We start from the raw sequence: 144,179 nt of genomic DNA on the forward strand, positions 1-144,179 counted from the left end.
TTACCTAAATCATCATAATGAAATGTAGTCCCGTGACTACTTTCCTTCTTTTTTAAAAAAATCCTTTTAATTATCATTAAGCAGTTGTACAAAGTGGTTTCAATTCAAAATGTCAATTTATGAGTACAATGCATCTCAATCAACATCACCTCTTTTATTACTCTCCCTCATTCCTCTAACCCCAACCCCTTTTCTAAATTTCCTAACTTCCATTTTCACATACACATACACACACTGAATATTATGATGTATTCACTCACACCTCATCTCTTTACCCCCATTCTCTTCCTCTCACTCCCCTTCCTTTGACTTCACCTCCCTCCAACCTCATGTTTCAACTTCATGATATTCATCTTGTTAAACTGTTAAGTGTGTTACACCACTGGACTCGTCCATACTTTAAATAATGTTTGTATGTATGTATATATGCAGATGACACTGTGCATGTTTACATATATATTTATAATTGAGATCTAACTCCCACATATGAGGGACAATATGTCTTTTTTCTCTCTGAGCCTCACTTAGTTAACATGATTATTTTTATTATTATACTTGGGGCCAGGTTATTATTTCAGTTTGCAATGCTCAGTGCTACACATTGAAGCACTGCAATTCCCACTTCAGCAGCTAGTGGGATTTCCATGGCCAAGAGTGACTATATGCCTGATCCTGGAGGTTTGATTACCACTTCAGGTTTACTCTCAGTAACTTTGATTATACTTTTCTTCATGCTCTGTAATCAAGCTCAGAGTGCTTCAGATGCACGGTGGAATGAGTACAAGGTGAGTGAAAAGAAAGACTCAACGTCTTCATCTTTTCAACTTTCCTAAATAGCTGAGATGGGAGGGAAGGGGAGGGAGTAGGGAGGGAACCATAGCTCTTTTCTGGTAGCCTAGGTCAGCAGGCTGCTCTTCTCCCAGAGCCAAACCCCTGCACTATACCCTATTGTTAAATACTCACAGTGAAACTTAAAAGATGTTCTCTTTCTCCACAACAGGTGGCCACTGCAACCTCTAGCTCTGATTGGTGGAAAGGCCACAGGCGCCTAGTGGCCCAGAGAAAGAGCCTCCACTTGTGTAGTTTCAAGAACTTACTCAATAGGGTGTTGTCCTGATAATATCTCAGGGCACTGCCAATTTGTGCAACCTGCTGAGCCATTAGGGAACTCTGCTGGGTTGTCAACATTAAATGGAGACTCAGAGGGGACCAAAGCTCTTTTTGGAGTGGAGTGTGTGTGTGTGTGTGTGTGTGTGTGTGTGATCAGAGTCAACTCAGGGACAATGTGAGTATTTGATTCCTTCTTGAATACATACAGCTCTCTCATGCAACCTCTGGGACACAGGTTTTTGCGAAAAGAACAAACATACACATTTTCACCTAAATGAAGTTTATTTTCCCTGCTTGGTTTTAGAAAGATGATACTGAATGAAGACAGAAGCACAGCTGTCACTTGAGCCTGGGTGTCCACTTTGGAAGGCAGAAGAAATGTATACAAACGCACAGAACTCTTGTCTGAAAAAGTTCAGGCCCTGGGCCAGCAAAGTGTGATCGAGTGGTGACACTGTGAGTACCAGTGACAATATTTCCTAATGTCCCCCCTCCTGTTAAATACATGTAGCTCAAAGATAACCGAACGGGATAGAGGGAGCAGGTCCCACAGCATCTTGAATATTTTCTCCTGTCCAGGATCAAGGCCAAACTTTCAAATTAACTCAAAGCAATAAACGTGATGGGGGGGGCGGGGAGAAGAAAGGGTGGTGGTGAGGGTGCAGTGTGGGAAAATAGGAACACATTCTCTCTGAAAGCCCTGGACGATCTGCCTAGATCCAGTTACCCAAATGCCTTTTGAATACAAACAAGAGCCTAGGAAAATTAAAAAATAAAAGGGGGTAGGGGAGGTGGATGCGACCTGAGTCGTAATCCAGGAAGCTTCAAGTTCTGCCTACCTGTGTAAGGTCAGGCCCAACACTGGAAGATGGGGCAGGCAGGACCTGGTTACCTAGAGACACTCGTTCAGGTCGGCTCAGAGGCTAGGTGTGCCCACACAAGGACCATTGGGGTGCAGGGCGGGAAGGGCCAGAGGGGACAGGCCAGGAAGGAATGCGGGCCCGTGGGCAGCGCACGGAGCGGACGGCGTGGGATGCTGGGGCCCGGGGCCTCGGGAGTCGGACTTCGGGAGGGTGGGGCGCCCGGGGGCACTGCGCTGGCGGGACGGCCGGGCAGAGGAGGAGCGCAGCGAAGCGTTGGGGACAAAGAGGACCGAAGAGGGAAGGGGGGCGAGGAGGGAAGGAGAGGGGGCCCGGCAGAAGGGCGGCCGCGGGCGCGGTGGCGGGGCAGGCGAGGACTGCTGGGCGTGCGGGACGGCCGAGGGTGCTGGAGGGCCCGCGTGGGGCAGGGGTCGGTGGGGCGGGGCGGGGCACGACGGGGCGGGGCCCGGAGCGGAGGGGCGGCCGGGCCGGGGAGCGCACCGGCGGGGCGGGCGGCGCGCCAGCTGCCCGCGGTGGGAGGGGCGGAGCGGCGGCGGCGGCGGCGCGGGGAGGGAACCCGCGGCCGAGGCAGGAGGGGGGGGAGCGGGAGGGGAGAGGAGGGGCCGGGCCCCTTGTCTCCGCGGCTCCTCTCCTCAGTCCGCCCGGGGAGGAGGAGGAGGAGCGGGGCCAGCCGCCACCGCCGTCCCAGCCTCGCCCCGGCGCACCTGAGCTGGGTCGCGCCGCCCCCGGGGTCCCCGCGTTGCGCCCCGCGCTCCGGGCGCCCGGCCCGTGCGCAGGCAGCCTCGGTGCCCCGGCGGGGCGCGCGTCCCCCGGGCTGCCTCCGGCCCTCCCGCGGCTCGCGTGGCCGCGCCTTTGTGTGCGGCGGCAGCGGCTCGCGGGCTCCTCGTTGAGCGCCGGGCGCGACGCCCTTCCAGTCCCGCGTCCCGCGCGCAGTCCCCGGGCGCCCACGGCCAGGCGCCCCCGACGGTGGATCTAGCGGCTGCGAGCACCGGCCCCGGAGACCCCCAGCCCCGGCCCCGGGCCCGGCTCCGGCATGGATGTGAGGTTCTACCCAGCGGCGGCCGGAGACCCCGCCGGCCTGGACTTCGCGCAGTGCCTGGGGTACTACGGCTACAGCAAGGTGACCGGGCCGGGCCGGGGCTGGGGTGGGGGGGGACTGGGGCCGGGGGCCCCTCTCCATTCCGGGGCGCGCCCCGCGCCCCAGCCCGCCGCCGCCTGCACTTTCTTTCCGTCTTCGCTCCCATCCACTCCTTTTTCCCGGTGCGCCCTCGGCTCCGTCCAACTCTCCGGGTGTTCGCCCTCAGCGTCCTCCCCCCCTCACCCCCGTTTACATCTTTGCCCTCCCTCACCTCCCATCTGCCCCCAACTCTCCTTCGCCGCCCGGACTCGGAGCGCAGCCCGAGCGCCGAGGGGACCCGCGCGTGGTTCTTTGTTGCTGTTGTTGTTAGTAAACACGTCGTAGCCCCCCCTCCCGCGTGTGTGAGGGGTGGGGTGGGGGGGAGCGAGGCCGGGGTCCCCCGGTCTCGTAGTCCGATGGTGTCGTCCCCCCTTCTGCGAGCGCCATCCCGGTCCCCACTCATTCGAGAGCGTCCCCGGGCCTCCGCGGAAGGCGAGGAACAAACTTTCTGAGCGTGCCCGCACCGGGGCGGGGCGGGGCGGGGGTGTGCCGGGGCGCCGGGGCCCCCGCAGGTGGCTGGGGCCGCCGTTTCGCTCGGGCTGTGGGGACGAAGGGAGGAAAGGTTGCCCGCCCGCTCCCGCCCGGGTTAGCGCGAGGGATTTCTCACCTTTCATTTTGTTCCCCCCGCACCCCCCTCCCGGGGAAAGTGGGGGGGGGATCTCGAGTTCCGGACGCCCCACCACGCCCCGAGGCCGTCTCGCATCGCCCCCCCCTCCCCGTACCAACTTCGAAGGCCCAGGTGGGCGAAGGTGGATCCCGCGAGGGGCGGGAGCCCGAGCCCCGGTGCCATGGGCGCGCACCTCGGTTCCCGGTCCTAGCTGCAATCCACCCCCCCCCCCCAACCTCCCGCCCCTTCCATCCCAAGGGCCGGGCTTTGGCGCCCACCCCATCCTGAGGACGATGTGCAGAGAAAGAGCCCGGGTCTGGAGGGCCTGTGCCTTTTCAATGTGGTCTTCCTGCCCCCCCCTCACCCCAAACCTCTTTTCTTTCCAATCCTAGTTTAGGATTGCTTGGATAACAGAGGAGGAAATAAGGAGCCTGTGGAAAGAAAGGTGCGGTGCAGAACGAATGATTGCAAATAGCCGGAAGAGGAGGAATCCGGTGTGGGGTCAGAACAGTTTCCCGAGGGCCCTTCCTCCTCCTCGGCCCCCTGTTCCCCCCTTCCACCCCCCCCCTGCACCCCGGGGCCGACGGGGACTCCAGCTCCATCCTATTTGTTGTCTGCGCGCCTCTCAACTCCCGTGCTGGAGTTTGTGAAAGACCCCTTAGGGTCTCTTGCTCGTCCTGGGCCAGCCCTGCACCTTCCCAACAAGTATGAAGCAGAAGGACTTGCATTCAGTATTTCCTTTTAACCCTTTCGTCGTGATAGTGGCAGAGAGAGAGAGAGAGAGAGAGAGAGAGAGAGAGAGAGAGAGAGAGAGAGAGAGAGAGAGAGAGAGAGAGAGAGAGAGAGAGAGAGAGAGAGAGGTGCTGTCCCAATTCCAGAGTAAATAAAGCCTTGAAAGCAAAGCAAGGAAAGGCCCAGGGCTGTAGCCTTGAGTTAAGGACTGACTCGTTTCTGATTTTTGGATTTACTCGGGTTATTAAATGCTTTTAAAAAGTCCCCCACGTGTGCTCGCTCAGTCAGGGACTTAGGCGGCCTTAAGTAACTAGAACCCAACTAATGGTTCCAGTGGGGTCTTATTTATCTCCTTACAACTCAGCCTGTGTGTGCAAGCCTTGTATAAAGTAGGCGTGCTCTTATTTTTGGAAGCCATTACCTTGTCTAATGTGACTACTTCTTTCCCCGATTTGAAACCAGCAACCCTCGAAAGACTCCAAAATAGAAATCTATTGTAGTAATGCAGTCGCTGCAATGCGTGGCAAATCTCTGTTCAGTAGGGTCCCAAGAGTACTTCAAGGGTCCGCAGGAAATTGTGGGTGTTTTGTGTGTGTCTCTTTTTCTTTTCTGAGAAAGGCTGTTTCGAGTCCATTTAAACTCCAAGCACTTACTTCAGAGGATATGTAAAGCGTGAAAACATACCTTATTCATTGAATGCCTGTTCAACTTCAGGAGTGTGGATGCAAGCTGGGTTAGTGTCATTTTCTGAATCCAGGGCTGTATCTGAAATAACATGTTTCCTCAGCAATTCAGCAATCTGGTCATCATAAGTGTTGTGGGTACCTAACTTAGGAAAGTTGGATACAGCACTTACCATTGAATAGAATCATTTGTCCTTATTCATAAGGGCTGTTTGCATTTACTTGCTTATAGGTGAAAAAAAAAAAAAACAAAAAAACCAAAAGTAAAAAACCCTTTAAACTGAGCCACAATTTTTTCTAAGCTCAGGAGTGAGAAGCCCAACTTTATTCACTACAATTATCTTTGTAGCAAGATTGAGGTAGAAGAGGAAGTATTAACTTCATGAGTATAAACCAGCAAGTAGTAATTAAAGGTTTATAGCATTTTGCTTCGCAGCTAACTTGGGTGTTTGAAGAGCTTTGCTGTTCAGTGTAGGTTTGTATTGAAGACATGAAATCTAGCATCTGGAGGCAGGCATGTATTTCATATGTTGAAAGTACCTGTAATTATTAATCTCTTAAGACTTCACTTTTGAAGACGTATTAACTGTCTTTTTTTTTTTGAATGGGGAAATGAAGGATTACAAAAAGAAAAGTATGTCTTTGCCCTCTCTTGTTTAACCACCATTTGGGAAACTAGTAAAACTCTCTACTCCAGGTTAAATAAGTGAAAAGTTAGCGCTTATCTTTAAGTTTATTTACAAACCGTGAATAATAGGGCTTCATTCATTTCTCTCTTTGACAAATCACCAGAGCCTTTTGTATAAATTATATGTGAGTGTATTATCTTTTCTATTCTGTGAATATGTGGGTCCTTTTTAAATGTCAGCGCTCATGAAAGTGTACTCTATCTATGGAGAATGGATGAAAGAGTTTTGAGGGTTCAAAAGTCATTGCAAGTAGGAGAATAACTTCAAATAAAATATAGCCAGGATCATTAAAATCAGTTAATAATTCATGAACCAGTCACTGATGTATAAACTTACAGGCATCTCTATTTTCTCGGGGCTAATTTCCATTTTAATTTCAAATCCACAGTTAGAGCATTTCTTTTTTTTCCTGATGTGGCTGGCAAACTAACCACAATCTATATATTAAAATAAATAAAGTCCTTATGTTATTCAAATAAATTGGTTGCCCATTGATTACCTGTCTGGTGTTTTTCTTTCCCTGGATTTTTGTTGTTATTAACAAGTAAGAAAATAATATGTTGGGTGTAAGTTAGCATACAGTTGTTAGAAGTTTACCTCCCCCAAATAAGATACTTTATTGAATATGTGTGTAAGAGATTAAATTATACTGTGGGTTAATAATGAACTTGGACTACCTCAGTTTTTTCTGCATCTCATCAAGGTTTTCTTTTCCTCTCAAAATATGGCTATTGATTTCTTAAACTTATGTAAATTAGTACTGTGTTGTTTCATTTTTACTTCCTTAGTCCCAAACCTTCCTTTCTAATTATCATGCGTGTCATTTATTGATCTCTCTGCTTAATGAAGATATTGTAGTGTTAGTGGCTTGATTCCACCTTATTGGTCTTTATCTTGGCTAGCTTGAAGGATAAAAGAAACCAGACTAATTTGTTTATCTTTTGAGGGGCTGCATCATGGTTCAAACTGAAAATATATTTGAGGCAAGAGTTGGATGGAAACATTAGTATTTTACACCATCATGAAGCTATCTTGTGAAGAAATAAGGTTTTCTTAATGGGCTTAAACCATATATATATATATATATATATATATAAATTATCTGAAAGAACAGCCAGTTTACCTACATGAGGAGAGTGTTTGTGCCAAGAAGAGAGTATGGCCTACTTAAAGGGGTACCCTTGTTTAGCCTTAGTAGATTATTGCCATGCCATAGAATTTTATGATAAATACCCACAGTTTCAAATGTTGCTAGCAAATTATATAATTAAAATTAGTCTGTGGGGCACCCCCCAAACTTGCTTTGTAACTTTTTTATTCATTCTTATTTTTATTTTTTTGCCACTCCTGGGCTTGAGCTCAGGGCCTGAGCACTGTCCTTGGACTTTCTCAAGGCTAGAGCTCTACCACTTGAGCCTCAGCACCACTTCCATCTTTTTCTATGTATGTGGTACTGAGGAATTGAACGTGGGTCTTTGTGCCTACCAGGCAGGCAGTCTACCACTAGGCCAAACTCCCCGGCCCTTGTTTTGTAACTTTTTATCTTGGACAAATCATCAACAGGTGAGGAATCAAAAAAAAAATAGTGGTAAGCAATGCATAGTTCATGTTCTGTTATATGGGCCATGCTTTTCCCATACCCAACTGTGTCTCTCGGGAGAATGAGTAGAAGGAACTTGGGTAACGACATTTGTGAAGTTGACTAGACTCCTGGCAGAATGCTTGGGTTTAGGTTAATATTCTGGGACTTGCTAAAGCTTTGGCAGGTCCTGAGCACTTATGATTTGGGCTGCCCTCTACATCCTGTCAAACATTAAGATGAACCCATATCCCAACATTAAGTATGATTTTATATACGTTAGCTGAATTGTGATTGACTGACCTTACGTTTACATTTAGTAGAAAGTTATACACTTACTAGTTTTAATTTGGAAGGATTTTTTTGAGTGGGGAGGATGTTGATCCACCTATATTCTCTTATACATTTTGAACATTTTTGTAGGCTTTTGAAGAGCTTGCTAGTCTAGGTATCTGGTCCATAGTGGATAACAGATAAAACAGTCCTGTTGTAGAAGCATCAGGTGAGGCCTGCAAACTTCTCATTTGGTCATTCCAAAGAATGGAATGTTGAACCCCTGTGATCAGTAGATACCGTCACATAATAATGATTATTATTATTATTATTATCATCATCATCATTGGTCATGGGGCCTGGGCGCTGTTTCTGAACATCTTTGTGCTCAAGGCTAGCACTTTACCACTTGAGTCACTGTGCCACTTCTGATACTTCTGATATGAGTGAATTATTAACTAAAGAAAAAATTATTCTGAGTCTTTTTCAAAGAAGCAAGTGGAAATATGTGCTGATATGTCAGGAACTCTCTCCTTTAGGCCTTGGACTGCATTGGAAGCTGAATGCACTTGAACATTCAATTTTGTTTAACCTGCACTATTTAAAAACAGAAAAATATAACCCATCTCAGTTCATCAGGAATCTAAAAATGTTTGCATATTATTCTGGAGTATAACCTATCTTTGTTTAGAAGCAGTCATATGTTTGACAACAGTAAACCTGCATTTAAGCATGATGGCATCTATAGGGAGCACTTCCAGAGGCACCTGTACCACGGTTCATTGCAGCATCACCCAGTCTTTACTTCCAGTTCTACTTGGCCCTCTGTATGCCTCTCAGGTCTTGGGAGACTTTGAGTTAGAAAACTTTTGATCAAGAAGGCATCAAATGAAACAGGCATCCAATGATGCCTGAATCTTGTGAAATGAGGTTCTCATCACTGGAGAAATCACAGACCCAACTGTGTTTTGGGGTATTTGGGGTAGCAGAGGAGGTGGTAAAAATTATGTGTGACCATTAGCTTGTTATGAATGTGGGCTTTTGCACTTACTCTGTCTGAATCATGGATTTGAGTTGAGATTACCAGTGGATGTTGAAGATGTTAAGGACTTCAGACTGTTTTTAGTAACATGGTGTGGAGAGCCATGCAAGGAAAAGTAACTTGGTTTTTGTAGATTTATCAGCTGGAATGGCTTGGACTGCAGATAACAGAGCCTAACACCTGGTGGTATAAACCATAAGTTAGTTGTCTATAAAGATGTCTTTAGTCACAGGCTTTTTGGGTGGTTCAATTATGTGTTCAGTTTTGTCTCTCTTTGATTTTCTTTCTATTCTACCAGGCTTGGAGTCTAGAAGTTTCCTTGTTGGTCACAAGTTGGCTACTATATCCAAAGATGATATCACCTGGTAATACATAGAACAGGTAGCCAGGGAGCAGTGGTGTGGGGCTGGTAGCCAAGAGTACTTCCCCTTCCTGCACATCTCTCCTTAGAAGGTAAAACTTTTCATCTAGGCTGTCTATTTTATCTTACTGATTAGAAGGGGTTCACATGCCCCCTGTAGGACACTCATTGGTAAAGAGGAAAGAGACTGCTGTGATGGGTTTGGATGGCTCTTTTGTCATCTCCTGGGGTTAACTATCACCAAGGGAGCATAGTTTTTTGCTGCTTTGTCAGCAAGGGGGAAGACCACAACAGTGACGGCTACTGAGTGTATTGGGAAGAATTTTGAGTGGACTAGAGGTTTGGGTGGACTTATACTTTGTCAAGATGGGTTTGACCTCTGGCTGGATTGGGAGGCTGAAAGCCAGTGAGAAGAAGGCTATGTGGGATGCCAGTTGAGATAAAGCTGTGGGAAGGGTTTCAGCCAGGGAGGTGTGAAAGAGGAAGCGGACACACAAAAAAATTCCTCTGTCACTTACGAAGAGAGAAGGAAGAAGCAGAGATGACCTAGGATATTTGAACTTGGTGCTTGGACCAGTGGGAAGGCTGAGCAAAAGCAATGGGGTCAAGGGAAAGGTTTGTTTTTAAAGAAAAGACAAAGTTGATTTTGATATATTTGGGTAGGGAATTCCCACAGAGGCATGCATTAGGATGATGGAGGGGGAGGAGAGAGATCAAAACCTAGAGAGATCAAGTCCAAGGAACTTATGTTAGAGTCTTCCAGTAGGAGTTAAGTGCTGGAAGTAGATGTGTGTAGTTCCAGAGTAAGAGACACCAGGATAGAAGATACAAGGGTGTATCTTCAAGTTTGGTAAGAATTGCTAACTCAGCTCCTTAGTTATTAGGGAGGCAATCATTTAGGAAGTAACACATGGGACTCAGATTATTTGGAAATTATATTACAATGTTAAAAAATGGTAAATCCACGTGGCTCACTCTTGTAATCCTGGCAACTCAGGAACTCTAGATCTGAAAATAGAGGCTTGAAGCCCACTTGGGCAAAAAAAGTCTGAGATTTTCATCTCCAGTTAATCCCCAAAAAGCCAGAAATGGAGGTGGATTCAGATGGTAAAGTGTGAGACAAGAGAAAAAAAAAATCAAGAGCTCAAGATCCTGAGTTCAAGTTTCAGTACTGACACAAAACAAAACCAATGGTGTAAAAGAGAAGGGTGTGCCTGTGTGTCCTGGCCCTCTCAACAGTTATTTTTGAAACATTCCTCAGTAGTTATTATTAAATGGAAATGATGCAAAATTCGCAACAACACAACTTAAAACCCTATCAGCCATTTATGAATGGAAACATTTCATCTCCTAAGGTAAGAGGTAATCATTGTAAATTGGATCTTGTGAGATGTTAATGATAGCTAAGTATCTTTGAGAATCAGCTTTAAAGGTGGTTCATAAGGAGGGTTAGGATCTTTGATGAGTGTGCTTATAAATTCAAGTAGGCTTTGAAGGTAAGGTTTGTTGTTAAAAGCAACAAAAATTTCTGTTTAAGAGAAAGAAACTTGCTCAAGGTGTGCCTGAGCTTCTGATGGGATTTTATCTTTTCCCGTTGTAGATCATTTTGTATTCTGTGTTTCTTAGGTTTGTGTCCTTAATCTCTTCCTCAGGGAGACCATTGCTCTTTTAAATATATTCCCTGCTTGTGTTAAACCTCTCAGCTATTGAAAGAATTGCTCCTTGTATGACTAACATTTTAACTTTAATCGTAATTTAATCTTGCTTTGTTTTTTCAAAAAGATTAATTTGAATGTCTGGATAATCCGTAAAACAAATTGGCTAATATCAAGACGCATGGTTTTCAACTGTGAATGCATATTTGAATAATATAAGCTCGCTTCTTTTGGAGGTACTAGATTTTAAACTGTGGTTTTCTGTCCCAACAGTGGCACGTTTATGTGTTCTTATCTACATTTGATAAAATTGGTTTATGTAGAAGAATTATATTAAAAGTAATGTTGAGAGTGAATTTAAGGAATCACTTCAAAGTGATGTAGTAAAAGTAACTATATACCATACTATGGGATTTTCTGGACAGTTCTACAGCTAATGGACAAGGGATTTATTGCAGAATAATAAAACTTCTGCAGTTTCTTTAAGAAATCTCTTAGGTAGGAAGTAAAAGTCCAAAATTCTAATCTGACTTTTATGAAACAAGTATGCTTAGTTGGAAGTTGGTTTTCTTGCAGAAAGGATGAGTTAAATTTGGAAATACTGAACAGTTAAATAACCAGCACAGTGTATTTCTTTGATGTCTACTTATTTTATGAGAAACTAGACAGTTATCATTTGGTTTTACAACCTAGTTTTAAAAAAACTCAGTTTAATAGAGAAGTGGTCAAAGCAATTGTATTAGTTAAAAATGCTTAGGGCTGGCAACGGAGAAAAACTCATCCAGTTGCATTAAGTACAGCAGGGTTTTAAGTTCGGTTTCAGGAATAACTGGATTTAGAATCTTAATATCGTAATGACTGCTACAGGACTTTAAATATTCTTGGTGGTGGCAGAGGCAGTGGCTGCTGCTTCTTCCTCCTCCTCCTCCTCCTCCTCCTCCTTCTCCTCCTCCTCCTCCTTCTCCTCCTTTTTCTTTGTACTGGTCGGGGTCTTATGCTCTTCCTTGCTTATGGCTGGTACTTCATGACCTGAGCTGTCTCTATGCTAACAATTTGCCAGTTAATTGGAAATGAAGTCTCACAGGCTTTTCTGCCTAGACTGGCTTGGAACCATGATCCTCTAATCTCAGCCTGCTGAGTGGTGAGGGGTGTCTAGCAACAGCTCCAAGTCACGTTTTCACATTTCTCCTGAAAGGGGGAAATTCTTGGGTGGTCAGCAGCTTCTCTGGGTCAAGTCATTGCATCCACTGAGTACATAGACTGGGGTCCCATGCTCAAGTCCACAATTTAGTGGCTGTCTCAAGGGGGAATTGGAGACTGCAATTCCCTAGAAACCACCCAGGCAGAGTGTAGGGTGGTCCCTTAGTTTCTCAGAGGAAAAGCAAAGTGTTGATGTCATAAATAATGAAAGGTGTTATAGGGGAGGAGAAACAGTCTTTGCAATCTGGTAACTCAAATGACACTTTGTGAGTTTGGAGATTTCTGAGGATTATGTAGCCCTTCTTGATATTATCTTTTCTGGAAACAGAATTAGCTCATGCTTATTAATACAGATATTATAATTATTCTTTACATTACTAATGAAATTTTCATTAAGGGCTGAGATTAGATGTGGTCTGTTTTTCAAGTTTGGTTGAGATGTGTGTGTGTGTGTGTGTGTGTGTGTGTGTGTGTGTGTGTGTTCATGGGGAGAGAGAGATATTGAGAAAGATACTGAGTGAGAGAGACTTGATCTAAGAGAGAGATTCTAGATTAGAGTTAATGATTGTTTTGGTGAACTTGCTCCATGAGCAGATTGGATGAAGAAGGCCATGGAGGGAGGGCATGGAATGGACAAGAAGAATGGAATACAACACTCTAGCAAAAATCCCATTAGAACCCTACATAATTACATGGAGTAATCCATGGAGGAGCTTTTGTCTCGCTGGGGTGGAAGATGTGTTTGGCTGAAACCAAACTCTGGGGACACTGGAGTATTTGGTGAAAGATCCACTAAACTATTGACTGATAATTGATGAGTACTCAAAATTCAGTAGATATATTTAGTAGATATACTGTGTGTATGTACATGTTATATGTGTGTGCATATACGTTTATACATGTGTGCACATGTGTTATAGAAGATGGTTTTTTTTGAAGGGGGAGCTAATGAAAGATTGAAGAATGTATCTAAGCATGTTTGAGGGAGAGATGGATGAAGGAGCAAGAGTGCTACTTAAGGATAGATAGGATGTAAAGTTGGTGTTAGAATGAAGTTGTAGATAAAGTGAGCCCTTGAATGAAGGCTTGGATAACCATTTCTTTGAGCTAATAGGGAAAATAGAGAATATAGCTAAAACTTTGTATTATGTACATGTAACACATCTGTCTATTTAAATAGAAATGACAGTAGAGTAAGTGGGGGGGGGTTGCCTATATATAGTAGGTTGTGAAAATATGGATGGAGATGTAACAAGCTCAGCATCCCTGTCTTATATTTCTTTTCTTTTCTTTTTTGCCAGTCCTAGGGTTTCAACTCAAGACCTGGGCACTGTCCTTAGACACTTTTTGCTCAAGGCTAGCCCTTTGTCCCTTGAGCCACAGCATCTCTGGCTGTTTCTAAGTATGTGGTACCGAGGAATCGAACTGAGGGCTTCATGCATGCTAAGCGAGCACTCTACCACTACGCTATGCTTCCAGCCCTTCCTGTCTTATTTCTTGCTTCCTTTTCTTTCTCTCTCTCTCTCTCTCTCTCTCTCTCTCTCTCTCTCTCTCTCTCTCTCTCTCTCTCTCTCTCTCTCTCTCTCTCTCTTTGCAGGGGTGGGAGAGGGGTCAGTTATGGGGCTCAAACTCGGGGCCTGAGCTGTTTTTGTTCAAGGACAGCATTCTACTACTTTGAGACCCAGCTCTACTTCTGACAGTTTGCTCATTAATTGTAGATAAGAATCTTACAGACTTCGTGGCCTAGGCCAGGATCTCAGTCTTCCTCCGCAAGAATTAGAGGTCTGAGCCACCAGCACCTGGCTCTGTTTTATTTCTTAACCTTATTCACCTCCACTGCTGTATTATATGTCCTAATCACACCAACTTTCATTCCATCATTTTGGGCTTGCTATTCTGTACAGCTAGAACCTTCCTTCTGTATCTCTTCTCTTTTCAGCATTCAGATCTCACCATGACCTTAGTATCTGAAATGCCCTTTCTTTTCAAAATACATCTTGAATTTTTATCCTAATTGCTAATCTCTTGCAGCAAAATGTTGAGCACGCGTTTATTTATAGTACATAGCCCCATTTTTTTTCCAGTTCTGGGGTTTGACTTCAGGGCCTAGGCACTGCCCTTAAACACATTTTACTCAAGGCTAGTGCTCTGCCACTTGAGCAACAGTGCCATTTCCAGCTTCTTCTTAGTTTGTACTACCTAGGAATCGAACCCAGGACTTTGTGCATGCTAGCTGAGCATTCTACCACTGGGCTATGCTCCCAACCCTGAATTTTTAAAAAATATATTATTTATAACTTCACTAAAATGTGAATTCCATAGGGTAAGGACTTTGTCTCCTTGGTGACCACTGTACAGTGCTTGGCACATGGGAGAAAATATGATAAAGAGTGCAAGAGATGTGAAAAATATTTTGCTGAATATCTGGTTGTAGCTCAGTTGCACAGTCAACTGAAAAAACATGTGTTGGACTGACTGTGCCAGAGACAGCTAGGCAATAGAAATGTACTGTGGGGAGTCACTTGTCTTTAAGGAGTGTGCCTGTAATTGTAAAAGTCCTGTAATGCACTTTTGCTTTTTTGGTACTGGTACTAGGGCTTGAACATAAGGCCTCGTGCCACCACTCAGCATTTTTTGCTTATAACTAGTGTTCTATTACTTTAGCCATACCTCTACTTTTGGCCTTTTTCTAGTTAACAGACTTTACTTCCTGGGCTGGCTTTGAACTTCTCTTCTCAGATCTCAGCCTCCTGAGATAAGATAATAGATGTCAGCTCCTTTCAAAGATTTTAAGTTAACTTTCATTTTTAATTTTCTATATCAATATTTGATATGGTGGCGACAGAAATAGCCAAGTGGCTTGAAGATACCTGGAGCAGGTCTTGCCTAGCCAGGAGTAAGAGAAGAACAGCAATGGAGGGAAGCAATTGGAGAGGATTTTGGAGTGACTGGTCTTCATCTAAGTATTCAAGCCACTGAAGAAGTAATAAGGAAAAGGTAGTAACTTCAGTACAGGAAAATTATAGTAATTAGTCAGTGTTAAACTTGTGTGTAACAGAGAAACAGTAACTTGAGTAGAAATGGCTGAATGGAGGTAGATGTTCACTTCCATTTTCCCTAACTGAATCTAGAAGGAAGTAAACCCAAGGGCTTCCTGGATATCTCAGAGTCAAGCTGCCTCTAGCTATCATGTGACCTTTCACCTCATAGTTCAAGTTGAGCTTCCAGCCAATCAGCAGAAAGGGAGGAGTGGTCCAAGGCAAAAGAAGGTTCAAGAAGGTGCCATCTTTCCACTTATATCTCATTGGGCAGACTAGTCATGTGGCCTCAGATATGGATGCTAATTCTGTGGGAAGGCAGTATATCCTGTGGCCATCCATTCATGTGTCTTCTGGTGGGAGCAGTAAGGAGTCAGAAAAAGGCAGCCTGTTGTTTAGCAGATGTGGGTGAGGGTGACCACAATGCTCTAAGAAATTTAACTTCTGCACATAGCAGACTAATTTTTTTTTCTAAGCTTCAATGTTCATTATTTCATTTGCTTCTTGACTTTCCTTCGGTGAGAGAGATACACTGTGCTAAGATGGATGACTTTTTAGTCCTTTTCTTGGTTTTGGGGTTTTATTTTGGGCAAGCTTAAAATACCCACTGATTTATGTTCTTCTTTGCAGGAGCCACAAATCATTATGTCCTAATTTTAATTGATTACCTATATTTTAAGCCCACATTTCCCTGCTTTTCAAGAGACATCTGGAATTTTTATTAATAATATTTCTTAAGTCCCAAATATTGGTGGTCAAGTTATGAGTACAAGTCAATTTTCAGTTAGCATTTTTAAAGCAAAATTTCTTAAAAAAATGATCAACCCCAGTTTGCTACTGACTCTGCATATGCATATATATTTCTATCAATAATTTTCTTAACTAGAAACATGTTTGCCTCCCTTAACCTGCCAGCACTTTTATATAATTTGTGATTTAAAAAAAATATTATCTGTAAGTAGTTGTACAAAGGAGTTTCAAAACTTCAATGTATCTATGAGTTCATGATCTTGCTTTTTTTCTTTCTTTCTTTCTTTTTGGAAAGATGCTGGGGTTTGAACTCAGGACTTCCTTAGACTTTTCACTCAAGGATAGCACTCTGCCACTTAAGCTAGAAGCTGTACTTCAGGCTTTTTTTTTGGTGATTAATTGGAGTTAAGAGCCTTATAGACTTTCCTGCTCAGCCTGGCTTTGAACCACAATCCTCATATTTCAGCATCCTGAGTAGTTACAGTACCTGGTAACTCATAATTCTTTTTGTAAATGTGATTACAAGGCTATTGGTTGTCCTGACCTCCAATTAACATCCAACCCCTTGACTTTTGCTCTGTAGTAAGAGTCTCATTTCTCCACTTTGGGATCACTGAAAACAGGGTCCATTTTTCTAACAAGAAACTGAGGTTGTGTGAGTATCCCCAGGCCCTTTCCATAATCTTTTTCTTCATATTCATTTTCTAGATTGTTCTCCCCAATGGAAGGACAAGTTTACTGCATTCTTTTGTGTCCCATGCAAACTATCCTCATTCTTGTGTGAGACTAGGATCTTCCACTTTACAATGAGTTTGATGCATCATGCACGTGTCATGTGTTGTCTCATTTGTCTAGTCTCTCTTCCACACTAAGGTAGAATAGCTTTACTGTGTGGCTAACTTCTTCCAGGAGTGTTGTGTCACTCTTCCTCATTGCTGCTTGTCCTGGGTTCTGCATGGCATCTCCCTTTTCCTATCTTGTTTTTGCTTTCATGAAAGCAGGGATGTCTTCTGCCTTCCACATGGTTCCCCATCTCCTTGTGTGCTACCTCCCATGTCCTGACTTTGCGATCTCTTCATCCCACACACTATGATGCCCCTCATAGTTTTACTTGTTCTTAATTTTTCCCTCTTAAGTAAATTCACATGAACTGATGACTCTCACCATTGGAAAAAAATCCCATTATTACCTCCAGATAATCAGGAGGGGCATACAGGATGTTTGCTCTCTGTTGGCTGAAAGAGGGTAGTTGCTAGTATTAGAAAGGTGTTGAAGACTGAACAGGTGTTGCACTGAACAGTTTTATTTTAGTTAAAATGATTTCAGATGATGTTGGCTTTCTGCAGAGGGCTTCTCAAATTGGTATGTGTTTACCAGTCATCTGGGTCTGGGTAACATACATCTAGTAAGTGCCAGGTGAGCCTGAGAGTAGGGGCTTGCCCACAGCTGTCCAGGTGAGGCAGATGTGAGGTCAGTGCAGCTGCTTCCTGGACTTCGCTGTTATTTTAAGTCCTAGGAAAAGAAAGGCTGAACCCCACAGGTTCATAATACTCAACTTTGCTGCCTGCCTCTTCAACATTTCTGAATACATACATAATCTGTGCCTGAGGTCCTTTGTCTTCTCTCTTGTTCCTTCCTCAGCACCTTGTAGCCTACTTCTATTCCTCTTTATGTATTGGAGAGTGTCTTCTTCTCTGGGCTCTCCCTGGTTCAGACAACAATATGGAATGTCTCTTTTAGACAAGACCAGACCTAAAGCTGGCCTGAGTTCTAGGCTTCTACTTTTCTGAAGACTTCTTGGAATCTGTTTATTCCATCCCTCTGTGTCTCCTGTCTCCATATTCTGGTTCCTGGATACCATGTATATCTGGATGCTTTCTTTCCTTTGCCCTTTTGCAAGGCATCTGAAGTCACAACCCAGAGGTGTTACACTGCTTCTCCTCCTCCTACTATTGTCCACAGTCACGGGCCAAACCAGAGTCTAGAGGGGAGATGAACTAGACTGTGTTTCATGGGAGAAGCAAAATTACCCTACAAATGGCATGCTGTAAGGAGGGGTAAGCCTTGGGGCCTTTTCTATAGTCTGCACCAAGGTCTCTCAGGTCTCCATTTCCTGCTTGATCGACATTTTTAGTCCCCATGTGCTAATTCTCCACAGGTTATCAGCATTTCATTCTGAGCCATCAGTTCAAATCCAACACAAGCCATCTGTTAAACTAGGTCTCCCTGAAAGTCTTCCTCAAATTCTTCCTAATTCTCTGAGTGCTACCTGACTTTCGGATGCAGAAGCTCAACATTAATTTGGGTGAATTGGCCTCTGCACTTTGTCAGAGCTGTCGGTCTTCGTGTCTTCCCTTTTCCTTTTAAAGTTTTCTTTTTCCTTTGTCTTTTGGCACTTCTGCTACATCTTGGTTATGGTCTGCCTCACTGTACTCTAGATTTTTCTCACCTCCAGTTCAGTCTGTGCTTCACTTTTGGTTTGACCTCACAAGGTAATCTAAGCTATCATTTTCCTTCCAAAAAAAAAACCACTGCCAGTTGTCTGACTTTGTTTACAGCAATGCTTTCTCCCATCTACAACCTTCAATTTTGCTATAACTACCCATCATGAGGATTAAGATTCTTTCACATTGTTTCACTGTAATTGACATTCTTTTTTTGTATGGCCACCCTACATAGCTTGCAATGAATTGAAATTGGAAAAAAAATACAATAAATGTGTAACTACTTATTTTCTTAAAAAGTTTATATGTGACTTCTGGCTATCTAGTGAGTGATAGCTACCAGGAACTCTAGCCAACATTTGCCAAGGCTTTGACTTGACATTGATGACCCTTCATATTACGTCAAAATTAAATTTTTTAGAAGTCAGCTAGCTGCTGAGTTTTCCTAAATATTAGCGTTGTAGCCAGCAGTGTGGTTGATGGCCCTTTCAGTGTTGTGTTGTGGGTATCATAAACTAGGATTGCCTGGTGTGTGTGTGTTTCTGGCATTTAAGCTCAAGCTCAGGCCCTTGTGATTGCTATATAAATGTTCTACTGCTGAGTCATGCCTCCAGCCCTATGTTGGTTTGGTTTGAACTCAGGGTATCGTATTCTCCCTTATTTTTTTACTCAAGGCTGGCACTTGAGTCACACTTTTACTTTTTGCCAGTTGGTCAGAGATACAAGTCTCGTGGACTTTCCTGACCAGACTAGCTTTGAACCTTGATTCTCAGATCTCAGCCTCCTGAGTATCCAGGATTACAAACCAGAATTACAGGATTACAAGAGAGCCAGCAGTGCCAGTTTATTGGTTATTTTTGAGATAAGAAGCTACTTCCTATTCAGGTACCTGGACTGGGATCTGCCAATTTTAAGCTGAGATGACAGACATGAGCTACTGTATCCAGCTATCCTTAGTTCATACGGGAGTCTCATCAGCCCTTCACTAGTTTGGCCTGGAATGGTGATCCTTTCAGTTTCAACTTCCTCCTTACCTTGTATATGCCAGTATGCCCAGCTATGGGTTGAGAAGGGCTCTTGTGGACTTTTCTCTCCTGGGTAGCCTTAATAATGATTGTCCTGTTCTCAGCCCCCCAAGTAGGTAGGATTACAGGCATAAGTCACTGGTATGTGGTAGTTACTTGCCTTTATATTTTTGTACTTTGCTTAGACACATTGTTTTTTGAAACTTATTTTGAGATATCTGTTTTCCTCCTGCCTCCAATCTCAGTTGTTCATAATACATAACTTTTCTTCTGCATTAATAATTTTTCAACTATCTTTCCCAGTCCTTTGGCTTAATGGGTTTCTAGTTGCCAAGTGAGTCAGAAGGGTGTGTTAAGTTGTTCCCCTTTTGTGGCTCCTTTCCATCATTGATCACTAGAAATTACTATAGTTATAATAATACAACTTTTATTGTCTGAGCCTCTGTTCATAGTTGAGATAGTTTGAAAATGGTGAAATGTCAAGCAGGACCAAGATGGGAAGTGCTAGCAGTTCCCTTTCTCTTTATTTCTAAAGTGTGTACTTTTATTAGGAGATGGATCTTGTGGAAGTTTGAGGCAGAAACCAAGTTAAATTAAAGGGATCTACTTGCATTAGCAAAGAAAGAAGACAGAAAGAGTGTAGTAGATGAGAGGGATCTAGAACATTCCTACAAGGGAATGTGTGTGTGTGTATATATATGTATACATATATTAAGGGGGCCAATTCAACCATAAGCAGTACCTTGGATGACAATTAGCACCCCATTGCTTAATCCTGATCACTGACTAAAACTCTATTGTTAATTTAGCCTATCATTAGAATTCAGCTTTCTGGGAGTTTCTGTTTTATTTTTTTCTTTCTTCTTTTTGTGGGTCATGGGGCTTGAACTCTGCGTGGGCTCTGTCCCTGAGCTCTTTAAGGCTACTGCCCTACCCTTGAGGCAAGCCCCACATCCCTTTTTCTAGAGATTAATTGGAGATAAGAGTCTCAGGTCCTTTTGTCCCTGGCTGGCTTTGAATCTTGATCCTCAGATCTCAGCCTCCTGAGTAGCTAGGATTACAGGCGTGAGTCACCACACCTGGCTAGTTTCTGTTTTCTACTGATGCGTTTTATCATATCTAATTGTTGACATAATTTTTGTCTGTTGTCAGAATTATGACCTTGAAGTTAGTGATGCCCTGCTCACATTAAAATAATGCTATTGTTAAAAAATAATATGCTTGAGCTGGGTGAGGGTGGCTCACGCCTATAATCCTAGCTACTAAGGAGGCTGAGATCTGAGGACTGAGGTTCAAAGCCAGCCTGGGCACTAAAGAACATGAGACTCACCTCCAATTAATCACTAGAAATGGAAAGTGAGGCTGTGGCTCAAGGGGTAGGGCCATAGCCTTGAGCTGAAGAGCTCAGGGACAATACCTAGACCCAGAGTTCAAGCCCCACAACTGACCAAAAATATGTTTCTGAGTGTTGGGGATGCTGACATCTGTACTCCTAGTTGCTCAGGTGGCTGGGATCTGAGCGTTGTGGTTCAGAGCCACTCCTGGCTGTGAGAGCATTAACTCAAGTGCCATAGCATCAGTCGAGCAGAAAAAGCTTAAAGACATGGTCTGAAGTAGTTGCACTGAATCCATTTATCCAGATAACCTGATTTAATGAGCAGCTTCTGCTGTACTGAGAGAACTAGATGTTCACAGTGTTTTGTGGCTGACCCTACCCCACACTAGCCTTCATTGGAACTCTTTCTGGTTCTGAATTGCACACTGATTGAGGCTGCTTTTGCATTGAGAGGAATCTAGGGTAATAAGTTTGTGAACAGCCTTCTTTGTTCTGTTGAGAATGTAGCCCACTGCATCTCAAAGTACTGTGCCCCTTTTTATGATGATTTTCTAGAGAATCCTCTTAAGAAGACTTGAACAGGAAGATCTGAAAAAGATCCACTTAGTTTTATCTTCTGGGTATTATTAATCTTGTCAATTTCATTTCTTCTTTTGCATTGGCTGCCAAGGAGTCGGAGTTAAACACAAAACTCATTTTGTAGCTGTCCAAGAGTGCAGAGATACTGCATTGCTATGTGAGGTTGTCAAGATTTTTTAAAAAATTTACTTATCTTTGTCTTGATTCTCTAAAGAATCACTTCTCTTTTATAAATCAAATATACTTCTAAAAACAGATCCTGAAGTTTTTTTTGCATTTACATTTTTTTCAAAATTTTTTATTGTCTGGATAATGTATAGAGGGGTTACAGTTACATTCATTAGGTAGTGGGTGGATTATTTCTCACACATTAATACCCCTTCTCATGTTTTTGTCCCCATTTCCCTCCCCCACCTCCCAATCATCTTGCTTTCCCCCCTCCCCATTTCAAATAAACAAATAAGCATATATACAATATACCAGCTAACAAAGTCAGATACATTAACAACATAAGATTAACCGTAAGGGGGAAAAGAAGAAAAGAAGTATCATAGTACATTAAGAACAACAATCACAAAGATAAACCTGTTGTTTCCGTATCCTAGAATTCATTTCACTTTGTCTCATCCTATATGACCTTATGTGAGCACAAGGATTCATATGCCCACCAAGAGCAGCCTCGGGGCCTTCGTTTCCTTCTACTCTACTCTAACTCCAAAAGATTCCACCATTTCAAGGCCACCATGTGCTAGCAACCAAATACGTGGAAACAGCCATGTATTAAATAGAGCAGTAGCATCTAGTTTGTGCAGAATTTTTAGAATAGATGGTGGGATTGAGAATTTGTTGAAATGAGATTAAGTTAAGCAAAGAACGTTTGTGTGTCTGGAGGGAATATGACCAATGCAATATGAATAAAATTCCTAAGACAATTTGAATACCAGATACTGGTGCTCAAGTCTGTAAAGCTAACTCCTCAGGAGGTTGAGATCTGAGGATCAGAGTTCAAAGCTACCTGGTGGAAGAAAAGTCTTTGGCACTCTCATCTTCAATCAACCTGCCTAGAACTAGCAGTAGAGATGTGGCTTATGTGGCAGAGCACCACCTTGGGCAAAAGAGCTAGGTGAGAGCTCAAGACCTTGAGTTCAACTTACGATACCAGCACCAAAAAAAGACATTCAACATTGAAGGCATATAATGCATAACAATGAAGAAAATATCCCCCAGTTAAATCTAGGTTTGGGGCTGGGAGTTTGGCCTAGTGGTAGAGTGCTTGCCTTAGTCTTGAACTAAGTCCTTGGGCACTGTCCCTGAATGTCTTGTGCTCAAGGCTAGCATACTACTACTTGAACCACAGCCCCATTTCTGTCTTTTTCTGAGTAGTTTATTGGAGATGAGCATTTCATGGACTTTCTTGCCCAGGCTGGCTTTGAACTGTGATCTTCATATCTCAGTTTGAGTAGTTAGGATTACAGTGTGAGCCTCCAGCCCCTGGCTGACCCTGATTCTTTTATAGGGAAGAAAAAAGCAGGTTAAGAATAAATACTTAAAACTGCTAGGAGTGCAATAGATATATTTATATTATGTTAAGGATACTCCTATCTTTCTAAAAGAGAAATTTCTGTAATAAAAAACAGAAGTCTACTATGTCAATATTGTAAAACTAAAAAGTAAACTCTTGTGCTTTGGTCTTTTGGCCTTTTGTATAAGATCGGGGCAGTTCTCAGTTGGTAGCACTTGCTAGAATTAAAAAAAATTCCCCGGAATTATACAATATATTGACATGACCAAAATAGGAAAATTGAATCTTCTTTTTATGTTTTTATTTTACCTTGTTGCCAGTACTAAGATTTGAAATCAGGCCCCTAGCTTTTTTTTTGTGCTTAATGTTAGTGTTCTACCACTTGAGCCACAGCTCCACTCCTCTCTTTCTCTCTCTCTCTCTCTCTCTCTCTCTCTCTCTCTCTCTCTCTCTCTCTCTCTTTCTCTCTCTCTTCCTTCTTTTCTTCCTTCCTTTCTTCCCCTATTCAGAGATTGGGTGATGTCCCTGAATTGTTTTTTTCTCAAGGGCAATGCTGTACCACTGGGTCACAACTCTCCTTCTACTTTTATTGGTGGTTGATTGGTGATAAAAGTCTAATGGACCTTGCTGCCCCAGCTGGTTTTGAACCATGATCTTCAGATCTGTTTTTTTGTTTTGTTTTATTTGTTTTTGGCTGGTGAATTGAAAAATAAGAGTCTAATAGGCTTTCACCGGCTGGCTTCCAACTTTGATCCTCACATCTCAGCCTCCTGAGTATCTAGGATTATCAGTGTAAGCCACCAGAGTCTTGCCCCAGACAGAGACTCTAATGCTTGAACGCCCTTGTCAGAAAATATTAATTCCTGAAAATAGACCTTGTAATATAATCAGCATCTATCTGAACATGTATTGGCAGTGGCAGTCTATTATTGTTAGATGTTAACCAATCTCTGCAGGCATCTCATGATCCAGGAATTGGCTGTCTTGAAGCCAGAAAGAGTTTTTAACTCACTCAGGGCATTGGTCCTTTGAGAAAGGCCTGCCTTCTTGCCCTTTATATACCTGTCTAGTGCCTGGTACCTGGTGCCACATGATTCTTACTCAAATGGAGAGAAACAGTTAACCTCGTGTATAGCCAAACCACCCTCTCCGATTGCTTCCAAGTGACTCACACTGCAAATGTACTTTACTATTGTCTTGAGGTTGCTGTTTTGTTTAATCAGTTTTCTGAACACTGGAAAACTTGACTTCAGTAACTTTGGAAAGCAGCCTGACTCCTTCCTCTTGAGGTTGTTGTTGGTTTTGCTTATCTAAGGTTAGACCTGAATGGTCTGATAGGTTTCAGTGATTCCCAATATGGAGCACTTGGCAGGGAAACAGGGAGGGAGGCAGACCCAGGAGCAAGGCAGTTCCTCCACACTGGAAGCGGGCGCCACCACTTCCTCACTCTGTGGTCAGTGACCTTCAGCACATTCCTGAGCCTGTCAACACTATCATTTCTTTTTTTTCTTTCCTTTTCTCTCCCTCCCTCCCTCGCTTTCTTCCTTCCTTTTTTTGCCAGTCCTTGGGGCTTAAACTCAAGGCCTGGGCACTGTCCTTGAACCTTTTCAAGGCTGGTACTCTACCCTTGAGCCACAGTACCACTTCCACCTTTTTCTGTGTATGTGGTACCAAGGAATTGAACCTAGGGCTTTGTGCCTGCTAGAAAAGCACTCTGCCACTAGGCTATACTCTCGGCCCAACACCGTCATTTTTAAGACAGAGATTTGTGCTGTGATGCTGGAGCAGCATAGAAAGCAGAGCAGATCAAGCTTTGTCCCATAGTTCTTGTTTCCTAGAGAGCTGTAGAAACATCTTCTCCAGAACTGGAAGTATGATTCAAGTGGTAGAGTGCCCATCTTGAGTGAAAGACTGAGAGTGGGGGTGACACACACACACACACACACACACACACACACACACACACACACACACATAAACACGCGCACACAGTGTAAAAAACCAAAGAAGATTTCTAAATATCTGCTTCCTGGAATTATTGTGCATAAGGAGTGAGCTACTTCTGAGAGTAATGATAGTATTTACAACGTGAGTTAGTAAGCAGTGACTTTGACCCTCCATACACTAAGCACTTGATTGATATTAGCTGTTACTGTTATTATTCTAAGATATTATCATCTTAAGCTCAGGTCAGTCTTTCAACGTATGGATAAACTGCTGAATTCAGGTCACTGGAGGACCATCTTGTCTCGAAATAGCTCAGTGCTATACCAGAACTACTGCGAGAATGCCTAGAGATGAACCCATGTGATCTCCACCTAACTTCAGCAAGATTTTTCAACCTTGCCACTATTGATATTTTGGATCCCATAATACTTTCTCATAGAAAATTGTCCTGTGCATTGCAGGGTGTTTACAGCCCTGGTCTCTCCCTACTAGATGCCAGTTTGAAGCCTACCATTCAGACAACCATAAATGTTTCCAGACATTGCTAAATGTCCCCTGGTTGAGAAGTGCTGAGCAAGAGAGATATTTTGAAAAACTTTCAGATTTTGTCATTTGGAAAGTGCTATCTGGGATGACTTATTCCTTTGTTGCAAAGGACATTTATCTAAATATAGGGCAGTTATTTCTCTAGGGCCTAAAGAGGTAAAAGGAAGCTCCATTTCTGTGTGTTCCTCAGAATAGCTAAGAAGGCCAGTGCTCATTCTGAAGAATACGTGGTTGTCTGATAAAAAAGGTTCTTGAACCAGATAAAAGAATCTACTCGTGTCTAATACCTACTTAATGTCTTTTTCGTCCTCCTGTTTAAAAATTTTTCTATTAAAAAGCATATCTTTTGGTTTTTCAAAGTTATGTCATTTGCTACTTCACAAGGAGAGAAAGTGTGTTCACTAGAGGAAATAACTGTCGATTGACTGAGTAGGCTCAATTAAGGCCCATCTCTGTCTTTGAGTGCTTGAACTAAGTCACAAAGCTATTTAGGATGTATGGCTAAAGCACTGCTAATGATGGGTTCTGTGTAATGATTGTGTTAGAATAATAGCTAGGTTCTAGATGTCCTGTAATTTTGATTTCTTGTCTCATTTTGTCTAACACAGTGGGTACACTCAAGTTGATGATTTCCTTAGTTTGAAGAGTTTACACGTGATTTTTTTTTTGTCTTTGTCTAGAGTCACATGAACTCTCCCTTCTTCCCCCAGCAATGCCCCCCCCCCACAGGTCAGAAGTTTTTGATTGATTAATTGACTGATTGATTCATACATTCATTCACTCATGCATTCTGCAAATATTCACAGAGAGGTATGCGTTTAGTTTGGGGTGTACTGAAATGTACAAAACCTTTTATCTTTTATTTGTAAGTTACTGACAGTATGTTGAAACTTCGCTTTGGCTTCTTTCAAACATGAGCTCAAAGGACCAGTGACCATATCTACTTTCTTTTCTCCTGTGTCCTGCCTGGCATGCAGGGGAATTTCAATACATAACCAATTGCAAGATTTTACACTGACATTTAAGGTTCTTTCTTACAGATTTCATAAGCTGATTATACATAATTTTTTTTTTTTTGAGCAATGGGCCTTCAGCAAACCTGCAGTTTGGCATTTCAAAGAGCAGATTCCAAGAACATGTGTTATGGTGGTTCAGTGTTTCCCAAGAAGTTAATGGACCAGCCTATCTGGTAGACAGTTCCCAAGCAGTTGTCATCCTGACCCTCCTCTCTCTACTATGCCTGGAATTCCCAGAGGAAGGGGGAGTGCTGAAGACAACAATGTCCCCTCTCTCTGGCTCTGATCAGGGTTTTATTGTCAGGAAATCCCTCTTTTCAGGGACTTCATTGTCTGCATCCTCTAACCAGCCCTAGGCCCCACACCCCCATCCCCTGCCAGCCAGTGATTTCCAGGCTTTATGGAAATGAAAAGTTGCTCTTCTTCACAAAAAGAAAAAAAAAGACTGGGAGAGATAAAGTGATTAACACTTATTTTGTTCTGGAATCCATCTGAGCTACCATCCTTGAACACCCGTTTGGCTTGTTGGAATGGTAATCTCTTTCAGAAACATTGGACAGAATTGACCAATTCATTATGTATGTAAGTCTGCTTAAGAATGTTTAATTCAGTGCTCCCTCATCTCCTGGCTTCCTAATCTCCTGCCCTGGCTATTTCGTTCTCTTTGAGTTTCTGCAGCTCATTTCTCCTCCTCTGATTATTGAAGCTTTCCCTGGACATTCCGGGGTTGGAGGGATCTTGATGAATAGATTTATGGGAGAGATAAATACCCTCCTCTTTTCGTTGCTTGTTGATGACCAGATTGTTCTGAGGTAATTAAACTTGGGGAACTTGGAGGAACTTCACAGTTAGGAGGAAAGTAAGAGAGGATCATTAAGCTAGTTGGAGAATGTCTTAGAAGTGGTGGGAAATTCTTTACAAAAACGAAAAGAGAGCGGGGGAAGGTGTGACATCATCCAAAAAGAAACATAGTCATTACCTGATTTATATAAGTGTAACTAACCCCTTTGTATACCACCTTTATAAGAACAATAAAAAATGAAACTAAAAAGAAAAAATAGCTCTTTTGGACAACATGGGCAATTTCTAAACAGCCACTTGCAAATGATTTAGATTAAAATATGCATGAATTTAGTTCATCATGGGCATAGCAATACACATGCCCACATCTACATCTAACAGTGAGGTTACCGCTATAACCCATAGCTGGGAAGAATGGAGTTGGCAAAATAGAAAAATACTGAAAACTGTGTGTGTGTGTGTGTGTGTGTGTGTGTGTGTGTGTGTGTGTGTGTGTGTGTACATACACACACATTCCATAGGGTGCCTATGGACTTGTAATTGTAAGAAGGTCTTGCTTGTCATGCTGCAAGTCCTTCCTTCCTTCCTTCCTTCCTTCCTTCCTTCCTTCCTTCCTTCCTTCCTTCCTTCCTTCCTTCCTTCCTTCCTTCCTTCTTGTCTTTCTGTCTTTCTTTTTTTTCCTTTTTTTTGGTGTGTGTTGCTATATACCCTAGACTGGTTTGGTTTGGAATTCTTCATCCTCCTTCCTCAGCCTCCTGAATGCTGGGATTACTGGTATGTCCTCTAACCAAGCTTTATCTTTTAAGAAGAGATAAATGTAACCTCTCTATACATTACCTCGGTTAAAGAAAATTAAAAAAGAATTAAGAATTTTCTCAATTGATTCAGAGTATACCTATTGTTCAAATACATATTCATTAAAATTTGCATTTGTAAATAATAACAAAAGGAGAGATAAAGTAGCCAGGTGCTGGTGGTTCACTACTGGAATCTTCACAGTTTAGGAGGTTGAGATCTGAAGATCTGGATTCAAAGCCAGCCTGGGCAGGAAGGTCTATGAGGCTCTACTTGCCAAGTAAATAACAAAAAGCTGTGGAGCTGTGGCACAAGCCTTGAATAGAAAATTCCAGGAATAGTCTAAGCTGGAGTGCAAGCCCAGGTTTAGTATGAGGGAGGAGGGAGGAAGGAAGAGAGAGGGGAGGAGAGGGGGGTCGAGAGAGGCAGGGAGAAAGGAAGGAGGGAAGGAGATATAAAGGATCCTACTGAGATTCTGTTTTGGAAGGAACTGGTGTGAGGGACGGTGTGAAGGAGTGAGGGATAGTATGAAGGGTGGGTTAGGGAGAACCAGTGGCCAAGTCTTGGTGTCCTCAGGGGAAAAGGCCTGGAAGTGTTCATTTTCTTTATGCCTTGTTCAGTGAATGCCAACATCTCCTCAATTCTCATTAGGAGACTTTGTCATCTCACACACGTACCCACAGTGATTGGAAATCATTTGCATTTACTGCTTCATACATGTAAATCATAGTAATTTTAGGAAGAAAGGATAGCAAACATCTAAAAAATTCATTTGAATGCATTTCTCAAATTCCATTTTAATATGTCCGTTTCTTTCAGGCAGTTTAATGTCTTCTCAGAATTATTTTTTAAAACTGAAAGAGACCACTTTTAGATCCTATTGGATTCAGCGAGTTATTAAATTCCTCATCTTCTGAGGTTTATTTTTCTGATGCCATAGTTCAAGATAATGTTTTTTTTAATACTCCATGCAGAATTCCAGAGATTCATAATAGCTTATGACATCTTAATGTCCACAATGACATTCCACCCGTCATATCCCACTGTGATAAACAGCTCTATATTCTATAAAAGGCGACAGCCACTAAGTAAATGTAGGAAAATGCAAACAGTCTTTCAGTCTTGTGAATAATGTTACAGATCCTGAATGTTAATTTTGAAGAAAACACATGCTTAAATTTAAAGTTTATGCCTTTAGTTCATAGTCCGTTTATTTCTTTCAGGAAAAAAAATTATCAGGCAGCTATACTTTAAATGAATTTAATGAACTGCAAAGACTGACATTTTCACTATAAAAGTCACACTTCATTTAATGAGTAGTTAAATATTGATGCTATATTAAAATACAGGCAGAATAAAAATGGCACAATGGATTTCAAAATAGGAATTCAGGGTTCTTTAATGTTGAAAATTTCATGAACTGAAAGAAAAAGTATCTTTCATCAGAATGTTTCATAAACACAAATATCCCAGTGAAATAAAACTTGAGCCTGGTGTGCTTAAATCCCTGTAGATAAACTGAGATAAGCCTTTCCTTCCAGTGTTTGATTTGGGGACATAGTGGTGTTAAATGTGGGTTCTGTCTTCACTGAAATAGAAAGAGAGGCTCTAGTTTTCTATAACTGATTGACTCAAATAAGAATTTAATGTCTATTCTAGATAAGTAAGTTGGCCTGGTGCTGTTACTCTTCTCTCAGAGCTCTCCAATGGCTCAGTGGTTTATCCCGAGTGAAAGTTGAATTCTCCAGTAGAGGCCATGCCATGTGAACTCAGCACTCACCATCATCTCCCAGGCCTAAGCAGGCTCCTTACTTCATACCCATCTTCTTAGCACATGGAAGCAGCATGCACACCTTTACTGTGATTATTTGTTGAATGTAAATAGACTATCTCTGGTTTATTTTTCTTTCTGTCCTAACCGCCCCTCCCCAATCTATTTATTTATTTGTGCTGATACTAGGACTTGAGCTCAGGGCCTTTCACTCTTGTTTAGCGTTTTGGGTTTTTTTTTTTAGTCGTCATTTTGCCACTTGAGACACACCTTCACTTCCTGCTTTTTGCTGGCTAATTGGAGATAGCATATCTCAGATTTGTCTGCCCAGGCTGGCTTCACATCAAGAGCCTTAGATTTCAGCCTCCTGGGGCCGGGAGTTTGGCCTAGTGGTAGAGTGATTGCCTAGCATGCATGAAGACTCGGGTTCGATTCCATGGTACCACATATATAGAAAAAAAAGCCAGTAGTGGTGCTGAGGCTCAAGTGGTAGAGCTCTAGCCTTGAGAAAGTCCAAGGATGGTGCTCAGGCCCTGAGCCCAAGCCCAGGACTGGCAAAAAAAAAAAAAAAGATCTCAGCCTCCTGAGTAGCTATGATTACAGATGTGAGCCAATAGCGCTGGCCCTGACTCTATTCTTTAAAATAATTTCATAACTTTCTCCTTTATCTTCTGTCCATTTCTCAGATGTCTCACTGCCTAAAGTTGAATCCTCTTCCTTCTCTCTTCAATCATTTTCCCTGCTTTACTCTTCTCCAATCACTCAGCTTAGTATCTGTAAACTTTTATGACAAATGCCCATTTATTTTTGTTGTTATTATCTGTCTCCCTTATGCTAGACCTCCCAAGCGATTTTTGCCTCTCTTGGTTCTTGCTTTATTCCCAGAGCTTAAGACAGGAGACCTTCCAGAATCTTTGTGGAGTATGAATGAAGGAAAGAATATGTGTTTAAAGGCAAAAATGGTATTTGCAAGGGAAATACTCCTTGTGATAGTTGGAAACAGGGAGCAGGCTAACCAGAGAGACACTTGGATAGTAGATTTGGAGTCAGGTGCAATCTTGGTAACCTGCTTGATTCTGGCTGGGACTTTTCCTGGCTGTACCATAAACCACTGGTGTTCTGGCAAATGGAAATGACTGGTCACTCTTATCCCAGGGAACATACTTGAAACCATTAAGAATATTCTGGAAGATGGAGAATCACAAACCCATGTGGGCACAAGTGTTAGGAAGGTGAAGTGTGATTGTGGCTAGGACATTTGCCTGCATGTGAGATAGCTCACATGCTTGTTTATTGAGCAAGGGAATGTTGTTGGCTCTCTATTCTGATCAATGATAGCCCTGTGGAATTGGAGACCAATGTTATTTGAATGCCTGAGTATTGAAGGGGAATAAGTAAATGGGAGTCTTTTTTTCTGGTAATTTTTAAAAAAGATATTAGCATGAATCAGAAACTGTAAGGATTGCTATAGCTCCTGGGCTATTGTGGGTGGCCATTTGGCTACTTCTCCTAATTGGGGTGGGGGCGGGTGGGGTGAAGCAAGGCCCATGGAATTGTTTTAAGTACTAAATGAAGAATGTAGTTATTAGATACCTTTATTGTTTGGAGAAAAAGTATCATCAGTCATCATAAGTAAAGCTTGGGGATATTTGTGGATTATTTCAATGCAACATTGTAAGTACTTTATATGTATTAATAAACTTAATCTTCAATAGCTATAGGGTAAATACCACACATGTGCAAGAAGATGAGGAAAAGTACTAGATTCTCATTTAATGGACCTGCTCTTGCAAGAATGAATCCATTTCTGTGAGAATGAATTGAGTCTCCAGAGAAGTAACTAGTTAATTTCTCATAAGAAAGACATTAATTCATTCATGAGACTGGACATCCCATAACCCAATCACTTCTTAAATCCTACCTCCCCACACTTTTTCACTGAAAGCTTCATTCAACATGAGTTTCGATGGAAATAAATCATCTCCAGACCATTTTCTATAAAATGAAGCTTTCTTTGGTTTTCACTCGCATATTGAAGACCAGACTTGTGGCAGGGAGAAGGGCCTGGCATTAGCTGATTTAGGACTGAAGGAAACTAGGTGGTGCTGGGCCTCTGCCATGGCTAGCTGTGGCTTGTTATTTAGCTATAAGGGTAGCGTTTTAAACCATATTGAATTACACAGAAAGCCTTTCCTTTTCATTACTCTTTCAGCCTCTTCCATCAGTGAGAAGATCTCAGTTTGGTGCCAATATGTCTTTAACACCTAGAATTTGCTAATCTCTCTTTTTAACTGAGAGAGTGGGAAGCCTAGGTTGGGGTGAGGGGAGAACATTTAGACTCAATTACAGATCCTTCTACCCACTAGAATTAGACGAGTTTGCTTTTATTGTATTTCTTTAGATAGCTATTTAGGGCAAGGGATACTGATTTTCCACCATAGGAGCGAAACTTTCCTTTTGTGAATAGAAATGTGCATTTGTTTTCATTCACAGGGCTGGATTAAAAGGAAATAATGGTATGTGATACTTTATAATTCTAACATTCTGAATGCTTTGAACAAAGAAGTTAAAAAAAGTTTATGATCACATATTTGCAGCCAAACTCACGTTGAAATCATTTTGTTTTTTTCTTTCTTTCTTTGTGTGACTATTCCCACATTTTGCTGCAGAAATATCTACTACAGATATTACGTTATGGACAGAATATGCTAAGTTTTCTAAACCTTAATAAAACTCACATCACACAAGACTTCAAGGTTTTGGATAAAAAAGAGTATGGGCTAAAGACATGCAGTAATATATAAATAACTGAAATTGGCTGCAGCTAATTGGATAGAGGAGCTATTATTTGAGAAGAGTATATTAATATGATCAGAACAAATATAACATCTAATAGGGCTTCTTAGCTTTTGTTTCCTGTGAACTGCTGGTAATGGCTGCATCTGTATTTTAGAGTTAGTGCACTGTAGTTTATGTATGTTAAAGTACTAATTTTGTTGCTAATTCTGGTTCCTAAAAATTCCTTAGAGACATGAATCTAAAATAAATGGTAATATTTCACTGGTGAACTGGAGACATTCAATTAAAAGTTAGTTTTTAGAAATGTGGTTAGAGATTAATACTATTTTAGGTGTTTTTTAAACTTATACTAATTGTTTTCATTGTTTGACTTATGTTTGGATTTTATTTACCAGTAGCTCATAAAATTGGGTGTATCTAATATCTAGCATATAGTGTCTTCATCTGTAATCTGGTTTCTTGGTCTTTGGTACATTTTATTTAATTATTTTTATTTTTATGATAGGGCTTGAACTTAGGATCTTCTGCTCTTGCTTGGCTTTTCACTCAAAGTTGATGTTTGCCACTTGAGACAGTTATATTTCCTTTTTTTTTTGCTGTTTAATTGGAGATAAGTGTCTTGGACTTTTCTTTTTCTTTCTGGGGCTGGATTTGAACCTTAATACTTAAATCTCAGCTTCCTGAATTGCTAGGCTTACAGGTGTGAGTCACTGATATACTTAATTTTAAGACAACAATTTAATGTGACTTCTTAGGAAGAAGTGATATCTGTCTTTTCCATGTGAAAAATAGTGGATGGCCCAACTACCATGTTCCTTTCCTCTTCTGCTTGACTAGAATTAACTTCTTTCTCCCAAGCCCATCCAGCAGAGGGAAGGAGGAGACAGAAATGGTAGGGAAGACTGCATACACACAGATTCAGGCACATTAGTGAAAGCTTTCACTACCAGATAACCACCTATCCAATCAGACCTCAGTTCTGGTGTGGCTTGCCTTATGCATCGTGGTGGGCCAGTTGGCAGTGTCTTCTATCAGTTTGTTTGATGAATGAACTAGCCCTTTTATTTCTAGTTTAGAAAAGATGAAAGTAGATGGGAATAAATAGGGATAGATTTCAGTATAACAGTCATGAGCTAATGCAGGCTTTAAACAGGCTTTAGACAATTTGTGGCTTCCAAAATATTTGTAGATAACAGAAGATAGTTCAGCCAATCCATCTGCTTGGGATGTTTAGTGGTAGAGAAGGTTGGTTTTTCACGTCGTGAATGATACTGGTCGCTTTGATCTTGTTGGTAATGTTATCCCATAATTCATCCTCACTATGGGTTAGATTTCCCCATTCCTGACACAGTGCCCTTCTCCCAGCTTTTACATCTGGGCTCATTAGTCACTGTCCTCTCTGTTATTCTCAAGTGTAAATTGTGGTAGGAAAAAATAGAAATGATTTGCCCAACAGAAAGCTCTCATGATCATTGAAGTCAGATTTAAATCAGAACTATATCTTACCACAGAAGAGAATGTTTGCAAAAGCAGCTCATTGATCACTGTACTTGTGATCTATGGGAAATCTATCAGGCAAAGTACTTGTTCTTTATATTATTTAAATCAGCATTCAGCCTCCCATTCAAAAATTTTGAGGTATTTTTCATTTCTTTTCCTTTCGTTTTATCAAAGTAAATGTAGATGTTGAAGAAATACGTTGCTGGCAGTTCTAGTAAACATTAGAATTATGTATGAGAATGCTGATATTGAAACTGTATTAGGACTGATACCATAAGCAGCAATATAGAGATGTTTTATTAAATACCAATTTCATATGTTATTTAACAAGTAGCTGGCTTTGAACACATTAATCTCTCTTTTTAATTCAAGGTTGATGGTCTGGGTTTTACATATTGTATCCCTGAATAGGCCATTCAATAACTATGCAAAATATCTATTTCTCCCATGGGTATTTGTGCTTTGATATATTCTGATCCTTATTAAATTTAAACAGGATCAAATTTATACAGCTCTGGCAGAGATTTATTAAAATACACTGAATGGACAGCTTGTGGGCCGCAGTGTACTGTAATAACATATGCCTTTTACCAGGGACTAGTAATTATTGAGAATCAAATAAATCTGTAGGAGGTTAAGTATATATGGAAAAGATATCAATTGCAGTTCTTCAAAAGTAGGCTGAACTGTTTGAAGAAGTGTTATTGTGCAGAATAATGAATCTCATCTTTTATTTTTTCACTCCAAATATTTAGCAGTGTTTGAAAATGTAAGGCGTAGGGATGGTTTAAATTCCAAAAAAGGTGATGGCCCAGCATATTCCTAAGTGTTACACATGGTTAGTTAGCATCTTCCGTCTGTAGAGGCACCTGTTTCTCGTCTTTGCTCTACTTTTTTTAATTAAACAAAATGGAAAGCACATTTATTTACTTATTATTTATTATTTCTGTTTGTGGAAAAACCGAAACAAAACAGGTGCAGAAGCTCATGTGTGGTGGGAGGTTTTGGAAAAGGCCCGTGGATTTGCTTAATGGAAATGTTTTTGATATTCTTAAGCTAGTTTAAAATATTAGGAATAGTGTTTTCTTCTTAATTTGGTGTCCTCAGTTTTCTTTTTTTTTTCTAGATATTGTGGTCATGGTGTGTTTAATTTGATCAGATCACAAGTATGTTTATTAGATTACTTGGTGGGGTGATTGCACAAAGATCAGTTACGAGTTTCAATACGAGCTTTGGGTAAGAGACCTAATCTGTTCTGGAGCTCTCTGTCTCTAATAGTTTATCCTTCATAAATTATGTAATTCTGTTACAGTAGTCATTATCTGTACTTTTCTTTTCTTCTATTTATAGACACCCTTGGGGTAGGCTGAAACTATCAAGGAGAAGACAGCTGTGGGGGCGACAAAGAGAATATTTGGCCACAACAAACCACCCTAGCCCAACATTTTTCTTCTAAAAATGATACCTTGCTTAATTCTTTCTAGGGTAGGGACAGAGGCACAGGAGAGGGGTGGGCCGTGCTTTTTTTTTTCTTGATTAAAATATATGAATATGAATGTCAAGTGCATCTAGGCTGAAGGGTCTGGGAAGCAATAGAAATTTGAGAGGTGGTATCTGAAGGAAGTGAGTTAAGAGACCCCCCCCCCCCGAAAGTTCCCCACACCATCCCTAAATTAGACACGATAAATGACAGTTATGGCAGGAAGTAGGAGATTGTTTCCTTGTCTGTATTATGGTGTCTAACTGAAGTTTTGTTCTTATTATTCCTTAGTGTGTGTGTGTGTGTGTGTGTGTGTGTGTGTGTGTGTGTGTGTGTGTAGTTTTGTATGAGAATAACTGTTGAAGCACACTTCATAATTTTGTATAGCGTCATGGACAATATTTGGGTGTCATGATGTTTCTAGTTGTATTCTGCAGAAGTCATTCTTAGGTGTCCTGCTACATCAGAGCTCTGTTTTTTTTATTTTCATTTTTATTTTTGAGAGGAGATACATTGAAATTCAGTTTTGCTAATTTTGCAGTTTGATAAGTTGTGATAAATATGTAGAGTTGGGAACAACCTCTTGGTAAATATTGAACATTTTTATCAGCAGTTTTTTTTGTTTGTTTCTCTTTGCTGCCAGCTCCACCCTGATCTGCTTTCTATCTACAATGTATATAATGTATACATAAATCAAGTTAAACTAATTACCGTATAGATGTGTAGATTTGTCTGTATTGGTAAATCTTTATGGCTAGCATTTATGTTTTGTTTTTGAATATTTGATTACTTTTGGGTAATCAAATGACTGTTATCAGTAGAGAAATTGTCAGAAATTTGAGAATGAATATGAAATTTTTATTTGTTGCAGTGAGAATGTTTCCATGTCTCAAATGCTTTGTTACTTAGAAAGGATATGTATTTGGCTCTCTCCTTCATTGTTACAGATTTTTCTAAATACATGTCAGTGATGAATCCATTTCTCTTCCCTTCAGTTAAAATTCCTCATTTATATGTCAATGTATGTGTAAAGAAAACAGCTTTTAATTTGTCTTTTATAGTGTAGGATGAATCTTTAGGAACATGGACATCTAGTTCCTCGAATTTGAAAATTGATAAATATTAAATGAGATGAATTTTCAGTTTAAATGCGTTTATGTTAATATTGATATTCATTATGGTGTTGGGTATCTGTGAAACTTAAAAATTTAATTTTATTTTTATAGTCATCTACAATACCAAGGTTCAGATGTCCTCAAGTGCCTCTTAAGTTCTGAAATATTATGGAGATTATTTGAAGTTCTTTTCTTTATTAACTAAATTGGCATGTACATTTACATGATATGTATGTGTAGGTGGGTATATGTGCTTTATCATATAGGTCTTTTTCACATGAATTTTTAAACAGAAAAGGGAGAAAACAAAGTTTCATCTTGAGTGATTCTGTCATTGATCTAGTCATTGGTTTCAAAGGACTGACTGTACCTATAGTTAAAATAATAATTTAAAAGGATTTGAAATGCTGTTAACTAGAAACAATAGAGACAATAGAAAGCTATTTCTGTATTTCACTGTAGGCATTCTCCCTAATCCCCCCCAAACAAATCAAAGTAAAACAAAAACAAAGGATGTCAAAAGGACATTAAAAAAATCTTATCAGTTTATGCTGTTCTATTTTGTATTTATTTTCTCTGTCTCTCTCCCCCTTCCATCATTTGAGCCACACCTCCACTACATGTTTAGAGAGTACAGACTCACTTGGCTTCACAAATGCAAACTTGCAGTGTCCACAGCTACAAGGCAGTTTCTGTGTTGTGAGAACTCTTTTTGCACCTGGCCATATACTTGATCACTGAATAATTGGGTGAGAATGACTGTTATTTTTACACTGAAATACATTAGACAGAGCTTAAGAATCTGCTTCCCCAAGTAAATAGGGTTAATATTTGTGTCCAGTGTGGTAGAATTAGCAAATTAACAGCTAATGAAAATAGAAATATTGCAATCAGCTGTCCAGACTCAGAAAACAAATCATGGAATGATTTATCCTGCATCTGAAAAAAAAAAACTCCAGACTTACCTGGTATATTGTATAGATGTTTATTTGTTTATTTGAAATAGGGAAGGGTAAGGGGAAAACGAGATGATTGGGAGGGATTGGGACAAAAACATGAGAAGAGGTATTAAGGTTCGAGAAGGAACGTACCCGTTACCTGACAAATGGAACTGTAATCCCTCTATACATTATCATAAAATATAATAAAAAAACAAAAAATTTATAAAGGTGACAATTTCAAACAAAGAAATCCTCGTAGAATTTGTACACCGTGAAGCAGAATGAGGTAACTGTTATCTTTAGCCAAACAGAATAATTCAGAACCAAGGACAAGGGCACAGGCATGCCTCTCCCTACTTAGAAATGTTTAACAAACATTCACAGTGATGCTTTTAAATTACTCGTTTGCTCATTCAGAAATTTCTTATTAAATATCAATTAAATAATATAATAAAGGGACAGACTGGAGCTCTCCCCATGAAATGTGTCTTCTCTTGGGTTTTTACTAGTGCGAGCTATTATTGTATTTAGTCTTTCTCTTCTTGTACCAACTCAGTTTCTCCCTTCTACATAAATACTGCTTTTTAGATGCTCAAAATGACCTTTCAATATGTGTACTCTTCTATACCCTCCATAGCCTTCTGTTTCTGCTCTTGTTGAACATGCTAGAACTCTTATCTCAGCTTTCATCAGTAAAATGAGAAAATAATACAGTTACCCATTCCTCCCATTTATCAATAACTTTTCCAATGTGCTGTGTAACTAAATGGGTTGGTGGTTAAGTGCCAATTGGGGTCTTGCTAATTGCCAGCTCTACAGAGTCCAGTGTATAGCATTGGCTTCTGCCCACATGTACCCAAAATACAGGGGACAAGAGCCATATTGAACTAGGATGGTGTCTGTGTGGCCCTAGTAATTTGTAATTGGTTAAACTTGTATATTTCCTTATTACCCTAGTCTTGATTCCACAATTGCCATTTTATTTTTATCTCTATGCCTTTGTTTACATTAGGTAATGCTTTCTCAGAATTGAGGAGATACTTGTATGACGCTCAAGTCCATTGGAAGGTATAATGTACGAAGAGCTCTTCAAAAAATAGACATAAATTCCCTGGCTTTTTCCATAGTGGTGGATAGTTTTTATTGAACAAAACTTTGAGAGGCTGGGCACTACTGCCTCATGTCTGTAATTCTAACTACTCAAGAGGCTGAAATTGGAAGATCATGATTCAGAGCCACCCCACGCAGGGAAGTCTGTGAGACTATCTCCAGTTAACCAGCAAAAACCTGAAAATGGAGCTGTAGCTAAAGTGATAGAATGGCAGCTTGAATGGAAAAGCCAAGAACAGTGCCCAATCTCTTGAGTTCAAATCCCCAAAAATGAAAGGAAGAATAAAATTTCTGTTTAAGGTTTTTGGAAGGAACAGATGCATATTTTCAGTGTATCCCCCAACCTCTTGGTCAGCAGAAATGTTGGAAGACTTGCAGGTGAATGGTGATTGCAGGATCTGGATCTTCCTCATGGAATAAGGAGAGCCATAGAGTGCACAAATAAATGTACAGTTTTGAGAATTTTCAGTATCACAGAGGTGTGGTGATGAATCAAGTAAGTTCATGGCTAACTGCATCCCCTTTAAATTTTAAAAAATTTTTAAATTTTATAAATTGGGTGGGTGTGGGAGAGGGATAGTACTGGAGTTTGAACTCAGGGCCTGAGTACTCTCCCTCAGTATTTATACTCAAGTTTGATGCTTGATCACTTGAGCCACCACTCTACTTCTCTTTTTTTTTCTTTTTGTGGTTAATTAAAGTGGCTCCTGGACTTTCTTACCTGGGCTGGCTTTGAAATGAGATCCTCAGACCTCAACTTTCTGCCTACCTAAGATATCAGGCTTCAGCCATTAGCACCTGGCTATATTCTCTTCTTCTAAAAGGTCTATGTTTTGCATTGGCCATTCCATCCTAATTCCAAGTCCCTTCTCTTTTTTATCTAGTCATGTTTTTAGATATAGAGTGCCATCACAACAGTCCAGAAAGCTTAAGGCCATTTGTAGTTTGGAGAGCAAATTAATATTTAGTCTGTGTAAGACTAAAGATTCTGTTAGGAACTTTTCATATTTTTCTCACTTGGACTAGAAGAAACTTCAGCTTTCGATGTAATTTTCCACTCTCTTCTCATCTAAGTCTCTGTAAATTTTAACTTTGTGCCACTTACACTCTTGCCATCATTTCAAAGTGTCTCGAGTATTTGGAAAGAGATACCTAGATCTTCTTTGCACATCCAAAGAAGAAATGGATTTATGCTTCTTCAATTGTCATAACCTGAAGTGTGTCTAGCACACCGGTTGCTTGGAAGATGGTGGTGTGGGCAAGCCATGGCTTGAGTGAAGACCGCCAATCCTTTGTCTTTCTGTAATGTGTCTTCTTAATATTGTTCTCTGAACAAGACTATGATTTACGCAGCTCTTTGTGTTGGAGCCCCAGCCCTTTTTCCTTAATCCCCCCAGGGAGAAGATGCTATCTAGACTGTTTACATCATAACTTTCTTTCCCTATGATCCATTTTTGTGAACACAATGTGATGTGATGTTCATATGTGTATTTTAGTGTTGAGAGAAGTTGGTGAAGAATGTGGCTGATGGTTTATTTTGCTTACCCTGCTCATCCCATGTTCTCCTTCAGCTATCTTTTCTTCTCCACACTCACATCTTAACATTTGCTGGCATCTACCTTACTTAAGGCATCTTGGCTTGCTTGCTTCTTTTCTCTTAAAGATGCCAGGTACAGTCCTAACTCCATCCTTTTCCTCTTGTATGTTCTTTTCTGCTTGGAATGCTTTTTTCCCAGTTTTTTTCTAAGGTGTGCTTCTTCACAAGAACTCAACTCAAGTTACCTCCTCTGGGAAGCTTTTCCTGTTTGTTCATCCCTAGGGTAAATTCTGGATAAGAGTACATTTGGGATCTGGGAGTATAGCCTAGTGGTAGAGTGCTCACCTAGCATGCACAAAGCCCTGGCTTTGATTCCTCTGTACCACATATATAGAAAAAAGCCGGAAGTGGCAGAGAGCTAGCTATGAGCGGACAGTGTCCAAGGACAGTGCCCATGCTCTGAGTGCAAACCCCAGGACTGCCAAAAAAATGCATTTGGGTTGGAATCATTTTAAGTTAGTTGATCACTCAGTCTGTTAGCTTCTTAGATTTTCCTTTGAAACTTTAGGCACATAGACCACTATTTCTGGGGCAAATTTTTATTCCAACGATTCAGCTGAAACAAAACCAATTTGAGCCAAGTATTTATTTGTCTCTTTTAGAATGTGTCCTGATTTTAGGGGATATTAAAAGATCTTGCTCTTTTCTTGGTCAAACTATCTTGAAGATGAAACACCAAACAACCACAAGGACCATTCCTCATCCCTCCAGGCCAGAGCTGTCACCTTCTGAATTGGAAAATTGGTAGAGTGTTGCTTGAATTGAATATGTATCCTCCAAGGTCACTTCTCCACTCTATAGGCTGCATTCACCAGTTGTCCTGTCAATCAGGTTAGTTTTATGAATTCACTACAATTATAAAGGCAAACACCTTTTAACACAAGTTTTATTTTCTTTTAACATTTACTACACTTTCATGTGATTGGACTGAAGCTTTGTGAGACCTCAAGACTCGTTCTAGATTGTCTTAGGCTTTTCTGGACCTATTTTTGTGAGATTTTCCAACAACAACAAAATGTAAACAGGTACCTCTTGAGTACTGAAGGAAAAGAACACCTAACTCTGCAAATGTTTCATGATCTACTGAAATATATTTTTTTTTGTTTTCTTTTTTGACTGTATTTGGGTTTTGGACCTTAAACCTGATAGGAAGGTATTCTACTATTCCAGACTTTTCTACTTTAGGTTCTTTTCCTAATACCTGGGCCTGTTTCAGACTATAGTCCTTTCTTCTGTGCCTCCTGGTGGGAGTACACAGCTATGTCACCAAACCCATCTTGAAGGTTGAGATGAGACTTCACTTTGTGCCCAGCCTAGCCTTGAACTACATTCCTTCCAACTTCTGCCTCTGGATACAGGGGGTGAAACACGTCACCCATCCTAAAATCTGCTTTCTTTCTTTTTTTTGCTACCCTGGTAACACTTTACTGGTTTTGTTTTAGCATCTGAGCTCACAGCTTTTTGTAGGATGCACTTGTTCTCATTCATTATAATCTGAGTTCTCAGCGTGTGGTACAGATGGTCCCAGCGTGACCCATGGCATGGGCAGAGTCCTTTCAAGCTTTCTCCTTGATCTCAGCATCTTCATCCCCTTTGCCTGCTTCCAGACACTCAGACAACATTTTTGTTTTCACAACACAAGTTCCAGAGGATCTTAGTTTTTCTACTGTCCCTACACAGCCCTTTGGGGGATTCCAGTTCTGTTTCGCAGAGACTAGAATGAAACGTTGTGAGCTAGGATGTTGATTAAATGGTTCCATTAAAAAAAAAAACTTAGCTATTTCCGATTGAAGTCCATCATGACCAAATCTGGTCTTAACTTTGTTTTGACATAATAAATGTTTCTTTGTACCCTTGATGCCAGTCCTGGGGCTGGAACTCAGGGTCTGGGCACTCTCTCTGAGCTGTTTTTGTTCCAAGCTAGCGCTCTACCACTTGAGCAACATTTCCACTTCCAGGTTTTGATGGTTAATTGGAGATAAAAGTTTCATGGACTTTCCTGGCTGGGCTGGCTTCCAACTGTGATCCTCAGACCTCAACCTCCTGAGTAGCTAGAATTATAGGCATAGGAACTAGTACCCAGCCATATTCTAGGTTTTTAAGGTCATAGCTCCAAGTTTCCCTTTACTTCTCTACTTTAATCTTCTTGTCTTGTTCATTGCTTCATTCTAATCTCTTACATAAATATTTTGAGATTTCTTTGGCTTGTTATAAGAGAAAGAGGAAAAACATCACAAAGAAGACACTTTACTTTTTATTTAGTAAGCAGTATCATTTATGCCAAGGTCTGTTACATCTTTGGTCTTTCCCGTGGGAACAAAACAGGTATTTGTTGAGGTACACAAGCAGGGGGGCAAGTTTTCAGGGAATGAAGGGGCATGGATGATCTTGGTATGCTTTCTATTATAAGTAGATCTGGGTATGACTGGGGGTCCTTTTAGACTCATCTCTATAATACCATAACTCTAATACTGTCATTAAACTCATTTGGGAACCATGGTTGTGAACTGCTAATTCTTACCCACAGTTTAGCAAGACTGCTAGCCTTCGTCATCATGAGCTTAGCACCGTGGCTCATTACTGTCATTTTCGCTACTCAGGAGAGCAAGGTCCAGAGGATTGACTTTCAAAGGCATCATGGGTAGAAAAGTCCAGGAGACTCCATCTCCACAATAATCTGCAAAAAGCCAGGTTGGGGGTGTGGCTCAAGCAGTAGAGCATACCAGCAACGCACTAGCCAAACCAGCAAGGCTAGCCATATGTACCAGTTAATGTGATTTTATGCATTGCGTGTGTGTGTGTGTGTGTGTGTGTGTGTGTGTGTGTGTGTGTGTATGTGTGAATCATCCGGAGGAATCACAAAGAAGTATGTGGAACTGGTACATGTGATATTGAGGGGGAATATAGATTCCCCGTCTTATGGTCAAACATTTTTTTTTCCAGAGCAGTGTTAGCAAAAAGCTGTCTAGCTATGGCAAAATTTTAAAATGGCTTATGTGTTTTGGGAGCAAGAGGTCTGAATGTTAAAATTTTATTTAAATAGCAAAACACTTATAGAATTTAGTTTTAGTGGGAAAACTTCAATTTGCTTATAACATGAGGTACAAGTTATTAATTGCACCAAAGATACCATGCTAATTAAGAGGTTCATGTGTACTTGTCAGAGGTTAACAGTGCATACTGACAGGCTTGGAATAGAACCTAATTATATTATGTTCTTTTAAAAGGCTTATTTTTTACCCACAAATGTAAAATACCTTATTATAGCTCAGTTTTTTTTCTTAGCTTGAGAAAAAAAGAATCTTGTAGATGTTCTTTGTGATGAGGCTATGATGGCAAGTGTGTAAACCAGAGATGTAGGAATATAAATAGCTTTTCTTACAGCCTCCGCTTCCAGCATAGTTACAGAGATAATGTCAAATAAACATTTACTCATATTTGCAGCTTAGAAGAAATAGATGTAAAGTAGAACTTAAGTGTTGAGTTTAGTATTTGGGGCTGAAAGCATATCACAACAACAAAGATTTGTGGAAACAACTTTAATACTCTCTTTTGAAATTCTTAGAGACTGTAATAGTCTTCTTTATTATCAGCATTCTGAGAATTGGGTTGATGAACTATTTTACTATTGTATAGACCTTTGAACTGTGTGTGTGTGTGTGTGTGTGTACACATAGCTATATATGTGTGTTAGGTTTCCATCACTGTGAAAAAATACTTGAGACAATTGTCTTAATAAAGAAGGTTTATTTTGACTCCCTGGTCATTTGGCTCTGTAGCCTATACCATGTGGTAGTATCAGAAGAGAATGCTTATCTCATGGTAGCTTGGTTTCAAAGAGGGAGAGAGGAGCAGACCTGTATCCCAACACCTCCTTTAAGGATCCTCCTTCAATAACTTGACTTCTTCTGGCTAGACCTCATCTTCAGAAGGTCCTACCACCTCCTAATACATCACAGTCTGGAGGCCAACCATTGAACACAAGGCCTTTTGAGAAACATTCAAGGTCCAAGTTATAACTACGTGGTAGTTTAAGTTCTAAAATTAATTTTACATGTAAGAGTATAATTAATGAGTGTGTTTAAAAATGAACAATAAATTGGCTACCAGTTCGTCCAACACTTAGCTTAATAAAAAATTATCAGTAATTATGACTTGGGCTTTATTAAATTTGCATATCCCACCTTTCCCCTCTACAGGGAGTTACTTTTCTGAGTTTTGTGTTGACATTCTCTTGTGTTTTTCTTTGTAGTTTACCATACATCTTGCTTGTTCAACAATATTATTTAATTTTGCATATTTCTGGTCCACTTTCTTTCTTTCTGTCTGTCGGTCTTTCTTTCGTTTTTTTTTTTTTTTTGAGTGTGTGTGTGTGTGTGTGTGTGTGTGTGTGTGTGTGTGTGTGTGTGTTTGTTGGTTCTAGGGCTTGAACCTAGGGCCTGGGTACTATCCCTGAGTTGTTTTGCTCAAGGTTGGCACTTCTGAATTACTAGTGGTTAATTGGAAGCAGGAGTCTTGCAGACATTCTTGCTTGGAAAGCCTTTGAATGGTGATTCTCAGATCTCAGCTCCTTGAGTAGCTAGGATTAAAGATTTGAGCCACCAGCACCTCTGCCTGATCTGGTAAGTGGAAGCGTAAGATATATTTTCTTTTATAATTCGCTTTTTTGCCCCTTTAACATTCGTTTTTGTCTTCCTCATGTAGGTGAAAGACTGTCCATCCCTCTTGTTTTCACTGCTGTGTAGTGTTCTGTAGTGTGCCACTTGACAATGGACATTTACCAGTGCATGGGGAGAACTGACACTGGACTTGTTAGTGGTGTTTGACTGTTCTTGCAAGCATTGCTGTACATAAACACTGATGTAGTACAGGAGTGTCCCTTTTCTTTACCCCGGAGTGATGTGAGTGGCTTTTGGGTTTTAGGATAGGGTTTGGATTTTTAGAATAGAGGAATATTGAGCTACTTTCCAGAGTAGTTATATTAATTTATATTCCCATCCACAATGTAGATTTGGGTTATTACATATTTCCTCCAAATCAGCTTTCACCGTAATGTCTCCAGTTATTTGTATGATTAATTAACTAATTAACTCAAAGAGAACATTCTCCAGTATAATGGAAACTTACAGGAGTTCTGCTGTGATAACATTTTTTTTTGCTTGTAGCACTTAGTCAAAAGTGCTCAGTATTTTGATCCAACAAGAATCATATTCAGTATCAGATCTCAGGTTCATAATAAGTGTTCTGAATTAACAAACTTCACAGTGTCATTGTGAGATAGTCCAGCTATGCGTTTCCTTTTGTCTCTTCCTTGGGCTTTTCTTCTTCCACCTGACATAGTTATTTACTCTGAAAATATGATTTTATAGCTATCCAAGAAGGAAAATATATGAGTAAAATTGAATTAAGATCGTGGCAATGCTGTAAAAAATCAGTGAATTAACTTCATCTATCAATATGTTTTATGAATTCCCTTTCTCTTTTAATGTAGAAATTATGCCATTTTTCTTAGTTTTTTTGAAGTAATGTTATTTTGTTTCTTAAAACATGGGCAATTAATCATACATGTTGAAATGAAGGTTTTCCTGACTCCTTCTCAGCTCATTGTCCTAACTTCGATCAAAATGTCACTGATGTCACTGATGTCACTGTGTGTGTGTGTGTGTGTGTGTGTGTGTGTGTGTGTGTGTGTGTGTGTGTGTGTGTGTGATGGGGCTTGGGCCTGGTGCTGTCCCTGAGCTCTTTAGCCCAGCTCAAGGCTACTGCCCTACCCCTAGAGCCCTCACCAATCGGACATAAGAGTCTCACATTCTTTAGTGCCAGAACTGGCTTTGAACCATGATCCTCAGAGCTCAGCCTCCTGAGTAGCTAGGATTTCAGGCATAAGCTACCATACCCAGTTAGTATTTTCTTTTTTATACCAACATTTAGGCTTGAACTCAAAGCCTTGTCCTTTTACTTGGCCCTTTTGTTCACAGCTGATGCTCTACCACTTGAGCCATGCTTGCAGTCTAGCATTTTGCTGCTTAATTGGATATAGAGTCTGACATTCCTGCCCTGTGTAGCATTACACTGTGATCTTCAGACCTCAGTCTTCCTGAGTAGCTAGGATATCAGGCAGGAGCCACTAGTTTCTGTGTATTGCAGTTTGTATATTGCAGATTTTTGAATTTCTTTTACATGGTACCTCCGTGTTTGCAGAAAACTGAAAACTCATAGCTTTCTCTCCCTCATTATTTGAATAAAGTGGATGATCTAGAGGATTGCAGAGCTATATTCTATAACTTTAGAAACTTTTCCTCATATGTTACCAGTTTGAAAAGTAGGGTGGGGGGGACATACATTTGTAACAATGAGTGTGAACTAAATGGATCTCATTACTTTGAGAACTGATGGCTGCTTTGTTGGAAGCTTTGAACTGTTAGAGCAGAATTTGCGTCCCAGAGTAACAAGTCAGGGTTTCCAGCTACTGAAATCCATTAGCCCATGTGGTAATCTCTTTGAGAATTCAGCACAAACAATGCCACAGTTTTATAAATACTAGCACTTAGATGAAGTGGATTTAGGGCATTGGAAGGAGAGCAAAGAGTTCTATGGTAGAAACCATTGATATACAATTTAATATTTTTCATCTTTAACATTGTTGTAGGTGATGTTTCATCCACAGATGTCTCCCCAATAATCTTCTCCCTCACATCTGAGGGTCCTTTTAACCTACACCTTGCCTAACACACCCATGAGGAATCCAGATTGTTTTGTGAACCTGATCATTATGCTTGTGTGACAAATAATGTAACACAGAGCTAGTTTTGATGACCCTGTGGTTATATCACTGTTCAGAAACTCCTTTTCTTTAAAAGAATGACCAGAATCCCATGCCAGCTCTTTTGCAATGGCTTCAACCATTTGGTAGTCCAGTGTTCTCTGTTACTGAAATATGGATACTGGTTGGTGATATGTTTTTATTTTTGTCTTGATTTTTCATTTCTGTGAAGTTTTTTTTTTTAACCTTTTTGTTCCTTACTCTTCTGTTACCCTGGTCTTACTTCTACCAGTTGGGAAAAAGTTCTTTGTTATCTGTTCTGTTTCTTCATCTTTTGGTGGTTAGACCTTTGTCTGGGTAATGGAGCTGGAGTATTTTTGCTGTATTTCAAATGTTTTCCTTGAAGCCAATGCACTGTTTTTTTAGTGAGTTTTAATTACTCTGTTCCCCAAATTGTTGCCTGTATATAAAAAAGGCCTTATAGAGTTTAACACTGAGGCTCTTTTCTTACAATGATTATAATTTTGTAGGAGTGTTAATTCAGTGCTGTTAATTGATGTTTCAGATAAGCTTAGGGGAAAAAATGAGACTCTCCTAGAGATTCTTATTGTGTATAACAGCTAGTTTAATGTGTTTGTGTTTTTTTTTTTTGTCTCCAGAAGGAACTTGGGACTGATCCATGATACCATCCTCTGGAAACCAAAGCAGTTAAGAGATTTTTGTGGCAAAATTCAGTTTAAAAATCAGCTTTATGAAAACCCAAGGTAGTTATGTTGTTAGCATCATCTGTAATTATTCCTAGGCTTCCAGCTTACTCATCAATTTGTTTAATGCTTTGATGGAGACTAGCATTCAGAGTTTATTATAGTCAAGGAAACAGGTAAACAAGTAGTCCCTGCAAGGAAATGAATTATCCAGATTTTTTTAAAATGAGAGGTTCAATAAATCTATGGGGAGCAAATATTCATCATCAATCCATTAATTGATTAATTTGATTCCTGTCTTTCTGACTAAAAAGAGCAAGGAACGGGAAAGTTTGGGGATCTCTAGGCAGGTCTTCTTTTTCCCACATAGTTCTCTTAGTGGGTCTTCTCATTCTGTTTATTTAAAAGCTGCATTCCTTCCTCCTTTCAACATAACTGCAGGAACTGCTGTTGTACTGGATAGCCACACCCTCTTCCTGGAACAGCTGACTTGTCTGGCCTTTCTTACTGTCCATCCTTTACTGGTTCTTCTCTTTGCGATCTCACCTGTGAAATAAGCCCATGCTCTTCCATCTTTTGAATTTCTTCTTTGCTTTGGAATTTTGTCCAGTGAGCAGGAGCAAGTGTAGATGTGACTTTGCACTTCAGTTCGTGAAGACGAGGAGCTATGTGTACACATATGCACTGCTCATTTCCTTACATATGATGGCTAGGGTGGGAGTGGGGGGAGACTGGGTCCTCTCACCCTTTCCTAGTGACAGAATACTGTAGCGCACCAGCAGTGGTTGGCTCCTGTTAAACTCATGTTCAGTGCTGCTGAAGGAACTACGTAAGCTGTGGATGGTCATGACCTATTAGTTATTAAATATCTTTTCTCATGCTGTTGTGAATATGAAAGTGATGATTTGGCTAGAGAATAAATACCAGATTATGACTACTTGATTTTTTAAAGAACAGAAAAACAGACCTTAGAGTGTGATATCTGTATAATTATATATTTATTGAATGCATTTTTTTTTTTACACCTTCTGACTTAGTGGGCTAGGAATATGGCTCAAGTGCTGAAATAAACAAGCCAGCATAAGGCCCTGAGTTCAATCTTCAGTACTTCAAGGAGAGAAAATGTGCTGGCGTGTGTGTGTGTGTGTGTGTGTGTATATGTGTGTGTGTGTGTGTGTGTGTGTGTATGTAAATTATAGAAGTATAGAAGTACAGGTTGGGTGCTTGTGGCTCACACCTGTAATATTAGCTATTTGGGAGGCTGAGATCTAAGGATCAAGGTTTGAACCAGCCCAGGCAGAAAAGTCATATATGTGTGTGTGCATCCATGTGTTTGTGTGTGTGTGTGTATACATATATATATATATATATATATGAAAATGATACAGTGAAACCCAGCTAAAACTTAAAAGTAAATAAAGTGGGAGAAAGGAAAGAAAGTAACATAGATGGGGTGAATTTGATCAACGTGCATGATAGGTATATTGTAAACATCACAGTGAAACTCTTCGTATAATGAATTTGCACTCATAAATATTATTATGACATGACATACTCATTTAAATCACATGACAGTTTGTTCTTAGAGTATTATTTCATAGTTCTTAAATAGATTAATTTACAATATGCGTGTTGTTACCATCAACCCATACTTTAATATAAATGTTTAAAAATAGCAGCTCTTTTTAATTACTTTTGATTCTTTTAATTTGAAAGATGGGGAAAAGTTTGTGTAGAAAATTACAAAAAATCTTACTAAGAATACTTCCTATTGCTTTTCTCTAAAGTGTTAGAAGATTCAGATTATATTTTAGTTGGCAAGATAAGGTAATGATTTGCCAGTCCCTCTATTCCTTTTCTTGTTCTGAGGACAGCAATGCTGAGGTTGGTTGTGAGCTCCATATTTCATGACTCCATTGGCCATTTGATATTGGTGGTTGAAGTGGGATAAGTAGTAGAATGAATTATGTGTGAATATGCTAAGTGCTTTAGGCATATTTATTTGTCTACTCCTTACTGAGTGGCTCTAGGAGATCTGAATACTGTATATTTTCATTCTGTATTCTTTGCTTTTTTTTATTTTTATTTTTTTATCCTGATCCTGATGCTTGAACTCAGGGCCTGGGTCTTGTCCTTGACCTTCTTTTGCTCAAGGCTAGCACTCTAACACTTGAGCCACAGTTCCAATTCTGGCTTTTTCTGAGTCTTTCCTGCCCACACTAGCTTCAAACTGTGATCTTTAGATCTCAACCTCTTAAATAGCTAGGATGACAAGCATTGAGCCCCCAGTGCCCAGCTGTATTCTGTATCCTTTTGAATACTTTTAGATTTCTTTAATAACCTTGCCTAATGTGGCAGCCTGCTCTTTTGCTTTTTGTTGAAAATAGACTTAAGTTTTGATGAGAAATTGTTTCCTTTTCTAGGAGATTCATTCTTATAAGTTTGACTTACATCATATTTATTATGGCCTATTATCTTGCTAGAAACTGGTTTCTGGTTGACACAAAAGGAAAGACATTATAGAGATAGAAGTCAAAATTGAAGCATGGAAGGGTATAGAAGGTTTGTTTTCCCACCCATGTTAGAGCTTTCTCCTGTGTTTTCCTTCAAAATCTTCTTCCTGAATGGCAGTAACTTTTATTGTTGTATTTCTGACACTGGCCAGACTGGCAAAGAGCAGAGCAGGTGCTCAGGAAATGCTTGCTTGTCTTATTGTGGGCCAGGAGGAAACTTAGAATAAAGTAGAGTTGTAGTGTGTCAGAAACGTATATGTTGCTAAGCCATTTGAGGGCCATGTGGCTACTTTCTGCCTGATTCACATGGCTTATGTTATTCCATGAGTATTAAAAATACTCATCTTATTGGATGGGTATTTAGAAATGCCCATCTTTCCCTTTTCTACTGCTTCCTCCCCTTGTTGCAGGAAGGTAAGAAGATGAGTGGAGCCTCTTTTTGGAGGATCAATCTAGAGGGAAAAGCATTGTTCAAAGGAATACGTTTAAACCCGTGGCTTAGGGTAGAGATTTCTCAAATATGGTCTGCATAGGTCAGAGTATGAGAATGAGGATTACAGCAGAAAATATGAATTAGTAATTGGTACTATATTTTCTGTCATCCTATTTTTATTGTTATTTTGGTCTGCTTTGAAAGATGATTAATATATCAGGATAGTGGTACCTGCATATAATTGACAAATCCATAAGCCTGTATATGTTGGGGGCAGGGATTTGCAATAAGAAGACAGCATAGTAGTTGAAAGTTTGCCAAGATAATCAGTTTGTTTCTCTGAAAAATTGGTGGAGTGATTGTTTACATGTCCTGGACTTCTAGGAAGAGTTAATGAATGTGAAAAGTGTTTTGAACTGTGCCCGGCATAATGTAAGATATATGCAAGTGTTAACTATTACTATATAACTGAAAATCTTTAGTGAAGACGTTAAATAAATAACTGGTGAGTAATATAAATAAGATTTAATTTTTTCAAATCAAACAACTCTTAATTTGAGTTCAGCCCAACTGAGTTATGACGGGGAACAGGTTACTTAACCAGTCTGAGCAATGATTCCTGATCATACCTCATTGACTCAGGCACATACATTTTTTTTAACGTTCTCATATGTCTGTGATTAGATCATATCTTATGGCCAATGACATCATAGATTTTATGAAGTGTTATACTTTGTACTTCATCATGTTGATGTGAAGGATACATGAGATGATTAGTGGAAAGTGATTGATAAAGTGCCTAGCATACAGAAGGTGCTCAATAAATGTTAACAGTAATTATTATTAAGATCTATAAGATCTATGCATTATTCTGAAAGTGAAAGGAGAATGATAGCAGTTGGATTTTGGTGATCAGTCTTTCAAATCTAATATGGATATTGATTTCCAAATTCACAACTCCAGTAGTACCCAACTTAAGAAGCTTGGTAGTATTTTGACTTTCTCTAAACATGGCTGTGAAGCTATATTGTACTATGGTCCCATTGATGGAATACTGGTGAGCAGTACCAACAGTCCTCACTCAGTGGAGTACGGGTTGATTATGCAGGAGTTAATATCTGTGCTAAGGAGCTAATGTGTTTGTAAAATACACTTGCTTCATTTACCCACTTCTTGATTTTTGGTGGGCTTATGGTCCTGCCTCCTCCACTAATGGAAATGTATAATCACCAAAAGGAAATGTGCAGACAGAGATAGTTTGAAATATGCCCTCAGATTTCCTTTGCTAAGTAAATATTAGTTAAGTTTTGTTTTCCTCTGTTCAGTCTGGTTTAACCTCTCATTTGGAAGAAGAAGCCATGGTTGACAATACTTTTTTTTGTACTAGTGGAACACAGTTTCTGGAGAGGTGGAAAACTTCCTGGCTAACCACATATGTTGCTTGTTGCGTTGGGTCAGAAGTAGAAATTCATACATGTTATTTGGAGACCAGCACATTTATGGTCAGACTAGACATGGATACTTCTTGTGGTTTTGTTCTTAGCTCAGATTGGAGATTCAGAACCTAATAGAGCATTGCCTTGGGAAGTGCTTGCAGGCTCTTACATCCTTTCCTTGTACCTGGACTGTAAGTAAAGTTATTCAGTGGCTTTCCACTCATTGTCTACCTGTCTAGGCAGGTTGTGTTTGAAGCATATGGAAAGCATATTTTCAGTCCAGGTGTGCTCTCTTCTGCCAGCTGAGTATCTCATGGTGGATCATGGATCATTCTAGACTCCTGGAGAGGAGATTGTCTTAGAGATAATGACAACAAAGTTTATTATCCTTGTTATTTGGGATGAGGGATACAATAGTTCTTTGTTTGAAAGTCTTAGATATTTTACTTCTTATTTTGTTTACTGTGGATTTGTGCAATCGATCTGATCCTAAAAATCTAATTCTAGAAGTGCTAGATTCTTTGCTCTTGGCCTTCCACCATCTTATTGATAGTTTTGTTGTAGAATCAGACAATCTGGCATCACTATTACACTTAAACACTGCTTTAGTTAACATTATGGGCATCTGGAATGCCTGTTATGAAGAAAAAAAAGAGTATCTCTCCAGTAATTCACGAGGACTGGATTTTGCAGGTCGTTTTGAAGTAAATGCTGCCTGGCTTCGTTTCAGCAGCTGTTGAATTGCTGAGACTCTGGGGTGGGGCACCTAATTCCCTTCTGTTGCTTACTAGCTTTCTAATTTTCCCTCTGTGATCATAGTTATAAAAACCTAATTTCCAGGGGGTCTTGTGAATCATATTAGTAGCTTTGTGTTATAATAGCAATTTTATATTGCTTTGGTATTCATTTTCACTATTATGGAATAATCAAATCAGCACCTCTCTTATTATGCTGTTGAAATAGAAAATAATGGGACTGTAATGTAAAACTGCTAATGTGATGAAACTGGCTCATTGTATTCGGGTAAGAATGTCCTCCTTTCTTGTTCCAGCTCACTTGAATCTGTGATTGAGGAAGGAAATGGAAGGCATTTCTACATCTGTGATAAGGCCCTGCCACACATCTTTCATTTGAATACGTAATTGTCTTTGGATGGCTCACTGGGTGCGTGGTCATTTTCCTAGAGGCCTTCTCCACCACGTGACTGGTGAGGAGGATGTTGCATGGGCCACTTTGGTACCATTTCCCTTTTATCACCAGCAACCTATTGCTTTGCTTCCCAAGGAATTGTCTTGCCACACCCTCTCCCATCAAGGCCTTTAGCTGTCTATCTATATATTCTCTCTCAGTATTTTTTAACATGGAGAGTGCATGGAGACTCTATGCTTAGCAGTAACTACAAGCTCCTCCAAAGGTTCTGATTTGATAGGGACGTTGGGAAGCAGGTCAAGTGACTGCCTAATGAAGATGAATGGAGAAAATTGCTGGTACCAGGATCCTGCCGGGGACTCCCAGCCCAGGTTGTTGGAAGTGTGATGGAATCTCATCGCTTCATTTATCAGTGTCATATTTGGGCTAAAAGTGAGCAGTATTGTTCTCATTTCTCCCAGATGGATAGGTCAACTTTAATATTTATTGCTCTTGTAGAACATTTGTTTGATGTATTTCCATTAGCTAGGCAATAATAGAAAAGCAGTGGAGAGAAACATAAAACGGTTCCCTTCCTATTCCGTTGAAATACAGCACACACTAATGTGTAACTATGGCTCCAAGTACCATTGATTTTTCTCCCTTTTGGCTGATGACATGATGATTGTATATATTAAAGATTCCCATGAAAAGAATGGGGAAGCAGAGTGACTCACTCCAGTATATATCAAGAGCAGCTAGCCAGGTATAAATTGTGTGGTCTGTGATATTCATGATTTGGTCATATCATTAGGAAATTTCTCTTGGGCATGTATGTTACATTTTTAGCCCCATACCTTATTTTTGGATGGGGAATAATTGTATGGAGGGGATGGGATTACATCATCCTCAGACTCTATAGCAACTCTCAGTAATGCTAGACTTTGCTTCACATTAGGGAGCAAGTTGTTTTCAGTTGCTGAATAATGGTGATTTTTTTCTCTCTCTCTTTGTGGGAATAATACCTTGCTACAAAATGTCCTTTTCCTGTATGCTGCTAATATCTTAAAGATAAGTCCCTGAACATTCAAAAAGACTAACTATACAATAGCAGCGAGCTCTTGATTTATTAACTGACTCTCACATTTTGTAGTAACGTGAACACTGGAATATTCTTTTATACTGTAGGACAAATCTAGCGCTTCGTGAGGTAGGTGTTGTCTTAAGTGCAGAGCAAACAACCTAGCCATATGTTTCTATAATTTAAATTAATTTGGTACAGTCATACTGTTAATCTTTAGTGACTTGTTGATTGGCATTTTGCAGACATATTTCTGGAAGGCTCCCAATACCATTTTCTGCAGCATTTCTGGCAGTAGCAAAGAGCAACATTTCCACAAATTGGAATCTTGTACAGCACTGGGAAGTGAGCCAAGATTTAAATTAGACAATAACCTCTGCTCTGTATATAGCTTCTATTCTTCAGCTGTAGGCAGAGTGATTTGTTTAATACAGTCAGCCCTGTAGCATGTAATAGACTGATATATGAGTCACTCCTTGGCAATGTGTGTTTCTTAAATTTGTATAGATTGAACAACTGGTTGGTAATGCACTTAGTTACAGTTGTACAAACAATAACTATTAGCAGGACTGAAACAGGCCTGCACTCTGCTGGGCTGGTGTTGTTGAGGATCCTGAAGTATTGCTGATTTTCAGAATAATTCCCCTTTTGAGGTTTAGAGAGACGCTATTTCATAAACACGAGTGTGCTTTTTTAGCAAAGTAGCCATAAAAGTTTTATGTTATAGTTTTCTCTTTCTCACTTTCTATTTCTTTAGAATTGAATTGGGGAAGCTTAATTTGCTTCCAAATTAAACTTAACATTAGTCTACATTTAGGGCACAGTAATTTGGTTGTGGGAATATGGATGTGTGTGTATGTTAAATGCTTGCTGTTTCTTTTGAAAGAAGATTGGTATACATTCGTATTTTTCAGGTTAGACTGTGTTGGTCTATGTTCATTGATTGAGAGAGATCATTCTGAACAAAGATCTTTTCTTAAGGGGAAAGCTTGTGCTCCAAGTTCAGTTCATGTTTATTTAAAAGATTAAAATCATTAGACCAGATCGTACATTTTTTTTGTCCTAAAGAAAATTGATTTTGCTTCCCATAAAAGTGGGATCTCTGAAAGAGGATATTCAGGAACACGCAAACAGAGCCGACGTAGAAATCTGTTTGTGCAGCTGAACAAAGCAATTCTGTTTTTACCGCAGAACGTTTGCTTAGCCTTGGTGTGAAAATTTCAGAACAGAATTGTCACCTGTCTTTGGAAAGTACTTCTTTTGTGAGGCAAGGGGGAGCATTCGGATCTGAAATGTTTTAATGCCTTTTTTTCCCCCTTTTACTTCTGCCAACTGGAGCATTTATAAAATAATGTATCTTGTAAATATTGAACAATGCAAAGACATCCTTCATAACAGTTTATAATACATTGCGTACGCTCAGTGGAAGCCAAGTGGTAGTTAGTGGCAAATGATATGCCAATCAGAAATTATTATTGCCAGTGTAACCTGGTATAATGTGGAATCTTATCTGCAAGTGTCAACTTGATAGAGGCCAACTCTTTGTCTTTTAAAGTTAAGCTCTTATTTGCCCTCAGTGAGTTCTGTCTCCCAAAGGCTCATTTGAATTGCATAAAGGATGATCTGCTTGACAGTTTTATACATTTAAACAATCTTGATTATATGGTATTTTACATGTTTTTAAACTCCCAGTTACTATTTTAGGTAGGCTTTTGAGTCTGCAGTCAGAAAAGAATGAAGGAAATGGATAGGTAGAATTCGATACTCCTTTGTGAACAATGTTTGCTAAAACTGCTTAGAGAACCTCTTTTCCCTGCTCCTTGGCTCCTGATGGTCATATTTGATCATTGATGATGGGTATAGATATCTTGGAAAATTGCTCATTCTGTAACATTGATGAGAATAAATTACTGGGGGGATAGACATTCTTCTGCTCACCTCCAACTTAATTTGGATAATTTCCAGAATACATCTTGATTCAGGATCTGGTGCCCTGCTGCAAGAATTTGGAAAGTATTTGTATTTTGGAAAGTATTTGTATGACTCTGGAAGGGCATGGGTGTGTATTTACCTAGTAAGTAAATGAACAATTTGCCATGTGGTATCTTAGAGAATGGCTTGAAATCTTGTATTTGCAGTAGGTATATGTGCTGTGTGATTTATAAAAAAGATACTAGGCCTTTCTGAGAATCTATCTGTAAACAGAATGGAAAAATAATCCTTTCTCCATAGGACATTAATCTTGAAATGCCAATACATATAACCGTTGTCCTGATGTATCTGGTAAACACTTGAGTATAGTGAGATTTAGAAATTGGGGAGGAGATACACAATGATAAGTTTAGTAATTATTTTGCTACTGCGGGCAAATTACTTGATAATCTTTAGTAGAGAGTGACATAGCTGTGCTTTTTGTCCCCCAAAGAAAGGAATTTTGAAGCAAAAATGAGACACCCGAGAATCACATTGTGATGCAATAGGAGGCCCCTTCTGTTCTCAAGGTCGTGTAATGAAGTGCAAAAGCACTTCCTGCATCTTTCATCAGCTAGTGGGAAACAACCCTGTAAGCTCAGGAATGGAATTATCCCAGTTCATAGATGTGGCAGCAAGATGTCAGAATGTTTGAGGCAGTTCCAGATTGTGTGTAGGATTTGAATCCTTGTCCTTGGACTACATACCCATGCCTCTGTCAGCCACCACAGATATCTTTGTTTTTAGGAGAATAGCTACTCCATGAAAGTTTTGCTAACCTCTGCTGCCTGTGGGGTGCTGAGGATGCTGTTGTGAGTTCTTTGAGTTCTAATGACCATTTCACTCAATGAAAGAGGCGCAATGCTTTGTTGCAGAAGAGCAAGCAAACTGAAGTAAGACAACATTCCCTGTACTCTATCTAGTATCTTCTAATCAGATAGTGAAGTAAGTGTCTCTGACCCAAAGCTACTGAAAGCATATTGACTGCCAGGGAGACCAGAGACAAGTGACTGCACTGTCATTTAGACAGGTAAATGTTGGGAGGAGGTGTTTTGAGAGAATGTTTGTTTTAGAAAGAAGGACTTCATCAGAGATGTGAAGGACGGCAGGACACAATGATTTGAGAAGGTAGAATTCTTGGAATGGCCTCAAAACTTGGGGAAGTAGAAAGGAGGAAATAAAGGGTTATCCACTGGCTCTCAATATATAATGTAGTAAACATAATACAAATGTATTTCTTGCTTACTTCCACAGTTCAGAATTGTTCTGGCTGGCAGAAACTGAGGCTGGTGAAAGTTTTGCCATCTTTAAAAAATTTTTTATTTGTTGGCCAATCCTGGGGCTTGAACTCAGAGCCTGGGCACTGTTCCTGAGCTTCTTTTTTTTGTTGTTGTTGAAGACTAGTACTCTACCACTGAAGTCCCAGCAACACTTCTGGCTTTTTCTGTTAATGTGGTACTGAGTAATCAAACCCAGAGCTTCATGCATTGTAGACACACTCTACCACTAAGCCACATTCCCAGCCTCTGCCTCCTCTTTTTTAAGTATCAATATCCAGCTGGAATGGAAGGGAGAAATACAAGTTAGAGAAGACCAATTGTGGCTTCTCAACCATTTGGGCCTCAGAATGAGAGTGGGTAAAAGCTGATTTCCTTACCCAACAAAATACTTGGTTGGGGGGTGGGTTGGAAACAGCCCCAAGTTGAACAGCATGGAAAGAGGATTTAGGAAATAGTTAACTGTACCTGCCACAAATAATAAGCAGATTTGTTTGTCAGAAGGGGGTTATTTGAGGAATTGGAAGAAAGGATCATTAAATTATTCTTTAGAGTTGTGGCTGAAAGTTTTAGAAGGGAATTTGGGGTTACCAGCTAGAGTATGTATATTTGTTCTCCTAAGAAATAAAATTCAAGTCTTTCAGTATTGGAGAACATGAGTGTTTAAAGAGCATGTGCCCACAGGGAGAATGATCAACACTGAGGCAATGTCTCAAGTATTGATGTTGAATATAAGGAGTGTAGCAGTGTGAAGAGCTGTCTACGTAATTACATGCTTCAACAGGTTGGAGTTTAGGAGCTAATTACCACCTTTCCTGCAGACGAAGTAGATTTTGTAGGCAAATGGATGTAAAGGCTGTTCTCTAAGCAAGATAGGATTTAATAAGAATCTTATGGGCTAGAATGAAGATAAAGAAGATACGAGGAAATTTTCTTATGAGAAAAAGAGGGTTTAGAAAGGACAAATGAGAGCATTTAGGCTCGTCAAATATTTATAACCAGTTGCCTCTCTTTATTCTTTGCTAGTAGGTAATTCTTTTCAGATGGTATTTGGTATAAAATGTACTTTATTGCTTTTCATCACCTTGTAGTTTATTTATCCTTTTAGATTTAACCTCTCTGGGGGAACTCACTATTACATCTTTTCCTTTTATGGTCTAATTTATGGTTCTGCTGAACATGAATAAAAATTGCATCCCATACTTTTCCTAAGAGCTGGTGTTTTGGATAAATAGGTTTGTTGGGTTAGGTGGACATATGTGTGTGTGGAGGGGTGGATATATATATATATATATATGAATATGAGAATATAAGTTTAAGTGTTTCTGAAAATTACCTTAAATTGTTTCTCATTTATATATGATGTTATGAAATCCTCTGTAAACCCTTGCCCTTTTTCCCCATTTTAAGTCATTGATTCTAGATACCTACTTCTATGTTGAGGACTGAGGAAGAGCATGTGTCTGAATATTGATAAGCAGGAGGAAACTCCATTTCCTGTTCAGTGAAGATTAAAAGTACATCTTTGTTCTACTAGTGAGACTAGAGGAGGAAAGACTTACCTGTTTTGCCTCCAGAAAAATTCTTCTGATCTGATTCTTCTCAGAAGGAAGACTGGGGGTATTTTTGTTTCAGATGAGTTGTATGATCCATCTAGTGTCTCTCATGAAACCAAATTTGGGAGTTGAAAGAGTCATCTTGTTGAGAGGAAAAATGAAGATGCATTTTGTCAACCTGCAAATCAGAAGCAAAGCTCACAGCCTTTTCTTTTCCTTGTCATAGCTGATAACATCTGGTAACATTTGGTGCCCTTATATAAGTAAAGAAATAGCTTAATTTTGGCTGGCCATATGTCCTAGGTCCCAAATACAGTAAAAAAGTAGAGGTTCTTTTGAATATGCTACATAAAAGAAGTTAGGGGATATACTTATTTATTATTCTAGAAGTAGCTAGGAAATATATACCATTATGAAGTGTCCCAAGTATTATGAAGTAACTTGATACTAAACTTCATTGTGCACATTCACTTTGAGAAACTTACTTTATTAGGCCAGGGACAATGGAAGGAGTCATGTTACAAAGTCAGATTGGAGATTTTCTAAAGCCAGTTGCTTCCTATTTCTCTTGGAAGTGTGGTATGCAGTCCTGAACATGGCTTGGCATGTGGCCATGGATACCTTCTTTCATGAGAAATTAGAATATTTCTTTAAAAAACTTACAAGGAAATATTGAAATGTATGTATGTGTCATCATTTTGTCTGTGATGTAAACTTAAAACCCAGAGTTTCTTCTGTATCCACCTCGCATCCATGGAAATAGCACTGCTTATGATCTTTCCAGTTCAGTCATTTATTATGCAAAAAAAATTCATTTAGCACTCATCTGTCTTCTACAACGTGCCCAATACAGCAACAGTTAGAAAGGGGACATAGTTTCTGTGTCAGCAGTCAATGGGTAGGACAAATAGATCAATTAATTACCCAAGTATGTGTAGAATGGAAACTCAAGAATAACAAGATTCAGAATGATTTGTGTCACATGCGTGGCATTCAGGGACTGTGAACTCTTGTTCAAAGTATTATGTCATAAGCCCTTTTCGGTTGACCTAGCCAAACTGCGGGGGGACAACACCCATTGTTTTCATTTATTGAACACAAGTTTGAGAGAATGCCAGGAGCCATTAGCAGTGGAAAAAGACAGTGACTGTTTATTGTGGGTGTAGTGTGGGGGTATTCTCAGCCTAATTAGGTCAAAAGATGAAGAAGAATATCATAATCCAGACTGGAAGAGCCTGGTCGTTATAATAGCAAGGCTTATGGGAGAAAGGAGATCCTGTGACTGGACAGTCAGACAAAAGACATAGAATCAAGGACCAGAGACCATAAGAATCAAAGTTGAGGGTGACAGTGACACTGGCTAGATGTCATTCTGTAAATGCCTCTTGCTACCTCCCCACCCCACCCACACACAATGAAGAGAGGAGTTTGTAATTAGTAGGCGATGAGTTACACTTCATTTTTAAGTCTGACGGTGACAGACATAATCAGATTTCCATTTGGGATGGTTAACTTTACTGAGAATCTACTAAATACATGATCTGGCAGCCCTACACTATGGAACAATGAAAAGAAAATATCTTAGAAGGTCATGGTGAAGAAAATGGGCACAGAATACTTTTTAAGTTTTGAAAATATTCTCAATATAAATGTTGATCAATTTTTCTTTAAATAATATATACATTGGAAGGAGAAAGATAAAGGAGGGACAGAGAGTGAGAGAGGGATGGAACAGGTGGGAAGATATAGTAAAATATTAAATGATCATATGGGGGTAAACTGTATGTTAGACTTCAAGCTTTTCAGTAAGATTTTTTGTGTGTGTAAGTCAAGGGGCTTGAACTCGGCCTGGGTGCTGTCCCTGAGCTTTTCAGCTCATGGCTACTGCTCTACCCTTGAGCCAAGCCCCACTTCCCATTTTCTAGAGGTTAATTGGAGATAAAGAGTCTCAGGTCCTCTGAACCTCGATCCTCAGATCTCAGCCTCCTGAGTAGCTAGGATTATAGGCGTGAGCCACCACACCTGGTTCAGTAAGATTGTTTTTACAATATAGTAACTTGCTATTTACAAGATAAATTGAAAGAAAAATAACTTCAGTTGTAATTCAGAGGATGGATTGCAAGAGAAAGAACTGGACCCTATGGTAAGTTAGGATTGGCTGTGACCATAGAAAAGGATTGAAGTGCGCAGCATGGTAGGTCATTCCTCCAAATCGAGGCACTTAAGAAGCCAAGGTAAGATTATCTAGAATTCAAGGCCAGCCTGGCTTACACTGTGAGCCCCTTTTCTTGAAAGAAGAAAGAGGAAGAAAAGATGTTTGCAGTTGGCAAAATGGAATGGCTTCACGTACAAGATGAGAGAGAAGATCCGCTGTGGTTTAGGATGGGATAAATAATTGGCTACTTGAGGGGACCATGTCTGAGACTGGATTTAATGAATGTTAAGTTGTTGCGTTCTACTGGTGAAATTGAGAAGGGATTGGACATTTGCCATTTGAATAACGGAAGTTATTTAGACTGCTGGGCTTCATTGTTGATATGTCGGAATGTGATGAATGATCAGAGCCTGTATTAAGAAGCTGAGAAATTTCATGCATATAAGAAGTTTGGCTCAGAGCAGCCATTTCCCAAAGAAAATACTATTTCCAAAAGGCAAGAATTGAATGTTTTTGAAGAGCAGTAGCCATCAGCTATCACAGAGACGTAGGACTGGGTAATTAAGCTTTCAGCATAGGGCTATTGATAGCTGCTCCTTAAGTAAAGAAAGAAAAGCTTCTAGGAGGCTTAAAGAGTGAAGGACATCAAGTAGTGGTAGTCTAAATGGAGAGGGGTCAGTGAGGCTTGGGGAGGAAGTTGAGAGATGAATTTGAAAGACTTTATGATTTTTATGCCAGTCTTGGGGATTGAACTCAAGGCCTCCGCACTGTCTCTGATCTTTTGTACATGGGACTAGCACCCTACCGCCTTAGCCACAGCTTCACTTCTGGCTATTTGGGAGTAAGAGTCTCAACCTGGGTTGGCTTTGAGCCTTGAACTTCAGATCTCAGCCTCCTGAGTAGTTAAGATTGCTGGCAGTATTTGAATATTTTGGTATGTCCAACTAGGAAAGAGCGGAATGAAAAAAAGTTGGAGAATCCAATGAGAGACAAATTGTTAGAGTCAGATTTAGAGGTGGGTGGACTTGTAGCCCTGGAGAAGAGGTGCTTTCCTTCTCAGAGGCTTAGCAAACGTGCTTGTATACATGTGTTTGTGTGTCTGCCCCATGAGAGCTCATGACACACTTGTTGAACAAATGAGTCAATCTTTGTAGATCTGTAAATAACTTTATTTAGTTTAGTTTTTACAACTTTAATTTTTGTTTACTTTCTGGAACACAAGTGAGTGATATAATGTCAAGATTTAAATCTCTTTTTCCTTGTGTTCCCCCCTCCTATGGATAGCTTTGTTTTATTTTTCCACGGGGGGGGGCAGAGAGAGAGAGAGAGAGAGAGAGAGAGAGAGAGAGAGAGAGAGAGAGAGAGAGAGAGAGAGAGAGAGAGCGCGCTCTTGCAAGAATGAAAAATTAAATCCAAATATCATTCTGTGTAGTTATCCAGGCAGAAAAGTCATAGAGCCCAAAGATAGTCATAGGGTCCAAAGATAGTCCTTGCCCTTAAGAAGCTTCTAGCATAGTGAGCAATGAGATGACAGCTCAAATTGTAGGAAGAGTTATCTATTATCATCAGCACAGGCTGAGTATCATGAAGGAGATGGGCAGGAAAAGCTGTGAAGATCCCAAAGAAGGGATTGGCCAGTCTGGTGGCTTGTGCTGAGAAGGGGTCCTCCAGCAGCAAGTGGCTATACTAGTTCTGTGATGGTACATGGGATTTTCATGCAGGCAGAGATGTTTAGGGATGCAACATTCCAGGTGCAGGAGATGGCCTGAGGTTGGGGAAGTGTGGAATGTCTGCAAGAACTAAGCCAAGTATCAGGACAGGTATAGAGAATTCATATGCCTATGAGTGGCTCAGTTTCAGGTTTGAGCACTGGGAAGTTTCTGCCTGCCTGCCTGCCTGCCTGCCTGCCTGCCTGCCTGCCCTCCCTCCCTCCCTCCCTCCCTCCCTCCCTCCCTCCCTCCCTCCCTCCCTTCCTTCCTTCCTTCCTTCCTTCCTTCCTTCCACAAGACTTTGGATGAAAAGGGAAGGATTCATTGTGTCTGCATTTTATTCTTTGTATATATCAAAATCCAGGTTAGAGAACACTCTTTTCACTTTTAGTCATTCAATTTTTGATTCCCAAACCTGCAGACATGTAAGAACTCACATTGCTCCTGAAAAAAAAACTTAGTTCACAAGCTTCCCAATGTTACCTTTTATTATGCTTTGTAAGAAGTGGTTTTCAAATTTTTTTATCAGAAATACCCTCAAACTTCAAATTTATGATTTATATTTTATTTATTGGCTTTAACTGCAAAATCTAGTTTGATTTCCCCCCACTCCAGCTCCCCTGCCCCAGGGCTTGAACTCAGGGCCTGGATACTGTCACTAAGCTTTTGTGCTCATGTTACGGCTCTACCACTTGAGCCACAGATCCATTTCAAGCTTTTTGTTGGTTAACTGGAGGTTTGTCTCATGGGTTTTCCTACCCAGGCTGTCTTTGAACCACAATCCTCAGATCTCAACCTTCCAAGTAGCCAGGATTTACAGGTGTGAGTGTTTGATACCCAGCTTCATGTGTTTTTAAAGCAATATTAGAAAGACACAGGATGATGATAATTTCAGTTTATAAATTTGTTATTTCAGAGACAAAAGCAATTTTTCACTGTTTCATTTAGTAGATGTCATTTTCTTTCTCTTTTTCTTGTTGGTTGCAGGGCTTGAAATCAAGGCGTGGGTACTGTCTCTGAGCCCCTCTGTGCTCAAGGCTAGTGCTCTACCACTTGAGCCACAGCACCACTTTTGGCTTTTGAGTGGGTAATTGGAGATAGGAGTTTCACAAGGATTTTTCTGTGTGTGCTGCCTTCAAACCTTAGATCTGAGCTTCATGAAGAGCTAGGGTTAAAGGTGTGAGCCACAGATGCCCAGTTAGATGTTATTTTCTTATGAACACATCCCAACAATTTCTCATATTTAAAAGATGAGTGTATAAAGTTGAGGATGAGAAGTGTTTCTTGCTCAGTACATTTGCGTTTAATCTTGAGCTATGTCTGTTTTAGGATTCTTAGGTCTTGAGATGAAGTCAGTCTATGTTACCTTATAGTACGCAACATTTCCAAGTGGTAGAATGATATTGGAATTTTTATTTAGTTTTTCTTTCTCCTTTGTCTCCACTCATGCTGAAGGATCTCTCTGTCTCTCTCCCCCCGTCCTCGCTTTGTGATGGTACTAGGGTTTGAATTCAGAGCCTAGGTCTTGTCCCTTAGCTTTTGTGCTCAAAGCTCTTGCTCTACCACTTGGGCTACATCTCCCCTTCTTCATTTTTGGTAGATAATTGGAGATGAGAATCTCATGGACTGTCCTGCTAAGCTGATGTCTGATTTCAGATCTCAGCCTCCTGAGGATCTAGGATTAGAAACATGAGCTATTGCCAACCTGGCTACATTTATTTTTTTGTCATGTGTCTCAGCTGTTGTGGTGCCCTGATTCTGTATGTGATGGAGAAAGATGTGGCATAGTGATATTCTATGTGTATGGCTCCCACATACCAACAATTCTTACCAAGGACGTCTGTTGTAATCCCTTGGTAAACACTACTCTGGTAATAATTCCAGAGGATGCATATTTGTTTTGCTTTGATATAAGAAACTAACCTTTCTCATTTGTTTTAAAGATTTTTTTATAGACATCTTGAACTCATATTCACTGAAGAATAGTTTGTGCTAGTAGAATACTGCTACGATTTTTCCTCCTTACAAATTAAGGTCACATGATTGATGTGCTATGCTTTAGATACGAAATTCTTCCTTACCCATAGAAACCTTTCCTGCCCATCCACTTTTCTGTTGAATATTTGTTTTCCTTTTAGGTATGGTTCTGTATAATAAGTCTGCTCTCTATATAATCTTTCGAAGTGGGTGGTTACTGTATTTATTTCCCTTTATTTCTCTTGTATTTATTTCCTTCTGTGCTTTATACAAAGAAGTGTCTTTCAGTGTTCCTAAATCAACAGGTATATCCCATTGTATTCAGCATTGCAGATCACTTTCTCTTGTTGACAAGAATGCCTCACTCCCTTGCCTGTCTTGTCTATGTGTCTTTGTGTCTTGCCACTCTTCCCCAAGCTCCTTTGTCGATCACTGTCTTGGTCATTATACTGGAGTTCCTCAGGGTTCTACCAGAGATTTCTTCTGGAACTTCTCATGGCATTCACATTCATCTGCATCTCATTCACATTCATGACTTCATTGGTCCTCTGTTGCCATGAGTCTTAAAAAGAATGTTCGTGAAAAAAAAAGTCTCTCTAGTCTAGACCTTTACTGTGATCTCTTAGTATCTCAGTCCAAAGGTGCTTAAAATATATTGTCCATACCCCAAAGGGTGATTCTATTTAATAGCGTTCATTCCATGATGTTGTCATTCAAACCTTCTGTGTACCTCCTTGCATGCTCTCATCAGGTCTGGGGAAACACTCCCCCAAATTTCCCTGGTTCCCAATCACTTTTCCACCTCCCTTATCTTCACTCCCTTCCAGGTGAAATTTCTTATTCATTCATTTGCATAATTGTTTTCTTACTCTTTCCCCCCACCCCTAGCTGGGCCAGCTCATCTGTGAAGCAAGGCACCCTGTTTTGGGACTACGTTTTGTGACATAGGAGGGAGGAAATGAAAGGACAGTAAAATCTCTTCCCTTTTTGCTATTTTCAGGATTTGTGTTTGCTTACATGATAGAGATTAAGGAAGTTCTTGAGTAGTACTGCTGTAAATGTTGTTTTTTTTTTCTCTCTCTCTTTCTGATGATAGAACCAGTAGGTACTAATTTTGGAGAGAAAAGCAAAACAAAAACAAAAACCCAAAACTAAAGTTATATCACTGTCATTGTACATGGTTTTGAATCACAGTTTTCTATTGATACCATGATGATCATTTTTCTCAGATTCACTTCAGAATCATTTAAAAAGAAAAGGGACACATGGAAGACATACAATACCCTTTCTAGAAGGTTTAAGTTTGGGATAAAACTCTTGGAAAGAGTTTATTACAAAACTTTGTTTAGCTAAAGAAATTTCTCCACAGTAATAGAGTAAACTTTAGATCCCATTCAAAAAATGTTTGCCTTAGCATCATAATACATTTTCTGCATCAGTAACTGTTGTTACTTTATAGGCTTCTACATTATAATCTGTACCTTTTCTCCCATTTCTGAAGGCCAGTGTGAGGATTCCTGGGTCAATATTTGTCACACAGCACATAGCTGAGATGATCACATACAGCAGTGGCTTCAGGTTGTCACACTAGGAATTGAATTGCATTTCTTTGGAATTAGATCTCATTCCTTTTCTTCTATTAAAGACTGCTGTGTCTAGTGGAGGAAGCAACACCATACTTTCTGTCTCGTGCTGACAGGTAGGCACATGAAGGTTCATTTTTTGTCTCTGTTTTCCCAAGACATGAGAGAAAGGATTCTGGTACAGTGCTAGGATAAGGCAGTGTCAGTTCTCAGCATTCCTCTCTTAGTCAACACAAGATTAAAGAACTCTGCCTTAAAATTACATTTGTCTTGGAAACTCAGATGGTCTATCATTGTCCATGGAGCATTCTAATCTCTTAGGTTGGGAGCTCACTTTCGCTTTTATGAATTTTCCAGTTGTGTATTAGTGTCTTGAGTTTTATGTCTTTACAATCTTATTCAGGTCATTAAAACCTGACAGTGAAACCATGTAAGTGACATACGTGGTTTCCAGGGAAGTGGTTTGTCAGTCAGGGAGCCTCAGTTTTGTTTTGAGGTGTTCAGTAAGTACAGTGAAGAAAGGAGCTTGCTGATCATGGTAAGAGTTAGATGGATACCCATCATGAACTCTGTCACTAATCTCAGGGGTCCTAAGATACGGGATTTCTTTTCAATATTTGTCTTGATATGAAGACAGCTGCAGTTCTTAAAAAATTCATATGCTTAACTTTTATTGTGGCTAAAGAAATTTATAGATAGGCTTTATTAGGTAGATTAGACATTTTCCCCTCAATTATTAGCACTGGGGAATGTGCATAATTTTTCCTGTTTCATAGCTATTTATCCATTTGTACCAATGAGAAAAAGATTATTTTTGTTAGGAGTAAATGAAGTCAGATAGATTGGTAATGTGTACACTTTGTGTGAAAGTCATTATAAAATGCTGTCATTTTACTTAAAAGCCAGACAGTTGTCCTCTCTCTATTTTCCTTTTCCTTTTTCCTTTTTCTTTCCAGTCCTAGGGTGTTGAACTCAGGATCTAAGCACTGTCCTTGTGTTTTTCTCAAGGCTAGCACTCTACCACATGAGCTACAGCACCCCTTCCAGGTTTTTTTCTGTGTATGTGGTACCAAGGAATCGAACCTGGGGCTTCTTGCATGCTAAGCAAGCACTCTACCACTAGGCCACACTCCGAGTTCCCCCACCCCTGCTTTTTCTAAGCAAGAATTTCCTCCCCAGTTATGTTCCATTTTAACTGTAGCATATAAAGAGAATCAAACTTTTAAATGGTGTTCCTACTGTTTTGATCGGAAATACAGTCTAACTGCTTCTCCTGTATGATTGCTTGAAGACTTTTGCCTCTGTTTTTTTTTTTTTCCTCCTTTTCAGGCACTTGTGCATTGATGCTTTGCTCCCATTTGCTCAAATACACTTGAGTCACTCTTCTAGAATATAGTTTGTTTTTTGCTGAAGTGAGTAAAATTTGAGCTATGACTTAAGAAGATAAGATTTAAGAAGAGCTACTTACAAATTGCTGTATAATCACCTTTAAAAAAATTCCTGTAAGGAAATGGTAAAGTAATCTTGAATAGATTAGTATACAGCAATCGTTCTCCCCAAAATAAAATGCCTCTCTTATTTAGGAATGCTTAGATGCATGCTTATTTATATGACATGTTAAAATAAATTTGAGCTAAACACAAGATTAACATTGACATCCTGACTGAATTATTTGTCTTCAAGATGAAAGCCAATGGGTCCTGCTTTGAAGGGATTTTATGGTTATGTTTAAGAAGTCATTAGTCTCATACTCAAACTAATTAAAATATAAGCTTAGAAACAAGGTCTCCCTTTGGAGTAAATGTAAGATATGAAATCTTAAGTTCCTGACTTCGTGATGGTTGAGAGAGAGGCTGTGTTTCACCCCACCCACCTCACTCCTTCCTACGGCCTCATCATAAGTGGGTTTAAAGCCTCGTGTGAGCCCTGGTTGAGAAAAGATTTCAGATAAACATCACTAGTAAAACACAGAGAACTAATGAAAGCTATATGATCATCATCTGTTAAAAAGTTGCCCCTAACTGAATTCAAGCAATCATAAAAATCACAGAAAAAGTAAAGTAATCAATATTTTTTGCAATGTGAGCAAAAACTCTGCTAGTCTGTTATGAAACACTAACCCTGAGCTTTGGGTAGCCAGACCTGTGGTTTCCTATAGTTGTTAAAAAAAATCAATTATCTGAGATTTTCTCTTAAAAATGATAAATGTGAATCAATAAGACATTACTAAACACATGTAATCTCATTTAAATGATTATCCTTCTACATTGTATCCGCTCGTGGACTTGTGATTTTTTTCTATTAAGTGGACTCATTGGCTTATGAGCTATGATTAAAACTGGAAAATAAACATATTGAATCACTTATAATATTTCAGAAACAATTTAGTCTTATTGATCTGTTTTAAAATATTAGTTTTAGAATGTGCTATATTATTTTATTTCTTGGCTTACTCTTCGGACAAAAAAAGAGAAAAGCAACTGGGTATTTACATACTTAAAAATGTTTTATAGCTGACAACCAACTTTGTACATATTTGACCCACACTTAAGGTAAATTCATTACAATCAGTAATCTTGTAAATTCGATGGACCCCAAATTAGCATAATACCCACTTAATCAACACTGAGTGTAGTTGGAAGTACTACTTCTATAGTATTCATTGTTAAATATGTGAACCTTTCTTTTCTGCTTTATGTGCAGATGGATGGAAGACAGGGTATTGTAGTCTCTGTTTAAACAGAGTAAGTTTTTCTTGTGTGGCTGCCCTGTGCATTGTAGGATATTTAGGGCCATCCCTGGCCCTCACCCATTGGAGAGTAGAAGCAGCCCCTGATTGTGAGGATAAAAACTCTCTTTAATCCCGATCAGATTTATTCTGGGGAACATAAGTGCCTCTGATGGAGAATTCCTGATTTATATCTATCTGTGAATATCCATGTGTCTATAGTTTTACCTGCATCTGTATATTTTATGTATTTGCTTTAGGCACCTGCATATAATTATGGTTTAAGAGCATTAAATTTTCTGCTTTAGAGATCAAAGAACAGAAGACAATATAGAAAGCCATTGATGTTTTGATAGAATTCATACTGAATCATAATTAGAGGGATTAGTTGCAATGAGAGAACATGTGTTTTTGCCATTGGTGATTACAGTTTGATTACTGGACTAAAGACATTTTTGCAATTAGCTAAAAGGTTTCATTTAAAATGATGGAGAAACATTTTACTTAATTTGTTGTCTCTTTTTATATTTGGAATTTCATATTACTCAAGAAATAATACCCAGGAGACTTACCAGGCGTATTCAGTATAGCTATGCCATGTCATTAGAGACCTTTGTTTTCCACAGAGTCCCTGAGGTCCTTAATCATTTATAGCAAGAACTACAAAGTCTGTCAGTACAAGGGAAATAACTCAGATTTTATCTTACATGACTTGTCATTTCTATTTTGTTTTAAAGCTTTGGCAGTCCTTTGGCAAATCATAATAGCAATGGCTCACCTGACTTTGATGTGGGTTGACTCTTACTCATCATTGGATGAGAAATGAAAATAGCAAATGGCTTAGTAACCAGGAAGATAAATGGCTTAGTACCAGATCCTTTACCCACAATGTGGCTGCCCATGGCAAGTACCCCTGAGCTACACACAGAGTCTGGTGTATGATCAGTTGAGGACTTACTGTGTGCCAGCCCCCGATGCGTCAATGAAAGTGAGGCATGGCCTCTGCCCTCATGGGGTCCAGTGGGGAACTGGATATGAAGTAAACAGACCATTTTATCTCAGTGTAGAGTAATGCACAGGGCTACCTTGGAGCTAGGAGAAGGGGAGGGTATAGCTCTGTTGGGATGGTTGGGATAGTGAACAGCCTCGAAGATGATAACCTACTGTGTGCACCAGTAGAGCCACTTACTATAAATTAATTTGTATTAAGGTTGACACTCCTCCCAGTGGTATTAGAACAGATTGCAAGTCACAGCCTTTTGTAAGCTAGTAATGAAAATTAGCATGCAAATATCATGTCTTTGAGGCCATGGAGAAGGGGTCTTCCCGATTCTTCTTGAAACATTAGACAAAGTAGCTCCTCTCTGTTCCATCTGGACTACTGACCAGTTTTAGCTACCACTTCAGTGAGTCTCAGAAATGGAAATAACCCACGTACATTTATTTTGTAATCTGTAGTCATTGTGTAAGGATACTCATTAGTGTGTGTATGCCAAAGTTAGAGAAGATGCTCCTCTTTCTGTACCTTCTTGTTCTATCCTTTTTTCACCTTCTTCCTTTTCTCTCCTTTTCCTTATCTCTTCTTTCCTTTTCCTCTCTTTATTCCTGTTTCTCCCTGCTCCCCTCTCCTTTGCTCTTCCCCTCTCTCCTCTCCTCCCCTTCCCTCCCCTTCACTCTTCTCTCTCCTCTACTATTCTCTCCACTTTTTAATTTATTATAAAGGTGATATACAGAGGGATTGCAATTACATATGTAAGGTAATGAGTACATTTCTTGTCGAACAGTGTTACCCCTTCCCTTGTTTTCTTTCACTTTCCCTCTCCCACAACTCCCTTCCCACAAGTTGTTCTTGTGAGTATTGCTGTTGAGTTGGCTCACCCTTCGTCCTTTGTCTCACCATCTAGTTATTTACTCCACTTTTTTTTTTTTTTGCCAGTTAGTCTTGGGCTTGGGCTCAGGGCCTGAGCACAGTCCTTGGACTTTCTCAAGACTAGAGCTCTACCACTTGAGCCTCAGCACCACTTCCGGCTTTTTTCTATGTATGTGGTACCGAGGAATCGAACCCAGGTCTTCATGCATGCTAGGCAAGCACTCTACCACTAGGCCAAACTCCTGGCCTCACTCCACTTTTACAGGCTGACCTGGAACTTACCGTGGCTGGATTCAACCTTGTGATCCTTTCGCCTCTGTCTCCTAAATGTTTGGATTATTGGCCTGTGTCACCATGCCCAGCTCAATATTATTCATGTCTCCTAGAAATGATCTTCTGAATCCTACCTTGTGCTGTTGTGGGCTGACAGGCCTTGTATTCATTCTCCCACCCCGGCCCCCAAACTATCATGTTCAACTAAGCCTCTGAAAGCATAGTCTATAATACTAGTTGGCTCTTATACCAACATTTCTGTCCTCTCTGCTGTCTTTCCTTCTTCCAGGTCCATTTTCCTCTTTCTCAGGCAAACTTCTATATATCCTTTAAAACTCAAATTAAATGATTCTTGCTGCCTTTCTAGGGAGAGGACTCTGCAGATATTCCTGTGAAGCACTTGATATGCAGAGTTATATTTGTTTTTTTCCCATTAAAATTGGATCTTTTTTTTTTTTGCCAGTCCTGGGCTTGAGCTCAGGGCCTGAGCACTGTCCTTGGACTTTCTCAAGGCTAGAGCTCTACCATTTTGAGCCTCAGCACCACTTCTGGCTTTTTTCTATGTATGTGGTACCGAGAAATCAAACCCGGGTCTTCATGCATGCTAGGCAAGCACTTTAACCACTAGGCCAAACTCCTGGCCCCTGGATCTTATTTTTTAAGCCAGTATCAGTTGATTATAACTTTCATATAAATGGTTTGATGAGCTGTTCATTTTTCTCACAGTACTGAATTCCTTCCTTCCCAGGTTTCTCACTCTCCACATTTGTCTGTTCCCTCTTTTGCTAGAAGTTTTTGTACTGGCTTTCTTCCCCTTCTACAACCCATTCCAACAGACCACTGTCTTTTCTTCTTCAGAAATGAAGAGACAGAAATCCAGAGAGGTAACACGAACAACTTATCTGATTATCCTCAGCTTGAGGTGACAGTCCTGGGATTTTTAACTTGGATTTTGCTGATTTACCTACTTAATCATTCAACCTGCATTGCTAAGCATCTTCTGTGGACCAGAGAAAACATCTCTGAGACATTGGAATCCTTTGTTCACATGGACTGTCCATCTTAGTGACAGGGGTAAAAACAAGAGATAAACGTAGGAAATTTATTCTGTGTGAAGTGATTGTACATCCCCAATAAGACAGAAGGCCGAGAAATAGGAAAGAGACTGAAAATGAGGTGTGCGGTGTCATTTTAGCTAGACTTCACTGAAGAGAGGCATTGAATGACAGATGGGAGAGTGGTCCAGGCATGGAGAGCAGTGAGGACGATGGCCCAGGGAAAGGTCAGCCAGGCCCTGTTCCTGAGACTTAGTGGTGAGAGCAGCCAGCTTAGGAGGGAATTGGGAGGAGAACTCAACAGTCTGATCATGTAGGGACTCGTCATGCATTGAAAGGAGTTTGAATTTTTACTCTACATATCATTGGAAAGCTATGGAATCTTTTAAGCAGTAACATCTGCTCAGGAACATAAGCTGTAGCTGTAAAACAGCTATAGGGTTTTTTTTTGTTTTGTTTTGAGTTCTCTAGGCCTATTAAAATGTTGTCTTAAATATTACTATAGAGAGAAAAGACTATATTTTAATCACTAGCCCATTGAACCCTCAAAGCCTCAGGACCAGGCAGATGTCACTCTTAACCTGTTTTACAGGTGGGAAACCTGAAGCACATGGCACTAAATGATACGTGCCTACATGTGTCCAAGTGTGTAGTTGCTGTGCAGCTCTGCTGGGAATTCGAACTTGCCTTTATGCCATAATAAGCAACTGGCTTCCCATCCCACAGCTGGTTAGGTGCAGTTAGAATTCAAAGCCAGTTCATGTGTCCGCTAGCACAGTGCTCTCCATGGTTTATTCTTCCTCTTGTGCTTGTCATATCTCCGTCTCATGCTCATTCATGACTTCTCTATCTTCCTGCCTTCTTCTTACGTTCACGACTTGGGTCTCTGAATAGCCATTCCTTTTTGATTTCTTCTTCCCTCTTTAGAGGCCATTTGTCCCTGTCTTGGTCCTTCTTACATTAATTCTTTTTTCTTTTTATTGCCCTATCACATTGTCATCTTTAAAATTGTTAGTTCCATTTCCTCTACATCTACAGAGCAGTAGATGGATTCCTCAATCCAGTTGGCTAGTATCTTATGAATGTTGGTAATGCTATTGGGAGGAAATGAGGAGGCTAAAACATTATCCTATTTAAGAGATGATCATGGCATCTGTTACCATTGCCTGCTTCAACCCTGTGTTCCAGGAAAGCAGGCTATCCTCTTTCTGTTCTGTGGGTATTGATGGGAGTTAGCTGCCAAAAAAACTCTTTAACTAACAACAAACACATTCTGGATTCAGAAACTAGCATGTGAGTTCTGATACTGAAAAAGTGTGGTTGAGTTTGAGAGGACGTCTAATTTTTTTTTCTTTGACCTTATCCAGATGGTTTCATGATCCACAGACTCAAATATATCCACATCATGAAAACCCAGTGGTCTGTATGTGGGTCAAGTCCATTTGCCTTAGGCATTGTTGTTTCTCACTGGGGTCTTTAGAATGTGTTATTAACAATCCAGCAATGGGCTGCACATTCCCTTACTCAATTCAACTTCAGATGAGGGTAAGTGAGGTGGTGACTGCTGGTTGTCTCCAAAAAAAGGACATTTTTCTGTAAGCAAGGAAGGTGAGAAGGGAGATTTGTAAGTACTTGAGCCAAGCCTTTATTACTATAAACAAAACTGTTTGTATTATATTAACATTTTTCTGAGAGCACCCTGAATTGTTTAGAGAGGCTTATTTTTTATTAAAATATTTTATTAACATTGCTTTTTTACATCATATTTCAGATGTCAAGTTTAACAAATAACTATTCAAGAAAGGGATTTCTAAATGTGATCACTGGGACATAAATTTAAGAACCAAATTAAAATTAAGCTGAGAGTTTATATATCATAGATACATATATAACATGTCTATAGAGTATATATCCCCTCATAGATTTTTATGTCTGTGTAGTTATATTTATATCTCCAAGATCATGTCAGTGACCTTGAGTACACAAATACTGAGTCATTGCTCTTGTACTGTTTGGATCTAATATTCACATATTAAGGAGACCATACACTTTTGTTCCTTTGGTCTTGGCTTATCTCACTCAACATGATTTGCTCTAGTTCCCTCCATTTCCAAGTGAATGCCATTATTTTATCTTGTCTGGTGGTGATGTAGAATTCTGTTGTATGTATGTACCACATTTTTGGTGTCCATTCATCTGTAGTGGGGCATCTGGATTATTTTCATCACTTGGCTATTGTGAATTGTACAGCATTGAACATGGGTCGGGGAGGCTTATTTTTAAAAATTTTCAGTATGTTAGTTTAAAATACACTGGGCTACTCTCAAATTTCAGAGCTCTATAGAGTCACTTGAGAAGCTCAAAGCACAGATATTAAGACTCCACTGCTTTGGAATTCTCACACTGTAAATCCAGGATGGGGATCAGGGAATTTGCATTTTGAAAAGGCATTTAATTGTTCTCTGGTATTAAAAATATTCTTTTATTGGTTGTATTGGAGTACCACTGGTTTGCATTTGGAACCTTGTGCTTGCTAGGTAGGTCCTCAATCACGTGAGTCATAGTCTTGTTCCTTTTTGCTCTTAGTTATCTTTTGGGTTAGAGTCTCTTGATTTTTGCTTAGGCTAGCCTGTTCTGTGATCCACCTGTTAGTATTTCTTGTCTAGTTGAGATAACAGGTGCATACCACCATGCCAAATTGTGGATTGAGATGTGGAGGGGACAGGGGCTATTGCAGTGTGAATTCATCTATCTAAGGCACCATCCCTAATAGCCTGCCTTGCTTTGTAGGTCCTCTGTCTTTCCTATCAAAGGATTATTCATATTCTTTATGTATAATTTTAATGGCCATATAGTCATCGTGTTTTCATATGAATTTAACAGTTACAATGTACTTGTATATAATGTAATAATAGTTGGCATATCCATTACCTCAGTCATTTATCATTTCTGTGTGTTGAGAAACATACAGAGTGTGTTTGCAAAACTGTTGTTATTAATCAGTTATTCTACTGTGCTGTTGATATTCTACATCATTTCCCTTTCCAACTACATGGTAAAATTTCTACAATGAAAGATTTTGCTAGGGACAGGTAGTTTGGCCTAGTGGTAGAGCGCTTGCCTAGCATGCACGAAGACCCAGGTTTGATTCCTTGGTACCACATACATAGGAAAAGCCAGAAATGGTACTGTGACTCAAGTGGTAGAATGCTAGCCTTAAGGAAAGCCCAAGGACAGTGCTTAGGCCCTAGGACTGGCAAAAATTTTTTTACCAGGTACATATCTTTAGTGTTAGAAATACTGCTTTTTATTATGGAATGTATGTCTTCCTCTTTCCACTTCTTGCCCATGAACATGTTTTGGGGACTGGCAGTGGAGTGGTTACTTGGCTTCTTGTTTTCACTTGAATTTCCAGAGCTTAGACTGGGCCCTAATGTATTTAGAGATCAGTTCTGATTACTGTCACTTCACACTCAGGAATTCGTTTATTCATTCATTCAGTAAAGATTTATTGAGCTCCTGGTATTTAGTAAATTAATTTGATCTACTTTGGTAAGTCTACTATTTACTCTTCTTAGCACTGGGGCATCTCTGCTAAAAACAAGGCAAAACATGCCTTGTTCTCATGCAAGTGTAGGGGGAAAGACAGTAAACATATTATGTGAGGTTAGAAGTGTTAATGGAAAAAAATAGCAAGACAAGAAGGATGAAAATGGCTGGAGGGAGAGGAGAAGGTAGCACAGAAATTTAATAGTATTGTCAGTGAGCAGGTGACATTTGAGGATAGACTCAGGACAAGGGGGAGGGACTTTAGAGGGACAGTGATCCAGGTAGACGAAACAGCCAATATAAAAGCCCTGTAGTAAACATATGTCTGGGTTGTTGCAAGAACAGCAAGGAGACTAGAAGGTAACATGAGCAGGGAGAATGCTGGCCAAGAGCTAGGGACGATTGTAAAGACTATGTGTAATTTCCCAGAGCTACTGGGTAACCCGAGGAAAGTTTAGACCACATTCAGAACCTATTTTGATTTCCATGGATCTTTTTGGCTTTGTGTTGAACATATACTATTGGTAAACTTAATAGAGCCAGGGGGGTGAGATTGCAGTGATCCAGAGGGAGATGGATGGCTTGGGCTTTGGTGGGCACAATAGAGGTGGAGCTATGTAGTTTAATTTGCAAATAATCAATGGGATGAACCAACAAAATCTTCTGAGGGTTTGATGTGGGGGGAGCAGATAAAGGATAGATTTAAAGATGACTGGGCTCAAGGAACATTCAGAAGCTTCAGGAATATGGGGAGAAGAATGTGGGTTCAGTTGTGAACATGTGTTTGAGAAGCCAGTTGACATCCAAGCAGAAGTGCTATAGGCAGTTGGATGGGTGAGCCATGTTCAGCACAATCATCCAGGAATCCAAGAGTTTCTAGCCCACAAATAGGCATGTATGTATGTGTACATGTATATGCCAAAATATGTACAAGTATATAATTCTCTGCATACATTGATAGGGATGTGATTGTATAAGCATAATTAGCAGCCTTATATAAATAGAATCTTCATCCTTGCTTTACAGTGGAAAGGGTTGTATCCAGTGAACCCTACCATGTTAAGTTGGAAATAGCATAAGTGAAAAATAATCAAAATTTGAAATAGCCTAAGTTAAAATGCATTTAACCTGCCACAGCTTAGCCTAGTCCACCAGATAGGTGCTCAGAACACTTATATCAGCCTGAAGTTGGGCAAGCTCATAAATATAAAGCCTACTTTAATATACACTTATATGGACACCATGAGATAAAAACACATGAGTAGAAAACACAATATTCCAAACCTCCTGGCAGTACAGTATACTGCAGGCTCTTTCCCCTCTTGATTCCATGCTCTCCTTGGAGTTGGGGCTGCTGCCCTTTCCAGCAATCCAAGAAGATTCCACTGCCATTATTATCTAAGGAAAAGATCAAAGTTCTTGGAAGAGGCACAGTGGCTCAAAGTGGTAGAGTACTGCCCATGAGCAAAAGAGCTCAAGAATAGTACCCAGGCTCTGAGTTCAAACTCCACAACCAACAACAACAATGAAAAGATCAAAGAGCCAAGTGGGAACAGCTTCCACTAAATGCATATTGCTTTTGCACTATGGAAAAATCAGTTTATCCTATGTTAAACCATTACAAGTTTGAAACAGCTTTGTGTCTTGGATGTATGTAAATATACACATACATGTCATATATACACATACATGTCATATATATACATGGGTATGGTATGTATATTTATGTATGTGTGTATACACACATGTATATACACACAAACTCATGTTTACACACATATACTTATGTATACATCTTGCCTTATTAGTGTACATTGTAGTCTGTATCATTTGATTTCCAGACTAACACCCAGCTTTGGCATTGCTAGTTTTCTTTCTTGCCTGACTTGGTGCAGTGTGCCAGTTCTGCCCATAATAATCATCAGTATTGCTGTTATTTGCCATGCCAAGTGCATTCCCACCTCTTCAGGCTTTCTAGCTTGAAGGAATTACCACCACTGAAAGCAGCTACAACTTGATGGCCCCTTCATCCATCTTTTCCAGGACAGTTAACTGAGCTGCTTGGGACTAGGTGGACTGAACATGCTGTCTTTTCTGTCACATGACTGGGCCTGGCACCCCCTGATCCACAGTAGCCTGATTCTCTTGTATGAGCAACCTGGCAGATGTCCAAAGTGAGGTATCAGATCAGAGGGGGTCTGCTAACAGTCTTAATGGGAAAGCAGTAAAGAGAACTGTGTAGGCATTTTCTTTTCTTTTAGGATGAAATGTATGCCATTTAGCTCTTTTGAGACCTATTGTTCACATGGATCTATTAGAAGTCTGTACAGGTTTTCACATGGGTGTCAAAATAATTTTTGTGAAAATGAGGGTGTATGGATTCACTGAACTGGACTGTTCACTGAACTGAAGTATTCAGCTTGTGATCATAGATGAGATTTGGTCTCTGCTGTTCCGCTTTCTTCCAGGCCTTCTGCTGGATGAACTGGCCTTAGCAATCTGCATGGATTTATGTTGGCACTTCACCTGGTTAGATGGGCTGGGCCATGAACACAAAGGTCTTCTACACAATCCTGCAGTTGCTCCTTTTTAATTGATGTCCCTCATAAATAATGTTTGCTGAAGCTGTAATTGCTCCTCAGGCAGCAAAAGCAAATCTACCTCTAAGTACAATGGAGATGTTCTTTTTTTTAATTATTAAGATAGAGAAGTTTGACATGCAAAGCAATTTAGTTCTGCTTTGTCATATCTCTGGGAACTGTGCCTTTGGGGATTGCATCTATTAGAGCCTATCAAAGTAGAAAAAGGCCTGTCACCACCAGAGAATCTCATAAATGTTAGCGGAACCTGACTCGTAGTGACCATTACCTTCTATGGGCTTCTTAAAACAGCTGGAATGGGTGGTGTGTTGGGTAACATTGTAATGTGCTTTTCAGAATAACTCACAGAGTAACAGTACCTGCTGTTCATTTAGTTTATGTGGAATTTTTGGCTTGGCTCTTGAAGTTGGATGGAAGGACTCTGAGGGTATCTTTGTAGGCAACATACATCAGTGGAGGGTTTTCATCATAAACATTTGGAAATAAGCCAAATAACTTGACTCATGGTAGATACTTTACACATTTTTGGTTAGTTAACAGGTAAAATGTTTAAATGTTGCCATGGTGTAAAATAAGATACTAGCTTTTATAAGAGAGACTCAGGAGAAATAAAAAATAAATACTGACCATCAAGGTTTCCCAGTGTATGGGGTGAAATGAAAGGATAGATAGCCTTCATTATTGGATCGTTTATGAACTCCCATTTACAGAAAAATAGAATCTCCATCTGATGTTGAGCATAGTGGAAACATATATGACTGGTAATTATTTTCTGGATGAATGAACTATGGGACTTCTCAGAGCCCTTAACCTCATGGATTTTCTGGTACTTCATTTCTTGAATGCACAGGACTGTGGGACTCTTTTCTTCAGGGATGTTATGATAGACTCAGGGCTCTTGGAAATGTCTCTGGAAAATTCTAGCTTTGAGTAAAATAGGAACCAATAATGTTTTAAACTTGATCATCAAGTTTCCCTTCCCGGGCAAGGGCCTCTGGGGCAAGGTAGGTGGGAAGTGGCAGTTGTGACCTCACAGAAGGCCCCTTCCCTATGGACCTTAGGAGATCTGTGTGGTGTCATGTGTTTATGTCTCCAAGAATGGAGAGCAAATTTAATTGTATGTAATTTGCTCCAAGTTAATTGTTCTGAGGTCATTATATGAGCCATCTGGCCCTAAGAGTGCTTTTTCCTCTCAGAATCTGATCTGTTCTGAGCATCAAACAAGTAAGGCAGGATTCATAGGTGACATTTAAAAATACAATACAATAAATAAAGTGAAGCTAGCCTTCTGAGATAAGTCACGAAGGTGTCATCCATTTTATCCCAAACAATGTAACTACCAGAGTGGCCAGGTTAGTAGCAACACACAGACACACACACACACACACACACACACACACGCACACACTGGTACTGGGGCTTGAACTCATGGCCTGGAGTCTGTCCTTTAGTTCAAGGTTGACACTCTACCACTTGAGCCACAGCTTTACTTCCAGCTTTTTGCTGGTTATTGGACATAAGAGGCCCCACAGACTTTGCTATCCAGGCTGGCATTGAACTACAATCCGCAGATTTTAGTCTCCTGAGTAGCTAGGATTACAAGCATGAGCCACCAGTCTCCAGTTTAAAGAATATATATATATATATATATATATATAATTTTTTTTTGCCAGTTCTGAGGCTTGAACTCTGGGCCTGGGTTCTGTCCCTGAGCTTTTACTCAAGGCTAGCACTCCACTACTTGAGCCACAGCCACGACTTCTGGCTTTTTCTGTGATTGCCTAGAGATAAGAGTCTCATGGACTTTGCTGTGCAGGCTGGCTTTGAACCCTGATCCATAGATCTCAGTTGTCTGAGTGGCTAGAATTACAGGTCTGAGCCACACCAGTTCCCAGTTTAAAGAATACTTTTATTAGTGTAAGTATGTCCCAAAAGATATGTCAAATATGCATAAATATTTTTGAAGGTTTTTTTTTTTTTTTTTTGAAAGTCAGGTTTACCAGGTGCTCCTCTGATTTATCTGGCTACATGCCCTGAGCCAAGGTTCTAGCCATCTCTGCAGGAGCACAACCCTTCCCTACAACAGACAAGTCCATATTGGAAGCAAAATATTCTACCCCATACATTGGAAAGCGATGCTGCTATTTGAAATGATTTACAGCTGTTCCCGCCTGATCACCAAGTGTTTCCAAATTAAAAGCCATTAATTAAGGCCTTCTAGAGATGCAAGAGATAGGCAAGCAGTTGCCTGTGCAGTCCTTCAGGTAAGAACTTTTCAAATTACGTAGACCGCTGGAGCCACCTGCTTGACTGCACGCCGCACGGCCTGGAGGCTGTCAGCGTACCATGCTGCCAACGCTGTTACTGATTTTTCTCATTTCTCCAGGGCAAATACTAATTAATGGATACAATTCACAGCTGATTAGCTGTAGTTTCTTCAGTAATTACATTCGCATACTAACTGTTCAGAAGAGGATTTCTAACCCAGTTCTTATTTCACTCTAAGCTTAATTTGTTTTTTGAATTGTTTAGGCCCTTAGTTTAATAGCCATTTTATTTTTCTTTGTTGTTTTAGGTGCTATTAGATAATAAGTGAGTTTAATCTTAAAAAAATACTCTCTGATAATGAGCTCTTTGCCTTAAATGGATTTCTAATTCCCTCACAAAACCTACATTTAAATAATGCTAAAGTTGGGGTACTGCTGTTACATGAGAAGGGGGACAGAACAGGAACACGGTGCACACATACAACACGCTTTGCATATGTAACACACCACACATGTGATACACATATATGCAATCAAGGCGTTAGCTGTGTAATCTCTCAGACACACAAATGCTTATTCTTATGCATACATATATATTAAACACATTTGTTTATTAGGCCCAAGATTTTAATTCTAACATCATTAATTCATCAAAAATTGCTTGCTAGAAACATATCTTTTTGCTTATATTTAACATTATGGAAAAGGTGAGGACATGTGTGGGGTATATGTGTACCTTTGCATATAGTTTTGATACCTTCAAAAATGCTAACAGATATGTCTTTCAGAAATCCTTAGAGATATTTAACCACATGAATGAGTGCTTGGGAAGAGGTTTTCTAATAGCCAGTGTGTGTGTATGTATTCGTGTTTCTGTATTTTTTTTACGGTGTGTGTGTGGGGAGGGTGCTTCTTAGACCTCAGCAGCGCGCTGGAACTATTAGCATCTTTCCTATAAATCCTGCTTAGATCTTGGATCACTGGCATGATAGAGTGCAGCACATCCATCCCAGTTCCTTATAGGTTCACAGTGAGGTTGAAAGCACCCAGAAATAAGTGCTGTCAGTTTGTGAAGAGAAGGAGGGTTATGTGCCCTTTCATATCTCTATGCCTATCTGTCTCCTAGATCTAGGTTTCTAAGTATCTGACAATAATCCTCTCCATTCTGTCTGTCTGTCTGTCTGTCTGTCTGTCTGTCTGTCTATCTGACTAACTTTCTGCCTGTCTCTCTGCTTATCTTTTATCTGACTTGGTACCACTAGTTTTCTATCTATCCATCCATCCATCCATCCACCCATCTGCTGGGAAAATTATACCTTTTATTTGCAGTAATTGCTAGCTTTTTTGTATTAGTGAATGTTTATATACATTTCACCCATTGGAGACCAAACCTATGTTTTATTTGAAAATATTAAAGGAAGGAAATAAGATACTTTATTAAAATGGACACTCTTTCATCATTTTAATGTCACAAAAATAATACAGCTTTAGATAATTATGCCCACAGAGCCTTTCCGTATTGCCAGACTAATAACACAGTGTTAAAAGCAACAAAATGTATCTACTTAAACTATCAGAACCTAAAAATATATTTCTGCCTCAATCCAACTTTTATATTTGGCTAACAGGTCCTTAGAAGTAAGAGAGCTTAAGTCTGAAATGCTGATACAGTATGTATTTGTGATGGCGTGAATGGCCCATTGTGTTAGGGAATGAAATAAAAATTGCTGTGTTCATAGGATCCTGCTTATTATTTTTTGAAATCTCTTTGCACTAAATGTTACATTGAGAGATTAAATATCTCCCCTTTCAGCAGTTCTGATGGATCTAGATGTAGCTTTAAGCTTTGTTTACAGATTTAAAAAGGATTCTTTAGTTTTATTTATTTACATTCATGGTACACCCCCAGTTCACCAGAAAAATAGAATTTGCCTCTTGGGAATTGAGTTTTACTCCCTTTAATTCACCCTTTTACCTGCCCACACCTGTGACATCTGTTCTGGAAAAGTTCGGTGGAAAAATTTCCCAGCATGCTTTAAAATCTATCATGGTGACTTTCTTGGAAACTGTCTTTCTTCTAACCTCTGACAAATGCCAGTTCAATAAATGCCACACACTACTGACCAGGCAGCCAAATGTTTGTGATTGCCTTCCTTCACTTGGTGAAAAACAAAACTATTTTCGAGAATTATTGAGTTAGTGTAACTCAGTGCTTTATTTTCTGGAACTAGCTGACAGCAGAGCATCGTTTTTTGAAACCATTCTTGTTTCAAATTTTATCTCAGTTAAAAACAAACAAACAAATGAAAAAACACCCTTTACATCAGCCTTCTTCTCAAATTATATTTGTGCATTTAGAACCAGAATTCTTTATTATGCCTCTCATTAACAGAGGACAATCTGTTTTCTTTCAGTTTGGAAATAATAATAACTACATGAATATGGCTGAGGCAAACAACGCCTTCTTTGCTGCCAGCGAGGTAAGTGTCTGTCTTAACACTGTCCATATTCTGTGTGTTATTTAGATAATTTAATAGGCTCGGAGGGAACAGCAAAGTATCAAATTTATCTCTCTCTCCAGTGGCACAAGGTAACGACTTTGGAGGAGAAACGAGCAAAGCCTATTGGAAAAGAAAATAACCTGACAAGACTTTATCACTTGTCCATATGCCGTTGCTACCATTCCTAACGTTTGGCAAATCTTGTGATGAAAAAAATGTATATGCAAATAAAAATATGTAAGGAAGTGTGCTTAAACACACTGTGTATCGATTTCTAAGCAATTTGGACACTAGGCTATAAGTGGCTCATAATAGAAAGTATTTTAAGTTTACATGTCTGTCTCTCCGGATAATTTCATTGAGTGCAAAGGTTTGGAAAACTGTGCAGGCAATATTGCAGTTTCTTGGGGACTTGGCAGGGTGACATGAAATGAGCGTTTTTGTTAATAGTAGATCTCATAGCCTAGCAAAGAATCCTGGCAATAATATATACTTAATAAAAATTACTGAATAAAATGACTGGGCATGCCCCAACACCTAATTGTAGTTGGGGGGGACACTGGCTGATGGAATTTGAATGCAGTGCCATATTGGCTGTAGATGTGTCTTCTGTTTGCGAGTACACAACATCATCTTCTTGCTCTTTTTATTTTATTCCTTATTGTTGACTCAGGACTGTTGTTGTCTGGTCTCATTGGCCTGCCCTCTAGAAAAATCTCAGAGAACATGATTAGATCTAGAAAATGGTTGACAGTGTGAGATCTAAGATTTTTTTTATCAGACAAGAACAAACAGAAGTATGAAATTGGTCCAAATGGAACATTTCTTCTGGTGGTTCATATAATAATAATTTTTAAAAAGTCTTCATTTTCCATATACATTCCAAATATCAAAGACTAAACTAACTTGACCCCAGAGGATGAAAATAATAATGGCTTTGCAAATGATCTTGGTACAGGGAAACAAGTGATAGGAAAGAAATTAATGCTGAGAAACCATTAGAATAAATGGGGAATTCAGAATTAAGGGCTTTCCAAGATGAATCATTTTTACAGTGACCATCTTCTCTTGGAGCAAGGAGACAGCTGAGATAAGGGAATATTGTTTGGCTCTGGATGCTGTGTTGTTTGTGATAATGAGCACAAACCCCATCTGTAAGGACAACATGATGTTTCATTCTGTGGGATTTTTTTCTTCTCCCCCTACATTTGAATCAAACATTGATGAAAGCTCTGCTGCCAGCAGCTGTTCAGAGACAATTTAATTCCAGCTGTGATAATTCACCGTGTCAGACATTGGCTGTTATATGTTGATACAACAGTTCTCCAAATTTGCATTTTTATCAAAAGGAACAAATGTCTTCAACATTTCGGTACAGATGGTATTTAACCATGTACATACTACTGTTAACATGTTCAAGGTAAACACCGGAGTCGATATCTATACAAAAAGAAATAATAATCACGGAAACTTGAAGTGATTAATCTGACGCTGCTCATATGGCACAGTTAACAAAGTCTCCTTGTCTTTTATTGTGATGTCACACGTGGTTATTCCATCTACTCAGATAGCTGAGCATTTTGGAGTAGGAGTGCCTAGCTTTATATTTAATATCTTACCTCTTTTTATCTTTTCTCTAAGAAAAGATATATTTCACATTTTACTTGTTTCTAAATGTTCTAAAAGATATATTTCATATATTTACTTGTTTCTAAATGTTGCTTAGGATTATAACATTGATGCACATATTAGATGGCATTGTGTGATTTTATTTGGTGAGGATAAAGCAAGATGACAAATTCCAACTTCAAATTAATTTGTTCTTTAAAATAGTAGCACAGGGACTTTTAGCTAGACATCTCTTTCTGTTCCTTAACCAAAATAAAAATGGGAATTTATTTAATTTTGACCAGGGGGCATAAAGCTTGCCTTAGGTTAGTGTTGAAGAGGTCATTTTATATGATGATGATCCCAACTGTAACAACTTCTCCTGTTCAGAAAATAAATCCTGAATCAGTCTTAATGTACTTCCTTATATTATGTGCCTAATTCCTAATCACTGCATTAAAATCAAATTTATTTTCTATCTCAACATTTTAATGAGTACAAACTAATTCAAGAAGACTTTAGATTTGCCTGTTATCAAATCTAAATTGTACCTGAAACCACTCTCTTCCATGCAGACAGATATTGTTCGATAGATTACACTACCAGACTCAGATTGGCTAAGTTGGAAAAATCACACATTTGCTTTACGTTGTCTGTCTGTGGCATGATTGCCCTGACCATTTTTAAAGTACTTTAAATATTTATTGAAATAATATTTCAAGTGTTAATTACAGTGGTAATGAAAACAGCCAAATGCCACATATCAAGAATGAGTGTTTATCCGTATTGTTAATGTGATATGTTAGATTTCATTAAGCAGTAATGGGGTAGCAAATGAGTCACAAATTACAGTTGCATCTGTTACTAAACCACATTAGTGCCAAAATAACAGCAAATGCAACCACAGGGTTACGTTCATTAGCCAACCATGTTTGTGGCCAATTCTTCCCTTTGTTGCTAAGAACTTGGGTACTTCCCGAAGAAATTGACATCTTTGAGGGTGATTGTGAGAATAACAATGTCAAAAAAATGAAATATTTCATCCTAGCTTTCGAGTATTATCATAGGGAAGTAATCTGTCCTTATTGAATCTGCTAATAACCTATGATGATGAATTGTCCTGGTGTAGATTCTCTTGCTTGGAAATCTCTTTCTTTCTGGTGCGATACAAATAGTATTTGACAGTTCTACAAGCAAGAAATGTTTTTGTTGCTTTCTTTTCCCCATTGAGTTTGTTTCACTTTTCTCCCAAGTGGTTATGATGGCATGGTAATTGATAGTTTGAAGAATGAGGATTTTTAGCTCTTAATTAGGTCTCTTTACTGATAATAGCAGGCTCCAATTATCTTATACCAGTTCATTCTTTCAAATACTATTAATAATAAATGAACTATCACAGTGACCCTTTGAGCTAGGAATAAAAAAAAAAACTCAGGCCTCCCCCCAACCCTTTCCACCTCACCAAAAATTTATATGTTGGATCTTGGCACCTCCTTGGTTTCCCTATAACCTCAGTTCTTTAAAAAAAAAGATAGTTCACTTGGTAGAACAAGGCTGCCCTGCCCTCATTTACACTAAAGCCCCTATTTAAAAACACAGCCTATAAGAACCTCAGTGGTAGGGCAGAAGAACAAAGCATTGAGATTTACATAGCTGTTGAGGTAGAACACTTGTCTAAAGCAAGTGGGAGAGATCAATGTAGTTAGTGTATCTCTATCAATATAGCTCCATGCTCTCTAGGTAGTCTTTAAAAGTGGAAGACTAGTAGAAAATGACTCAATAAATATGTATTAAAATGTTCATATAAAAGAAACTAACCCTCCTACTTTAAATGAAAAGAATTGGTGCCCTTTAATATGAGCTGCAGTAATTCGTCTACTATAAAACATACCACACACACACACACACACACACACACACACACACACACACAGAACGTAACAGTTTCCATAGGTGTCTTCTTTGTACTGGTAACTATACCAGTAAGGAAATGAAAAAAAAAAAACAAACACAAATGTAACATTACTTGTTTTATAGGTTGTGGCAGAATGTAAGCATGTGTAATATTCACTTCTACATTAATGTTGTGTGTGTGTGCGAGTATGCGTGCATGCATGCACATCACAGAATTGTCAGTATTTTATGGAGCATGTGGATTGTGTGAGGGGTTTGAGTAGTTCTAGTAACATATCAATAAAGTGGCCATTTGTTATATAGCCAAATGTAATGTCGTTGATGCTCCAACTCACAACAAAGACAGATGTTGCTAATTAAGTACGCATTAAAAAACTGTTAATACTGATACTCCATTAAAACCGTATGATAATGAGACTTAAATCTTTAATCAGAATGATCAGCAGAACTTTAGATATAGAAATCTGTGTTTAAGATGTTTTCATTTGAGGAATAAATATTTGGCTTAGATATGGGTGTTTTCATGCAAAGTCTTTCTTTCCTCCGAGGAGGAATAAAGGGTTAGAATACGAGGCGATCTTTGCTTTGTTTTCTTTTAGCAGACATTTCATACACCAAGCCTTGGGGATGAAGAATTTGAAATCCCACCAATCACGCCTCCTCCAGAGTCAGATCCTGCCCTGGGCATGCCTGATGTACTGCTACCTTTTCAAGCCCTCAGTGATCCACTGCCTTCCCAGGGAACTGAATTCACACCCCAGTTTCCTCCTCAAAGCCTGGATCTTCCATCTATTACCATCTCTAGAAATCTTGTGGAACAAGATGGCGGGCTTCAGAGCGGTGGATTGCATATGGTAGGCATCACATTTATTGCTTGAAACTAGTTTTTATGTCATTTGCTCCAATCATGGTAAAGATTTCAGAATGCATGTTCTGAAGTATGCTCCTGGCTTTATTGGTGGCTGTGTAGATTATTAGTCTTACTTTAAACATAGTTATACTATTAGATCAGTAGCTTGACAATCAGACAATTACACACACACACACACACACACACACACACACACACACACACACACACACGTATGACTGACAAGGTTCTTTTGCTATAAAAATGTGTGATTGCTTGGTTTAAAAGTAGCCAATCTTTTCTTGTCTTTGGTTTAACAGAGGTGTGCTTGAGTTGAAAGTTTATCCAGGCATAAGTTTAGAAATGGAATCTCTTCTGGGATGTCTAGATTTTTTGTACTTGAATTATAATTTGAAGTTTATTGTACATGATTTGGTTCTACCTCCAATGAAATACCAGTGACACAGAAAAAAAGGAAGAAAAGGTAATTGCTTATAACCAGCAGAGGGAGAGGGATAATGGGCTATGTGAATAAAATACATTTGTGTGTGGGGGTTATTAATTGTTGTAAACATCAAATAAGGTACCCCAGAGAGCCAAGGTTTACTAATGCAATTAGTGTGTGTGTGTGTGTGTGTGTGTGTGTGTGTGTGTGTTTGTGTGTTTGTGTGTGTCCTGTTTGTTTTCTAGTGTGAAATTATAGTCAGCAATCACCAGAGCAAATCTGCTTTAAATATTTTAAGCTCTTCTGCTGGGATTGTCTTTTTTTTCCCTACCATAAAATGTATGTCTATCTAGGTGAAATACTAAGCAGACATTTTAAAGTGAGATTAATAGTTTATAGGACTTTTTTTTTATAAACCCTGATAAAATGAAACAGATGTGTTGGTTTAACAAAAACAAATCCTATTGCTTGTTTACATAGTTCTCTGCACACGAGGACCATGGCAGTGAGGTTTATTGGTTTCATTGTTAATTCCCCAGATAACGGCATATGATTGCAAAATATGTAGTGGATTAGTGGAACAGAGATTCGGCGTGCTCTATGAAATAGAAGATTACTTTCCCAAATAGGATTGCCACAACATAATTTTCTTTGCCTGGGATCTTTTGTGTTTGAGCTGAACATTAGGGTTTTTATTTTACTTATATTTATTTATTTTTCTTAAGAAAAGAATGCAGTGAACAGTCAGGAAACAGTCATTAAGAATTCATAACCAATCTTCAATGTCACAAAAAAATGTGTCCTGTGGACTTTCTTACATGTTTGTCTCCTTTACACTTGAATGGTGGGTTCTGTCCTATTCGTCTGCAATCAGGCTTGTAATGCTGTGTCTGGAAAATAATAAAAATTAAAACAAGGATATTTAGTCACCAAGGGGAGTTTTCTAGGGTTTGCCATTACTTATAGATGCTCGGCCGGGCTTACTCAAGTTGCAGAAATAGTTAAAAGAACATATAATGTATGCTAAAATGTGTACTTCATTATAAATTGGTAAATATTTATTAATAATATAAGCATGTGCCTTTAAATTAAACATCTGATGAATTACCTTGCCTTAAAGCTATAAAACTGTTATTGCTGCTATAAAAAGTGTAAAGGAGGCATTTTGACTATGAAATTTCATTTCATGGTCAATTGAATTTACTATATTGGAAAGAACTAAAGATGGAATCATAAAATAATTATGATATTCACATACACTTAAAGAACAATGCTTTTACGAACTGGTGTTGAGGGAAAAGACTCGTTTCTTTTAATGCTGCTTTTGTAATGTATGGCTAATCACTAAAGGGGTTGAATTATTTCATTGATTTTAAAAGTATAGGCACTTTAGCTAAGTGCAGGCTGGTGTCATGGTATTTACATGAACCTCATTACATTTATGGTTGCCTTTTTTTTTTTCTTGAAGTTTTGCTGAACCTGAATGCTATTTATTTGGGCTCGAAAACAAAACTAATCTTGTTGGAAATTCTAGTAGAATTTCACCTTGAAGAAATGTCATGGGGTTTTAAATCACAAATGTTGGGGGGAAAATGTGCTAGGACAGAATTATGATGAATGCGATGTGTCGTTGGCTTTGTTCTATGGACTACCTGACATGTTCACCTATAAACTTGAATTCAGAATCGCCAGAGGCATGGTTAAAAATAGGTTATGTCAAGCTTCTTCTGTGTCTCCCTCCGGGTCCCGAGTTGGCTGGCTACATCATGATATTCCATAGACACTTCTTTTGGAGATTTCCCTAAGGAAGCTAAGCAGCAAAATAATAAATAATGCTTTATACATCATGCATTCAGCTTCCTGGTGCGCGCGGGATATTTCATACTCTATGCAAGCATGAAGTTTTATTATCCAAATGAAGATGGCTGTCTTTAGGATTGCTATGGTGAATTTAAGACTCTCATAGAAGAAGAAAAGCCGGCTTGTTTATGTTGTATGGAACCTGCTTTCCTTCAGGGCTTCCTTGGTTTTCCTTAGAATGAGTGACAGTTTGTCACATTACTGATTAGCTGCATTATTGTTGGCTACAAGAACAACATGTTTATCGTCCTTAAATTTATGCTATTATATTTAAAAACAGAAAGCAAGGATGAAAAAAAGGGAGGGATTAAAAGACTCCAATGATTAGCATTCACATTTCACAATATGCAAATCATGCCCTAGTATTCAAAAGCGAGTCGCTGAAAAATTGAATGAGGATACATTTGTATCCTTCAAAGAACAACCTTGATTTGCTTGTCCTGGGTATGTATGTTTTAAAACAGTATGTGGTTGGCATGTCAAAATCAACAGTAGACTTTGCTTAGAAATTTGGTACATTCAGGCATCATTGTCAGTTCGCATGATCATTTGGAAATTATTTTAATCTACAAAAGATTGCAATTCTGAAAAATCTACAATATGTGCTCCAAAGGGTTTTTTTTAACACCTCTGTATAATCTGCCCAGCCCGCTGAGTAGCACTGACATCAGTAGTCCATCAATTTCAGAAAGTGGATTATTTTTACTAGACAGCTATTGTGACATATTGGGTCAGTCATAAATGAAAGATATTCATGCAAGCATGCAATACTTGTAATGAAGTCTCACTCTGACCTTCTGTATGATTGATTCTGTAATTTAGTTTTCTCAGGCAGTGCCTGAAATGAAATGAAATCATGTTGAACAAGTTTTGAATACCCACAGTGCACCAGGAGAAGAAAAATCTGCAGCCCCAGAGGCTTGAGAGAGAGCAGATGAACGATTTATCTCTATGCTATTATAGCCTTTGCCAGCATTCAACATTTCTTTTTTTTTTTCTTATTTGGCTTAAGTACTTAATTCTGCAGGTAGCTGTAAATGGGAAAATAAAATGCTGTTCAGATTTAAAATGACAGGACAGGAGTATGTGCAAGGGACTGATAAAATATCTTGAATAGAACTGACCTTTCATGTAGCTGAAAGTTACTGGGGGATTCATGCTCATAATTACCATATAGATTATTTTTATTTCTTTCCTGCAATGAAACATTTCAGAGAGCAGTAGTGCTGATTGAATGAAAATTGAACTTGTTAACATTCTTTTCAGCTTAGCCTGTTGTACATAACAGAAGGTTAGCTTTGATGAATTTCAAAACTCTCTTTGATATCTAAGAAACAGACAGTAAAATAATTGTCTCTAGTCTGATAGATTATGTGCCCCCCCAAAAAAAAGAAAATTTCTAAAACACACTGATAATTCACACACGTTTTCTTCACGCATTATATTTCACGTGTAGAGGACTCACAGTGCCTGTTTGATACTGGATTTAATTGTGATGGCACATATTTATAGAAAATACTACATGGGTGCTGTGGTAATAGCAAGTGGGATATTAGAAAATTGAAAAGGGCGGAAGTGAAGGAGGTGTGTTTGAGTGTGGGAGTATCTGTACCTGTGAAGGGGAGGGGAGGGGAGGAAGGGAGGGAGGGAGGAAGGAGAGAGAGAGAGAGAGAGAGAGAGAGAGAGAGAGAGAGAGAGAGAGGGGGGGGGGGGGAGGGAGCGCTTACATAGAGAAGAGCATTATAAGTTCTTAAAATATTCATAAGACTCTTAGGTCATAAAGCACACAGATATCACTTTTGATCAGAAATATGGGAACTTATCAAAATAATATATCTAAAATTCTGGTGCTTATTTGACCAGCTTTTATTCCACCTCCCCCTGCAGAGCATGACTCCTCATTTAGAAGTAGAATTATATTTTTTGTCTTTACAGAACGACTTCCATGCCATCTTAGACTAATTTTTTTTTAAAAAAGAAACCTTACATTAAAAGGAATAGCAGACTTTCAATTAATACATTGTTTTTAGCAATGTTGCTTAATGTGTTACAGATAAAACAGTTATTTCATGGGCCATTAATGTGTTTAATGCGTGGAACGTTCTATTAAAACAAGCCTTCTTATTATTATGAACATGTTCATTACCGTTGCCCGTGGAGGCTGTGTAGCTAAATTCCACAGGATGATTACCGTTTCGCCATTGGGGGAGTGAGTGGGGGAGACCAACAATTCCTACAAATTGAATGATTATTTCAGTCATGTTTAATTTGGGTCAGTAATATTTTTTATTCCATGTTAATATTAGAGAGACTTAAAAGAGTAAAATAGACTTAAAAGAGTAAAAACTTCACTTTGTGTAGAAAATGCCCTATCTCTACCAAGCCTAAACTATGGAATTGTAGCTACACTAACCTCTACTAAGTATGCACTGAGTACTTACTGAGTGCTGAGTAGTGTTAGATAAGAAGAAGCTCGTTATGCTAATTTATGAAATTGTTTTCTTGATCAATGGTACCTCCTCCATGCAATAGGAAAACTCAAGAGTCTGAATACTGTTTCAAAGATGTTTATCAAAAGTTAGCTTTAATTTAGCAGTTACTAGTCCCTACCAATTTTCTGCCTCAAATGCCACTCCATAATTTACCTCTGCCTTCCTTTGTACAGCAATTGACCTTAATCATACAGGGCTTTGGAATAAGTATTCTTTATTCTTGGCCTGGAAAACTACTGACCTGGATCATATGGGTGCTGTCTTCAAGGTCAATTTCAGGGTCATCTATTACAGCAGGAACATATTCCAAATTTCTACTAAACTAGCTACTCAGCTGCTTGTAGTGCAGTATGATACATGATACTTGCTTGATTTATGGCTTTCAAAAGGTAGTACTGTTTCAAAGTTATGCTATGGATTTATTTCCTGTATCCTTCTTTTTAGTATGTGTCTGTAGTTGAATATTGCCAGCATATCATGGTGATTCAGAGACATTAAATACAGCATTCTACACTACTTAGGTTCCCAAATAAAACTTGACATAGTGGTACAGGTACTTAGAAGGGATGAAATTTATTACCAGGATCCCAGTTCTTTTATGGGCAACACTTGTCTTCCTCTTACATTTCACCTCTGCCTTCTTATCATTATGTTCCTCCCCTACCAGTCTATGAACTTTAGGAAGGCAGTAGCCTGGCCTGTCTCTTCAGCTGCTCTTACCCTCTCTGGGCCTGAGGCAGCCTGGCTGTCATTATGATTTCATTTGTTCAATGCATGAATGAATGAATATGTAAACAAAAGAATGTTTATTTGTTATAAAAGCATACTTTGGCTACTAAATTATAAATTAGAGGGAAAAGCAACTCAAAGTGAAAACAGCTATAAAGGTGGAAGAAAATAAGCACAAAGGAGGTCCAAGATGTACAACTAAAGTGCCACTAACTTGTGATTAAAAAAATGTGTGCTAATATTTATTTATTTATTTGAAATAAGATAGGGAAGGGGGAAAACAAGATGAGGAGAGAGGGTGGGGGAGGGAAATGGGGACAAAAACATGAGAAAGGGTAGCAATGTTTGTGAAGTATTGCACCTTCTGTCAGGTGAATATAATGTAACCTTTCTATTAATTACAATAAAAATATATTTAAAAAATTTGTGCTGGTCCAGGGGCTGGAGCACTGTCCCTAATATATATATATATATATATATTCTGTATCTTTATATCTACATCTAATAGATGTAGATATAGATAATTTTTCTCAAGACCAGGGCTCTACCACTTGAGCAACAGCTCTACTTCTAGCTTTTTGGTGTTTAATTGGAGAAAAGAGTCTCACATACTTTCCTGACCAGTCTGGCTTTAAACTTTGATCCTCAGATCTCAGCTTCCTGAGTAGCTAGGAACACAGGTGTAAGCTACCAGTGTGTGGCTAATCTTGAAAACTGTATTTTGCTAAAAAGCTATTGATTAACTTTGGGACACAAGTTTTCTACAAAACTTTCATGGGCAGGTATGTCCATTTGATGATAACCCTGAGAGTAACTGTTAAGTAGAGAGTATTTATTACAATACAGGTATTCTGATGAATATGGAATTGGTGGTAAGTAGGTCTGTAATTATTGTTGACATGTACTTGGCTTAACAGAAATTGTTTCAAGATCTAATAATGGGGGTAGAAATATAATAGCTGAGTGTAAGGTTGATGGATTATTGTTAATTTGGATGTGAAATTTTACCATTGGTATAGGGCATAGCTAAATAATTGAGCATAAAATTACTGGCTTGAATTTCCTATGTGTAGTTACTCAGATTTATTAATGCAAAGTAATTTTTATTACAGATAATTATTTAATTACTCAATTTCTCAAGAAATATTGATTAAAATCTGGCACAGTATAAATATATTTAGTCACACTCACTAGCATATTTGGGTTATTTGCTTCTTAATTGGATGTTATCCTCTAATATGAAAACCTGATATTGGATTATTACAGAAAATGATTATTTGTAAGCATAGACACAAGGCACATTAAACACATTTGCATATGAGATCTAAAAGATCTTTTATGGTGACACCAACCTAGGTGAGAGAAAAGACCATTGTAATGAGTACAAATAGGTAAAATAAAATAGTAATGGTAATAGTTAAGGTTAAAAAATCAATTTGAAAGCTTGTATCTCACATTTGCAAAAGAAGCAAAGAAGCAGTGGGTAGAAAGTGCCAAGATGATGTCACAGATGATGCCATGTGCTTCCCATCTGAATATGAATAAAGCAAAAGAGGTTTCTGTATGTAGAGGAGGTAGTTTTCTTGATTCTCTACTTTCAAGCTTTATCTTTGTATATGTATGATCCACAGACATGATAATGTCAGCTACTGATTTATTTACACAGTGAGGAAGACTTTCACTTTTCAGTTCTCTTTCAGTCCTGATTCCATGAAGATAAGAGTTTTCACACCCCTTATTAATAGGTCTTTCTTAATAAAGAGAGGGCGGAATTTTGGCCCGAGCCTTCAGCAGGACCCAGTATGCCAAGGGTTCTAACAGTATATTACCTCTGTTTCTAGGTATTAATTTGACATTCCATTTATCATGAAGGATTCTAGTTTTTCCTTTAGGTTAGTGATCTAAAGTTTCTCTTTAATATGAAATTATTCAGATTTTAACTGTTCATTCAAATGATTAATGTGCAGTAATAGACTAGGTTCTTGGCAATTTAAGGAAATGATGGACTGCTACCATTTTCCTGTTTTAGAAAAAGAGGCCCTCAGATCTGGCAGAGAAAGGATAGCTCACAGGCCACCCTAGCCTCCCATAGCCTTTCCCATGGTGTACCTTGTCATGCTTTGGACCTTAGCATACTCTTGTCTCTGTTGAGATTCTCTGTCCTTGTTTCTGGCTTTAGCTTCCTCCTCTCTTGATACTTTGCCTCACTGGGAGGCAAAGTATGTTTCTCAGGGAAACATCCCGTTATTTTGCCATATTCCTCTCCCTTTCACCTGGCCTGCCCATATCCAGCTCTTTTGGCTTCCTTTTCATTCCTCAAACACCCTCTCTCGCATCTCAGACTTCTCACACACCTGGGACATGTTTTTCCCTGGTCTCCTGGTTGACCTTATATATCCTTCAGCATCAGAGCAGGTGACCTCACCTTACCTGAGAGGACTTGCTTACTGGCCTAATCAAATGAATACATCCTACCCCTAAAACGTTTTACCTATTTATTTATTTTTTTGCATAGTACATTTATTTTCTTCATGACGTTTATCACAATTCGAATGTTGTTTATGCTCATATTTTCTTTTTAGAGACAGAATGTGGACTTCAGATATTTACCACTACAACACCATTATCCCAAGAAGGTGATTTCCAAAGTATTCACCAAACACAGTAGTTCTTCCCAAGAGAGATTTTTTTTTGACATTTGCCAGACCAGGAGACATTTTGGTAATCACAATCTGATGGTGAAGGGCAGAAAATAGAGATGTTACAAAACATTCTACATTGTACAGGATGGTCCTCCCCCAACAAAGAAGTCAATTTAGAAATTCCTGCATAATACCATCAGCTAGGGGACAAAGTTAGACATAAAAGAGGGAATGGAGGTTGGATGTATGGGTCAGTTGGTAGAGTATTAGCCAGTAACTAAAAGCTTCAGATACTGAGTTTGAGTCCTGATCTCGGAGAGAAACAGAGAGGGGGGGGGAGGGAGAGGGAGAGAGAGAGTTTTGTTTTCCTAAATGCTAAGAAATTTAGGAGATAATATAAGCAAACATTACATAGAAAATGTAATTTCCAGCTGAATGGTATAGCTCAGTGTAGAACTCTTTTCTACTATGAGTGAGGTCCTTGGTTCAGCCTCTGTTACTGAGCAGAAAAACCTAAACAAAATATAAAGTTGAAAAATATACCAGGTCATGTCAGATGCTCGTGGCTTACACTTGTAATCCTAACTAAGGCTGAGATCTAAGGATTGTGATTTGAAGTCAACCCTGGTAGGAGAGTCTGTGAGAATCATCTCCAATTAACTACCAGAAAACTGGAAGTGCCGGTGCAGTTCAAAGTTGTAGAGCTCTAGCTTTGATCATAAAAGCTTAGGGACAGTGCCAGGCCCCAGTTCAAGATCCAGGAACTGCACAAGGAAAAAAAAAAGAAAAGAAAAGATACCAGAACTCAAATTTCATTATTGGATATGATATTGGCAGTCCCTTGTAATCCACTTGTTGCTTTACCTGGTAAATGGTAAATGTTTTAAGACTTAATTTTAGTAAGACATAACGATTTATAGAAACATACTAAATTTCTTAGGGCTAAATTTATGGTTGTTCAGTTCCTTATTAAGTCATTACTGGGGGGGCAGGAATTGTAAACTATTTTGGAAGAGTATATATAAATTACTGTGTCCTACATTTTGTTATAGTAAATTTCTTTGCCTAGTCTAACTTTTGTTTACAGTGATGCTGACAAGAATCATGTAATTTTCACATTTTCAAAGATGTGGTCATCGGTATATTGACTTTTTCTGCCTGGTACATGATAGATTCTTAATACTTTCAAACTGAGTTGACATTTTCCCCTTTTTAGTTGGAGTATTAAGATCAAAGAAAACACCTTCTAGTGGTTACTTTTTGGGCAGAAAATGATTGGGGCACCATGATTAAGGATCAAGTCTCAAAGCAGTTGTTAATAATTGGTGGCCATAAAGGAGCTTGAGTTTCCAAAGACATACTTTGATTATTATTATTAATATTATTATAATTATTATACTGTAATCTTTATATGTAGGATGCTGGACCATGCAAACGCTAGCACGTTTTGGTGTATTGATCATGTGAAGCATAGGTTCCTCAAACATATTCCAGAGATCCTTGGTTTGGATCTGAAGACAAAGTGATGTCTCTTAAGTTTCATCAAGTCTTTGGCTTCTACCACTACTACTTTGCAGAAAGGTTTCTATGCTTCGTCTTGACTGAAGAAGAATCCTATCTTTCTCCGTGGAATATAAACACAACGTTTATAAAACAAAGAGGAGAGCCAATGATGGTGATGGAGAACTAAAGCCCATTCTTCTCTCCCTTGGCACTATCTCAGGATACCACCAGGCACCCAGGCATCCTGAGACTATTGTTTTTCCACTGAGCAAAAGTAATTTAAGGAATCCATCTTTTCTGTTCAAGAATTGGTACAATAATAACCTGTAATCCAGAAGGCTTGTTGATGCATGGTAAATTTAACACAAATTCTGGCACATAGTTAATACCCAGAAAAAATTCCTGTTTAGTACTATACACCTTGGTTGTGCCTCAGGAGCACTCAGGTAGCCCAGAATTGTAATCTACGCATAAATGCATGGCAGGTGGGACTCAGGAAATGCCTGTGAAGCCATGAGGGTCTGGCTCTTGCTAGCTTCTGTTCGTTGGTAAGATTAATCTAAAGTGCCATAGGTATGAGTGAGTCAATCAAGCATCTATTTGTACTGATTTTCACAGGCATGGGAACAAAGCAAGCCAAGTAACTTCTCTATTAGTTCTGCATAATGGCATTATCATAGTTCAAAGCCATGCCAATTAGCTTATCATTATATAGTTGAAACAAATGTACTTAATTTAAATGTACTAAACACCCCGATCAAAATAGTTAAGAATTATATCTTTGGAGGCTGAAACTAAGAGTAAAATAGTCTAATCCCCTGTCATTGAGAATAGAAGTGAAGGGAATATGGTCAAACTTTAGAAGTACATGGAAAACTGGACCTATAGATCAGTCTCTAGGTCCCCTATTTTGATAGAGAATGAAAAGAAAATTAGGACACACTTTGCATACAGTTCACTTTTGTGACCCAAGTCTGAAGAAAGATGTCTGGCAAAATTACCAGTGGGCTGCAGAAGAGAAGGATTATCCTGATGTGGGTGACATTAATTTCCAGGATTGAGCAATTCTGAAGTTATTAAGAGATGGAAAATTTCTATGTTGGCTGTGAAGTCCTAGCAATTAGCTAGACTGTTTTCACCATTTGTGTTGCCTTCTATTTAGTCTTTCCCTAAGTCAAATGCTTTGGATTCTGTTTATTAGGAAGGAAGTTGCTATCAGTTCTAGGAGGTGGAGGCTGAAGAGGGGTTTACAGAAGGACCTACCTACCACAAACAGGGAGAGCCCCTCACCCTCCAACTAAAATGGCCAGGTTCAAAATACTATTTGTCAACTAAGATTGATAAACAGTGCTCCAGGTAATACACATAAAGCTAATCTAATGTTTTTTAAACTTCCTAACTCTTTATAGTATGGATTAAAACAATGCATTCAGTGAATTTCCTTTAATATAATTTCTCCCATTTGTATATTTAATGCTAAGAAAGTAAGTGCCCTGTTTTGTTATTTACAATTCATTCTATTTTTTTCAAGGAAAGAATAAATAACAATTAAGTATTGGGCTATAAAATTCGATTCTGGATAAAAGAGTCAAGAGAATTTTGTTTCAATGAAATCACTCATTCCAAATGGCAAGTCTGAAGGAAATTATTTGAAAGACATGTCTTCATTTTTTAATTCTTTGGAATTAAATATTCAAGGAAAGAAAAAGACTCAGCACTCACCCTAAAGTCTTTTGTAGGATCCTTCTCCCTTAAAAGAAAACAGGAGGCTAATTTTGAAGTCAATGTTAAAATTTCCAGAGAAAACCAATTCTGATGATCTCCTTGTTCTCTTCAGACATTTTTTAAAAAGTACGTGAGGACATTAAATCATGATGAGTTCAACCAAAGAGAACAAAGTAGGATTAAATGAAAGAAATGGTATCCTATCCACAGGACACGGAATGACTTCCAGATTCCCTTGACAGTATCATTCAGAATTGGAGCGACCCTCTGGTTAACTCTGAGAGCTGTACAGAAAGGATTCCCTGCAGCAAACAGATGTTACTCAGGAAATCAGATCTCTCCACATTTTTCAGCCCGTCTTCTCTGCATGTCATGAGGGCTCCTGGAAGGATAAACCTGGGGACTAGCTCTCCTTACTTCATAGAGGTGGTTGGTAGGGATAGAATCAGTGCTAGGTACGAGAAGATTGCTAATCAAATGGTCAACCCTGAAGAGTTGGTCTCTGCTTCAGTTCTTCCTTTGACATTAGCTTTCTCAATGAGTAACAAGAATTATTAGTCTTTCTTTTTCCAGTTATTCCCCTTCTTCCTCCCTCCCCTCCCTCCCCTCCATCCCCTCCCCTCCCTCCCTCCCTTCCCTCCTTCCTTCCTTCCTTCTTTCTTTCCTTCCTTCTCTCTTTTGCTTATCCAGAGACAACATTATAGTAAAACAACCTAGCCTTCCTGTTCAGATTTTCCACTCTGACCTTTTAACTTTCTAGCCTGAATCTTTGTATTTAATAAATTTTCTGAGACCTTTATCCTACCATAGGTCTATCTTGCTAAAATTTCAACACGTCAACCTAAGGGACTGCTCACCTTGTAAGTTCACTGACATTTGAGAAAACTAAAAATTTTTTCCCCTTTCTCTATTGCTTTTGTAGGATCAGAGCCACACACAAGTGTCACAGTACCGTCAGGATCCCTCCTCCATCATGAGATCTATCGTTCACATGACCGATGCAGCTCGCTCTGGAATAATGCCTCCTACCCAGCTCACCACCATCAATCAGTCTCAGCTCAGTACCCAACTCGGCTTGAATTTGGGAGGTGCCAGTGTGCCCCACACATCTCCCTCACCCCCAGCAAGCAAGTCAGCCACTCCCTCTCCTTCCAGCTCCATCAATGAAGAAGATGCTGACGAAGCCAACAGAGTAAGTAAGAGCTGGTTTATCGGGGAACCCACCAGATTTTAGCCTCACTCCTCTACTCCCCTGACTCATGGCTATGATTTTATTCAGCATTGACTTCTTTTGCCTGTGAAAATTATTTTACGCACTATTCATTTGAAGTTTATGATGGCTTAATTTTTTCCTTGACTTTTATTTATTTTTGGTGGAAAAAGTATTAAACAGCAAATTGGGAAAAGACCTTGTTCTGTGAGTTTCAAAATACAGAGCAAATCATTTAACTCTTGTAGGCTTAATCTGAAAATTGGACGGCATTTCTAGAAACTTGTGTAACTTTTAGACTTTCCACAAATTCTTATCTGCTTCTAAGTCCATGTCCATGTCAGCAAGTACCATTCAATTTGTAGGCTCATCTTTGTCATATTTGATAGCTTTGTATCTTCAATGATGGTTCTCACCCAGGACATTCTATAACCATTTTATGTTTGCATGTTTCCTGAGAACCACATAACTAACATGTGGGTGGATTTCAGGTGCTTAGGTTTGCCTAGACTGGGTAACTTTAGTGGAAAAGAATAATGTGGTAGTACACAATTACTCATTACTCTTTTACCACCTCTGTGCTGTGCACCTACTGTGTCCTTCACATTTTCCTTGGCTCTAATGATACAAAGATGAAGATTGGAATATGGCTCAGTGGTAGAGCACTTGCCTTTCATACTTAAGACTGGATTCAATGCCCAGTATTGAAAGAGGAAAATAACAAGACTTATGAGAGAATTACTGCCCAAGAGATTCCCCACTTGAGATAAATAGCAATGTTTAAAACTAGCTCCAGATGTGATTAGTGGTATAATTGATGGAACTAGTGTGCTGAGATTATAATCGATTCTTCTTGGGAGAGTGATTTGAGGAAGACTTTATTAAGAAGGTTGTATTTGAATTAGTTCTAAGAGGATACATAAAAGTTTGTGAGGCAGAAGAGAGGCCGCCATTGTTGAAAAGGGAACAATAGGGAGTGATGGAAAGTACATGGCAATTTATGACTGTCATGAAGTTTGCTATGGGGGAGGAAAGAAATAGAAGAAAAAATGACCTAAATTTGGTGGCCTTTCTTCTGTTGGTCATTGAAAGCTGAGTAATTATTTGCACAGATGGAAGGCATAAGCAAACCAAGTCTTTAGAAAGATAAACTTGGCCTTATCTAGCATGCATTACAACGGGAGGGTCCAGGGACCAGAGAAAAGGAAATACATTAGAAGACTCTTTTGTTGTGTTTTCTTTTTATCAGGAAAGAGTAAGTAGGAGGTACCAGATTAATGAGAGACTTGTGGGAGAGAGGGGGGTGGGGTGGGGAGAGGTGTTATTCTAGACTTTGAAGAAGAGATAGGTTGGATTGGGTTATCAGTGTGATATATTGGATATCAGTAATGTGATGATCTCACTAGAAAGACAGAAACTCATCCTTCTACAGGGGGGCTGAGTTTGGCACATACTGGTGCTTATATGTGTTCGGAGCTCAGTGCACTGGAAATGGAACTACAGATTGGGGGCTTATTAGCACAGAAGTGTGGAAGCATAAAGGAAACAGGAATTCATTAAAAGTGTAAGCAACAAGTCTAGGCCATAATTCTGAGAGTCATTTGTTTTAAGTTGCCAGTGAAAGAAGAGGAGTTCAAAGAGACTGAAAGAGTGATGAGGAACAAAGGAGGAAAGTTAGAAATCAAAAGGACTGCAACAGCCAAACGGATTTTGAAGCATCACTTAAGCACCTGTCCTGCAGCCCCAGGGTTGGAACCTGCATAGTTAGTTGGTCAGGCACTGGGCTGCTGTTACTCACAGAACTTCATTGTACTAAGATGAGAAATAATGAACAAGCCAGGTAGCAACTGGCCACAGGATATTCATTCAGATAGATTCCATTTGCCTCACCCACACACACATCCATGACTCCTACTTACCTCTGAATCAAACTGAAAGGTCACGTCTTATTAAGGAGAGCCCTTCTCCATGACTCTACCATAACTGAGGGTTGAAATCTTCAGTGGTGAATCTGGCTTGTTACTTATTAAAGAAGTTAGAAGGAAATTCAAACAAACATTAATTATGTCTCTTTTTGGGTAAAGTTATTTCTCCAAGTTTCCCAACTACACCACGTTTTTAATCAGTTACACAAAGTTTGTTGTTGTTGTTGTTGTTTTAGGAGAGTTAATCCTGGGCTTTTGTTTAAACCGTAGGTTTATTCTTAGGCAGCCAAGATGGTTAGGGCCAGTCATAGTTTTCCAAGATCAGCATTAAAAGCTGTTGGCATTACAAGATAAAATAATGGCATTTGCAGGGAAGTGGATGAGTTTAGAGCGAATCATGTTGAGAGAGACAAGTCAAGACCAAAGGAACAGAAGGCGCATGGTATCCCTAATATGTGGCTATTAGATCCAAACAGTACAAGAGCGAGGACTCAATATTTGCATACCCAATGCTATGGACATGGTACGGGAAATATAAACACAACATAGACATAAAAACCTATGACTCCATAGATACAATGCTTTATTTCATAAATTAATATATATCTATGATATACAAAACCTTAGCTTAATTTTGATTAGGTTCTAAAAACTAAGTGCCAGTGATTGTATATAGAGATTCCCTTCTTGAACACTTGTTTGTTAAACATGTCATTTGAAATATGATGTAAAAATCAATGTTAATAAATTCTTTAAACAAATCAGAGCAAGGCTGGATAAGTGGGACTGCATTAAACTGCAGAGCTTTTGTATGGCAAAGGACATAGCTAGTAAATTAAATAGGAAGCCTACAGAGTGGGAGAAGATCTTCACCAACCATACAACAGACAAAGGCCTCATATCTAAAATATATCAACAGCTCAAAAAATTGAATCACTCCAAAACTAATCTCCAAAGTAACAACCATCCCATTAAAAGATGGGCCAAAGACTTAAAGAGAGTCTTCTCTGAAGAAGAAACAAAAATGGCCTATAGACACATGAAGAAATGCTCAACATCTCTGGTCATAAAAGAAATGCAAATCAAAACAACACTAAGATTCCACCTCACTCCAGTTAGAATGGCCAGGATCAAAAAAACCAATAACAACAGATGCTGGAGGGGATGTGGCCAGGAGGGATCACTACTACACTGTTGGTGGGAGTGCAAACTCGTCCAACCACTATGGAAAGCAGTATGGCAGTTCCTCAAAAGACTAAACATAGAGCTCCCCTATGACCCAGCAATTCCACTACTAGGCATTTACCCAGTTGTCCAGAAACAAGGACATACTAAATCCACTAGCACAACGATGTTCATTGCAGCACTATTTACCATAGCAAAGATATGGAACCAACCCAGATGTCCCTCAGTTGATGAGTGGATCAACAAGATGTGGTATTTGTACACAATGAAATTCTATGGTGCTGTCAGAAAGAATGACATTGTCCCATTTGTTAGGAAATGGAAAGACTTAGAAAAAAATCCTATTAAGTGAAGTAAGCCAGACTCAAAGGAACTTAGGCTCAATGGTTTCCCTCATTTGTCATAACCAGTAGAAACCTTGGGCTCTACTAGCAGAGATTTGCAATAAAGCAAAACCTAGATACATAAGGCTATACAGTATGATGCTAAATGAAAGGACCTCTAGGATATAGAAACAAAAGCCATATAATGAGTGATTGTTGTCCTTAATGTATTGTGTTATCTCTCATCTCTTTTGTTGTCCCTTGGTTTTCTCATATTGTTACAATATCTCACTTTGTTATCTGATATATTGGATATATTTGTATTTTGTTATTTGAAATTGGATAGGGAAGGGGGGAAAACACGATGAGGGGTGGGGTGGGGGGTAAGGGAAATGGGGACCAAGACATGAGAATGGGTATCAATGTATGTGAATTGATGCACCTTCTATCCGGTGAATATAATGTAACCCTTCTATTAATTACAATAAAAAATATATGGGAAAAAAAGAAAAAAAGACTTGTCAAATTAACAAGTTAGACACCAAAAATAAATAAATATGTTCTCTAGGTAAGGACTTTTTTAAAAAACATATCTGAGACTATGTAGTTTATTCTTACAGTAATGTAGTCATCTGATTCAAAATATTGACTCTGATTTCAATATACTGACTTTATAGGTGCATGACTGTCCTAAGCCACTTAGTTTTGGGGGTTTTTCTTACTGTTCAACTGATAAAGCTTGTGCTTTTGTTTACTGCCCTCCACATCTATGCATATATTCATGTTAATAATAAGCACCAATCACTTCTAATAACCTTCTCATTTGGCTTCATCAAAGGCAAGATGATAAACTCTTCCTTCCCAATGTTTTTGTTTTATTTTATTATTGGAGTGATGTATAGAGGGGTTGCAGTTACATTCATCAGGTTGTGGATACATTACTTTTTGAATACTGGGTAAAGACTTTTTAATGTCTCTTGTTCTCTTAAGAAAGTTAAGTTAGAAAGTAATGGCTTTTCCTTTACTGTGCAAGAGTGGTGATTTTCACTCATTTTGAATTTAGATCTCACAGATTCATTAGCAAGGTAACATTCTGATAAAAGAAAGAGAATCAGCCTGAGAAAGAAATTATTCTGGACATACATATATTCCTTAAAACTCACACTCCTTTAACATATCTGGATGTAATAAGCATTCTCTATATTATTTGATTTTGTTTCAACCTTCTGTAAATGCAAAATATTTTCCTTGTCCATGCGCATTTTTCATTGCGATTTAGAGCCTCAGTTGTGAATGTATTGAAGATACTTCTGGGTCTCATTAATCAATGTTCTAAATGCTAATCTCTGCTGTCCAGTTAACTCTTAAGCAAATTTGCTCCTCCCCAGCTTTTGGTGGTGATTCATGGTTAACAAAACCTTCAAAGAGCAGTCATGGATCCGAAAAAGTCTTGCTGCATTCCCTTGCAAGTGCATTCCAGGCAGTGAATTTTCTTCTTGCTTTGCAGGCCATTGGAGAGAAAAGAACGGCTCCAGATTCTGGCAAGAAGCCCAAGACTCCAAAGAAAAAGAAAAAGAAAGATCCCAATGAGCCACAGAAGCCAGTATCAGCATATGCCCTGTTTTTCAGAGACACACAGGCTGCAATTAAAGGCCAGAATCCCAATGCAACCTTTGGGGAGGTCTCAAAAATTGTAGCATCTATGTGGGATAGCCTTGGAGAAGAACAGAAGCAGGTGAGACAAAGACGGTCATGGCTATATATTTAAAAACAACTGGAGTAGTCCTTATACTTTTCTGGGATATTCTCTTCTAGTATGACTGCTTCTTCGGAAAGCCTTTTATAAGCTATGGAATTAAAACACACATGCAAATAAATCCAAATGAATCTCTGTATCGATTTCTCAGGCCGTTTAAGGATGTATGTTCAGAATCCATTCACAGGAGGGTTGGAAGAAATCCAGGCAGTAGCCTGCAAGCATAAACTTTTGATGATAATCTTTTTCATTTTAAATAATGTGGAATTTTTCCCCCTTTGTTCAAAAAAGGATCCTACAAAGGGATTAAGTCCATCCCGCTTGCTTTTCCATTGATCATCTTTCTGAACCCTTGCGCTTGCCTAGTGGGTTTCCAAACTTTGAAGCTGCCTCTGCATGCCTCATTATTGTCACTGGGCATTTGAAATTTTATTCCAGGTTCATTTTAAAGCTTGGCAGTGTGAGAGATATTCAGAGATTAGCCATGCTGGTGGGAGATAATTTCCTGAGGGGCCTAGTCACTTCTTTTCCTCCTCCAAACTCCTCCGCACAAATGAAGAGAGAAGAGACACAGAGGTGGGGGGAGAGGAAAAGAAAACAGAACAAAACAGGTTTCTTAGGGGTTGGCCCTCTTGTGCTCCTTGCATGAAACTTCAAGTACCATTAATAAGACTTAATTTCCAATAGATCCACAAAAGAATAACCCCCTTATTAGTGGAAATGTTGAATAATGTGTGCAAGATAGAAGAGTGGAAAATCCTTGAATTGTCTTGATCCTTCAGGGACGTACTCTGGAAGCATGTTTCAGTGGAGTTGTGTAACCATGCAATTTTCCTGGTGCTGTTGTGATGAGCTTATTAAATGAACATTGTCAGTATGGGATGCTAAGAAACTGGCAAACTGGGGACTCGAACTGCTAGACTCTGGAGAGAAAGACAGTTCTACTTTACTCCAATTCATGGCCATTTAATGGCTATTTGCCATCAGACATGCCAAGTCATGTTTAATGTGCTAGGATTGCATTATGTAATTCATGAGTGTCACAAGTAGAAATCTTCCCCTCTTTTATTATTTTGGATTCCTCTTTGTCAACAAAGGAAAGCCCAGGTTGAAAGGCCTTCATGCTTTCTCTTTGGCTTCACACTTTACCAGATGTGGTGATTTGGCTTCAGTGCTCTGATTTTGGTAGTTCAGGAATATATGTGAGAGGAAGATGACATTGGTAGAGTCAGCCATTCTTTCCCAGAATTAAGAGCTGTGGGCAATGAAGCTTATCTTTGCTCCCTTATTTACTGCATTATCATGAGACCATCAGCTATTGCTCTCAAGTAAACATTCAAATTCTGCTCCTCTGCTACTAGCTAGGCTGTGTGTGTGTGTGTGTGTGTGTGTGTGTGTGTGTGTGTGTGTGTGTGTAACATTTAAAAATTAAAGCCAGGGGACCAACATTTTTTAGTGAGTTGTATTTATTCATATCGTCTAATCTATGCAGCAGTTTTTATAGCTGAGAATTTATAAGCTAAAGGTGGTACTAATTGTAGTCTTTTAACAGGTATATAAAAGGAAAACGGAAGCTGCCAAAAAAGAATACCTGAAGGCCCTGGCGGCATACAGGGCCAGCCTCGTTTCTAAGGTAAACCTGTGCGCTGTGTAAAGTAGCTGTCGAGTACTAGAAACTGAACACCACTCCCCCAAGAGCTTCCTGAAAGAGCTTCCTGAACAGCCCAAATATGTTTCCATTAGAGATTCCCCGGATGATGATAACACAAGGAGTTCATTTAAGCCCCAGAATCTGAGTTGTCTCTAAAAGACTCACTGATCTCACTGATCTGTATATGGAGCTATGTAGGTCAACATCTTGTTGTTTTGGGGGTTTTTTGGGGGGGGGTGGTTCAGGGATTGGGATCTCTGTCTTTTGGAGGCTGAGGCAGAGGATCATGAGTTTGAATCTAGCCTGGCCTACATGATGAGACCTGTAAAAAACGAAAAGTAGGAGATAGATTTCTTAGGCATTTCCTCACATCTCTCTCCAGTGATTACATGATCATAAATAGGTTATGGTACATTTTTGATCAGGCTGCTGTTTAATGTCATATGAATAAATCTCATCATTATTTAAGGTAAAACAATGTTCTGAGTCCTCAGACAAAATGTATGCATTATGCATGGAATATACAGTGGTCTCTGCTTTATTAAAAGCATACTAATACCCCACAAACAAGCGCCACTCTAGATAATTAGTGCCTTGATTCCAAAGAACTGTGAGCTTTTATACCACTTACTTAATTTTTCAGTGCTGGGGATCAAAGTTAGGACTGGTGATGCTAGTCAAGAGCTCTACCACTGGGCTGTACCCAGCCTCAAGCTTTTTTGTTATTTTAACAATTAACCTTGTCCTAGTATTTAGACAGGCTTTAGGAAGGATAGTTAGAAGTAGTGTGTTCCTAATATTAATAAATTTCTTCGGGGAAGTTTAGAGGCCATTTTATAGTTGTCTTGAATACAACAGAGGGCTTCAAACCACATTAAAATGTTCTGCTCCTTTTTCTTCTCCTGTCTCTCTTTCCCTCTCCTACAAGTACTAGACTTGAAGTCAGGACTTCTCTTGGATTTTATACTCATGACTAGGGCTGCACTTTAGCCAGGCTTCCATTTCCAGCTTGTTTCTGGGAGATAGGACTTTCACAGATTTGTCTTCCCTATCTGTCTTTGAACCTTGATTTTCAGATGCTCATTAGTTTAGGATAAAAGGCAGAGACACTGGTGTCTGGTTTGAGCTATTTCTTATATAAAGCTGCTCAGAGGGGCTGGGAGATTGGCCTAGTGGTAGAGTGCTTGCCTAGCATGCACGAAGATCCAGGTTCAATTCCTTGGTACCACATACTAGAAAAAGCCAGAGAGGGTGCTGTGGCTCAAGTGGTAGAGTACTAGCCTTGAGAAAGCCCAAGGATAGTGCTCAGGCCCTGAGTTCTAGCTGCTGAGAATCCCACAACTAGAGGTCCTCCTGCCTTTGCTGGTAGTGCTCAGGATATTTAATACTTCATTAGAAATAGATAAATTCAGCAGGTCAATAGTAAACTTTGTTCTGAGACTGTGGAAGGTACCTTTAGAAAACTACACTGATCCTGGACTCATTTTCATTGGGCAAATTGTGTAGGGTACAGGCATTATAGCATATAGTTAAGAAAGCAAAGGGATCATTGGTGATTAATTAGATGGAGTTCAGTGAATGGAGTACCTGTGCTCGAGCTTCTTAAGTGGGTTATGTCTTTGTTCATTACTCAAAAGTAGGTGTAGGTGACCCTGATGCATTAAAACATGAATAAATGACCATACTTGGATTTGCACAAAGAACTACTGTCTCAAATGGAAATAACAACCACTGTTAGGCTCATCAAGTCTGTGACTGAGTTAGAGGTGATTACTTAAAACTTACACGTTGTGACTAGAATGAGGATTTAGAAATATTTCTCAGTGAGTGCCAGTGACCCTAAAACTCACAGCAAAAGAAAATTTAAAAAGAATAAATCTAAATACCTTTTTAAAGAAAAAATCAGTAAGAGCTGTTTGAAAGGATGTAAAGTTTATATTTAGAGACCTGGAAGGCAACTGAAATGGCCCTGGAGGAGCCCAAAGTTTGCAGTAGCTGCTAAGACTGTGGTCTCACTAGAAGCAGCATTTAATTGTACATTAGGCCACATCTGAAGAAATGTCTGAGGATGTAGTTTGTTGTTACAGTACATGCTTAGCATCTTAGAATGTACAAGGTCCTGGACCATCCCTAGAATCCTCAGCTCCAAAATACGCCCTCTTTCAGAGCTCACAACTTAAGAGTTGGTGACCAACTGGTAGCTCTCCAGAAAGTTGCTTCCATAATGTTGAAGACTGAATGTCAAACCTATTAGAATATTTAAAAGGATCTGGGAGAAGAGCATTTGGGGATGTTTGATTTTAGAATTTGAATATAAGGACCATGATTTATGGGATAATACTACTCACTCAAAACATCTTAAAATTTATATAATTGTATAACATGCAATTTTGATCTCTACCCAAAAGGTGAAGTTGCACTTGGCAAGCTTTCAGCTTGCTGTCAGGTTGTCTCCTATGTTTGTATAACTTACACCGGGATAAGTGGCCTTGTGCAGAAATATGCAGAGTCTGGGGCTCCCTTTCTTAAGATGTGACTCTTGCTGTCACTTTTGGTCTTCAAAAAAAATGACTAGATATTTACTATTAAACTGAAAGAAGGAAACATGGTAGGAGGGAAGGAAATCTTCAGTCACTTGCCCATCTCCAATTCATATTAAAATGGTATCTTAAAACACAATGAAGAGTATCAAAATTTAGGCTTCTCTTGTGGGTTCTTCCTTAAGATGAGCTTGGTGACTTTTAAATTGAAAAGTATGCAAGAGTTACATACATACTTATATGGGCAAGGCTGTATGTATATTCTGTTTATCGTCAGATGATGATCTCGGAGATAATTTTGAGTAAGTGTGAGCATTTCATTATCTTAACAAAGTACAACAGGACTTGCAGAAATAAGCATATGGGCATATGTAATGAAAAGAGTTGTCCATGGAGGGCCCTGCATTACAGGGACAAAGTGTTGAAAGAAGCCTATGGAAATGGAAGTTTTGCATGCAGTGGTTAAACCCATCTAAGGTCATGTGCAGGTTTCTTCTAATAGCAAGACTTTTCAAATCTGTTGCAAAAACAGAAGTAAATATCAGAAATAAAGATCAGAGTCATTCAAGATAGAGGATGGCTAGTCAGTCTATGCCTCTCAGCGGCCCCCCCCCGAAAAAAAACCCCAGAAAATCTGATTTTGGGAAAAGTGAAAGTGTAGTCTGTAAGGTGAAATGTTCTAATCACGGTTGCATCTCAGTATGGAATTGGTGGTTTCTTTCCACATTGAGCCAAGATGCTGGACATCGTGTAACAGATTCTTAGTGTGAGCATTGGAACCTGTTTCCTCATCCCTACCCCTGACCCAAAGCTCCTTTGATAAACTGTGGAGAGATTTTAAAACAGTTGGCAAACCTAAAACATTTCTAAAATGGTGAAGCACTTCAGTTTATTATCTCTGAGGAATCCAATTATGTTTTTCTTATACCTGAGTGAGCACAGTTATAAATAATTGTGTGAACATAGGGTTTTGTGATGTTTTCTATTACCAGTAGTTTTGTGGTAGTAGTAGTTGTTAATTAATGAAAATAGCTAACATATGCTAAGTGTTTTCTAAGGGCTAGGCACTGTTCTAAATGTTTAACACGAGTTAATTTAGTTCTTAGAACCTCTGCTCAAGGTCAATAACATCTATAATGCTATGTTACAGATCAGAAAACCGAGGACTAAAGGGTAAATTAACTTTTTCCAAATCACAGAAGTGCTGGCTTATCCCACTGGGTTCGGACTTAAGCAGTCTGTACCAAATTCCTTTTAAGAAATGCTGCCCTAACAGTGTGGTTAGTAAGGGCCTAACTACCGAGGAATTATTGCTGTTTCGTATGTGTATTGGTTATCTTTTTTTTGCCCAATAGTAATACAACTTACAGAGGTCAACATTTCTCTCCCACACATGTCAGTATTTGGCTTAGTCTCTAGCTCTGGTCCTGCTCTTTCTTCCTCGGTCACTTTGCAGGTTGAGGAAGAGATGGCCTCACACATTTGGATGCTGGCAGCAGAGCTGGCTCTGGAGTGCAGTGGTTGAGCCACATGTACTTAGCACATGGTGGCAGCCTAGGCAAGAGTGAGTGGGAGGCCTGCCCCCCTTGGAACTGGACACCGTGGCTTCTGTGTCATGCTGGTGGCAGAAGCAAACTCATTAGATCAACTCAGGTTCAGGGAGGGAGGAGATGTGACCATGGTTCTGGGAAGAGCTAAGCAGTCACATGCCACGACACCCTCCTTGGGGACAGAGATGTGGCTAACAGTGGTGATCGTCCAGGTCCATCTCTACTGCTTATAATACTTAGATATTTTAAATACAGATAGATTATAACCTTCTGGAACTTCCTTCACATCTCCCCACCCTCTCTTACCACATGCAGGCCGCCGCTGAATCAGCAGAAGCTCAGACCATTCGTTCTGTGCAGCAGACCCTGGCGTCCACCAATCTGACATCCTCTCTCCTCCTGAATACTCAACTGTCTCAACACGGAACGGTTCCAGCCTCACCTCAGACTCTCCCACAGTCCATCCCTAGGTCGATTGCCCCCAAACCCTTAACCATGAGACTCCCCATGAGCCAGATTGTCACCTCGGTCACCATCGCTGCCAACATGCCCTCGAACGTTGGGGCTCCACTGATAAGCTCAATGGGGACCCCCATGGTGGGCTCAGCTGCCTCTGCCCAGGTGAGCCCTTCGGTACAAACCCAGCAGCTGCAGCAGCTGCAGCAGCATCAGATGCAGCAGCACCAGATGCAGCAGCAGATCCAGCAGCAGCTGCAGCAGCAGCATTTCCAGCACCACATGCAACAGCACCTGCAGCAGCAGCAGCAGCACCTGCAGCAGCAGCAGCAGCACCTGCAGCAGCAGATCAACCAGCAGCAGCAGATCAACCAGCAGCAGCTGCACCTGCAGCTGCAGCAACTGCAACACATGCAGCACCAGCCTCAGCCTTCTCCCCGGCAGCACTCACCCGTCACCTCGCAGCTCACATCCCCCATCCCTGCCCTCGGGAGCCCCCAGCCAGCCTCTCAGCAACACCAGTCGCAAATCCAGCCTCAGACACAGACTCAAGTATTACCACAGGTCAGTATTTTCTGAAGACGACTGCACAGTGGCCAGGCGGCTTTGTGGTGACGTGGAGGAGGAGAGTGGTGAGGGAAACCGGGGGGAAGGCAGACAGGGCTGAAAGTTATTAAGTTGGTGTTGGTTATGCAGAAATGTGTAACAGATTGAGCGGTCCTCTCCAGTGTCTATTAGATAGGCAATAAGACTGCAGTGTAGCTGGGTGACACCTTGTAGATGACTATTAAAATCACTTTGTTGACACAAGGAAAGCTGTGCTCTTTTTATGTGATGCCTTTTTTTATTTATTCAGGCTTTACCTACAATATGTGAATCAAACTGTTTAATGAATCCTCGGCTATACTGATGACTAAAAACTGGCCTAAGACATAGAAAAATGGTCTTATTCTTCCAGAAGTGAGGCAACCACGCTTGCAGGCTGTTGGAACTTCCGAAGCCCTCAAACTTTAATTAAATAAACTCATTTAAAAAAGCACAGTTGTAACTACCTGAAATAGGAAGAGCCCGTTTCATACAAACATTTGTATGATGTGAATAGTTAATGGCATTTTTTTGTCATGAAAGAAAAAAGATAATGTAAATCACAGACTTTTGCCAAAGCTCTTATTTTTTCCCCCTAAATCTCTCCAGAAAGAAAAATAATAATAAATACAAGTGATTAGATTTAATTATTGACTGATTTCCACTTTTTATCCATGACTTTCTCCAAATCAAGCCACAGTATATATTGACACTGTATCTAAGGACCATTGTTAGTACAGACATTCATTGCAATTAGAGGAAAAGAAATGTGAATCCTATATCCCATGTTTGGAGTGACAAGGTTTGGGAAAAAAATTTAAAAAAATTAAAAAAACACTGTATTTTTAAAAGGGAAATGCACTTAAATGAAGACAGTTATTTCAAAAGTTAAAATTTAAAAAAGAAAAAAATGCAAGAGTTTTTATTATGTAATACCGGTAGAATATTTAAAAGGCACACTTACATCTGAATAATCAATGTAAATATTTTCTTTCCAAGTTGTAAGTTTTCATATAATGTGTTGTAAAGTTTTCCTAAATGAGGCTTTAACGTAAACACTGGTGACATAAACCATTCATTGCTATGTTGCTTATTGTGTTTTTATGCTGTTTTATACTTTTTTATGAGTTACGGACAATAGCGGCGATTAAGTTGTTTGTATTTTGCTTAACTAAAACAAAATGCTTTTATCTTGCTATAGAATAAACACATTTCAGTAAAAACTGTGGACTGTATTTTGATGCAACAACAAGGAAAAATGTTCCCTTTTCAAATAAAATGGTATGTCAAATTTCACGTTGGTTCCTTGAATACGTGTTAAGATGGGGCAAAAATGGCACAAAACAGCTTTCCTTTGAACCTAAGCATCCTCTTCCATTTCCATTGGGAAATGGCTATGACTTTGAATTTTAAAAGGTACTAGTGGCTCATACTTATAATTCTGGTTATTCAGGAGGCTGAGGTTTGGGGATCAAAGTTCCAAGGCAGCCTGAACAGCAAACTCCCTGAGATTCTTATCTCCAATTAGCCACCAAAAAAGCTGAAAGTAGAAGTATGGCTCTGTATTAAAGCTTTGAGTGAAAAAGTCAAGTAAGAGGCAAAAGGCTCTGAGTTCAAGCCTTAATACTTGGCAGAGAGCAAACAAACAACAACAAAAAACAAACCCAGGGTGTTGAAAACAAAAATGGGAAATGTTTTTATAATTGGCCTTTTGTTATGATCTAACTTAAAGGTAAATGTGGGGGAAAAAGCAACTGTCTTCTATGTGTCTGGAAGTTTCATCATGTTGCTGTTAAAGTGGATGGATAAATCCTAATTTTAATGCCAAAATAATTACTTCAGAGTCCATTTTTCCTTTTTTTCCCTCCTCTATAGTGGTTTCTGTTTGAGAGCCCTGTGACCAGGATCTCAGTTGTCTTCAATGATTAATTACAGCATCTGTCCTGTCAGAAGCTATAATGAAGAGGTCTTGATAAAAATTGCAAATTACCACTGGCAACAGTCTTAAACTGCTTATGATAAAATGAAAATTAAAAACAGCAAGTGTCAACCCTGACCAGAATGGTAATCTAGAAAGAATGAGGGGTGTGCAGAGTACTATCTGTAGTTACTGTGTACAGACATTCAAAAATAATAGAATATGGATTCCTCAAAGTTGTTGTATTTCAAAGAATTATTTACTGTCTGTTGTGGGTTATGAATAATGAATTCAGCTTTCAATATTTCATAATCCTCTCATACTCTGTATTATGTACAAATATTGAACAGTGAGAAATTCTAATTATAAATTTATAGATTTCTTGCTGTAGAAAAATTTATGTCTAAATTGAAGCTTTTCATAAGATGTATTAGTTGACAGGTATCAGTGTTCAAGCAGTCCTAGAAAGAGGCCTAATCACATCTACAAGGAATGCTTGTATTTCATAAAGAAATGATCTACTCCCATCAGATCCATCAGAAGCCAAGTTTCTGATGGTAAAAGATTTCCTGTGAATTGAAACTTAACATTATATAACAATAAGAGCCATTTTATATTCTGTTGTGAGACCTTTAGACAAATGTCTTCAAAATTAATTGCTAAACTACATGTGACAGTAATTGTGTATTCGTTCTGTAACTGTCATTTTGAAAAACCCATGAAGTATTGCTTGAGAAAAAAATGTCAGTAGTGATAAGACTTAATTACAAATGAAGTCTGTTTTCAACTGTTTGCAGTTAGAGGCAGGTGTTGTAACGTCTATTAAATGATTTTTATAAATCTTAGGTTTTCATGGCATTTGATTAAATGCTGCTATGCCACTGACGGTCAATCCTAGCAAAAACAAACAAAAAAAAGATAGTTTAATGACTCTGGTTGAACAAAACTGATCAGCAGGCAAACATGAGAAAAAGAAAAACTGTATATTTAAAATGTGAAGAGGGCTGAATCATGAAAAAGAACCCCCTCAGTTTTGTCACTAAATTGTTTTTCTCAGAATTCACAAAAGAGCATATTATGAATCACTTAGTAGCTTAATTTATACATGTGACTGGTTTCTATTCTTGAGGCTGAAGTAGTTCTTAGTACACTTGCTTTTGTTCGTGGTAATGAAAGGTGGAGTCTGATTGGTGTAGATTCTTAAGTAGACATTAACAGGGCTCTCCCCATCACCCCACTTCTATTTCATAATACACACACACACACACACACATTTTGTCTCTTCCCCTGTTGTGGGGACATTATTCCATTAGTCTGGCTACACATATACTTTTTCTACATTAACCTGTACTGCCATATGATACAAGAATATAAGTTTGTATTTTTAGCTGACACGGGGTCATTAGTTCCTGACTCAAAGAACAAAAGCTTAAATGCCTTTGTGCAACATAATTTCTGCCATATATTACCACCTGACGGAGGTTTGAAGGCTTTCTAGACAGATGGATTAATATCTCAAGTTCAAGTAGGAATCCCCTGCATGTCCATTCAGTGGGGCTTTCGACATCTGAATGGTTTCTTTCCCATTTCTCACTTCATGGAGCATTTTTCAGCACCGGACTTCAATCTAACCTTTTCTCCCCCACCCCCTTTGTTTGGCTTTTGTTTTGCAACAGCTGTTATTATCGTTTTTGGTCAGCTGTGATTGCTGGAGGCAAAATAGGACCAGATGGTGTTTTGCTATGCATGAATGGAGCGTTAGAGGAGTTGGGACTGAATAGGCCAAGTTTGAATGGTGTCTGTGTACCACCTGCCTGCCTTAGCCCTGGCATACACATCACAGAAGCATGATCCGTCTCAGACCTACTGGAATAGGATGGGAAAGTGGAGAGCTGGGGTGGATTTTCCCCATATTTATTGATCTTCCATGCACTAACAGAATAATGCAGTGTACAGTCAATTTGAGTTAATTGTGTATGACACAGCATGGACATGTGATCTATCACACTAGATTGCTGGGTCACTTTAAGGAGTTCTTTGTATACACACACACACACACACACACACACACTCACACACAGCAAAAATGAATGAGCAAAATAGGCACAAGTTTTCTAAAAAGTATCTTTCTAAAATAGTAGCTTTGGGAGCCTGAGGCTAAGGTTTGGCTAAGCAGAAGAGAATTTATTATTTGTATAATTAAGAAATCTGTAAGAGTGTGTGTGTGTATACATACACCAGTACTAGGGCTTTACACTCTTGCTTGGCTTATACTTGAGGCTTCTCTAGTTTTGTTTTTTCCCCCTAATTTGTTATAGATAAGACTCTCACAGACTTTACTGCATAGTTTAGCTTCAAACCACAATCCTCAAAACCCAGCCTCCTGAATAGCTAGGATTATAGGCATGAGCCACCATACCCGACTGAAAAAACTATAATTTTGATACAAATCTCAAACTCAAAGGTGCAGGTTTATCTACCACATATTGCTCATTTGTAAGAAAGGTATCACACAAATAGGCAACTACATTTGAATTCTCTTAGAAATGTTAGTGACATAAGCTTTTCTTCCCTATCCCTTCAGATGTAGTTAACTTTACTCTGAACTGATCTCCAGTCGAAATGCTTCCCCTGAATATTAAGGCTGTTGTCCAGGCTTAGCCTGTGAGGATATGATTTGCAGGTGCCTAGGTCATGTGTGTTCCTGTAGAGAAGCTTAACCATCCAGGAAAAGTAGATTCAGAAAAGTGGATTTCGATATGCAGACAGACAGCTCCATTTGCCTAAGGCCATAATTACTTAAATTTTCTTCTGCAATATGCAAAACATTGTGATAGGTCCCCAAGGAGAAGCAAAAGTAAATAGTGCCTTCTGTTTACTTTGTATAGATCAGAAAATTTCCACAGTAAAGGTCTGACAAATAATAACAAAGCCATCCTTCCTTTAATTTTTGTGTTTTTGATTGTAGAAGGGAAAATACCCCCTGGACAGAATGGTCAGTGTGCCCACAAAAAGGGAAAACTGCATTGTGTGTTTCCATCTGAGAAAATGAGAATTCATTTACGAGGAGGAGAGATTGCAATTGGTTAGGGATATTACAGAAAGCTGCATGAAATTATTGGCATGTTAAGAGATGCCTTGAAAGCCGGGGAAGAATTCAGTAGGCCAGAATAAAAGTCCTATCCTTGTAGTAGCTGGAGACTTCTTCAAGATAGGAGGGCAGGAGATAGATGTTCCAGGTTGAAAAAACAGGCTTCTCAAAATAGGAGGTGAGCCATCAAAATCAGACAGGGATTTATTATTATTATTATTATTATTATTATTATTATTACTACTATTGCTGGACAGTATTGAGAATATACTGGGAAAGAAATTTGAGGTCAAATTTGCAAACATTCTGTGGAGATTTTGTACTTAGGTTATGTACTCCATGTTTCCAACAATCTTACTTTAAAAAAAAAAAGCTAAAAGATCCCTATTTGATTATTGACATGCATAAGGAAATTTAAAGGCTGTCTCACAGTCCACTACCACCTCGCTGGTGGAAGAATATCATCAAGAAAGAACACATCAAGGCATTTTTGGTAGCAGCAGTAGAACAAGCCTTGTCCTTACATTTGCAATGAGAGGCATCATTTTGTGTTTCTGTTCAGAAAGGGAAGCTATTTTCACCATTGGTTTAAAAAACTACTTCTCAGTGCTTGCACTCAGATGTGATGAAGGATACAAAGAAGCCCTTGCTTTGTTGCTGAGTAAGACCTCAGGCGGCACTGGGAGGGAAGCTGGTTATGGTCTCAATTTAATTTCAAAGAAGAACCTTCACAGATAGAAAACATGAATGTGGATGTACACTTTTTAGCAGAGGAATAATGCTCTTTTGTAAAACATCTCATTATCCCAAACATTTGAGTAGCACTCTGTGCTTTCCAAAGCAATTGTCTGTGAACTATTTTATTTGTTTCCCTCTGCTGTTGAAGCAGGAGTTAACCTCATGCAACAAATGAGGAAACTGAGGCAGAGAGTGGGGTGACTGGTTCCGTTATCTGTCTAAGAGGCACAGACAGAACTAGAATGGAATTTTTCCTGTGTTATAGGGCTCAGGTTATTTCATCATTAGTTTTCAAATATTTGTACACAGATGAATGTTTTGATGTATTTGTATCTGTATACCAGGGCATAGGATACATATATGTCCTGTGTGTGCATAAGGTGTGTGTACATGTAGACAGATGACAGAAATCCATCACCACACTAAACACAGTAATTAATCCATGTTTTCCTCATGGCTAGGCAAGCAGCAAACCAGAGCAAGTACGACCTAATCCATGTTCTCAATGGGGCCTCGTGCCACATGGCACTTAACTCTGGTGTGAACACTTGCCAGTCAATTGTTTTCCCTCCCACCTGCAATCTCTCTGTCATTATTTGGTATCCAGGCAGTTTTGACTTGTGTTAGGACTCCAGGTGCCACACAAATGCCAAGACATAATATTGTTCCTCATGTTTCAAATAGAAGAGTCAGTTTCACAGAAGATGGGGATGGATGGGCATGGGGTAGGTGTGCATCGGTATGTGTTAGTTAAGGAATCAGTGAACTGCCCCACTGTTGAGCCTGGAACAGTGCAGGCAGTGTGTGTTCCCAGAGCTCAGGCAGGAACAGCAGCTTCACAGTACAGTGCTTCACGGGTTACTTCTCCTACTTCTGAGACCACATGCTTCTTGCAGAGGGGGTATGTCCCTTGACAACCAATGTTGCTGTTTTTGTTTTATTCCATGTTCATTCGCGCGCACGTGTGTGTGTGTGTGTGTGTGTGTGTGTGTGTGTGTGTGTGTGTGCGTGCACATGCAAACACATATTGCTGAACTCAGGTTCTCATACTTTAGCTTAGCTTTTTTCCTTAAGGACAAATGTCTTACCACTTAAACTACATCTCCACTCTATTTTTGTTTTATGTTGGTCATGGGGCTTGAACTCAGGGCCTAGGCACTGTCTTTGTGATGTTTTTTTCTCAAGATTAGTGTTATAACATAGGTCCATTTCTGGTTTTATGATGGTTAACTGGAAACAAGTGTCTTATCTATTTTCCTGCCTGAGATGGCTTTGAACTGCAATCCTCAGATCTCAACCACCGGAGTAGCTATGACTATAGGTATGAGCCACCAGTGCCTGACATACATTTCTATTTTTTCTGGGTAACTAGAATTAAGAATTTCTTCAATTTGTCTCCCTAGGCTAGCTGTGAAGCCTGATCCTCAGCTTTCAGCCTCCTGAGTAGCTAGGATTATAGAAGTGAGCCACTAGTACCTGGCTAAATATTCCGAACAGTTAAGCTATCTTATAAATGGCCTCTTTGCTAAGAGTGAGTAGCAGGGAATGCAATTCTAAATATCAACCCAGAACACCAGGCATGAGCAGTATAAGGAGCACATATTTGTGGGCTTTCATTGGCATGGTATTTGAGTGACTTATTCATGAGTTAACTGAATAGTGACTTTGAGACCCTGGTTGTAGATTTGTTTTCATGTTTGAGCCTTAGTTTTACTTCCCAGTTTTCTTTGTACCCAAAGATATATTGTTACCAAGAAAGCTGCTTTTGGTGACATTTCTTGTTATATGTCATTGCTGTAGTCCCTCTGACACAGAGCCTTAATTTTCAGTTTGTCACAATGATCAAAAAGGATGCCACATTTGAAACCTACTGTAGTTGGTTACTTGCAAATTTGATATAAGATCTTGGTCCAAATTGCCCAGGCCTGCTGTTCCACCCTGACCCTTTCTGCTCATTCTTAATCCTCTCCTCTGTAATTGCTACTGAGCACGTGAGATCATAGAGGATAAATAATAGCATGTGTGGAAATTACCTACCTAGACTCTGACCCCTTGTGTGCTTTTTGATGCCAAATGAAGACATTGATCTTTGAATGTTTGGACAGTTACCTGAAAGAACTGGCATCATTTTTATCCATAATAGCATTGGGTCCAAATGCTAGCATACCTAGCTTGGAACTTCTGTCATGTTCATATTATTTTGGCCACTGAATGTGGAGATGACCACAGGAATTTCCAGAGCAGGGGACGTGGTATCAGGATAAGCAGCATTGCCTATGCTGTTTGGAGGTGCAAATTTCCTGTACATTCAGCCCTTCACACCCCCCACCAGTAACAAGAAGTATTGTGTGTGTGTGTGTGTGTGTGTGTGTGTGTGTTTTAAAAATTTATCACAGATTATCTCCTGAAATCCTAATTGGCAGGGAGATTGGGACTTCTGTCAGGGGAAAAAAATTACAAGATTTAAATATGCTAAAACATGACACTGGTATTTTGTTCTAGATTGTCAAAAGTCCAGAAATGTGTTGCTTGGACCCAATTATTGGCTAGACATAAACAACCAATGAAAACAGATGACTTTTGAGAAAGGGCACCAATTATCTTTCTTGGAGTCAGCTTACTTCCTGTGAAGATAATTATTGTTCTTTGGTAGGGTTGTGTTTGATGTTTGTTTGTTGCTGGAAGACTATTTATCTGTTGCTGACAAAATACATGCTTTGTTTAACTCTTCTCTCCAGCCTCTGTTGAGTATGTTAGTCCTGATTGGCAATAGAACTTTAAAGCACTGAACCCCAAACTATTAACAGCTAAAGTGTCAGGCACTACTGAATCATGCCTACAATCCTAGCTACTCAGCAAACTGAGATTTGAGGATCAGATGTGCCAGCCTGGACAGAAAAATTCATGAGACTCCTATTTCCAAATAACCACAAATAAAAACCCAGAAGTGAGAGTGGGAAAGCCAGCCTTGAGTGCAAAACTCAAGTGTGAGAGACTGAGGTCCTGAATTCAAGCTCCAGTACTAACATTAAACAACAAGAAAGCTCAGTTGTCCTCATCCCTTACATCCTGTATAAGTTGTTTTTTCTATTCATTGCTTAAACCTTTTACATAGCACGGAGCCTCTTTAAAGGGGAAAGATTGAATGGGGGAATTGTAGTGAGGTAGTCTTATACCCAAAGACCTTATCAAGCACCACTGTTGGCCAAGTTCAAGTGTTTAACCTCCCCCTGCCCCCAGCCCCACACACATATACAAGATATTAGTAGAATGCTATAGCACAATGTGCACTCAGTGCCAACTGAAACCTCTGTAGAGATAGGTCAGCATTTGTACACCTGTGCCCTGATGTCGGCTATGAACTCCAGCTACCCAATAACCAGAATTTACTGTTAAAGACACAGAACCCAGCCAGGTGGTTTGTGTGGACCTCGGCAATGGCCGTGAAACTGCTTGGCCCTAGAATTAATAAGCTAGCTACATTTTGTAAGCCTGTGTTCTTACAATAATTTAGGAGTTTTATGTTGGATACAGATGGTGTTTATGTAGTGTATGTGAGCTCAGCGTGAGAAATAGTCATAAAACAGACTGGGGTTTGGTATAATTATTCACAAAGACTATTGTATAATTGAATGCCATAACTATTATGTAAAAAGATTATTTCAAGAAGTAAGCTTTGCATATCTTCTAAGCGCAGTTCCTAATAATAAGAGACATAGGATGTAAACATCATAGCAGATTTTGTGATGTTTACAAACTTATCCAAGGTTTGGCAATGTTGCAAATGTAGAAGTCAGGGCACACACTCACTCTCTCTTTCTGTTTCTCTCTCTCTCTCTCTCTCTCTCTCTCTCTCTCTCTCTCTCTCTCTCTCTCTCTCTCTCTCTCTCTCTCTCTCTCTCTCTCTCCTCCTTTTTCATCTTTAGGGAAGCCACTTACCCTAGGTTCAGCTGCAAACTCCCTTTTTCCTCATCTATGAGACCTTAGGAGCTAACCTTATTATCAAGCCTTCCTAATGAATGAGTGAGTAAATGAATGAATGTGGATAAGGACATTACAACAGTCACAAAAGAGGAAAGGAAAACAATTGTGTTCTGTGGAGAGATCCCATTGTTTCACATTGGGTCATTTGGCACATTAGTATAACGTTTGTCTTCATAGCTCTACATGGAGTTGGTGAGGGTAGGGTATCCTACCTTAATTTGATGCATTTGATCTATTCCTTCTCACAGGAAGAAGACAAGCTTTGTTGTTAACCATCCTTCATGCTACAAAGTAGCCCAAAAGAAAAGTCATTACAGAATTTTTTTTTGAAATAGGATTTCACTTCTTTTTAATTGTATTTCTAAACCAGATCTGACGAATAACATGGCCGCTCTCCATCCAGGGAAGTGTGACACATAGGAAGTGAATTTCAGATCAGATGACATTAGAATGGTCTTGTTCTTGAACATTGTTGTGATAGGCCTGGAAATTCCTGTGGCCTTCAACTGTTCTTCCAGTGGGATCCATGCTGAATTTTTCTGTCTGACACTCTTGAGGGCTAGGCTTTCATGATTAGCTTTTTCCACACAGTATAATAGAGAGGGCTGCTGATGTGCAGTGAGAACAGAGAGGCATGTTTTAGTGTGTGGACACTGCTCTTTCCCACAATTTCTACTGCAGAGGTTCAGTCCTCGTGGAATGATGTCCATTTCCTGTTGTCATCATGGCGATGCCCTTCAATGCTTATCTGACAGGTAATATCACAGGACATCTAGTACCTTAGCAGCTAGGGAGAGGAGGAGGAAGCTCCTTTGTTATATGTTACAAGCTGGTACTTGATGTTTTAGATGGGCCTCCCAAAGGGAACGCGTCCACATGTGCTTCTTGACCTTGGAGGACCAAGGTAGGGAAGTATCCCTTTAGTACTTTATGCCTGAGCATGCAGCTTCAGTTTTTTTCCAGAGCCCCGGCTGTCTTGCCTGTTGTCTGAGCCTGGAAGATGATCAACAGTAGCCCTGATGCAATGAGAACAATGCCACAGACAGTGGACGCCAGGATAAGCTTCCCCTGAGAAAGAAAATGTGAATGCTTTTATGAGTAAGGGGATGCTTGGGGTTTTGCCCACCTGGGTCTGGACTTACCGGTTCTAATTATTGTTCTGTTTGTTGAGGTAGAACACACAAACATATGCATATGTATTTGTGAGGGGCTGAGTTTGACCTATATATTGCAACCCTTCCTTTATGACTGCAGGCCCTCTTTCTGCTACCTTGGTTTAATTTTAGGGTACAAGCAACCCAAGAGAGTGATAATAAAAGAAAACAGTTGTACCTTCTGATGTTAGCTTCGGTGCTTAGGATTTTATTTCAAGCCCAGTAGCTTCCATTAAATTGTTCGCTGTGAGTGCATTACCTATTAATTATTCTCATCTTTCATGTTTACAAATGTTACAGTCTTGTCTAAGCTTTATGAAACAGAGAATCTGTTTATTTGACTTCTAACCCTTCCTCCTATCATCAGATCGGGCCACATGTAGGCATCACGTTATCCCACTGAATCATCCACTCATGCATTCATTCAACAAATATTTACATGGTGCCATTTCTCATGGTGATATATTCTTATAGAGGATGCAGTTTCATTAATTTGGCAAGTATTCGGGTACTCAATAAAATACTCTGCACAAAAATAATCAGGGAAGGAGGATAAGAAAGTATAAGGGTATATACAGGATGAACTACCAGTTTATTTAAATTTTTGTACTGGTCCTGGGGCTTGAACTCAGAGCCTGGTTGCTGTCCCTGAGCTTTTTTGCTCAAGGCTAATGCTCTATCACTTGAGCCACAGTACCATGTTCAGCTTTTTTTGGTGGTTAATTGGTGATACAAGTTTCAGAGCCTTTCCTGTCCTACCTGACTTTATACTATGACTCTAAGATCTCAGCTCCCTGAGTAGCTAGGATTACAGGTGTGAGCCACAAGCACCTGGCTAAACTGCAAGTTTGAATAGGGTAGTGAAGGAAGGACTATCCAGAATATGGTAATATACAGGGAAGAGGCCATGTGTTTATCTGAGAGAGGGTCATTCCAGGCCCAGAGCCTCTGAGTGCAAAAACTCCCTGGTGTTTGGTGGGCTTCAAACTCAGCAAAGCAGCCAGTATAACTGAAAAGGAAAGAAGAGAAGCAAAAACCAGCAGCTGAGATCCAAGTGAGAGGCAGAAAGTCAGGCTGTGGAAGGTAGTGGTTCTTAGCCCTTACAGTGATCACTCTTTGTTTTTCTTTTCCTTAAGTGTGATAGTATTGCAATTTTGCTGTGAGAAAAAAGAATGCGCCTAGTTTATTTTTGAACTGTATACTGAAATATTTATAGATAGAATGAGATGGTATCTGGGGGAGGCATGTTAGGGTGAGGAGGGGATGGGGATACCTGAGGCGTGATCAGCCATGGTAGAGGGCTTGGATATGTGAACACAGAGGTAGCTATACCATTTGATACACTTTTATGTATATTCAAAAATCTACATAATAATATTTTTTTTAAAAAAGAATCACCTTTCAGAAAATAATACCTCTAGGAAATGATGTAATTGGTCTGGGGTACAGTATAGACATTATTTAAACCTCGCTAGGTTTTGTTAATGCCTTGCTAGTGTGAGAAACATTGTTCTATGAGAAACACTATTCTAGAATATTCCAGAACACTATTAGATCTTGAAGTATAAGCTCAGGGGGAAATGGAGACATGGGAGAAAAATAATGTCACTGGAGAATTTTGAACAGTAGAATGACACAGTCTGACCTAGGTTTGAAACAGATCATTCTGGCTGCTAGGATGATAGTAAACTAGAGGAAGAAGGGTACAGGGAGACTCAGCCAACTTTAATTACAATGATAATTACATTCATAAAAATTATTAATAAAATGTGATGAAGGCAGCACATTTAAAGGTAGATTGAGCAGAGGTATTGCACTTTACCCCTGCTGGACAAAAATAGACATTACAAAACATGGTAAGATAATGTGCCATGAGAAAGTCAGATCATCAGGAGAATTTAGTGGAGAGTAAGGTGACCCAGGGCCCTCCCTCAGCATCAGAAGGTCACTGTCCTTTACCCCCGTTGATTTCTGTAATATAAAGCCATTAAACTTGCAATCAATATTTTTCTAATTTCTGATATATAAAACATATATATGTATATGTGTTAATTATGTATGCATGTATACATATAAGCACATATATGTATTGTGTGAGCCTGTACTGGGTTGGGCACTCTCCTTGAGCTCTTTTGCTCAAAGCTAGCACTCTACCATTTGAATCACAGCTACACTTCTGGCCTTTTGTGGTTAACCTGAGATGATAATCCCTTGGTCTTTTCCTTATCAGGTTGGCTTTGAACCTGATCCTCAGATCTCAGCATCCTGAGTAGCTAGGGTGACAGTTATCAGCTACCAGCACCTGGCTCTAATTTCTGAATTTTAATGAACAGGGCAAGGCTAGGTAGGATTAGGTATGTTAACTAAATGCTCTCATTCCATTGTAGAGGATCTTAGCGTCTCATCCTTTGATTCTTTGTGAATGGACAGAAGGCTTTGGAAATCCAGCCAAATCATGCAACTCATAGCCCTCAATGACAGTTCTGATGTTTTGCCTGGTAAGAGGGAATCTTACAAGTCCAGAAGCAGAGTCTTCCTCCTCCTCCTAGCTCTGTTTTCTGCTCTCAAATATCTTCTCTCAATCTTGTCCAACCCACAACTATATTTTCTAGGACTCTTGTGTCAGACACAAGGGGCAACAAAATTGCCTTAGGGCACTTTGCCTAAGGGACTTGTGTTCTTCTCTCCACTCCTGAAATATCCATTGCACTTTGATGAATTCACGAGCAAGCACTTGGCAATGACCTCATTGTTACATAGGTCCCCACTGATGGCAGGTGGAATACAGGGTCCATATTTCCTACAGGAACATTTGCCCTCTTTTCTCCAGCAAGGAAGGCTCACCACCAATGCTTGGTAGATGTAAGTTGACTGATTTCTGGATTCTTTTGTTTTTGTAAATCATGAAATCAATTATACAACTTGTAGTTCAAGACTCACGCATTTCCTGATAGGTGTTCTGTGAGCATAGAAGGGTGAAGATTATAGTTGATCTGACTAACCCACCTGGATAGGTCCCCAAATCTGACTTATTGAAAAGCAAATGAGAAAAAAGAGCTAGATTGGTTAGACTTCCTGGTAATAGCAAAGAAAATTTTGGCATTGGCCCAAACACTTAAGGCTGTCTCAGGCTTACACCCTTTGGCTCAGGCCCATCTGGAAAGAGGTAGACATACTAAACTTAACATTGACCCAATTTATCTCACCTCTGTTCCTCACACTACTTCTGTTTCTCACATTGATCTTCCTCTCTGCACAACTTTGGCCCTTTTGAATATCATCAGATAGACAAACCCACACATGCACCTTCTCTTGGGCTCTAAGTAAAAGTGATTGTATACCTCGTGCACTTATAAGAATCACTGCTTCTCTCAGCAACTGGTGAGGACAGTGGCTTCTAATTCTTTAAAAGCCCACAGCAGGTACTCAACCAGATAGTTTTTAAAGCAACAGAATTAAACAAGTGCATTATTCTGTTCATTTCTGTTTTAATTAGGACTCTCAATTGCAAGAGATAAAAACCCAAGTCAAATTGGCTAGGGAAAATAAGGGAATTTATTTGCTTGTATAACTGAAAATCCCAGGGACAGGACAAGTTTTAGGCACAGCTGGTTGGAAGAGCACAAGCAAGTAAGCAAGACTCATTTTCTTTCCCTCTCTTGGCTGTGGCTTATGTGTTATTTTCATCCAGGTCCATTCAAGGAATATAGAAACAGTTAACAATATTCATTACTGCTAGTATTTCTGGCAGAACAAAAAAGAATGGTCATTTCTTTTACCATCCAGAAAAAAAGTCACTGCATTAAGCTGGTTCTGATTGAGACAAGCTCTAGAGTGATATAATGAACTCAAGTCACCTGTTCATCTCTGGAACTGAAGATGGATTTGATACTCCTAGAAGTACAAGGTTAAGAACAGGCAGAAGTAGTTCTCTACTGAAACCCCAAATTCTGTTACATGAAATTCTGAGTAGACATCATGTGGCATTAACAATGTGTGTAACTTTTCTGTGTGTTTATGTGTATCTGTCCTGGGGCTTGAACTCTGGGCTGGGGTGCTGCCTCTGAGCTTACTTTACTCAAGGAGAATTTATACTACTTGAGGCTACAGCACCACCACCATCAGTATTTTTGTGCTTTTTTTACTGGGGAGGAGGGAGAGCAGATTATTAGAAATAAGAGTCTCATGGGTTTTCCTGCCTGGCTGGCTTCAAACCATGATCCTCAGATCTCAGCCCACTGAGTGGCTAGGATTATAGGCATGAGCCACCTGCCCTTGAATGATTGATATTTTCCTTGTGAATTCATTTCACAGGGTTGGCTGCTACAAAACATGTAGCAGGAGCCTGGGGAAAAGGAGAAACTTGCTTTTGGTATGTGCTAGAACAGTTTTATGGCTTTGGAAAAAATTTCCCCCTTACTCTCAGCCTGCTTTTCCTTTAAGTGAAGATATTCCCTAGTGTCAACATCAGTGGTCTGTTCTTCAAAGCAATCCCATAGATATGGTCTACCTGTTGTTCAGGTCTCATCCTTGGTTTAAATATACAATAAGGAGAGAAATTCTCTGCAAAAGCCATCAAACACCCATAGTGCAACTGGCTCCTCTGGTTAGCTTCCCTGTGTGAGTGTTGAATAAATGATTGAGCCTGGGATGGTGCTTAATCTTCCTAACAATAGCCTTTCAAACATCCCATACTGTCAGATGCTTTCCTGGCATTTGAAACTATGCCTGCAGCAAAAACCATCTATTGAACGTTCACAGCGACTGAGACCTTGTGGACAAAGAGAATTCTCTCTTAAGCTGCCATCATTTGGCAAAACTAGTCACCACGAGGCCTCCTGGGGGAGGGGGACAGAGGATGTGGAAGGTAACCCCCAAAGCTCAGTCAAGAGTGGAGTGTGGTAGCTTTCCTAAACTTGTACACTTGGGTTGGTGCTTTCTATAGAGCATAGGAGGAAAGAATTCTAACTAGGGGATAGTTCAGAGCACTGGGCTTTGGGAAGAGAGTCTGTCTTTGATCACATAAAGTGATGACCTAGATGTTGGAGTTGACATTGCATAACCATTTCCTTTCTGACCGAGCCTCTCTCTGACCCATTCTCTAGAAAAAAGAAAGCCAGGCTTTATTATTTTTTTTAATGACTGATAAAATATTTCAGAACTCTATGAACTGGTAAGGACTACATGGCTTTGACTTATTTTGTTAGCAATAGACACAGCATAGCAGTGGATTATCAGCTTCCGGTGATTTTTCCTTCTCTGGAACAGGCCCAGTGCATTGGACAGCATCCTCCAATACAATCTTCTGGGCTATAACTGATGGGCTCAGTACTGACACTTGTCTGTGGGTGAGCCAATCAGATTAGCCCTTCCTGGGATTTGCCAATTGGTGAAGAGCCTGATGGTCAATGGAGTAGAGTTAATGTCATTACCTCCTGCTGTATGTTTTGATCTTCCAGTTAAGCACACAGATTCCAGGAACTCCCCAGTTCTGATCTGGCAGGTCTGGGTTGTACTCAGGAACTACTGTTCAACATCCCGATTTCCCTTCTTCTCCCTCCAAAGTATATGGGATTACAGGTATGTTCCACGATGCCCATTAAACAGTATCTTTTTTTTTGCCAGTTCTGGACTTGAGCTCATGGCCTGAGCATTATCCTTGGGCTTTCTCGAGGCTAGAGTCCTACCACTTGAGCCTCAGCACCACTTCTGGCTTTTTTTCTATGTATGTGGTACCAAGGAATTGAACCTGGGCCTTAATGCATGCTAGATAAGCAGTCTACCACTAGGCCAAACTCCCAGGCCAACAGTATCTTTTTCTTGTTTTGATTTCTACATTAGTTGTATGTTTTCCATTTTCTCTGTTGCTTTCAATACCCCTTCCCAACATTTGGTATGTGCATTCCCTGTAGATTTTCTTTAAAACACCATTTGTAATTTTCTGGCAGAGTGGCTCCAGGCGGACCAGGGCAATCTGATAGAGTAACAATGTCTATTATCATCTATCAAACCTTTCTTCTTATCCTTCAACCTTGAAGTGACTTTTGTCCCTTCTCATATTGACAACCTGCTATCAGTCTAGCATGGAGAACACAGCCTGGATTTTGTCAGGTAATTAGTTGGTTATAAATCAGGAAGAGCTGGTCATTGTACTAAACATGTTCGTATAGCATTAGCAGGGCCCATTAGCATTTGGCAGCTTTAGTTTGTTAATCTAATATTAAGTCTCCAAAGCAATGCAACACATTCAAATGAGGCCATAGTAAGCGCCTTTACTTTTGCATTATACCTCAGTATCAGATGTCACCTGTATGAACCCACAGCAGGGCAAGCTTTACCATTTTCTCCTATTTTCAGTTCTTTTCCTCTCCCTCAGTGTCAGAGGGAATTAAAGTTGCCCACAAAATACCAGAGAGAATTCATTTCTGAGATCTGAAAGTCTCAAACCTTCCTCATGTTTCCTCTGTGTAGGGTGTTGAGTGCAGGGTCAGGCTGGCCCATGAATCTGCATCACTGAGTAAGATAACCACACAAAGAAATGAGCTGTCATGTCTGAAGCCATGCCTAACTTTGAGCTATATCGTCGGTATTGTGAATCACTTTCTGCTGAGACTTGATTACCATTGAGTACGAATGTGTTATTGCTTTATCACTCTCTGCTGAGACCTATATTGAGAGTAAACACATGGACCTCCCCAGCTCTGCACACCTTTGTGCTGATAGGCTCCTGCACCCTATAGTAGCTGAATGTATTTCCTCAATAAACGAGCTCCTGCCTTGACAGGTCTCCCTGACCACTCTGATTGTCCTCCCACGAGGGAGGGCTGGATGCAGGCGGTCACTCATCCCTCTCCTTTCTCAGCTCATCCTGGTCTGGTGTGCTCTCCCTATCCCTCCTGCGGGTCGGGAGGGACTGAGGACTAAAAACCCCAACATTCTGGCGCCCAGCATGGGGCTTGAAAAGAGTGCTCATCAAATTCGAAACTGTTGGTGAGTATAGCCAAGTGAGGTATGAGGAAAGGGTCTCCCCAAAAAGATGGGGCAATCTCACACCAAGCATGAGGACCCAGCGCTCAAGGTTTTGAGATTTATGCTTAAAACCCGAGGTTTGGAGATCTGGGATCTCCAGGCTGAGAAGGTCTGGGAGGTCTTACCACGCTCTGCTCCCTGGTTAATGGTGGCCAATCTTTCCTTATGGGATGCTATCAGGATCCAGTGACCACTTTCCACAGGCCTCCAGCAGGCTGCTATCCCTGCCCCCTACCAAGAACAGGTGCAGGCTTTGGGACTGGCTGCGTGGAAAAAATTGGAAGAAGGCCTCTCAGAGCCTCCAGTAGCAGAAATTACTCAAAAGGCTACCCAGGATCTTGTCACCTTTATAGAAAGAGTAGAGCGGAGCCTCCAATGTCCGACATCAGCAAGAGGCTCTGGAAAAAGAAATTTCAGCTAAGTTGCCTTGTTAGAAAACTTTGTTTTAAAACTTGGTTCTCACCTGCAAGAATAAGATTGGCAAAACTCTTTTTTTAATACTTTTTATTGTAATTAATAAAAGAATTACACGATATTTGTCAGATAGAAGGTGCATTAATTCACATACATTGATACCCTTTCACATGTCTTGGTCCCCATTACCCTCCCCCCCAGCCCTCCATCTTGGTTTTCCCCCCTTCCCTATTCAATTTCAAATAACCAAATACAAATATATCCAATATATCAGATAACAAAGTGAGATACTGTAACAATTTGATATAACCAAGGGACAGCAAAAGAGATGAGAGATAACATAGTACCTTAAGGACAACAATCATTCGTTATATGGCTTTTGTTTCAATATCCTGGAGGTCCTTTCAATTAGCTTCATACTATATGGCCTTATGTATCAAGATTTTGCTCTATTGCAGTTCTCTGCTAGTAGAACCAAAGGTTTCTACTGATTAGGACAAATAGGGAAACCATTGAGCCTAAGTTCCTTTGAGTCTGGCTTACTTCACTTAATATGACTTTTTCTAAGTCTTTCCATTTCCTAACAAATGGGTCGATGTCGTTTTTTCTGACAGCAGCATAGAATTCCATTGTGTACAAATACCACATCTTGTTGATCCACTCATCAACTGAGGGACATCTAGGTTGGGTCCATATCTTTGCTATGGTGAATAATGCTGCAATGAACATTGTTGTGCTAGTGGATTTAGTATGCCCTAGATTCTGGATGGTTGGGTAAATGCCAAGTAGTGGAATTGCTGGGTCATAGGGGAGCTCTATGTTTAGCCTTTTGAGGCACTGCCATACTGCTTTCCATAGTGGTTGGACGAGTTTGCACTCCCACCAACACTGTAGTAGTGATCCCTCCTGGCCACAACCCCTCCAGCATCTGTTGTTATTAGTTTTCCTGATCCTGGCCATTCTATCTGGAGTGAGGTGGAATCTTAGCGTTGTTTTGATTTGCATTTCTTTTATGACCAGAGATGTTGAGCATTTCTTCATGTGTCTGTAGGCCATTTTTGTTTCTTGTTCAGACAAGACTCTCTTTAAGTCTTTGGCCCATTTTTTAATGGAATGGTTGTTACTTTGGAGATTAGTTTTGGAGTGATTCAATTTTTTGAGCTGTTGATATATTTTAGATATGAGGACTTTGTCCACTGTATGGTTGGTGAAGATCTTCTCCCACTCTGTAGGCTTCCTAATTAATTTACTAGCTATGTCGTTTGCCATACAAAAGCTCTGCAGTTTAATGCAGTCTCATTTATCCAGCCTCTCTCTGATTTGTTGTGATTCTTGGTCCTTATTAAGAAAGTTTCAACCTGTGCCAAGGAGGCCTAGTGTATCTCATATTCCTTCTTGTAAAGTTTTCAGTGTGTCAGCTTTTACCTCCAGGTCTTTGATTCATTTGGAGTTAATTCTGGTGCAGGGTGACAAAGAAGGATCCAACTTTAGTTTTCTGCAGGTGCTTAACCAGTTCTGCCAGCACAACTTGTTAAAGAGGCTAAGTTTGGCAAAACTCTTGACATTAAAACTTCTGGAAAATGATTGGCCGATATTAATTTTGCGCGCTTTAAGATGAATATGTATGTGTGAATGAGTGAGAGTGAACATGTTTAAAGTTAAATTGTCAGCATTCTATGTAAAACAGTGGATGAATTTATACTTGAAACACAAAGGCAATTGGGTAAATCTAAGTCTAAACTTGAAGAAAATGATTAGGTTTGAATGTATCCAATGTCTGAAAGGATTATTGCATTGTTTTAAAGAGGAACTGGTTAAAATGATTTTTCTAAAGATTCTGAAATATGCATTTAAAAAAATCTGGTATTGTAATGCATAGAACTGTTTACATTTTAAGTTTCTTCATAGCAATTTCCAGCAGGCCCATGGAGAAGAACAGCAGATCCTTATTTAGAAGTTTGTGGACCTGAGGCTGTGTCCCCATTGATCTTTATATAGGCCTACATAGGTAACTAAAGTTTTGTTAGGTTTTCAGAGATTAAGTTCCCCAAACAATCAAGAAAATGCCTTTGCAAATGGGTGCTAAGAAAGATACACTGTTGTAGCCAAAGAAAAGGTTTGCGCAGTTGTTAAATGTGTGGAGTATATGTAATCCTGGCCACTCCTTGGTAAAAAAGGCTAACCTTTTTTAGTTAAGTAAAGAGACAATGCCCCTGAGTCAGCTTGAAGAATTTACAGAAGATGGATCTTCGCCCATCAACCTCCTTAAAATGAAGGGACCAGAGTCATTTTTGGAAAGTGAGATAGGATAAATTAGAGACATGGGAGACAGTAGTAACAGATGTGCAAGACTAGAGATTGCACTTGTGGAGAATGATTACAGGCTCGTCTTCTGTGCCTTCCTAGAGAATCCTAGCCTCATTAAAAAAATCAGGCTCCAGATAAAATGAGTTTCCCTTGAGAGGAATCGCAGCCAGGGCCGGGTACCAGGGGATGCTGCTCTGATCAACCTAAGACAGGGCCTTCAGCTTGATCTGAAGAAGATCCCCATGATGGGTAAGGCAGAGTCAGCAGTCCACCCAACCTAAGACAGGCGATTCGCTTCTTTTAAAATAAAGACGGGGGAGATGTAGAGAGCCGAGTGCAGGGTCAGGCTGACCCATGAATCTGCCTCACTAAGATAATCACACAAAGAAATGAGCTGTCATGCCTAACTTTGAGCTATATCTTCGGTATTGTGAATCACTTTCTGGTGAGACTTGATTACCATTGGGTACGAATGTGTTATTGCTTTATCACTCTCTGCTGAGACCTATATTGAGAGTAAACACGTGGACCTCCCCTGCCCTGCACACCTTAGTGCTGATAGGCTCCTGTACCCTATATTAGCTGAATGTGCTTCCTCAATAAACAAGTTCCTGCCTTGACATCTCTCCCTGACGCTCCTGATTGTCCTCCGGCGAGGGAGGACTAGGTGCGGGCGCTCAGTCGGCCCTCTCTTTTCTTGGCTCGTCCTGGTCAGGGTGTGTTCTTTCTATCCCTCCTGCGGGTCGGGAGGGACCAAGGACTAAAAACCCTGACACCTCTGCTGTGGGGAAACTGTCCTTATATCTCTGCCTGTGGAGTCTATGAACCTGACAGGGTTGATGTGGGCCTTTCAGCCAAGCAGCAAGACTTCTTCAGTTTATATGTGTGAAGTGCTAATTTCTCTCACAAACTAGATTGGCCTCAATATCAAGTTTAGCATCATAAAATTCGTTTCTATTATCCCCCACAATAACAATGAAGTAGAATCGATAGCTTTTGCTTTTGTGGGAGGTAGTTTTCCATCACTCTCACAAAATACCTGAGGTTATCAACCTTCTAAAGAGAAATCACTACTTTGGCTCAGGGTTCCAGAGGTGCTGGTCCAAGATTGGTTGTGTGCCTTGCTGTGGGCCTCTAAAGAAGACCATTATTACATGACCATGCAAGGGATGCCTAGCAGAGCTAACTGCTTGCATTGTTAGCGAGGAAGTAGACTAAGGGACAGGAATGGGCTAAGGTCCTATAATCAGTTCTACTGACTAAAGAACCTCCCGTCAGAAAAAGGAAAACTACTGCACTGTTGGTGGGATTGTAAGCAAGTTCAACTACTCTGGAAAGCTGTGTGGAGGTTTCTTAAAGAACTGAAAATAAACCTTCCCTATGATCCCTCCATACCACTCCTGGGCTTCTATCCTGAACATCATAACCCAGGATATGATAAGGACACCTGTTCAGCTATGTCCATCTCTGCACATGCCCTACTGCAGATGAATGGATACAAAAATGTGAGATATATATGTGTATATATACACACTCACACACACACACACACACACACACACACACACACACACACACAGAGAGTGGAATGCTACATAGCCAACAGACAAGATAAAATAATGGCATTCGCAGGGAAGTGGATGAATCTAGGGTGAATCATATTGATTCATCAAGACCAAAGGAACAAAAGGCCCGTGGTATCCTTAATATTGGCTATTAAATCCAAACAGTACAAGATTGAGGACTCAATATTTGCATACCCAATGCTATGGACATGGTATTGGAAATATAAACACAGCTACATAGATATAAAAATCTATGACTCTATTGACATAATGTTTTATTACATAGATTAATATATATCTATGACATAGAAACCCTCAGCCTAATTTTAATTATCTTCTAAAATCTAAGTGCCAGTGATTATAGAGATTCCCTTCCTGAATAATTGTTTATTAAACAAGTCATTTGAAATATGATGTAAAAATCAATGTTAATAAATTCTTTAATAAAAAAGAACCTCCCATCTTTCAGAGGGTCCATCATCTTCAAATTTTGTGACCCTAGGAACCAAATATTTAACATATGGGACCTTCAGGGGACACACATCCAACCATAACACTTGTCTTGTACTCATTCTTCTGGTACCTGCATCCTAATGTTTTCTTATCCATTTGGTATGGAGGTTGCTACCTACTTTTAGGTCAAGAGCGGACATGTGAATGAACTGAGACTGGCTAATGATAGCATTGTGTCTCATTGATCTTGGAATAAGTTTAGAGTCACATGTGTGACTCAATGGAATCAAATTCTGATTTTCCCTCTTGATATCTTGAAGAAGGAAAAAAAATCCCTCTTTTCATTATGGTTGCTCAAGATCAACATAACAGTTAACTTTTAGAAAGACACTCTGTGAGTAGAGAGTGTCTATGTAATGAGAGTGAAAACACAAAAATGGAGGAATAACCCTGAGTTTGATGACAAGACTCAGGACTCTGGGATCAATTGTGCCAATAGCACAAAATTGGACCTGTAAGCTATTCTTTTTGGATGGGGTGGAGGGGGGAAGGGAGGCCTGTCAGTTATTCTTGTGAATAAATTCTCTTTCCTGCTTAAGCCAATGAGTTATACTTTTGTCCCTTATACTGTATCAGTCTAACTCTGACACCTCTTCCAGCCTTCCCACATCTGCTTTACTTTCCCTGCCACCCTCCATCATATGAATGTCTATCAAATCTGCTTGCTCATGGTCTCAGGTTAAAATTTACATGTCTCTGATTCCAAATATGATGCTGCCCCCAGTGTTCACTCCTCTTCTTTTCTGTGACATGCAAATCTCTCTATGCAAAAATTCAACTTCCAGTTTGCACTTGTTATAACCTTCCTGGTAGCTCTGTGTTCTAGTCATGGTGGATATTGGAAAAAATGCATAAAATTGAAATTTATGCCTATGGAAGCTTTAAGCACTTCTCAGGAAACGACGAGATAAATGATAAATCCTAAAGCAATATTTTTTCTGAATAGATTCATGGCTTACCAGAGTCCTTTCAGTAACCAAGAAACAGGTACCCAACTGTGACCAGATGTATGGAACACTGAAATACTTTCAGTACTTGATAAACAGGGACTCTATTGTAAAAAAAAGGGGGGGGGTCCAAGAAGCCTAGGGAACCAAGTTAAAAAAAACTGAATTTGTGTCTAGAACTCCAGCTGTATAAGAAAACAATGTGAGTCTCCATGTAGAATTCAGGGTAGATAGCTATAAAATAGTATCAGCCAGGGTCCAGTCTCTCAGTGACATTTGAACATAAAATTATTATTAATCAAGTGTTCTGGAACTAGTAACAAAGTCTGATCAAAAGATAACAAGAAGTTGGAAAGTAGAAGAAGGATGAAATCTGAATGAGATTTTCCCAAGACTTAGATCCATACTTCATTGCAGGGTGGGCCTCTCACCAAATGGGTGAGCTGCCCCAGGGCAATGCTGCCGGGGGGGGGGCGGAAATGATGGCTGAAATGGAAAAATATAATCTTCATGGAAACTACTTGAACTTGCTTCTCAGACTTATTTTACTTGGAAAACTGTTTTTAATCTTTTGTGCATCCGATGTACATGCACATGATAAACCGCTAGTTAAAGATTTTAAGTTGCTTTGGGGAAGAAAACATGACTTACTTTTTATTTTTTTTCCAGTAGCAGGTCTTGAACTCAGGACTTTGTGCTCTCACTCAGATCTTTTGTTTTTCATGCTGGAATTTCTACCATTCGAGCCAGTAATTTTTGCTGGTTATTTAGAGTTGGAATCCTATGGACTGGTCTGCCTGACCTGGCTTCGAACCACAATCCTCCAGATCTCAGCCTCTTGAGTAGGATTACAAGTGTAAGCTACCAGTGCCCAGCCATTATTTCATTTTCCCTTTTATTCTAATAATGCTGTGGAAAGTTCCATATTCATAATTTTCCCTGTATAACTGTACACTGAACTTTTTGTATTTTTCTGGTGCTGAGGGTTGAAGTCAGGTCCTCATCATGTCCACCCCAAGGTTTATTTGTGCTTCTTTATGGCACTTACCATGTTCTTCTCTGCGTGGATTCTATTACAGGTTTGACTAGATTCCAGATTCAATTCTATTTACTCCAGTAACACTTCTAAGACTGAGCCAGCTGGGCATTTATTTCTTAGTTGTGATACATTTTTCAAATCTGTATTTAAACTTTCTGTCTCTCTACATGCTTATGCAAGTGTCTCCCTGAGTTATCTGTGTGAGTGGAGCTGAGACGTACCGAAAATCCAATGAATGCTGAAGATATTTGCTGTTCTCACATCATAACAATTTGGGGAGCCAAGCTGGCTAGTTTAATGACCTATTGCTGCAGATATCTTCCTAGCTCTTTCTGTTCATCTATTTTGTCACCTAGCTTCTGAAATGTTTTATCCAAATGGAAATAACTCAAAACCTGGGTTTTGTCCCTAAACTTTAGCATTCAAGACTAGTGCTCTACCACGTTGAGCCACAGCTCCACTATGGATTTCTGGTGGCTAACTAGAGACAAGTGTCTCACCGAATTTCCTGCCTGGGCTGGCTTTGAACCATGATCCTCAGATCTCAACCTCCTGAGGAGTTAGGATTACAGGCATGAGCCACCTGGTGCCCAGCTTCATCTTGGTTTCTGCTCAAGCTCTAGCACCTGGCACGCATAACAGGACCAGACAATACTGGCGAGTGAATGAATTTTATCCATCACTATTATATTCCTTTCCTGTGTAATTAAATGAGCCTCAGGTTTCTACTGAGATAAGAAATGTAATAAGATAAGTAATATGGAGGCTTTGGGAATGCCCACTTGATTAATCTGAGAATTAGGGAGTGGAAGATGTTAAAAAAGAGAAAAAACATGTAAATTATCTAATATTGTACAAAGGAGTTGGCATGTAACAAAGCAGTGTATGAACACAATGCATCTTGATCAATGTTACCCCAAGACAGATAAATTTTAAGGAAGAAAGCTTCAGATATCTTACCCCCCAAATAGTGCAAGTGATATTCAGTGTTTACTTCCAGATCCCTTTCCAGCACTTGTTTCCCCCCATCATCAATCACTGTCAATTTGAAAAAGTACAATACTTAGGGTCATTTATCCAGGCCTATTGGAGTCTAAAATTATGCAGCTCAGTCAAATATATGTGAATAAAGACTGTCATTTCTGATTAATGACATGTGACTTGAATGTCTTAAGAAATCACTTGTGCCATCCAAGCTTTACCAAAAGGTTATTATGTAAGGTTTTCCCCTCGTGTTTCTGTTTTTTGCCTTGAAGAACTCTAGAGGATCCAATTTCTCCATGGTAGGGAGGGAACGTGGGTGTTTAATGATTTCAGTTGTGATTGTTACTCAAGTCCTTCCTTTGCTGAACCAGGAGTGTTTCAGGTTGAAAATTCTCTTCTGCTGGATGGTTAGGCAAGCTTGTGATGTTGCTGTTTTGCGAATTTTGTTGCCAACATAGACTTCCCTATTATTGAAAAAATAATCCATGTAAGACACTAATCTTATTCAGTTGATGCAGAAAAAAAGAAAAGTGGAAAACACGCCAATTCTTTGTCAATTATACATTCCATGATTCGTCAACTCTCTTTTTGAAGCATAAAATTTGACTTCAGCCTACTCCTCAAAATATGGAAATGAAAGAATTAGAAAGAAAACTTTGCAGGGGAAAAAAAGACAGGACTCAAATAACAAGACACATTTTTCATAGGATGTAATACCATGCCCATTTCTTCTTAGGGGTATCATCCAAACCCTAAAACCATTTCCATCAATTTTGAACACTAGGACTATAAAAGGACACCACTGGCAATCATCAGTACCATGCTTCTAAGACATGACTGAAGTGTGTGGCTAGGCATGTAATTGGAAGGATGGGGATGTTTCTTCCCTGGCCTTACTATTTCCTTCAAAGCAGAGGGAACTTGTCTGGTTGTGACACTTAAAATCATCCCCTCTCCATTCTTAGTGAGTGAAAGTAACATATCATTTGACTGACTACGAAGGAAAAAGTGGGGTGCAGTTGACTCAGTTCTACCTTCAGTTCTCTCGACAATGGGTTGTCTATGTAGAACATTCCACTCTGTGGGGGGAATCTTTCCTAGAAGAGATGCCAAGACTTGACAATCAACACTTCCTAGTCTGGGGTTTGGTATTCATGAGCTCAAATGATTCCTATTCTTGGTGAGTCATCTCATACCCTGGTCTCTATTGATTTGATAAGCAATAATTGGTCATTCATTCTTTTTCATTGTTTCTTCACTACATGTAGAAGCTCGCTAGAGATGTGGGGGGGGGAGGGGCCAGACAAGCTGAGAGGGTCACAGTAGGTAGGTGACAGAAACTTACACACTTCTATTAGAAAAGTCCAAGAGCATCTTAGTCGTTCTCAAGTACCTGGTATTTCATAGACATTTGTGGATTATTGTCTAAGAAGTATACAAGAAACTAGGTAGTTCCAGGTTTTGAGATGAATATAAAATATGAAACATGACTTTGGACTGGGGAAAAACAAAACTATGCTTCCTGTTTAAAACTTATTTTAAAATCAAATAGACCACAGAGTAATGGAATTGTGTTGATGAGGTAGCAGTCAGCAGGGATTGGGGAGGATGATTACATAGAAATGTTCTTTGAATTTACCATTTAGGATAAGAATCGGAGTGGTGAAGAAGACATCATTTCTTCCATGCTTCTGGTGTTCGAAAGTGACAGGATTATGTTAAAACTGGCTTCAATGAAAACTGAGAGGCCTTGGTTTACATGGGGAAGACCTAAGGCTAGCATGAGCTTTAGGTATGGCTGGATCCAGGACATTCCGTCTTATACTTAGAGCTTGGCCACATGTTTTCAATCTCTTCCTTAATATCTACTTGGCCTCATGGTGACCTCTCAGACAGGCTGTTTCTTTGGTGGCTGAGTGGCTGCCAGGATTTCTTCAAATTTAAATCTCATGGTTAACTCCCAAAGAAAGCAAATTCTCCATTACTGGCAGTCCTAAATCCTGGAGTTTAGCCTAATAGACTCTGATTGGGTCTATTTCTGAAGTAGCTCCAGTGGCTGTTTGGTCTTTGTTCTCTGTTAAACAGATACTAAAGGCAGGTGGATTGAGTCCAGTAGGGAAGGAATGTCTCTCCATGGAAACTTGGGGTTCACCAGAAGAATCATAGGGACTCTATGTGGGAGAGACAAATGTAAGACATGATTATCGTGTGAGGCAAATAAGCCAATGTGTGGGGTAAGTGATGTTTAACTAAAATGTGCCCTATAAATGCAAGATCATCTCCAGGGGTTGGCTATGGGGTTGAATTCAAAAGACCTATTTGAGGATAAAAATGCATTCACAGAGGAGGGAAGAAGAAAAACAAAGATTAGTATCTGAATTTATCTTATAAAATGGCTAAGGAGATTTAAAAAAAATAGGCAAATATGGTGGAGTGGAACCCAGATGGACTAGGAGTTATCTAAAAGTGAGTTAGATCTTATGGCTGCTGTGAACGTTGTTAGCCAGTGAGAGGCTAACAACGTTAAACTCCCCCTTAAACTCTGCCCTGTATTATTTGCCAAGTAAATATACTTAAAAAAAGGTCTTATTATGAAGGAAAGGGCATTTGATTGGCCACCATACATTCATCCCTAGAGCCTGGCTTAGGTTAGCCGGGTTCTGCTCTGTTTCCTGAAAAACGAATGTCACACGTAGACATGTAGCTTGAGCCATGAGATAAGGGGAACCTGTGGGAGAATCTCTGTAGGAACTCTCTTTTCTCTTTTCTATGAAAAGCTTGTGTGAAGAGACTCTTTTTCCATGGAATGCTGGCCTTGATACCTACAAGGATTGAACTCTTCTACTGCCAGTCTAAGGACAGAGCTCGCGCTAAGATGTCTCTGTCACCTAGTTAGTGTCTTGCAATCTGTTCTGCTTTGGGTTTTGTACTACATGAAATGATAAATGCCTTTATTTGAGATGAGTTTTCTGTTATTTTGTGGCCAAAAGTAACCTAAGAGATATACTACTTATAGTGAAAATGTAGACATGGAAGCCCTTATTATGAAGTGATTGATTTAGGCTTTTTCTTTTCTACAGAGTAAGATCTTAACTGAAATAAAAGATAAAAAAAGTTACACTCTCCAGAAGTAGGGAAGTTTGTGTGTGTGTCTATCAATAACTATACCACAATTACATGGTGAAAAAGATTGGAAAGCAATGAGCTAAATTCCAAACACTCGAAAACATTGCTTTCAAAGACAACTGTGGATGATTTGCTATTTTTCTACTCTCCATCTTCTTAGGTTTTTTTTTTCTCCCCAAAGTGCTCTACTGGAAAATCTCATTGCTTTCCCCAATAGAAAATCTAAGTTCTGTTTTACCGAACCAACTGAAATTCAATTACCTTGAATTTTGAAGAATGGGTGATTTTTGACATTTTAATTATCTGGATAATTCAGAATCCTTTCTCATTTCAAATATTGTGATGAGAAATTGTTCTGAAATGTATGCATCACTTTTCCATGATAGTACATTGTGTAGTAACTATAATGGGATTGTTCTTAACACATGGCAAATGTCTCAGGCTTTGGGTCATCTTTCTGAAGGTCAGGGTCTGAATGGAGACTGAACCAGTGCTCAGGTTTAGTGTGAACTGACTGAGACACTACCCTGGATATTTCTGCCCTGTCATGTTAAGTGAATCCCGAGAGTCATCTGTATTCTATTGTTTGAATGATTTATTAAAGAATTCTTTTTTTTAAATTGGTTCACTGTTCTCTGAGAAAAAGTTAATTACAAGAAAAATTTATGGCACTGTCATGAAATGCAAACTGGTGTCAATGGGCATAAATAAAAAGGCAACCTGTAAGCATAACCCAACTAAAACTTAAGTATATAAATTACATTTCACCTTGTACTGTTGAATGCTAATGATTATAAGCTTGGGTCCTGTTCTGTCTTTGTTTGGGGCTAGTTTTGTTTGGTTTGGATTTTGAGATAATCTCAAACTTTCAGTCTTTCCTCAGCCACCCAGGTGCTGAGATTATTATAATGGTGTAACACCACATCCAATTTTCTGTCTTTATTTTATCTATTTTTTTCTGAATTTCAAAAGGCAATATAAGGGAGTTACAATTAAACATGTCAACTCAAGTAACCAGTGATTTTTTGGGGGGGGGACAATACTGGGGCTTGAACTCAGGGCCTGGGTTCTGCCCTTAGCTTTTTCACTGAAGGCTATCAATCTACCACTTTAATCACAGTTCCACTGCTGGAGTTTTGCTGATTAATTGGAGATAAGCATCTCATGTATATTCCTGCCTAGGCTACCTTTGAAGTCTAATCCTCAGATCTCAGCCCCTTGAGTAGCTAGGATTACAGATGAGACACTGTGGCAAAGTGTTCAGTGCTTCTTGGTCAGAGTTATTCATTGCATAATTCTTTCTCATCCTATCTGTTCTATCCACACACACCCCCGAGACACATGTAACATTTTTCACATATGTACATTGACTATTCTTGATGTATTGGTGCCTATTATTTTAAAGGGACATTATCAGTACCAGTCTTCTTGAATAGTTGGAAAGGGTAGAAAAGGATTAAATTTCTTGCTAAGAAATCCAATATGATTTGAGATTGCATTCCAGTGCCCTTTACAATCACATCCACAAGATCATGCAAAGTGACCTGTCTGCCACTTAATATTCATCACTACTGGTGCCCAGTAGAATCTCATGAAGGAAAAATGTAGTATATTAGTGGTTGTCAACTCTGACAGCATCTAGAAGCACTTGCGGGGTGGGGGGAGTTAAAATCACACACACACACACACACACACACGCATGCACACTCACTGCTCTCAAACATTATTAGCATGTGTCAGAGGGCTTGTTGAAGCCATTTCTAGCTCAGTCAGTTTGGCACAGAACCTTAACATTTGCATTTCTTGCAAGATCCCAGGTAATGCTGACTGGTTTGAAAACTGTATGTCAAGAACCACAGCACTAAGTGATGGAGAAGCCCAAACATTCCCAGACCATTTGCCGTCCCTATTTTTTCAGGGTCCATCCATGATGGTTAATCTAGTGAACAGAACACAGGAACAGAGATGAAATCCAGATGAATTAAGATGCACATATTTCTTAACCTTTACTCCAGCTCAGAGTACATCAGTTCCTACAAGTTGAACTGCATTATAAAGTAAATAGATCGGCTCTGGGAAAAGGTCAGTACACATGTTCCGCTACAATCTAATTTCAGTCTATTGCCCTCTGCCCTATTGCTTACTCTGGTGCAGAAGATACAATGGTGAAAAGCTGGAATTTAATTGTGTCTTCTACACAAAAAGTTTCTCGGCCTACAGAATATTCTTGCGAGATAAAGAGCAGGCAGCGTGGTATTGTTACACACATCTATTCTCCAGGACTCTCCCTTCCCCAGTTGCTCAGCAGTATTTGGGCAAAGGCTTCCCTGACAACTTCAAGCAATCCTCTGCTCTGTGTTTTCTCCCCTCTTCACTCTGTGGGCGTCAACACCAGATACTGAGGGTGATTTCAGAAAGCAGCTTTGAGTTCTTCTCTAATGGTGATGTGCCTGTCAGGAAATTGGGCTTCGTTTCTATGATTTAACAATTACTTTAATTTCACTTCATACTGTTCTGAAGAACTCTTCCTGAATGAAGGACACTTACCGCATTCCTAGTGCTTGCCTGGAACAGACACCGCTAATCAGACTGTGTAGAATTAAATAAAAGAGCAATTATGGGAGGCTGTGATGTGTTATAACAGATGAACCAAACAAGACTAGATCAACTCATTGCTGGGAAGAGAAATAACATATTAAGGCAGTTTCAGTAAGGATCTTACGAGTATAAGTGAGAGCATTTAACAACACAGAGGAGGAGGGGGAAAAACTAGTTTTTGAAGCGTGGAATTTAAGAAATCCAGCTGTTTTGTTTATCCTGTATACCTTTTCGTTTTGTTTTTCAAGTCAGCATGTCAGCTTATGTATTTAATGTACCTTTCATCCTGCTCCCTTGTCTCTCCCAACCTCACTTATCTGTTCAATTTCCCCAGCTCCATTTTTATATATGAACCTTGAATATTATTCTGCATTCGCCCACCTTTCCTCTCTTCATTTGTTGATCTTCCTTCCTTTTGATCTTGCCCTCCAGGACTTCCAGTTCCAGTTTCCTGGTATCCATTTTGTTAAACTGTTAATTGCTCAAATGGGTTACACCATTGGAATTCTCCACCGCTATGCCATACTTAAATACCTGTTTGTGTGTGTGTGTGTGTGTGTGTGTGTGTGTGTGTGTATTCATTCATCCATGTA

The 144,179-nt window shown here is 39.5% G+C and overlaps 1 protein-coding gene across 2 annotated transcripts; it reads left to right on the plus strand.

Moving 5' to 3' along the window:
* The first annotated feature begins 2,898 nt into the window (after positions 1-2,898).
* Positions 2,899-113,990, plus strand: Tox3 (TOX high mobility group box family member 3). Of its 2 annotated transcripts, none has more exons than XM_090357045.1 (7): positions 2,899-3,111; positions 83,144-83,209; positions 87,352-87,606; positions 99,921-100,190; positions 105,149-105,376; positions 106,950-107,030; positions 111,454-113,990. In XM_090357045.1, exons 1-7 carry the CDS (start codon positions 3,025-3,027, stop codon positions 112,171-112,173), a joined length of 1,707 nt encoding a protein of 568 aa, XP_090213171.1. In that variant the 5' UTR covers positions 2,899-3,024; the 3' UTR covers positions 112,174-113,990. The 2 variants fall into 2 exon arrangements, with proteins under 2 accessions (XP_090213171.1, XP_090213172.1); XM_090357046.1 differs by having other exon boundaries at positions 87,355-87,606.
* Positions 113,991-144,179: the final 30,189 nt, after the last annotated feature.

The sequence above is a fragment of the Megascapheus bottae genome, chromosome 24 (genome assembly GCF_031878675.1).
Source record: "Megascapheus bottae isolate mThoBot1 chromosome 24, mThoBot2.hap1, whole genome shotgun sequence".
NCBI lineage: Eukaryota > Metazoa > Chordata > Mammalia > Rodentia > Geomyidae > Megascapheus > Megascapheus bottae.

Excerpts from the sequence above, each read along its gene's own strand:
- Tox3 (XM_090357045.1), top strand. The coding sequence starts at position 3,025 with ATGGATGTGAGGTTCTACCCAGCGGCGGCCGGAGACCCCGCCGGCCTG. Across the intron at positions 87,607-99,920 it reads AGAGCGGTGGATTGCATATG|GATCAGAGCCACACACAAGT; the intron begins GTAGGCATCACA and ends TTGCTTTTGTAG. Across the intron at positions 100,191-105,148 it reads ATGCTGACGAAGCCAACAGA|GCCATTGGAGAGAAAAGAAC; the intron begins GTAAGTAAGAGC and ends CTTGCTTTGCAG.